The following is a 144,179-nucleotide window of genomic DNA, read 5'->3' on the forward strand; positions in this document are numbered from 1 at the left end:
TAGTTAATAATAGAATAATTGCCATATTTAATATATCAAGCACCCCACGCTTCTTTACTTTGATTTGAATAATTCTGTTAATAACTTAAATTTAATTATGAGTTTAGTTTGAGGTTATTAATTATTATGATTGATTGTCTGACCTTCTACTACTGTAATAGAAACTCTCTGTAAGTAAAAAGAATTTTTTACTTTTTAGTTTGATTAGCAATAAAAGCGTGTCTTTTTTTAGTTTTCTTAAACTATTATTTATTACCTTGTTAAAAGCATCTCAAATTATCTGGATGCTTTCAGGGGCCGCGGCATTTTCAAACTTTTTATTTTTTTTTTATGGTATACACAAGCACAAGAGGAAAGTCCTATGTCACTCTTGAAGTGGCGCTTGCGCGAAGATATGTGTGGGCATTTATCTTGAATCGCTGTAGGTTGTATGCGTCGGGAAATATGTGAGGTGGAAGCCCGTTCCACAAAGAAGATGTTCTCCAGATGAATGAGTCCCGATACAGCGACGTCCTTGGGGTAGGCAGGTGGACTCAATGTTGATGAGCCGCAACTGCTAGACGCGTCCTTCTTGCCGGAACAGCCCTGGGTGGAATCAGGCCTGCCAGCTCAGAGGAGCACTTACCGTGATAATAACGGTAGAATAAACAGAGATCAGCCACCTTTCTCCTGTGCTCCAGACTCCTTGTCAGTTCTGGTTTGTCGATAAGACGAATAGCTCTCTTCTGTATAGAATCCAGCAGGTTTAAACTATGCTTGGGTGCAGAGCTCCAGACATGCGAGCAACACTCGAGGGAAGAACGTATTTGAGCCTTATAAAAAGTCAGCAGCTGTTCTCGTGTTTACAGTTTTTTCGTTTTGAAAAGCACTCCTAGTTTTTTGGAAGCCGCCCTGGCGACCTCGGCAACGTGGTCATGCCAGGACACACTGTTGGTGACCTCGACTCCTAGAAGATGTAAAGATGATTTCATTGGCAATGTTTTCCCTGCCATAACCGGGCCTCCAAGGTTAGTCTTCATCGTAAATACTGCAGGCTGCGTTTTTTTAGCGTTGAAATTGACCAGATTGTTACTGCCCCACTCCAAGATTGCTCTAATATCGTTGTTGGTTGAAGCTACTTGTTGCTGCCTAAGATTCTGAGAACTTGCGGCTGTCGTTGGTTTGGCGGACTTAAATGTGGAAATAAGTGTGCTATCGTCCGCAAAGCTGTAGATTGGATTGACAGTGGTTCCTAGCAAATCGTTGATATATATCAAGAAAAGGGTGGGGATAGAATGCATCCTTGAGGGACTCCAGCGTTAATGGTAAATTTGTCGGAGCGGTATCCATCGACGGCTACTTGGATTGTTCGTTGTTCAAGAAAACTTTTGATCCAATTCAATAATGAGTTTTGTATGCCGATTGAGGAGAGCTTGGTTAGTAGTCCCTCATGCCACACTCTGTCAAATGCCTTGGAAATGTCAAGAGCGACTGAGCGGAACTCGCCGTGCTTCTCCATGGCCTCCGTCCACAAGTGTGACGTAAGCCAGAAGATCGCTGGTGGATCTAAGCTTTCGGAAGCCGTATTGATGATCGCTGATTAGTCCAGATGATTCCAGATATCTTAACAGTTGTTAGTTGACTGCTTTCTCCACAATCTTCGATATTACTGGAACTAGTGCAATCGGGCGGTAATTGGAGGGCATCGTCTTCTTACCCTTTTTGGGTACAGCTTGCACTCGAGCAGCTTTTCCAGCTTGTTGGAAATTGGCCCTGCTTATACAATGTTGTGAATAGTCTACATAAGGGAGGAGTCAATTCGTCTGCACAACGTTTTAGTATTAGGGCTGAAATTCCATCGGGTCCAGAAGCTTTGTTGGTGTCTACGCTTTTAAGAATTTTATTTATAATTCGTTGGGGAAACGAAATTTCTCCCATCGATGAATTCACCCTTGGCAAATATGGCGGTGTTTTGCCTTGCGAGTGCAGAGTAGAATTGGACGCGAAGAGTTTACCCAGTAAGTTGGCTTTTTCCCTTGCTGTTACCGCGATAGAACCATCATCTGCTATTAGGGGTGGCAAGGCCGACTTAGCAAAACCTTGACTAACGGCTTTCGATACCGACCAGAAAGATCTTGTTCCATTTGGGCAGTTTAGCAGTTTGTTTTTGATCCTGTTGTTGTGACTCTCTTTGCATTCATCAATAATTCGCTTGCAGCTATTTCTGGAGGCTAAAAAGTTCCTCCGATTTTCGATGGAAGGATGTTGACGCCATTTGCGATATGCTGCGTTTTTAGTGTTTACTGCCTTTTTGCAATTCATGTTGAACCATTGCTTGTTGTTTGATCTGCATTTAGTAGAAAAAGGGATATAAGCTTCCATTCCTGCCAAGATCGTCTCTGTAATTTGGTTTGCACATTCTGAGATGTTATTGGTTCTAAAGCAGACTTCTTTCCAAGGGAATGAGCGATCTTGATCGCTTGTGTGTACCTATGTTATGTTAGGTAAATGTTAAATAAAATATGTAGTATTAAGATACTGAAAAAATATTGTATTAAAAAATTTGTTCCTTTATTTGCAAATAGTAATATGACGTTTGACAAAATATGATGTGTTATGTCAGTTGAAAAAAATAAGCAGGCGTGTCATTACAATGCTTCGTGTTCGTTCATTTTTGTTAATTAGTTTTTTTTTCTTATGAGCTTATTTATCAACGGATTTAAAAAATAATGGTCAAATTATTGGGAAAAGGAAAAGAAACTGCTTCTCTGAATCTTAAATATTTAAAGATAAGCAAATTTACTTTATAATACGCTTCTTATAAGGAGCTTTCAGCGCTAGGAGGCCATTGAAGTCAGAATATTGGCGCGACTTTTGAATCGAAATAAATGTTTCTAGTAGTCTAAGTTATTGTATTTAGTGTGTACGTTTCAAATTTATTTATTTATTTATTTAGAAAATGTACAGTACAAACATGTGTATAATCCTATCTCTAGATCTAAGTTTCACAAATTTGTTTCATGCACCTGTATGTGCAGAAGTTTATTATACATCATTCTTAATATTAAATTATGACACAAGCGAAATAATGTATTCCTGTAGCCTTAACTTACTAACAATATTGATTATTAATAACAAAATTTATATTCAATGAACATTGAGATAGTTTTACATTAACAATTCCTAAGAAATACCCATTTGATCTTAAAAACTCTTACACAGTATTTCACAAAAATTTTAACAGATTATTCATGTTTTTTTAAATAAATATTTTGACCTGTTTAATATATTGATAATAATTTTTTAGTGCTCTTATACTATTAGGTAGCAAATTATATATTTTTGGTGCAATTACAGATGCAAATCTCTGGTTACCATTAAACCTTCTAAAAGGGACAATCTACATATTATTATAATTATTCCTGGTAGGATAAGCATGATATACATGCTGTTTATTTTTATTCCTAAAACAATAAATATAATTGCTTAAAAAGTATAGACCTCTAACATTTAAAATGTTTTCAATGTATAGTTGATTTGTTGGATATAGATAATCTTTTCTGTAAATAATCTTTAATAGCTAATTCTGAATTACATTTAACTAACTGGGAGCATTATTGTAAAGTCCTTTCCAGGCTATGATACCGTATATATTGATTCCACTAATGATTTGTATATCATAGTTATAATTTTATGAGGTAATATGTTTCTTATCTGATAAAATTTGTGAATTAGACCTCTTAATTTGTTTGTTACATCATGAATATTTTCTGACCATTTAAGATGTTGATCTATAGTTATGCCCAAGTATTTAGTAAAAGTGACACCTCATATATTGTTGTATTTGCTTATTAAGAGTAATTGAGTTGTATAAAAGTATATTTGATTTAGTAAGAGAAAAAGTAACATAAATTGTTTTAGTAAGATTAAGTGATAATTTACGAGAACTTAGCCATGTTTTTACTTTACTTAGACCAATAACAATTTTGTCTCTTAATGAAACCCATGATGAACCAGTAAAATACAGTACTGTATCCACTTTAATTATTGTGATGCGGTTTATGGTCCCTGTTTGACCAAGCAGGATAAAGATAGAGTGCAGCGAGTTCATAGGGCCTGTTTGAGGTTTGTATATGTTATAAGAAAATTCGACCCAGTTATTCACAAATTAAAACATCCAAATTGGCTTGACATGAAAAACCGTCGTAAACTTCACTCAGTGGTTTTGTTTCATGCTTTAATTTTCAACAAAAGCCCTCCATATCTTTACCAAAAAATTAAATTTTATATCCGACGGTCATACTTTAAATCTAAGATTTAAGGGTTTGCTATCTCCACCCCTGCATAAAATAAATCTATTTACCAGGTCATGCTCGTATAATAATTATATGCTATACAATAATATACCCTCTGAATTAAAAAGTTTAAAACCAGCATCATTCGAATATCATTATAAAAAAACTTGCTAAAAAATTCATAAACCAAATCTAAACTAAAAGTGTCAAATGCAATTTACAACAGTAAAAACGAAGAGTATTTCATTGAAGCTTAGAAAACTCAAAATACAGAAGGATTTTTGGAACCGGTAGAGAGTAATGCTGAATATGCAAACTATTTCCATATAGCACCCCTCTCACTCCTAAAGTTAAACGAAAAAATCAGGAAAGCTCAGAAAAATAACGACGTGTTTCAACCGGAGGAGACATAAAGAGAAGAAAAACAGCAGCTTAGGGTGGCACAAAATAAAGTCTAAAGACCACCTAGGAATACGAGAAGTACCATGAACACAAAATTCAAAAATAACAAATATAAATAAAGGCTTCCAGTTTCTATTTACTAAATGTGCACAATTCTCATAATGCTTTATAGTTTTAATTTTTTTTTCATGTGATTTTAGCCCTCTGCATAACAATTTTATCGTGTAACTATCTTAACAGCCGCGAATATACCAGCTGTTTTCCGGCATTTGGGAATCATCTCGTCCGCCGCCTAGACACGAAGATCCGGAGACACCTGTAAGGTATCCTATTTGGTTCCAATTAATGTCACGATTGTAACACACACATACCTGGAAGGTTCGTGAATCTGCCGGAACAATGGTCTGGTTAACATATTATAAAGAGCCAAAGAGACGTACAAATGTGTGCTACCCACTTTACGAAAGGTGAACGTAGATGGCGTCAAAGTACATTCCAGACATCTATTCTAAACCTAGCGCAATTTTTTAAGGTGTGAATTAAAATACTCCGCGCACAAAAATAGTCAAATATTATACTTGGGTTATCAAACAGATGAAGTGGTCACGTGATCGTTCTGCCCCGGAGGTGTGGTCTAGAGCCTCGATAGGGTTCATGACTTGGGGTTTTATTTAATTTTATTAGTCGAGCGGCTTTAGATCGTTTTGGTTGAATTTTCTGCTATTTGAATCTTCGCAATATTGAAAAGTTGAGATTGTGTTTATTTTTTTGTTAATTTGTTTGTTAACAAATAATGGCTGACGCGCCACGTACACCCCCATTGTCACCCCCCAAGAAAAGAGTACGAAAACATTTGACCATTGCTGAAAAGGAAGTGATTATAAACATATATAAATATATACATATATAATAAAAGATATAAGCTATAACTATATTTTATACTTAAGTAATTCTGAAAATCAGATTATGGCCGGGTTCATCAGAAAAAAGCACTCCCTGAGCGCTCGATTGTTGCTCAGGTATTACAATTTTTATTGGTCCTTACTATTATCATTACTATAATAATGTTTGACCTGGCACGATTACTTAAAAGGATTACCTATCCCTTTTCGGTAAACCCCAACATATTAACATAACTTTGCATAACAAAATACTTAAAAGGGATTATTATATCATTACCTGGCACAACCTCAAAATCGGTTTAGACCCATTTTACAGGCGACCGTATTATATTTCAAAAAAAGCTGCTTACAAAGCAAAGCTGTACGGTAAAATAATTTAAAATAAGTAGGCATAATTCTCCTCGTCTAAATCTGCCAAGGTTGCATCGATGGGCGGGCCTATATTTCGCGCACATCATTTACTCCATCTGTTCGGTAATCCGACTATAATAATATCTCATATAATGATGATCAATTTCTTAAATCACTGGAAACATGTAACAGTTGCTCATAGCATGCAGAATTAGCTTATAATAAGTTTTTTAAAACTTTTAGTGCATTACATGAAAACTGTAAGACAACAAAAACTGGTTATCATAAAAAATATAAAAAAATTAAATCTTGGGTTACATATGGTGTTATATGTTCAATCAAACGTAGAAACAAACTCCTTAAAATAAAAATAACCAAAATCTCAAACAAAAATATCCACATATCGGCACATTTTAAACAAAACAATTCATCAAGCTAAAACTCATTACTATAAAAACCAGATATTGGACAACATGAACAATACTAAACAAATCTATAAAGTAATAAAAGATGCCGCAAATGAAAAAAAGACTAAGTCTAACGCTGAAATGGCTATAACCAATGATAATGACGTAATAATTGCAGACAAACTAGAACTAACCAATTACTATGACAAGTACTTTGCAAATGTGGGGAAAAAATTGCTGCTGAAATTCCTAACAGCGCATCTGATGTGGGTAGCTCCTACAACATACCAAATTCTATGTCACTCATACCACTCACATCAAATGAGCTTATTAATCATATTAAAAGTTTAAAAAATAATTGTGCCCCTGGTAAAGATGGAATTTCTGCTCGACTTAAAAAAAGTATCTACATTGTACTAATTAATAATAGTAAAACCACTAATTCATATAATAAATCTCATCTTTACCACAGGAATAGTGCCTACAGCGTTTAAATGCGCCGTTATTACTCCCATATACAGGGTGTTCATTTGAAAACATTCCACCACGGATTTATCGAAAACCACTGTTTAAAAAAAAACAGGTTTGTCAAGGTCAGATTTGACAACTTTCTAACCTAAAATTACTTCACCCCCTTTCACCCTCTGCCCCCTAGGGTCATCCCCTTAAGAATTTTAAATTGCAAGGGGTATCGAGAAATAGCTTGTTTAAAAGGTCGTTCAAAGTCTTTTATTTTGACCTTTGATTTTTTTAAATCGGTCGATTCGTTTTCGAGAAAATTTGAAAAATCTTTGTTTATTTTAATTTGTTCAAATAGAAAACAAAAATATGAAAATATCAGTTTTTATTTCAAAACGTTGCCCGTTAGGGTTTGCCAAATCTACAATTCGTTTATAGTTTAAAACGGAAACTACCAACATAAACAGCAATTTCAAAGATTAGACGTGGAAAAAAATTAAAAAAAAAAACTGAATTTTTTTCCGCAATTTCGCGGACGCTATGTTCATCAACAAAGATATCCTGGGCGTACTGTATTTTATTGTTATACCTGCTTAGTTATTTATAGTTGCTAAGAAAAATAAAGAATTTATTTTGCCGTCAGTTACATTTGTGACAGTCTTGGAATAGTGAAAATTTATTTGTTGAATTGAAGATTTTACTTCCAAAATGGTTTACACACTTGCCGAAAGAGTGGAAATTATTTCGTGTGTGTCCAAAATCAATGTGCTCGGCAAACTGCCGTCACGGTTAACGCCAGACATCCGGAGAAGATAACTTCGCATGTTTTGGACCTTGTTACTAAGTTTACTGAAACTGGATCTGTTGCAAATAAAAAACGTGATCATCGGCGAATTTTGGATGAAGACACTCAAGTTGAAGTTTTGGGTCATTTTGGAATAAATCCTAATATTTCATTAGGCTCTGTTCACACAGTTACCAAACTTCATAAATTTCATCCATTCAAAATGAAAATATTACAAGAGTTAACCGAAGACGATTTCGATAGGCGAGTTGAGTTTTGTGAAAAAATGACCGAAGCGATTAATGATAATACTATTCATGTAAAGAATAACTGCGTCAGCGATGAATGCACATTTTATCTAAATGGATTTGTTAATAAGCATAACTGTAGATATTGAAGCAATGAAAATCCTCATGCACCTCATGGGTAGGCATTTTAGGAAACAAAGTGATTGGGCCATTATTTATTAACGGAAATTTAAATGGAGACATTTATTTGGATATGTTGGAAAATACCATCAATCCGCTTATCACTGAATCCATTGAAAACCAAATCGATGATGATGGAAACCCTATACTTGATGAGGCTGAAATATATTTCCAGCAAGACGGCGCTCCTCCTCACTATGTTCTTCCCGTTTGGCAATGGCTAGACGACAAGTTTCCAGATAAATGGATAGGGCGAAGGGGGCCTATAGAATGGCCTGCTGGATCTCCTGATATAACGCCGTTAGACTTTTTTTCTATGGGGTCATTTGAAATCTATTGTGTTTACTCCCCAACCTGAAAGTTTGGATGAACTTCGTCAACGCATCATCGACAAGAATAATAAAAAAAATAATAATAAAATAAATCTGATCAACAGATATATAATTAATTTTAAATATTAAAATGAATCGTTAAAATACTCTCCAATGCTGTAGTAAGCTTTTGGTAAGATTAATCTCTTTAGTTCTCTCCTAAACTTTTTAAGGTCTGTAACAGTCCTAATCCAAAAAGGAACATGATTAAATATTTTACGACTAATAAATATAAGAGAGTTTCTCGTAAGTGAGGAGGTGGGGATTGGAAGAGATAAGTTGCCCACTTGACGAGTATTATGACTGGTGCAGGATGGTGGACTTACGGACTTATGTATGAGTGTTGCAGTTTCCAATATAAAGAGTGAGAAAACTGTTAAAATTCTTTCAGCTACAAAAAGAGGTCTACAAGAGACTCTCAGACCAACACCACACAGATACCTTAATGCTTTTTTCTGAATAGTAAAAATTATGTTAAGGAGTCCCTTGGAGCACAAACCCCAAAATGGCAACCCATAACGGATATGAGAGTCTATTAAGGCGAAATAAACTGAACGAGCAAACAACCCCCCCAACTCATGCCTGGCAAAGCTGACTGCAAAACAACCAGAAGAAAGTTTAGCAGCGAGGCCCAAAACGTGGTTGTCAAACCTTAAACTCTCATCAATGAAGAGGTCGAGAAATCGACAATAATCCCTACCATGTAGTGAGCTCTGCTCATCAAACAAAAAACCCTCTACATTACACTTAAAGCCCAGAACAAAAGTCTTATCAACATTGAATACAAGCTGATTGCAGATGCACCACTCTTTAATTTTGTGAAGGTCCTCTACTATGATTGTAGTATCATCGGCAAACTGAATTACTAGTCCATGCACTTCTCCGCACGTAGGACTCGAACACTGTATTCTATATAACGATGTAAAACAACTTCCTTATCCTCTATCTTCAGAACTCCCTGTTTAAAGCTTAACTCGAAGCCTTGGTATCCATTATGTCCGTCTCGTTGATCACCTCATCCCCAGTGTCAGCCACTATCACAATATGTTCAAATATGGCTTTTCCTATGGCGAAGATGACTTTTGTTTCACCATGGTAGTAGATGCTCTTTTGATTGCCGAATCTCAGAGTCGAAGAACTGTTTCATGTTGCAAGAGACAGAGACGCATTTAGAAACGTGGTCGCTAACCTTCAATAAGAAGACGGCATTTAACGAAAAAGAAGAATCTTAGCTGCAGATTTTACTACGTTGGGTCTTTGTCGCACATGTATCCAGTAACACAGTGCGGATGGTTCTTTCTACAGGAGCATTGGCGAATACACTGTTGCTATGGTGCTGCACTGAGGAGACCTTAGCGGTATTTACTTTTACTGAAGCTTGCTAGATACAGGTCGACTATCGCCCCTTCGTATCGAACTGCTTTAGTTTTTCGGATTTGCGGGAGTGGAACTAACGCCTCCTGGACATTTTTAACACTTCAGCTTCTGGTATTAGTGGCTACCTTTATTTGTCTCCCTAATAATCCTATTGACGACTATTCAAAGTCGTCCTGTTCTGGAATCATTTGCCGGACACGAGCCTTAGGCTTTTTTGTGTTTAGTTCTGTACTAGCTTAGATGGATGTGCTAGTAGTAAGGCTTGTCTCATTTCGCCATTGCGGAATCCATCCAGAAAGGCTTGGACTGACTTTTGGCACCGCTTTTTCAACTGCGTTTAAGGTGTGTTTGGCCATAACGCATCTCCAAATGCCTCACTAGGCGTCGTAACTTCTTGTTCTTCGGGGGACATTTTTTTGTAGGATGGCAATACCTACACCTCTTCTCTCAAGGCCAATGTAAAAGCGGTGGCTTTCTCCCTGGATGACCCACAATTTTCTGTTGCACCGCTTCAAACTGACACTGATAAATATTCCAGATTGTAGTACGATCAAATGAGGCGCATCAGTCCAACAGGTTTCGTATTCACGCAAACTTCGTTGTGTGGTCCATTTCCGAAAGTCGACTACAGAGCAATTTACCGAAAGTGTTGATATCCAATGTTGCAATTTTGTTTTGCACTTCCTGTATTCCGTCCTTTATTAATGAAAGAATCTCCTTTTGCAGTAAAACAGATTTTTCTAAAATTTCTTCTCTTTAATCCTTCGATTTTCTCGAAAACTATTAATTTTATCAAAGGAATAAAAGAAGCGATGTTTTATGGCTCACGGTGTTCTAGATTTTCAAGTTTCTTATCGGAAACATAAGGTGTATGAGTCATCAACAGATAAGCTCCCCTTAATTCTGCCTAATAATAAAATTGAGAAGATGAATAATCTTCTATTACAACAGGGTGATATTAACAAGACGATAATGAAGAAAAAAATGTTAAATTCTACCAGGAGCATTATAAGATGATTCTGGCAGAGATTTGAAGAAACTGGTAATGTGATAGAATGGTATATTGATTCAACAAGAGTAATACAATCTATATGTGATAGGTTTATCCGACTTTAACAATAAGAAAGAGTATAATTTAATTTCGAACTTCTACTGCCCTTTTAATTATTAAATGTAAACAACAACCTATTCTACACTGTTATATACAAGAAGTAGGTGTTAGTGTGTAAGACCCCTGGCTATGCGTGAAATGATTATTAGATGCTGGGAATATCAAAATTCTGTTTGGGTGCACTTTCACTGTTCTTTTGTGCTGACTTTGTCTCTCCTATCTATGACTTTCCAAAGATTTGGGACTTAGTATAGGCAGTTCTGGTGTTCAGTAGGCATTTTGGCTTGATCTTCGATACTAAACTTCATCTTCGAAATGAAGGCAGTCTTGAAATTTATGATAAATCTTCTAATATTAATAATAAAATTGGGCTGACATTTTTGGAACGAAAAATGTGAAGAGCACTCAAAAAAACTTGAATTTGGAAATTTTCAGAAAATTTGACGCATAACTGTAGTTACTGTTCGAAATAACCAATATTCTTGAAGCAATTTACGCGGGCTGTAGCTCTGAGAGGGTGCTTTTTAATAAATGTAACAGCGGAAAAATACGGGGACCGAGACCACCACTGAGAATTCATAGTTCAGAAAAAATCTCATTTCTAAGGGTTTATATAATTAAAATGCATGATTAGAATCCAAAAAGGGAAGAATATTATATTGCATTGTGATAGAACCGAGAACCTTTGTTCTAACTACACATCAGCCAAAATGTTAATATTTTGCGACTATATATAATCTACGCTTGACCAAATTAATTAAATCTAATGAAGGCCTAATCCTGGAATGTCCACCTAAATTACGCAAAAAAACCTAATTACGCAAAGTTTTGACAGATACTTACAAGTTTTTATAGATATATCTCAATTTCTTGTTCCAATTTCCGTTGTGGTTTTTTTAGATTTAGCTTTTAGAATTTTAGATGTAAAACTAACAACTGATGACAGCACCATCCTACTTACTTTTGTAAAATATCTATTGATTGACTTTGGAAAAGAAAGAATACTATCGTAATTTTACGAACGCTTACTATTTGGGTTTTAGCAACCTTTTAATTTGACATCCCTAAATTAGGACACTGCTCTGGGCAAACATATGTGAAGCCACTGAACATTTCTATGAAGTTTTAGGCTTTGGCAAATTACATTTTTTTTTCACTTTAAAGCTCAAACTTGCCAACGCGTTTGATAGATGACCACAGACTGTTTATTGCTAAATTAAAATCTGTTGGATTATCTGAAAACCTGTTAACATGACTGAAAATGTTTCTGACTGGTAGCATGCAAAGGATAAAAATTGGACAATTTTGTTAAAAAAAAAATAGAATTAAAATCTGGAGTACCTCAGGGTCGCCTTTATTGTTTAAACTAACACCTCTTCACCACTCTTTTAGTATAGCCTACTACTTGCAATGGCCTAAAAATTTTTAAATTAATATAATCAGAGGAAGATGTTATATTTTTAGAGTCAAATCTTGATATCTTTGTAGAATGGGCACATAATAACCATTTATCTTTGAATTTTGACAAATGTAACTTTATATGCTTTTATACAGGGTTTGAACGTGATTGAACTTGAATCTAGCTCATGCATAGATGGCATTCCGTTGCAGTGTCTTAGAAGGTAATTTTTGACCAAAAACTTTCATTTAAAGACCAGTAACCAGTACTCAGCTATAACTAACTAAAGCTCCGTAAATAGTTAGTTTCGTATTTAGATTTTCCCCTAATACACTAATTCTGCTACATTACTTGTTATATTATTGTGGATGTGTAAAATATTTTTAAAAAAAAAAAAACGCCATTCATGAGTATTCATGCAAACTTACAACCACCATCATCCAAAAGAAAATGGCATGACCTATTCACTCTTAAAATCTTGAATGGTGCTGTGAATTGTTCGTCGATTCTACTTAGGAATATTAATCTTAAAATTCTTATAGTTTACTTAATAAATTTTTATCTAAAAAAGGAATTTCACATTGAGCAATAATTTTATTTTAATAAAAGAATTAACGAAACTAATAGGTTTTAATGACGTGCTAAACTTTACAAACTGATTGATGGTTCATGATATCAATAATATATATAAGAATATAATTGTACAATAATTACTAATTCTGGCAAGACAGAAAAATAGAGCATTGTATATAATTAAAATTAAATATAAATATGAAAATGACTAGTTTTTAATCACAAATCAAAGAGTTTTTATGACTTACAAGCTAAAGAGGGAAAAACTGACTAGATTTTAAGTCCTAATACTACAAGTTTGACTAGAATAGAGCTGAGGGTTGGATACTTTATAGCTTACAACTAAATGATCCCTTTCCTTAATACTAAAAATTTTAACGCTGGTACAAAATATAAGACACTGTTCTCTTAGATTTACTTTATATCATAAACGAAAATTGTTTTGCTTACTTCAGATCATTGGATAACCGTAAAAATAACCTGCCATAAAGATGGCAAGATTAAAATAAATTTTGGTCTAAAACAATGGTTTCTTGCCGCCAACTTCATGGATGAGTATTTTCGATAAGACTTACATAAAATAAAGAGATCTACTTAGTCAAAAAGCCTAACTTCCTTCTTGCGGGAGCATCGTATGGCAGAGTAAGAACCCACTTCCTAACTCCAGTTAAAATCACAGACAACATAACTAAAATACTGCCAATTATTGAAAACCTGTTGGGCTTCTCATCGAAAAACAGCACTTGCCATATAAAAGCGTAGGCTATATCAGTACTCCTTGCGATAGCTACAGGACCTGCCTGTTCCATTTGCAAAGCTATGGTCAACAAAATTTGACCTAAAAAGCTAAACACTGCCAAGGCCACTATAAGGTATCTGTCCATACCACAAACTGGCAAACATAAAGCACCTATAAAATAGGTAACAAGAAGACACTGGACTAGTGCAAAACTGCCAAAATTAGTCATTATCACTGAAAAATGAACATCTTTTAATGCCCTCAATATTACAAAAGCGTTGGCACCAAAGAGTGTGGAACTAAAAGCTGCCACTGCTCCCCAAATTTCTGGCGCTTGACCATTATCGCCCAATGATTCAATGGTATTTCCAAAAATTATTGGTGGCCTTGTTATTAAAACCACTCCTATTAAAGTAACGATAACAGAGAAAATACTGAACCAACCACAATGTTCTTTTAAAAACATTCTCGCGAATATTGCTGTAAAAACTGGAACCGAGAACACTATTACTGAAGCATCACTCAAAGGCATATGTCGAAAAGCATAAAAACTTAACATTAAGGCAGTGGTTCCAGTAAATGATCTCAAAATAAGCATGATACGTTTCTCTTTAGGAAAGCAAGGTTTCTGATAGTAAATTAAGATTGGAATTGTTGGCAGTAGTACACCTAGAAATCTGTAAGCTGCTAGGGCCATAGGATTCACATCTGACATCCATTTTACTATTGCTGAACACAAGGAAAAAAATAGGGCACTAAGTGTAGCTAAAACTAAGCCTAAATATGGATAGTGGCATCTAGACTTTGGCTGTTGGAATCTTAGCTCTTCCTCAACTTCTTCATCTACTAGCTGCTGTAATTCGAGGTTTTCAGGCATTTTGGTGATCTGCAGAGAAAAAAAAGAATTATTTCTAAGCTTTATGGGAGCTAAGCTGTATTAAGAGCTACCTACCAATGATTTAAATTAAAGCAATATTTAAAATATTTATAATATACTAAAAAATTCCTCTTTATCTTCTATGTTGCTTATTTAGTATTTTACCTATATCCACTTTGAAAAAAAAACATTAAATTAAATTAGACATCAAAAATAGTGCAATCTGGTGTAGAACATTAAAATATCAATAGGAAGGCCACTGTAGAAGCACAGGAGTTGGCCCATGCTAGATTTTCTGAAGTCAATCATATAAAATGCAGGTGCGGTATAATAAACAAAAAAACGGGCTGCAAGGGAGATTCTAGGGGGAAGGTTGATTCTTTGGACACAGTAGGCGTTATTAGGTACCAAAATTTAGAAGTGTGGTATGATTTATTATGTAACCAAAGTCAGTCTCATCTTTGAGCGAAGAAATTGACATCTTACTTTTCTGAAGGATTAGTGGGAGTCTGTTAACTTCACTCCATTTATAAACCTAGTATATAACGATTTATATAACCAGTCATAACGATTCTTAACAAGAAGAAAGAAACCTTTATGCCATCAGCAAACAATAGAAACTTACTGCCAATACTTGTGGAAATATCACTTATAAAAGTACAAAAACAAAAATAAAGCAAGATTGCTCCACTGAGATCACTTGAGACAATGTAGATAGATGATCTGAACCCATTGAACTCCAGAAATTGCAGTTTATCTAATCATAAGGAAATTAAAAACTCTACTAGACGTTTATGAAAGCCCATTTTATAAAATTTTTTGGCAAGAATTCCATGGTCCAATTTAGTAAGGACTTCAAAATCCGTGTAGATTACATCAATTTGATATTTGCAATTTATAGTGTCATATGTGTTTTGTAGAAATGATGTGACTTTTAAATTAGTGACTGTTGATCTGCATGGAAAAAAATTTTGCCAAAAAAATACAAAATTGAGATTAATTATTTTTTTGAGTTTTTTTAAGCAAGATAATACATCTATAGAATTGAATTCATAATATGAATATTCTAAGAAGCAGATTAATGATGACTGACATCAGCAGATGTCAGGAGTGGAGCTGTTAAACATGCTAGCAAAGAAATTTGCAAAAGCATTTGATTTGCACAGGAGTAGACGAACAATTGTTATTGTATTTCAAAATATTAGAGATTCTAAATGTGTCTTTTTCTTATTGTAAAAAGAAATGTTATAAATTTCCAAAATGTCTTGGGATCATGACATAGAATTTTCAGTTTGTTATATGAATCTTTTTTTCTCTGCATCAATGCAAGCCTTTATAGATGCTATCAATAAAGTCCTGTATCAATATAGTTCAGTCAATCCTAATCGATATAGTCAACTAATGATTTAGTTCTTTTCTGTCACAATTTGATCAGTATACCAGCTGGGATAGTGATATTTATTTTTTCAAGGATTAAAACCATTGAGCATCTGCAGAGAAAATTTCTTAAATATTTGTTTTTAAAAAAAATTGAGTATTACCCAGCACATGGCTATGAGCATTATTTGCTCTTACAAAAATTGAATAGATTAACTTTAGAACATTGTTTGAACATCTCTTTAAAATGTTGACAAACAACATTTATTCCCCTGAAATTCTATGCTACTGCTATACTATTTTATTCAATGCTTCCATTTTTTGTTAATTTTGGAAATATCAGACAAAAACTAACCCATCTACATGTGCAATTACTGCATCTAATCGATGGCTTAGAACCATAGTGACGTAATTACAAAATTGGCGAAATTGAGTTAATATACCCAAACGGATGTTCAATTCTTCAAGAGTTTAGTACCAAAGAAACGGAAGAGTTATTATTAATATTAAAGAAGTTGTCGTCATGCGTAAATATAAATATAAAGAAACATCTGCATATTACAGCAGAATCTGAGATAACGACAGATGGCAATATAATGGTTGAAGCTGAATCTTCAACAACTGTTGGCGCTTTCGAGGGTTACACTGATAATATCATGTATTCCGATGACTCCTTAGCTGATCCAGATTTTGATCCGACCAGTTCAGACTCAGGTTAAAAATAAATGTTTTTTATTAGAGGTGTTTTAAAAGCTTTTTATTTTAGATGAAACTGGAAATGAAGAACTTGAGGAAATAGATAAAAATAACATTCAATCATCGCAGACAGTCACTGGGGAACGAAAAAAAGGAGAATGGTTGCGGAGCCTGCAATGTGGAAAAAAAATCAAAGAAAAATTAAACGACAAAAAGATGAAGCCTACGTTTCTGTTCGTGGAAAAAATATGTCTGCGAAAAAAGTAAAGGACAAAGACTGCAGTAAGTGCCCAAAAAAGTGTAATACAAATTTTAGTCCAGAGACAAGGGGCGAACTTCATAAGGCTTTTTGGAATAATGGAGATCATCTAAAGTTTTGTTAAGGAAGGAAAAAAAAATTCAGTATGTCAAGGATTTTTTCTTAAAACCCTAGACATATCTGACACTTTTGTAAGGAAACTTGTATTTAAACGGACTCAGGAGCATATAGTACAACATGACAAAAGAGGTCATCATGTACCTGGAAATAAACGCCCTGAAAATGTTAAACAAAATATTATTGATCACATCAATTTATTTCCTCGAGTACCGTCTCACTACTTCCGAAAGGACACCCGTAAGGAATATCTGGCTTCCGATTTAAATGTTTAAATTATGTATGACCTCTATAAAGACGACTGCTCAAAAAAAAACTTATTCCAGAAAAGCTCTGGTATTACAGAAATACTTTCAAACCCGAGTTTAACTTGTCATTTCATACTCCCAGAAAGGATATTTGTGACAAATGTTTCACATTTGATCACTTGTCCGAAGACCAACAAGTCATAAAACAGAATGAGCACGACAGTCATTTAAAAAGAAAAACATTAGCCAGAAACATGAAGAACTCTATAAAAGAAAAGGCACTTGCTGGTGATTGTTCATTAGCCGAATTTGACCTAGAAGCTGTACGCTATTGCCCAAAAATTAATGCAAAAAAAATATTTTATAAACGCAGATTGGCTGTCTATAACTTAACAGTTTTTAATGTTGCTTCCAGGCAGGCAAACAATTATGTTTGGCATGAAGGAATGGCTAAACGCGGTTCCGTAGAGATTGCTTCCTGTATCTGGAAATGTTTATCTGGAAACCAGCAGCATAGGGAATTTAATTTTTTTTCAGACACATGCAGTGGGCAAATCGAAATGTGAATATGGTTTCAATGTTCCTTTATGCCCTAAAAAATTTGGAAAACATTTTTATAATTAATCAGTTTTTCTTTGAGCCTGGTCATTCCATGATGGAATGCGATTCTGTCTATGCGCAAATTGAAAAACAAAGTAAAAATGTAGACATTTTTCGTCCATCTGGTTGGTACACTATTATAAGAACAGCTTCCAAAAAGTTAAAGTATGAAGTAATTGAAATGGATCAATCAGCTTTTCTAGAATTTAATAGTTTGACAAAGAAAACAATACATAAGAGAAAACTAGATAAAAATGGAAACAAAATAAATTGGCTCAAAATCGTTTGGTTTCAGTTCAAAAAAGAGAGCCCAAACACAGTGTTTTTTAAATACGAAATGGATTCGGAAACCTTCCTAGAGTTTGAAATCTCGATGATGCCTGTAAGACGAAGCTTATGAAAAGAGCAAAAAGTGGAAGAAGTTGAAAGTCTTGGAAAAATGTATACAAGTACTATTGCTATCTCCGCCGAAAAACACAAAAATCTTATGGAGCTCTATCAAGATATTATTCCTAAGACGTATCATGCTTTTTATAAATCTTTAAATCAATTTCATGAAACAGAGGAGACTGAAAACTTTAGCGACCATGAAGATGGTGATTAAACTGAATAAAATAATGTTTATTTCATAAGTGTTTCTTAATTTTTTATATTAATAAAAGTATCCAACAGTACACATATCTACATTTTTTAGTGCAACAAAAATGTAACTACTTATAGGAGTAACAAAAACCTATGCCAATTTTACAAAAAAAAAAGAAAACACACATTTTACTGTTAATCCTATTTATTATAATGTTACTTCATAAGAAAAAATGCTTTTGATTAATATGCTATCATTCAATATTAAACAGTTAGCTAGAATATTGTTTTGAAATGCTATTTTTTGCTTTATTCAAAGTTGTGTTTTTTGTAGTTACGTCACTATGGTTCTAAGCCATCATAATGTGCAATTATTTTAATACTTATGTGTGTGATTTGGATTTAGATCTTTTAGATTAAAGTAAATTTACAAAAGTCTTTCACAATAAACTTTATGGTTCTCAAACTCAGTCCTATACATTTTAATTTTAACCCTCCTTATTAGCATAATAGGATAACCTGGTATGATTCTTTTTTTTGCAATGTATGTACATAATTATGCAATTCTATAATTATATAATTTTTTTATATATTGGTGTCTAGAATTGGCTGTCAAGCTATTAATACTTATTAATAAAAAATAGAACTGTCCTGTCAAAAAAATCATCCAAAACACCATAAAAACTAGAAACTGCCCCATTATCATCATATGATGAATAAAATTCCACTGACCTCACAGAGAGCATGGGGAAAATTAGAATTATTGTTGAGAGTTTGAAAAAGAAGTTATAGGATAATAAGCAACCTCTGGAACAAGTAAAACATGAAACACCACAATGTATGAGAAATTAGGAAGTATCAGATCAAGGATATCACCTTGTACACTATGAATATTATTATTTATAGTGAAGAAATAGTCCATACTTCCAGTGGAGTCATAGGTTAAGTTAAAATGAAAATCCTGCAGTCTCCCTCCACTTATTTATTAAACATTCCCTACATGTTTCGGACACATGTGTTTTGTCTGGAACTATTTCCTTTTAGTACCCTCTAATGATGGACACCACTGTGTCCGAAAAACATCTAGGGAATTTTAAATAAATAATGTTTAATAAATAAGTGGAGGGAGACTGCAGGATTTTCATTTTACCATAATTATTAATATTAATAGTTGATTGTAGTAGCTGGATATTGATGTTAAAAAATCAACAACCTGTAATTTTCATAGATCTTCCTTCTTATACTCTGTGATTAAAGCTACTGATAGTAACCTCCACAGTATTTTATGAAATTGAGTGAAAAACAGTATTATACAGGAAAGTGCATGATATAAACATCAAACCACACAAGAGCTGCTGTAGTATTATAGGTCAACACTGTCTCAAAATCCAGATTGAAAAAAAAACATTTTGACCAACATTTTCATATGAAAGAAGGAGTCAGTGGGAATGAAAATTCACTAAAAGCATAATATTTACTAATACTATACAACTTACATTTCTTTTTGATGAAAAAATTATCAGTCTTAGAAATAGAGGATAGTACAGTAGAGTTCCTGGGCCATTTAAGTCATTAAGAATAAATGTTGGGCCAATTTTTACGCTAAACTGTGTGGTTCATAGTTTAATTGTTCACTTGAGAATTTGAAATGTTGTTTTCGTGATTCTAAGACCCGAAGTTTTATATGTTGAGTATTTTAGAATTTGTGCAGGAGTCAAGAGTTAAATTTTGAGGTTGAAGTTGAAAAAGTGCGACAGCTATCACTGGTCAGCGTCAGCTGTTTAGTGACTTGACAGATTTGACAACGATATTTTGGAAGCTGTCAATCCTAGTTTAAAGCCTTATCTATATGTGCTTTACCAATCAATAGAGTTCAATAACCCTTTCATGATTTACTGCAATTATTATTTAATTCATTATAACTCATTAAATTTTTTTAAGTTAACACTCTCTTCATTGTCTCTCATAAAGCCTTAAGATCGGGACTAAAATTATTAAAATTAGCATACGAAAATTCAACTGAAGTGCTTTAGGGAAAAAGCTGTATTAAATATTCTTTGACATACTATTTGAATTTATCAAATTGCATTGTTTCAGCTCCGGAAGTAGTTCATTGAATAACTTGACAGCACTAAATTTTCGTCGCATTTGACACTTCTTTAACCGGAAAAAAGTTGACCTTATATTAACTTTACACCTTATGTCATTTGCGTTCAAGCCACTTGTTAAACAAACATAATCTCTAAAATGAAGGCAGCAGAAATATCATAATTCCTCCCGTACAAAGGAAAAACCTAGTAACTTAATTTTTTACAAAATTTAGATTTTGTTACCTTTTTTTAGTGGTAGGTATTTCCTATTATCCAATACAAATTTTTCCCAAAATCCTACGGATAAACGTTTTATAGCTGTTGGAAATTCCTAGTAAGTCCTTAAATTTACTCTGTTTCATTGGCAAAACATAGCAAAACAGCCTTTCAAGAGAAAAACATAGCAAGTTTTTTTTGCTATTGAATTTAAAAAATAAGTTATAATAAGATCCCAGGGAAAAAGATAATATGTATAGTTATAATGTTTTTCCTTTGCATATCAATTAAAGATGGTTCATTTATTATAATGGAAAAACCTAGTATTTTACATTACTAACATTTTGATTTTAACGATTTTCTAGTAATACCATGCAAAAACGTAGTAAAATTATTTACTAGGTTATTCCATATTTTATTGTTTAAAAACACCGCTGTATCCAATCCGTTAATTTACGTTGCTATATTCTTCCCTAATAAATGGCGCCAAATACGGTTTGGCGGGAAAAATTACATTTGGACTTGCTAGATTTTTCCACTGTTAATAAAATATAAACAGTTTAACGTGTGAAACCGCAGCAGAACGACGTTGGATGGTCACTTATAGTGCGTTAGTGTGTAAAAGTATTTAGGTTTTTATTTGTTTATTTTGGTGTAAATTGTGAAAGTAACAACATGTCTACGAGGAAGAAAATTTTAATGGAGTTGGTAAGACAAAATAAAAGTTTGTGTATCAACTCTTCTGAAGAGCTTCAGCAAAGGTAAGAGTTCTTGTTTAATTTATCGTAACAATAGTAAACAGTAAAGTAAGCCATAGTAAAGTAAATATAGTTAGAGAATCTCTATATCACATGCTTTTTTAAATAAATGTATAGTAATAGAATTTTATTTACCAGGTTATAAAAGTATAGTTAGTAAATATTTACAATATTGTTATAGTTTGTTGGCTACGCATCTTTATTCTTCAAGTTTATATTTGAATCTACACTATAAAAGCTTTGGACAACAACCGCCTAATAACATTAAATTTTTACCTAATCAATATGTAGGTACCTAATTTATATAATATTAATAATCTGCTCCCTGTCTTAAAGGGTGCAATTATTAATTTAAATGTTGTAAAAAAAGAGAAAATACCTATTATTTTTAACTTTTCAGTACACGCCAAATAAAAGTTTTTTTTTATATTTTTTTATTTCTTTTAAAGTTATCAAGAATTGAACATAGAAAGCTGTTCGGATGCTAACAACAGCAATATTAGCGATGCGTAAGTACCTACGAGTATATACAAAATATTTATATTTTTGATTCGACAGACAAATCATTTTAGCTCTAAAGCAAGTGAAAATGCTCGAAAAAATTTGATATTTTGGACACAAACAAGAGAAATCATCCAGGTTTATATGAAGATAATTTTATATATTCTGTTGAAAATTATTTTGAAGATAATCAATCCACAATCAATGGTAACGACTTCAACTCAATTTTGGAAATAGAAAGGTAAATACGTTGTGAAAACTGAAAATATGTCTCGGTGTATTAAAAAATTATTTTAGTTCTCATAATAATGCATCAGTATCAGAGCCTAATAACCTGGATGGATGTTCAGCGACAGATAAACATCCATGTGAACCTACCAATGTTTTCCAAAAACAAGATGATTCGAAGATTTATACCAAACTGCAACCTGTTACGGTAAAAATGAAGGTAAATTTTTTACTTTTAAACATTATTGTAATATTTAATTAACTTTTAAATATTATTGTATACCTAACTATAAAATTAAAATAGGCGATGAGGTAATGACCAATGTCGAGACCAATGTAGAAAATACAATACTAACATCAGACGACCATAACATATCAGCGCAAGAAGGTGATCCCAAAAAACTGCAGTGGATTATTATGAACCTAAAATTTACATTACAATCTTTTAACCTAGTATTTTATTAAATAGTAAAATATTTTTCAGGTTCTTTAGTTGAAAGTCCTGCTGATGATTCGGATCTAGATCCGAACTATACGCCTGATGATGAAACTTTACGAATAAAAAGAAAGAGAAAATTCCATGATTGTATACCTTCCCATTTTGGTGCGTTATTAGTATTTTTTTTATAGAATGTTTTGTAAAACTTAACTTTATTGCAGATTCAGACGTTGGTACGGAAAGTCATGAAGGCAATAACGAGAACTCTCCAATAATACAACAAGAATCTCAAAAGAAGAAAAGACCAAGAATAGAAAAGCAGCAAATAGAACACCATATAAAAAAGTATTATATTTTGTACGCATGTTCTTGTAAAAAAAACGTGCAGATCAGTTTTCAGATGAAAGACGAAACGAAATTTGCCAGGCATTTTGAAAACTTACTTTTGGAGAGAGGCGTCAATATTTTAAGGCACACGTAGAATTTAAAACAATTAAGCAGAGAAAAACTGATAGTAATAATAAAAGGCAGTGCTCACTTTCTTATACTATAGACAAATCTGATGGGACGAAAGTTCAAGTATGCAAACTTATGTTTTTGCATACACATGGATTAAACACTGACGGCATAACACCTGAATTTAAGAGGAAACAAAATGTATCAAAAGGGCTTGATATTGTTACTGATAAACGTGGAAAGTCAACGCCTTTAAATAAGAGAGATGGAGAACTATTTAATCAACATAAAGAGTCTTACAATCCACAAGTTTCCCATTATAAGCTCTCCCATGCTCCTAATAGAAGATATCTGCTTTCGGATTTAAGTGTAACATCTATGTGGAAATTTATTTTTCAAAAAAAATCATACGGATTTGAAATTTATTTCATCTGATTTTTTAAAACCGAAATATAATTTAAAATTACCAGATGTAAAAAAACAATAATAGGGGTATGAACCGTGATAAAAAAGAATGCATTCTTAAAGATTTAGTGCCATCAATGCCCCCGGTAAAAAAAATCTTTTGGGAAAAACTTCCAACTTCGGAAACTTCTTCTGACTTGCTTTCAACGCGAAACTGAATTACCTAGTCTAGTAATAGTTACCAAAGATTAGTATTACTTTTTTGTTACTATCAAGCTTTAGAATTTTAATTTTGTTCTATTTTGGCTGTTTTTCTTTGTCGGTTTTCTCAAAATATATAATTTTGTATAAAATTGTCATTTTCTTTACACATTTTTTTTGTCTCATAAAAAAATAGAACATGTTGTCATAGCAACTCAGCATACTATTATTTTTCTTAGTAACACTACTAAACAAGATACTACTCTAAACATAGCATATGTAGGTAATATTTGTTTCCTTTGCAAAATTACAAGTTTGGATATAGCAAATCAAGATACTATTTATTTCCTCGGTAACTCTAATAATTTTTTCATAGCAACCTAAGATACTATGTTATTCCTTGGCATTACTACGATTTTACTGACAGAAAAAAATAGTAAGTCCTATAAAAGCTAAAATCAGGCGCCAAAATAGAAAATAAAGTAAGAATTAGAAATCTCGAATTTAAAAACCCCTAGAAGCTAAATCCCAATTATGTCACTATATAAATAAAGTAATGGGTAATTAAAACATTTAAATTTGATTTTTTTAAAATGTTGCAAAAATGACTTACTATGTTTTACTATTTCACGGGAGATTCTTAGTCGAACAAATGCCCTCCTGCAGTCCTTTAAAAAATAAAGGCCGCCAGCAGTCTAACTACCAGCAGAATTCGATACCTAGTTATCCCAGAATATACCATGTTCAGACAATAGCATCTTCAAAAAGCAAAAAACTCTAACAGACTTTGTTAGATAAAGTTTCTACATACCTACTAGAGGTGGATATCCCCTATTTAATTATAGCCTAGTTGCCCTGAGCCACCGCTCAGTACTCCACTACGCCCTTAACCACCCCATCCTTAAATTAAAAAAAAGAGTTATGAGGAAAGAATACATGTAATTCTTCCAACATAAACTTCAACAAACACTCCTTTAAAACCCATGTGGTACAAAAGAAAATGTTATATTCCTATTTGGGGAAAAAATAAACTACATTCAATCAATTTATTGTACTCATGTGATATGTCCGATCAAATTATCTCTTGGAAGTTTTTTGTTTTTTTTCCCTAAAAACCCCGAACTAAATAATATTGCAACACATTAGCACTTAAAAATTCCCAAAATTGATTTTTATAGAGAAATTTAAATAAGCGTATAAATTGTCCTGCACTAAAAACATTCAATTTTGAGTTGTATATAGGTTAAGTCTAGTTTGGTATACTAAATATGTAGTTTACATTACACGTACACTCCACATTTGCTTGTTAATTGACAAATTCCTAAGAGCCCACGCTTAACATTTGTTCATCCTGAATCCCAATTAATTGTCTAGTCGATGGTTAAGAAAAAACTAAACTCAAATATCTAATGGACATTTCATGAATATCAAAAAGAATAAGGGGGAAGCAGAGCCCCTAAAACATGCCCTATAAACATATTTAAAATACTGGTCACTTTTTACGGATAGACAATTTAAAATTAGTTAAACTAGTTAATAGCAATATAAAATTAGATGCATACGAGAGTTTAGCAAGATTAAAAAATCAAGAAACCAATCTTAACAGGGATAAAGGTCCAATCTCTTATAGTGAATTGTATAATTTAGTTATTGTTTAAGATTTGTTCGACCATGCTTCATTGCATTTTTTGCTCTATTATCTTTGGTATATAAGGCCACTTAGAAGTAGTTTTAGTTTAGTTGTCTTCCGAAAATGATCGTTAGGGAAACACGTATCGAGAATAAAATAAAAAGAGTTTGGTTAGTGGTAAAACTGTTTTGTGATTTAAGTGTCACATCAAGGCTTCCAAGAATAGGAATATTAAAACAATATTATGTTTCACAGGCTTTTATTTATTTGAATTTATGAAACAAAACCTAATAAAAAATTTGATTATTATTAGAAATATATGACATTTTTACATAAATGAAATAGAGCGTTTACATAAATTATATGAAAAAAATGCGCTATTTAAGAAATATTATGTGCATTCAAATGTAAGCTAATTGTTATAATAGTAACAACGTTTAAGTGAATATTTTAACAATTCTGGATATTTTTTAAGAATCTTGTAGATATTTGACAGGGATGCAATCCAATTTATAAAACAACACCCCTATAGCGGCAGTATCTTCATCGAGGCTTGCCGCGACATTCGACTTAGTCTCTTTGATCACTTTTAAATCCATATCAGGAATATCACATTCAAAAATAAGATTTCCGGCTTGATCTCTTGCCTTCATATAAAATTTCCAGAGCGATATTTGAAGATTGCGATTTTGTTGTGAAAGACGTTTTTTTATATCCGGAAGGTTTAATACTTCTTTTCTTATTTTAAATGTAATTTTTTGCGGCTTTCGAAATTTTTTAGATGAAATAGGTTTGATAATAATGTCACCTTCCACATAAGGCTTGCAATTTATTAACCATTTGTGTGTGTCCTTATTTGCTGGAACAATCCATAAGCCAGCTGATTTAATTTCCCACTTTAAAATGCGAATTTGCAGTTTTAGATTGTCGTCAGCCATGGCAATATCCATTTCATTTTCAATATGTCTTCGAATCTTCTGAGCTAGCTTTGGTGCCTTTCTAGGGTCGCCTGAAAAGTTTAAATCAAATACCACGGGGTCTTTTTGAGTTAACGGTTTCTTAATATTATTAGGTTCAATCGCACGTTTTTTCTTAGGTTGCTCATCACTTGAGAGTGGCATCGAATTTTCATAGTCTAATTCCATGTCTTCATACGAATAATCGACAGCCAGCATCTCGCTGACATCTAGTCTGAAATAAATATGCATTGAAAAGAATAGAATATTTTCTAACTAGTATGCAAAGAAAAAACCGCAGGCTTGCTGCTGATAACTCTAAGAATACAAACGGGACATATTAAAAAAAAAAAAAGATCCTTCACTGTTGGTTTAAATTTTACCACAAAACCATACGGTTTGTGCCCCTGGGAAAATAATTACAGTAAATATATATTGCGCTTACCCATTATCAGAGTCATGGCCTTTATCGGAGTCATTATCAGAAGCCATAGTAAGCAAGAAGTTTTTTCCAGTCAAATCGATTTTTACTTAAAGAAGTGCATAAACCATTCTCGGCTCAATAATTAATATATAAATTTCCACCTATATAATCTTATCTGATTAATCTATTACTTTATATTTTATCGCAATAAAACTAATATAATTCCATCTACTTGAAAATAAAAAAATATTGGCAAACTTAAATATATCTATTACCAATTTATTGAAATGATATATAGAAATACAAATATACAGAGCGTCCACTTACTATCGCGGTGCTCGATTGCAAAGCAATCATTCTCTTATGAAGTAACTTCTATCCAAACTATAGCTCTAAAATGACTTAGTTTGGAATGTTGATAATTGAAAGAATGATCAAAGAGATGAGGAGTTTGAGTTTGTAGTAGTTTTCCGAATATTCTTAGGTGATTGGAAGCGTTAAAGAGATGACAGAGACTGTTATCAGTGAGATAGTTGAACACGTGCAGTTCATATCCTCTTCTTAGAATTTCCCTGAAACATTGTTCATCCAAATCTTATTTATAGAGCTCTAGTGTACGTTTCAGGTTCAGCACATAACTTTTTCTTAAAAGATTTTTTAATATGTCTTAAAATAATCTTTTTTTAATTTGGATTCTTCCTGGTTTCTCTTGATGTAACTTAAAAATAGATGCAACGTTTTTCAGCAGCTTTGCATGCCTAAGCACCCCAGGATCTATGCAAAGTTACCCAACGAGAGCCCTTGAGACCCGATAGCCCGATAGACCCCCTTGAGAGACGATACAGGAATGTCCTCTACCTGTAATAGAAAGTGACTATATGAGTCTCGTGACGTATATGGCAAGCAGAGAACAGTGCCAGAATTCTAATAGGCCTAGATTAAAAAACACGAGAACCAGCTGGTACCCAAACGGCTCTAGAATGGGTGTAGGCTTCTGCAGAGTAGCTTCACATACTGGTAAGGTCTCGCTGGGGACCACGCCACTGTCTTCTAGGCCGAAGTATTTGTTAAAATGCGCACACAAAATATAGATTCCACAACCCAGTTGTACCATTATCTTAAAAACACTCTACTGTGTCCTGGTCCGTTCTCATTTAGACTATGCTTCCTGTAAAGGGACTAGGCCTTTCCCTTTCCTTCTATTATTATTACCTTCTTTCCTTTCTATGAGATATATATTGACGCTCCTCAGCTACTTAAACCAAAATTTTGAAAATAAATAATAATAATAAGACGTTTATTAGTTACCAAGAAATTACAGCAATTAAGCACAAAGAATAAAACTAATAGGTAGGTGTATTAACTTTTACAAAATTCCACTAAATATTGAGTATTTCACCGTTTAACAATAACAAAAAAATCGAAGAATTTGTAACTAAATAAAAAAGCTTGTAATGCAAGGTGACCAACAGGCCATAATATACAGATTTACAGAGATATCCCTTACACAAAAGGCTCCCTGAATTCTACTGAGGCCAAAAAAAACAATAATTTAAAAATTAAATAATAAATATTGTACTGAAAAAGAAAGAACATACCCAACGGGAGCAGAATCAGAATATGAATGGGAAGAGAATCAAGATGTTATTATTATTATTATTTATAAAAGAAAATATGAGGGAAAGGGAAAATGAGAACGTTAAAAAATATTCACTCATACACATAATTAACCAAATAGTAAATAAATTAAATATCAGTGATGCAGATATACTTAATATCCTAAATATGGTCCTTATCACTGCCCGCCATAAGACAAGGGATCTTATCACTTTTAACAATATCCTTTATGGGAAATATGGAACTTCAGAGCAACTTCAAAAAATCAATATTCATACTCTATTAAGAACAACAAGAAGTACATATAGTTTTTACTACTGAATCCGGATAATTATGGTCTCATAAATTTCCTCACTAGCACAATTAGACTAGAAAATCAACATCATAACACTGACCTTTTTGAATCGTATAGCAAATTCTGAGTCAAGTTTTAGTAAACATTAATTGGAAATTATTAATTATTATTACCCAATTATTTTATGTGATTCTGAATAATATGATGTATTATTGTTGCGAATTTAAAAGATTAACACAAAATTTAATTTCGCTTTGCATGTTTATAAATAAATAAAATAAAAATATATAAAAGTCCTAGTAGACCTGCTGAAGAAGGAATGCAGGATTCAGCTTCTTACGCGTGCTAGCTTTAGATAGGTCGGTAGTAGGTATATCTATCCGGGCATACACTTATCGATTACCCAGTGACATAAAATGCATCGCATGCATAATATTATGATATTACATTTTCGAGGAAATACTTATTTATCACAAAATAAAATTATTAATAAAAATGAATTTGCGTTATTTATTGTTTTACTAATATTATAGATTAAATATGCCAATTAAGAGTAAGTAACTAAGTTTCAATATCAACTTGTTTTATTATTTAATCTTGATAACATTTTTTTTGTGTTTGAAAGTGCTCTTTGTTATGTCTATACTTTTAATTTTTAATTTTGTTTTTGTCATTAAGGTACTCAGGGTTTCCACAAATCACAAGACAGTTTTACCACCAACCAAAACTCATTGACGCGTATTTCGCTAACGATGTTAGCATCTTCGAGGGAAGATTTAAAATAATCTAAAACTACTTACAGGTCGCCTTATGTGTAGTTCAGTTCAGAGATCTATTAGAATCATTGATGTGCCGCGAATAGTCCGTGTGCCTATGTTGCTTGTATTGTCACATGACATGCATGTTTAAATCGCAAAATTTTATGTGGAAAGAGTCATTAAGTAATATTCTAAACGATATTTAATCATTCCATTAAATAAATAAATATTTTATGCATTTTTTTAAGTATTTATACATTTGATTCCTAAAATTTGACTACATGCGCCCACGTACTATTTTCTTAGACGTCTGACCTCAGTCACAGCCACGCAAGGGTGAAAAGTTGCACAGGTCCGGCCTTAAAATTTATTTGTATTTAAAACTTTGTTATTCGGGATTTTTGGGTTTAGTTTTATTAAGTTAGAAATTCAGGATAGTTGATAGCAAGATAGTATTTAATTTAGCTATAAGATTTAAGTTCGTAAAATGAGTTAAAGCAAAAATTTTAATTTAATAAGTTTAGTTTTTAGCGCCATCAGTGGGGTGTTTATAGCAAGTGATGAGAGAATAGGTGGTACGAATTACTTAGGCCCATTTATTCTGTGGATTAAGGCATTAAATATTTACTTTTTGACACAAAAGGGTAAAATGTTATTTGTTTTTTTAAATGTTTTTTTTCAAATCTTATATATTTCCTTTTTTTGAGTATTGAGATTTATTTTAACTTGGTGGTGATTATTAATAAATTATTATTATTATAGTAGGGCCTGTCTTATTTCGCTGTTGCCGACTCCAACCAGGAAGGTTTGTCTTTTTGTTTGGCAAGTCCAGTGGTTTCGGGACATTTGGATATGCACAGGGGATCTTATAAGAGACTGAGAGATGATCCCGATAGTCCTAACCTGGATAAAGGAAGAAGCTAGTATTTTTCCCAGTTCGAATCATATTGGGCAAATTGGAACTACCTAATTTTGGAAGATGAACTCGGGACTAATAGTTAACCATTACGGCAAAGAGGAAAGAAAGCAAATCGTTGTGCCTAAATGTCGAGCCTCTTTTTTATTTTTGTAAATAAGTGAGTAGAGTCCTGCCTAGTCTCTGCAGTTAATTATTTTTTCAACATCATATAGGTCTACCAGTGATGCTCTTGCAGAGGTATTTAGTCACATAGTTCTACATTTTCAAAGAAATGAGTATATTTCTGCAATTTTCTATTAAAGGCCTTTAAATGTGTGTCACTCACTATGGTATGAGAAGTAATGTTTTAAGACTTATTGACTCATACTTGTCTGGTACAACTCAACTGGTTGAACATTTAATTGGAATCTCATCAGTATTAGCCATTGGTACAGGGATGCTACAGGGGTCTATAATGTGTTCTGTGCTGTTTATCTTATATGTCAATGAACTTCCGGCTCACATGTCAAGGTTCAAAATCATCCAGCATGCTCATAATACCACTCTTTTCAGGTATGGTAAAGATCTTCCAAAAATTTCTGTTTCAAAATAACCCGTCTCTTTCTTTCCCAGACAAGTCTTAATTTTCTAACCTTTGGCGACTTAAGCCAAGTTTTTGATTGTGTAAATCCTGCAGATCCTTCTTAAAAACTAGAAAATAGGTTTTATTTCCACGTTTTTATTTTTGTCCATATATACTTGCGAGACAGATCCCACAGAATTTAGTGTTGGGTCCCATTATATTCTTAAATATATATCAATGACTTTCCATATTTACGATTTAGATGCACGCGTTTTGCTGATAAGACGAAAATGTCTATTGCAGAATTGGCCAAAGCTTTGGAGAAGTTTGTCGGATGAAATAAAAGGTGCAGAGTCTAAGACTGTTAAAGCGTATAAAATTTTCATGCCCTTGATGTTAATTTCATTCTTGACTTGGAAAAGTCTCAAGAACTCTGAAGCTAAGTTAGCACTATTACGGGTAGGGTACATACATGGGGTACATAAATGGATAGAAAAAATATTAGGTTTTATCCTTACATAGATAGACACTTTAGTATGAAAAGATGTCAGCAATGTCAGCAACCTCAGCTGAACAAGATCTGATCGCAATCACCATGCGTCTCAGAATTCTGACACATTTTCTTTGTTATTCAAAGATCTTGTGGCATAGGCGTAATGTCCCCGTTCCAGAATGGAATGGGTAATTTTCGTGGCGAAATAACTATGATAGGCTGTAGGTAGAGATTTTAAAGAAACACAATAGGAAAAACTCCGAATATGAAAAGTTCTGAAACATTCTGAAACGGTCCCAAATCAAGGAACGATCATGGTGAACACCCAGGAAAAAGACAATCTGTTGGCAATTGGCAATACTTGGATGGGAATGCTGTCCTTTTCGGAGGGTGAAGTTGATATATTCAATTGTTGTCGCATTAAGACAAAGTTTATTTGCCAAAAAATATCTCTTTACATCTGACTGTGCCTTACCAATGCCGGAATCGTTAAAATGATTATAATATTGTCTGTTGCAAATTAAACAAAAATCAATGTTTACTTCGAAACCTCTCCAGCTGCGTTTTTTGGATACTGCTCAGAACTGAATGTTGTTTTGTAATTCACTCGCATTTGTCAAACTCTATTTTAGAATGGGAGCAGGCAAGTGATCAAAGCAAGTGAGCAACTTAAAAAATAGTCATTTTAAAAAATTTCATCTTTCAAAGGATGCATCACAACGATTTAAAAAAAAAATTAGTAAATACCGCCTCGCTAATAATACGTAAACTTTGCTTGACTGTTTTCGATGAGCCACCCTGTATACGGAAACTCAAAGCTGTTCATCTTTTGAACAGGGATATTGTGAATGCACCTTAACACCCAGAATAAAAATCGCTATTTGACATTAATTGAATGTCATTATTGTCATTTTGCCAAATTGATATGTCATATATACGCCATATTAACTTCAAGAAAATGTGGGTTTTATTTAATTGTTGATATTTTGGCTTTTGTATTAATTATTAAAAGATACTTCAGAAGGTTGGAAAGGAAAAAGTGGTTTAAAATGAACTCTCTGGTGGGTTACGGCAGTGACGACAATAGCGAGGACTCTGCAGAGGAGCGATTTCCGGTAAATAAAAAGAAACCAATAGTAGCTATCAAGTTTGCAGATTTATAAGTTTCATTATCCAAGTTTTCTGATTTTCTTTGAAATATTGCATCTTATATAACCTTATACATATTGGAGTCATATTATGATATCCTTGGAGCTTAAAAAACAAATAAATAAAATATTTAAACTATTTAGTAGAGGTTATAGATAGACTTAACAGAATCATTAACTAAAATCCCATATCCTCATAAAAGTTGAACCTATAATAATCTGCTCTTTTGCCAAATATTAGTTAGAACATGGACAAATCTTTGACAGGAGATGCCCGGAAGACCCAATCTATCTGCCAACAAACAGCATGGAAAGCCTGCAGTGCATGGTGACAACTATGAGGAAGTTGGAATGGACATGAGTGAGGTAATTGATTTATGTACACATAATTTTTTTGTAAATTTTTACATTACCATGATTGATTTATTTGTGCATATTAATTGAAATAAATGAAGAAATTCTTCTGGAGCTTCAAGTGTGACTTGTTGCTTGAAAAAAAATATTGGTGTAAGGGCTTGTTGTGTATTTGATACAAAATAAAAAAAAATAGTATTTACCACTATAAGATTTTTTCCAATCTAATTGTTGTAATTATTTTAGTTGCTGTTAAATTGAGGCAGTTTACTGTTTAACCACCTGTTTATTTGCTGGACAATTGTTGGTTTTAGATATATTTTTTAATTATTCATATTGCCTATGCAAGGCAGTTTGGGTATGTAGAGCTATGAACTTGTTTTGTTTGTTCAGATAGTTTGATTTATCTGTATTTTAAGCATTTTTTATGCTGTATTTTTAATATAAACTTTTTGTATTAACAGGACTGTCATGAACAAAGCTAGAAATAGAGATATTACAGTAAGGAACGCCCAATATATATATATATATATATACACACACCCCACAAAAATTATTGCATCACTAGTATTTTAAGATATTTTTTGGGACAATCTGTATATGTATCAACTTAAAAGATATTTCTGGTTTCTTATCATGGACAAAAAATGATCGGAATTTTTTACACATTTTTTTGAAGCAAAAATGCTCCCTTAGATTATCCCTGTGTTGGCGAATGCATTGAGATCGAAAATGTTCTAAGCAAATAGTGTTATTCTAAAGTGAAAATTGAAATTTATTGTTAATAATGGATGTGCCTGAACGTTTAACAAGACATGTGACTTATGAAGAAGCCGCTAGAATCATTGCGCTCATAGAAGATGGTAGGGTCCAGGAAAAACCATAATAAGAATCATTTTGTCAATTTTAGAGGAGAGCAAAGAAAAGTCTTCAAAATGTAGTAATATGAAAATATTACTACTATATTATAATCTATATAATATTTTAATATACAGGGTGGGCCGGTTTCGATGGCGGAAAATTAAATGACCGACGGAGAACGAAAAAATAATAAGTTTACTATTATAAATAATATTCGAAAAATGATTCGTTAAAAAATTACAGGGTGTCAAAATTCCAATTAAAAAAATCATCACACGCGAGCATCTGGAATTCTTCTATTTGGATACCGTCTTCGATATTCACGAACTGCCGCTTCCGCATTTCCATCACAAAATCCATAACAGAAATGAATATCAGCGTATTTATTACTTGAAAAACGCATTTTTCACAATACTTTTAACAACACTGTTAACAATAGCAAAATTAATAATTTAACCAACGCAATAATTTGACGTAGTATTTTCATATTTTTTATTTAATTAAAAAAAATCAGCATTTATAAAAATTTTTTTTTTTACTCGCAAACAGTGTGTCGTACGACAAAAAGTAAAGAGATGTTTTTTATTTTAAATTAAACAAGGATTTCATAAAAAAAAAGAAATTTAAAAAAAAACCAATGGCGCATCATTTTTTTAATTAAAATTGTATGAAGATCGGCCCGCACACACGCCACTGGTGAATAAAATTAATAATTTTTGCACAAAAAGATGCGTCTTGATTAACTGTCTAAACGTGCCAAATTTCATTAAAATATCTAAAGGGGTTTAAGAAAAATAAAAAAAATTGATTTTTTTAATTAGAATTTTGACACCCTGTAATTTTTTAACGAATCATTTTTCGAATATTATTTATAATAGCAAACTTATTATTTTTTCGTTCTCCGTCGGCCATTTAATTTTCCGCCATCGAAACCGGACCACCCTGTATATTTAAATTAATAATGATTTATATATTTTAATCAAAATATATTCATATAGATATGTATTTATATATTTAATGTGAATATGTAATAAACTAAAAACATTATATTCTCAAAATACACTTGAATATAACTCTTTGTGGGGGAGTTGTGAAAAATACTCTGAAAATAAAGATAGACCTAGAATAGACCTTGAGGCTCTGTATTAGGGATGTAAAATGATGGTCATTTATATTTTCTGATTTTCAATATCAGACTAGGTACTTATTATAGCAATAAAAACACACATTTCAAACAAAAAAATATAATACAACGTAAAACAAAACATTAAATTTCTCATAATAAAAAATATTTATAAATAAACAAGTTGTATTATTAAAAAATAACATAAATATGTAAATTCAAACTAAATGCTTATAAAGGTAGGTAATAAAAGTAATAAAACTGGATTTAACTAAAATTTATAATTTTCTTCTTCTTCAGCCTCATAATTATAGATATCACTGAAGCTAATATCAAGTTCATTTTGAGATTTGGAAAGTATACCTTCCAACTCTTCAATAAGACTAATGCTTACGTCAGTGGTACTACCTTCTTGGTCACTGGTACAGCTTACATGTTCATTACTGTTATCAAGTAAGGTTTTAGAGGTGGAGGTAGAGGGTAATGGTGATTTCGACGATTCCTCATCGGCATCGGGAATAGTTTCTAGAATAATACTGTTTTTTCTATATTTCTTAAAATAAAAATAATAATGTTAATACCTAAACGATTTTGTTCTATCCTATAATACACATGTCTGACATGTCTCTTCTTGTCAACTAATCCTAATCCGAAACTTATATCTTTGCTCGGTTTAACGCTTTTATGAGGAAATAGTTTTAGATTGTGATGTATATAAGTTAGCATACCAGCTCTTTTTGTTGTTAGACGATTCCTAGTTTTAGAATGTATAAATCCATAAGAACTGAAAGTTCTCTCAGTAGCTGCTGAAGTAGCTGGCATGCCAAGTACCTGTCTTAGTGGCATTTCAGTACAAATACCTTTCAAGTATATCAAAGGTAAAGTGTTAACTCTTTTTTCACCATCCTGCACAAATTTTAATCCCCAAATACCTTCGCTGCTCCTATAGGCGGCTAAATTTTCAAGTTCTTTGCTATCATCAACATAATCTAAGTACATGGCAACAGAATGGATGTAAGTTAACCCACCTACAATTTCCTTTTGAGATAGTTGCTTTCCTAAAAAACAAAAAAAAAATTATTAACTTATAATTTAATTATAAGTATAGAAGTATACTTAACTACATATTAAAGTTAAGTTACTAGAAGTTTATAAATTTTTTTAGGTATTGAGTTTTGTTTAAGTATCAAAAAAAATTACCTTTATATCGAGGATCCAAAATGTTTGCAGCAAAGTGTATTTCTCTAAGGCACATCTGTTGCCTTTCAAGTAGACTTTTTGTTACTTTTTTTCCTCCAGCTTCAATAAGGGCGAGGTAGACAATTGGTTTTCAAAAACAATAGCAATTTCATAAAATGCAACAGCTACACATTACTAATTCACTAATGTTGCACTTGTCTGACACCAAACGCAAAATCCATTTCTTTATTGGTTGTAATAAAGTTAAAAAATGTTCGATTTTCGTCCAGAATATATCATCAAGAATATCATGTTTATTCCTTTTTTCATGCAATGTCTGATACTCTTCTGTGATTGGCATTGCTTGAAGAGTGCTTTTGTTTTTTTGTAGGCTCTCAAAACTTGTAACTATGGAAGCCCATCTTGTTGCTACTGGAAGTTTAAGGGTGCAGGATTCACCTTTTTGCTTTTCCTTTGAAATTCTTTTAAATGCAGAAGTTAAAACCGATTTATTTTTTATTGTCTTTATTATGGACTTCGAGGCATTAAGAAGAGTTTCTGTGGTCTTTAATTTCATTATATCAGTAACCAATAAATTAAGTGTATGTGCTGCGGAACCGTAAAATGAAATTGGTTTGTCTGGATATCTACTTTGTAGCAAATCCTGAGATTTCTTCATATTAGCGGCATTGGCTGAGCAAAAGCCGATTATTTTGTTAATTCCCACCTCATTGTATACCATTTCTATTTGATCTGCCATGTACTCACCTGTATGTCTACTTTCTTCAGTAGACAATGATTTGTAAAAAACAGGTTGGGGTGTGGTTATAACAAAATTAATTATGCTCTCATTCCTTATGTTTGTCTATGCATCGCATTGAATGCCCAGGACTTTAGCATTTGTTAAATTATCTGTCACTTCGATTTCAACTTGATTAAATACAGCAGTTAAAAGCGAATTTGATAAAACAAAACGTGAAGGCAACCTCAAGGACAGTCTGATTTTTTTTAAAAAGGTCTATCCAATATATATTTTCTGTTATATTTAAGGTTTGCAGACCTGTAGCATAAATTGCCTTTGCTAGCATCAACCAAATTTCATCTTGATCGTCGGGTTTAATGTTGTCAATAAAACTGCTTAGAGTGCTTAGGGTACTAATTGAGCTACATTGACTACGACTACCCATTCTCTGGACTTTGGATGCCGAAGGCCCCGATGCCGATGAACTATTCCTTACCTCTTCTAACTCTGCTTGCTGTTCTGCTGATTCAGCCACCGACACATCCAGTTTCCTCTTGTTTGATTTTTCTGACTCATTCAGCTTTAGTTCACTTTTTAACATTACTTTAACATTGTCAGGGCACATTTCACATGTAACAAGATGTAAGCCCATTCTAGTTGCATGGTGTGCAACCTGTTTTTTACAAAATTTACACTCGTAACATTTCAATTTCTGTCCTGGCTTATTTAGAGTATTAAAGTATTTATATACAATACTTTTAGTTCTACACATTTTCTTGATGCTTAAAAAACAAAACACAACAAAAAATAAATAGGCACAGGAAAAAACTTTGAAAATATAAAATAGCTCTTATTGTAAAGGTACTAATGCCGCCGAACAACTGAATTGACGCGCCGATCGCGAGAAGAAGCAAGCAAGCCAGCCAAGCCAATGTAATAAGCAGGTTGCAGCTTGTCTCAAGCAGTAAACATTGAAAATCAGCTTATATTTTTGTGACAGGAAGTTATTTTTTTGTGACTATCATTTTTTTTAATGACGGTCGTTTATTTTTGCGACAGTAAGATTTTAATTGATTAATTTTAATTGATAAAAAATAAATGACGATGGTGTCATAAAAATAAATGACGTGACCGTCATTTTCAATATGACCGTGACGTGACCGTGTCAGCAAAATTTGCTCACATCCCTACTCTGTATATCCCTATACTTACCTCGTAAGATATTGGTAGTAATCCTATAAAAGAAACAAACAGTAAAAGATCGTGTAAAAATCGTTAATATATTACCATCATATGCCCGCTGTGGTAATATAAATTCCCCAGGTTGTAGTGTCGGCATAAGTTGTCGCTTTTGGAACACTGGTGGTTGTAGCAATGCACTATTGTAAGCCATTCTATAGCTAATTAGTGTAGAGTGCTGTTGCAAAATTGTTAGACCCTTTACAGGTCTAGAGGCGAATGGTCCAGTTCTTAACCATATCTAGGTTTACCTTATCAAAATTGAAGGGAGCTGGTTATAAAGGATCTATAAAGAGGAACAATTCATTACATTTAATTCTCAGTGAATTGTTTAACAAAAAGAAGGAAATTCTATGAGTTTCAAAATTTATTAGATGATAAAAAGAATATGATCTGGATGACCTGCCAACCTGGGTTATGGGTCTAAGTATTGTTTTCTTTCTCCCAGGATTGCTTGCTTTTGGTGTATCAATTTGGTAGGGTAAGTGATTTGTGAGGTCCAGCACATCAACACTATAGCTCATCTGAAAATTCAAGAAAACATTGTTTAGGCATTTATTATCCTGAGGAGGATGTAAAACAAATCTGTTTCAAGCCAAAGGAGGTCAGGAGGTCATAAAGCACTATTTCATCTGCATCTTCTGTATTCCTATAGGTATATTAGGAAGTGAGGCAAGATCAGAACTCGGTTGTCCATAAATACACAATACATTATATATTAATGACAATAAAAAAATAGGCTATTTACACTTTGTTCTAAAAAAAGGCTACAATAGGTGAGTTCAAAGAATTATTTTGAAAACTTGCTAGATTTTATTTTGTATCAAATACTTTGCCACACAACCAGCCCTGAAAAAAATTAATATTTTATTTATAATTATACAAAGATATTTTGATATTAACATTATCTGTTATAATTATATTGTAAAGACCTTGTATTCGAGCCTTCAACAATCAAGCGACTAACGATGAATACCTGAAAGTGAATCTCCGACCAACCGGTGAGTATTTAACTTCTTAGGGTTAATTCTCTACATTTTTTTTGTTTTCGGTGTATGTTCTAAATCTTAATTTTTAAGGCAATTATTTAGTGTAAATATTTAGTAAAAATTACAATTATGGATAAGACCCAAGCAGAGAACTGAATTGTGTCCAGAATTTGAAAAGTTTTTGACCTAAGATCACTTTCATTATTCCTCCTGGCAATAACAGCTGAAATTAACATTTTATATGGGATTATTTGAGATTAATCTCAGATTCTATGGAATAAGTATTCAACTTGATATTAAGAAGTGGGTGAATGACAGGTAAAATTAAGAATGGGTTTACTTCAGTTGAGGTGTTATGTGTCAAAACCACAACCAAAGCCTGTTGTTAAACTGAAACAGGTAACCAAACATAACCCATGTCTGCACTGAATGAGTTAAGGGTCTTGGAAAAAGTTTTTCAGAGTTATGTTGACGAATTGGGGGGGGAAATAATGATTTTAGTATTAAATTAATGTGTTCAGACCCGTCTGATATGGTCCAAGTGGGAAAAGACTAGAGACTTTCAGACGTTTATTGAAGGTTTGTTGTCAAACAGGAAACAAGTCATGGAAAAAATTGGGACTATAAGTGTTAAGATAAAATACATTGTGTGTTGTATGGATGCAGAGAAGAGCAAAATTTAAAGCTGATAAGAGACATGATGAGATATGAATCATGGACTTGAAGCATATTTTAAACAAAAACAATAAACTCCTACAAAAAGCAGATTGATGAAAAGACAGTGCATTAATATACTGAGTGACACAGAAAAAAAAGGAACACTTGAACACATCAGATAAATCAGATGTTTCGGAAGATTCGTAATAGTAGTCTGGGTCAAGTTCAACTTTGGTTTTGTTTTTGGTCATAGTTTCCTCTGGTAATTATTACTTTTGAAATGACAGATATTATCTTTTAATTTTGCATTTAAAGCTAACGTAAGCAATTTTTTGCTCCTAGATGACATAATTAAAATTTTGACTGCAAACAGATTAAAAATAAATATCTAAGTTTTCTTTTATCTTCAATATGTACTAACTTACCAACAATTTGTTAATACTCTAGCACAAAGTAGCACAAAGATCCTAATTTTAACGTATATATTAATGAAAACTACAACACAGAAAATGCACAAAAGCAATAAATAAATAGATAAATCTCACAAGATATATATGTATATTTAAAAAAAGTGAGGTTATGATGAACATCGACTTCTAAAACCTAAACGTTATGTTAATTGATACAGGCGTATCTGCACCAATTCTGTTGGTTACGTCTAAATCTATTAATATTGTCAGATACGATCGTTTCAATTAACAGACACTGCATTTTTGTAGATACACCGTTTCTATTTTTAATTATACACACATTTAGATGATCAGATACGCCTCTAGATTTTAACAGATGATAAAACTCATTGCGCAGACTCCCTAGAGGTAAATAACTTAAAATGGCCAATTTTGCAGATTCGCCTTTTTCAATTAACACGGCAGTATTGTTTTCCATTACTTCCGGTTTAACAGGAAGTGACACTAACTTTTTTATTTTAAATGAGACAATTGATATATTCTTACGTATTTTGATAGAAAGTAATATTCTGATAATAATGATATGCATTTGATACTTTTTGCTTTGTACTCATAGAACAAATTAATTTTTTAAATTTCAAAATAGGGCGCCATAAATGCGTTGAAAGTTTACATTTTTAAGCAACTAATTATAGAAAAATAATATTCATTGTATTTTATTTCTTGAACTTTTACATGTCTATTTAAAATTTCCAAACCATTATTTTTGGCCTTTAATTTATTTTTTTAATAGCAAGTTTCACACCAGGAACACCACTTTTGAAATTAAAATTTCCCAATAATTTAATATGATTATTTTTTAAATCGGTTAATAAATAATCCCATAGAAGAAAAAAATAATGAATTTAATAATTACAGTCAATAAAAATAGCATAGATGGCTTTGATTTATTCAATAACAAGGGACTTTGTAATGACACGCCTGCCCATTTCTTTTCAACTGACATAACACATCATATTTTGTCAAATGTTATATACCATATTTAAGAATAAAAGAATAAATTTTTCAATGCAGTATTTTTTTCCATATCTTAATATTACATATTTTAGTTATAATTTACCTAACATAACGCAGGTACACACAAATGGTAAAGAGACAGAAAAAATATTTTATAAATTATTCTAATATAAATCTTTTTATATGTATTGTTCGAAATGACCACCTTCTTGACTAATGAAAGTACGCATGCGTAGGAATATAACGTACGGCATATGAACTTACTTAACTAACTCTTAATTAGTAAATATTTAAAATATTAGTAAACACTAAAATTCTTTCAAAAAACTGCGACAAATTTATTTAAATAATGAATAATAATTCAGCTTCACAAAATGTCATGTATTATATCAATTGAAAAATAATTTAAGAACGCGCCAAAACGCAGCCTCCTATTAAAGAAATCAAAGCATTCTATGCTATTATTATTAATTAAATGTGTTTATTTATGTAATTTTTCCGTGATTACTTGAATAAAAAATAAAACTTTCATTTATTTGCATTTATGGCACCCTATTTTAAAATTAAAAAAAAATTAATTTACTGTGAGTTTAAAACAAAAAGTAGCAAATGCAGTATCATTGTTATCAGAATATTATTTTCTATCGAATAACAATATACCATTAACCAAACGTAATAATATACCATTTAAAATAAGAAAGTTAGTGTCACTTCCAGTTCAACTGAAAGTAACAAAAAACATCTGAATATATTAAAAGATGCTCTTATAACAATTCCATCGATGTACCAAATTTCATTTATTTATATTAAAAAGTAAAGTAGTTATTAAGTGTTCCTTTTTTCCTGTGTCACCCGGTATATACACCATGCATCCTAAGACTTAAAAACATATTTGTAGAATTTTCGTTGAACTGATTGGAGTCTGTTAATATGCGTTAATAGGAAACCATGATAAAGATGGATATAGTAGACATGTTTTTACTAAAAATTTAAACAAAAGTTTTGAACATTTCTTGGTTACAGGTTTGTCTTTATTTTGATAAATTTAATTTGGTTTTTTAAATCCTCGATGTTGTGGTAGTGCCAAGGCATTTTGTGGACACCCTGAAATGAAATCCTTCATTTTTATACTCTTACATTCATTGCATTTTTTCTCTAACTAGCTTCCTCTTCACATGCATTTTCGGGAGATCAACCTCGATATATTTGCCCTTTTAAGTTTTGTTCTAGAACGAATTACGTCCTGAGGTTTTTGGAAGACGATTTTAAGGGCTTGTAAGTAAATGCTTTAATGATGGAATAAAAGACTTGATTATAATTTCTTGCAAATATATGCAGTATGGGATGGCTAACCATAAAGAGCATTAGCTAATTGTGCCACCTTACAGAATTATCCTTTATTTTTAGTGTTGAAAATTTAAAAAGTAACTTGTTGCCATTTGGCAATCTCATTACATACAAGATCATGAAATATTTCCAAATTTAAAATAAAAATGGTCATTTAAATTAAAGTAGTAGCCCATAAAAAGATCACAAAGTGCAATCTTTAAAACATGTTTAATTATCAATCTTAGTCCTGTCATGTAAAAACATACAAACCATATTCAAAAAATTTAGTTTTAAAGTGGTTAAATTTTACCATCTACTCTGTGTACGCAATGGCCCTTTTTCTGATGGATGAAAATCCAACTAGTATCAGTTGCTTGTTTTTAGACCGCAAAATGGATCCCAGATATCCCAATTTTTGTCATTTTTATCATTTATAATTTTTGCCCTTTGGCAACTTAGAATATAATTTAATTCACATGTAGATAATTATGGTTCATTGTTAACATCTGGCCAATTTACACCAAAAGCTGCATTCATATTTAATTGGATTAAATAAAACCAGTTTGGAATCTCTGTGTCTCCAGTAACATAGTGAAACTCTACCTACTTTGATGATTTTATTGATAAATCAGAATTTTAGTCCAAAGCCAACTTAAGCCTTAATAAATAATCCACCAGCTTCTAAATATTCACATAATCCTAGAAATTCGTTTAAGTACAAGTTGCGTCTTAATGGTAATCGTTCAGCGTGGAATTAAACTATTATTATACATTCGTTTATATATCTTTTTAATACCCAATTCTGTATACCACCAGAACGTAAAAAAAAACCTTCATTCCACCCAAACACTCCCATATAAACGGTTAAGAGTAGCCGTTTCTTCGCAGGACTCGAACGATTCAGAAGAACCGAGCTCAAAGTTGAACAATACTTCACGGGATGCCAACCCATTCTACAATAATCCGGATGTGCGGCCAGAACATACACGAAGAAGTGACAGTCCCAAGCATAAAAGAGAAGAGGAGCGAAGATCCGTCAGGAACGAGGAAGAAAGAAGCAGAGATGATAAGGGACGAGACAGTGATAGGGATAAATACAGGCCATCAAGAAGGGATGACGATAAAGGGCGAGGTAGAAGAGATGATGATAAAGGGAAGAGCAAATATAGAGATGATCGCAGAGATAGAAAGGACGACAGGTTAGTACACATTTGTTTGTTTTTGACTTAATGTAACGGTTACAAGTTTTACGATATTAAGGTGCATATTTTAGTTCATCAGTTGTTATCTTTTTAACTTAATATGACTTACATTTCTAATTGCAAGCCAATACATTAATTTGCACACTTAACACCTTTATTTACCGGATCGGTATGCTAAGGAAGAATCAAAAAAGTAAAGTGGAATTTTTGTTTTGAGCTTTTAGTTCAGAAAATAATAGGATTAATTTTTAAAGGTAAAATACTGAAAGAGATAGTAAATGCCTCACAGTTAAGTCGTTTATTCTGGTCTAGTGGATTGTCGTATGAAAAAATTAGTTGGTTGTGTTGTGTTCTAAAACTGAAAAAAAATTGTTCTAGACTTACTATAAGTTTTCGTTTCCTTTTATGACATTATTTATTATTATACATATATTATAATTGATCACAAAAGATCAGATCGACGTGTCAATTATAAACATTGCTAATATTGGAAACATTAAGTAGTGCAAGGGCCAGGACTATAGAAATTGGAAAAAGTAGGTACTATTTTATCGATCATTTCGATAATGGTCTTAGTCCGGTCTTTATGGAAGACCAAGTCAATTAGAGAAAAAATAAAATTTCCATTTTAGTATTGTGGCGATACTTAATATGCTTAAAATAATATTTTTATGTGAGGACGTATACATTGCCCAACGCAATACGCAATTGCAAAGAATGAAGCCTTAAACAGATAAAAAAACAGTTATTAAGAACTTGCAAAAATATCATAAAAACCCTTAATGGAAAACCAAGTCAATTAGGTTTAAATAACATTTTTTCCAGGAGTTTGAATTACTTGAAGAATAAGTTAACCTAAACTGATGGAAGTAGTTGGAAATACGCTCCAGAAACTTAAAATAGAACGGAAAAAATTATCAACTGACTCAAACAATTACTCCCAATTATCTGAAATACATACAAAATTATTTTAGAATACTGAAAAATATTTAAAACCTTTTCAACTACCCGAAAAAAATAAAAAAAAAATTCCAGGAGCTTGAATACATGAAAAAATACCTAAATTGACTAGAAAATGACAAGCTAAGTGGTATCCTCACTTAGCTTGAGTAGCAAACTTCACAGCTTTTCGTCCCTTCGTGATGTTGTATGAAATTTCATTATCAATTCATGCCATATTAGATGAAAAAATTAGAGCGGGTAGTACACATCTGTCAATAGTTTATTTCATTTCTCTCTGTCATTTTTCTCATCTCACTTTTGTCTCAAAGGGGCGAAAATTCAATATTGAATTCCAGTAATATCTGACAAGAAAATTAAAGTAATGTTTGTTTTTAATACCGGTGCCTATATGTAAAAGGAATGAGTTGTTTCGTGGAACTAGGAATATATAAAATTAAATGGCTGGAAATCATTTAAAAAAGACTCGGACAAGGCTGGAAATATGGGAAAACGTTTGAAGCTTATCTCCGATTTTTGTAAAATTTTAAAAAGGACATCAAAAATCTTGGAAGCTTTTGCAGATTCCTTTCATGTATGAAAGGGATCTCCAAAAGCTTGGAGAATCTGAAAATTAATTTGTAATTGCTGGGAAATGTGAAACATGATATCAAATACCTGAAAGACAATGAAAAATTACGTTAAATTTCTCGAAATCTAAAAAGTAAAAGGACATTGCCAATTCATCAGTTTTATCAAAAATTATGCCTGGAAAACATTAATGTTGAAAAGAGATTGCAGTGAAAATCGCGAAAAAACGCTTTTCAACGCCGGGAAGACAAAAAATAAAGCCAAATTCCTGGAAGAAAAAAAATAATGACTGAAAAAAAATAAATGGAATGAATGATATAACTGAAATAAAAATTCAATCTATGAAGTGAAAGAAAAATTACTGAAAGTACCGAAAAGATAAAATTTCAAATTTATTTATCATGTCATTTGACGAAAGTCTAACACACATTAAGATAAAAAATGAAAAAAAGCAGAGCATGAACCCAAGGTTGACTATACCATTAAGAAATGATTAAAAAAAAATATATATAAAACCTATATGACAAATACTCACAATTCTGTTCCTAGTATTCAAAATATATACAAATACATACAGTTATGAACGTTATGCTTCCCACACTCCTTGACAAACATAAGATCCTTAAAAATGTACAAGAAGGGCATAGTAAAAATTCCAAGAGCCCTATATGCTCCTCGGCAATGGTCTTTATATCCATTCATTGCAACAAGTTTCACAGCTCTGAGCTGCAGACCAAAGATCTCATCTCCCCATTAGATGTCGCCAGACCAAAATCAAATATGATAAGTGCAAGTGAAAGACTGCATAGTAGGCTGCTGGCAGGACTGCCTGGGAAACACTTAAAGCCAGGGTCCTAAGTACAAATAGGTTTTTACTAAGATCATCAATGTTTTTACCCCATTGTAATTTGGGGTGGATATCTTGTCGGACAAATTAATCCAAATTGGTATATGAGGTATAACATACTGTAAACTTGCCTGGGAGGTCTGAGGTGGTGGGGAGACCGGTAATAGGATACTGTGTAACTCTGAAATTCCACAAGGCTTGGTTGCACTTGCAATTTATTAAATAAGTAAGAGGAGCTATGATAATATTTTTGCCATCTTAACAAGGCCAACATTCAAACAAACTGTTTTTGTTTGGCTGTTTATAAAATCTCTTGCTTGATTAAAGGATATCTCAGAAAAAGAAATCTTTAAACTTTAATGGAACTTGTATGATTGATATTCTATAGTCTTTATTTAACTCTGGTAAGTCCGTTGATAATTTATGGGCCATTTGAAAAAAATAGTCATTAAACCTATCTGGGGTGATGTTTTGACCTTGCAACATTCCTTTTAAAGGATTTTTTAAAATCCAAGGTCATTCTGTCATTGGACCTAATTTTTGCATTTTTTATTTCTTTTTTGTAAATTATTATTAGTTTCATGTTGTGTATAGAATTCCTCTACGAATTGAACTTGTTTTCGCATTCCCTTTAATTCCCTTGAAAACCATGTCACATTTCCAGACTGGTCTCACCTTTGTTTATACGGTTTTTGCGGGAATGATTAGGGAAAACATGATTCAAGCATGATTACAAAATACCTAAAGCCCCATACAGACCTGGATACAATCGGTGGAAACATTGTCGGCCGACTGTATCTTTTTCCTTTTAAGTCGGCCAATTACATCGACCGAATATATAAGCACAAATGTGTCCTGTCCACATCAAGTTGCAACTTTTATGATTTAATAGCAGCAGGTGTTTGTGCGGCATATTTAATAATTGTGAAAAATTAAAAAATAAAAATAAAAAAGGCGTTAGTGCCAAAAAAGCCTTTTACCCGATGGAGTGAATTATGGAAACGGTTTAATGAATGACCTAAAGTTAGAAGATGGAAGTGGTTTCCGAAATTTTATGAGGAAGTGCAGATTTTGAAAATCTATTGTTAATAGTTGGTTTTGAAATTTTAAAAACTAATACAAACTTTCGTGCTGCCATTCCAACATCAATAAGATTAGCCATAACATTAGGATTTCTTGCAACAGGAGATTCATATTGCAGTTTGATGTATTTATTTAAAGTACCAGATCAACTAATATCATCTATAATACCAGTGTGAAGCTCTTATAGAGGCACTAGCAGGATTTGTGAAGGTAAGTAAATCTATACCAATTATTTATTTTTATATTTTATTATAATGTTATGATACATAGACAAAGTAACTGGAAACTAATACTATGTGGGTCCTAGTAGAATTAAAAATTGACCTAATTCTGTTATTACATCAGATTTCTTAATCATCCACAATTGTGGATTATGTGACATAAGTTTGGGACATCTCTGAGGGGCTAGATATAGAGTTTGGAGACGGTGAGAATGGATATGGAGGATTCGATACAGTCGATGCATGAGTGTTTTTGAAGAATGTAAATAAGTTCTCGGGTCTTGAGATAGTGAAAATAAATTGGGCGATGTTTGAGGAATCAATATAGTTGAAACGAGTGTTGCTTTTGGCATAATTAAGACTTTCAACATTTCCTGGCATATTTTGATATACATTTTCGTTAAATATGCCCATCTCAAGGTTAAATAGTATATTTTCAATTTGGTCTTTAGCTATATTTTGGGCTCAATACTTTGGCTCTCATACTTTGACTGCAATTCCTTAACTTATTTGCTATATAATCGCCATAAACACTATAGGGATCCCTGTGTGAGATCTGATCTTTCACACTTGTCATAAATTTGTAGGCATCTTCTGTTTTTTAGTCTTTCAGTGATTTAGCCTTTTTGCTTTGTTGGGTCAAACGTTGACGAAGGCGTTTGTGCATCTTCAGAATAAATGCGTTTCTGTATCTTAGGTACGCTAGCTGGAGGACTTGAAATAATTTCACAGTCTTTATATTACTTTCAGATGCCCGAAACAGAAGCCGAATGGAAAACATTGAAAAGGAATACAATGAAAGATTGAATTTTTACACTGCCTTGGAGCTATGGATGGCAAACATATTGTTATAGATGCTCCAGCAAATAGTGGAAGCATTTACTACAATTATAATGGATGGTGATTATAGTACAATTTATGCTGATTTAGGTTGTCAGAGAAGAATATCGAATGATGGACTTTTTCAAAACACGAGTTTTTTTTAAAAACTTGCGAGAGATCAATTAAATATACCATGTCTTTCGCCATTACTAGGAAGAAATAAATTGATACTATATGTACTTGTAGCAGATGACGCATTTGCGTTAAGTGAAATATAATGAAGCCGTTTCCAGGCCATCATTCGAAAGGATGTCCTAAAAGAATATTTAGTTATCTACTATCACGAGCCAGACGAATAGTCGACAGTGTGTTCGGAATTTTAGCTGCAGTCTTTAGAATACTTAAGCGATCTATACCTTTGGAACCACAAAAGGTGCAATCTATTGTTTTAACTTGTGTTCATCTGTATAACTACTTGCGACGAAATAAAGAATCCAGAAGCATATATTCGTCCCCTGGAAAGTTGGAGAAATGAAATTCGCAAGATAATGCGTCAAGTCCTTTCCGCCTTCAAAATCTTCCATGGAAATTATCACATTCAAAAAAGGAGATTAGAAATGGATTTGCGCAATATTTGTGTACTGAGTTAGGGAGTGTCATAAGTGTCATGGCAGGGCAAATTTGCTTAACTTAAAATGGTATAATAATATATGTTTTATACTTTTATATTTATTAATAATAAAGCAATTATTCTTAATTACAATTATTGTACCTCGACTTCCTCTGGACTCACTGTTTTCAATCAAGAACATCCATTTTTTATTGCGGTCTCTGTACTCTTTACACGAGACATTCCACAAATAGGGTACTTATCGAACTTGTACTTGTTTTTCGAACCCAACGATTTGCGCTCTCTGACCCGAAAACCTTGTATCTCTTGTACATGAGAGTGAAAAGAGACCTCAGGACCCATGAAGACATTATCAAGGCAACTTTTACCTCTAGTTGCTTAATTGAGTTCAAAATATTTTGAGGTTTGCAGGCAGGTGTATTGTTGATATAAAAATCTACATTGAAATCACCCACAGCAAGGACTTGCTTAATTTGGCTTAATGTAGTCAATACCCCTTCCAATTATTTCATAAACGTGGCCAAAGGGGCATGTTGTGTACAGCGAAAATGATTAAGTCAAAAATCATTAAAACAAACACAACCATATTTTATGCAAGAGTCGATTAAAAATTTGTTATTTTAATTGACTGTTGTACGACAAATACATTTATTTAAAGAAAATTGCAGTATCTCCTTCTCTACTCTGATACCTTGCTGAAAAGGTAGAATTTAAGATAATATAACCAATTATTCCCAATTATTGGCAAGACGTAAAAATTATGTGAAGTGACACTCATTTTTTAGGATTTATTGAAACACCTGGAAAAAAACACATATAAGAATAGAGAAGCAAAACTATCAAAATATTCAAGTATTGACACTTCTTACTGGATCAAGATTGCTTTTTTGCTTTTCATTATTTTAGTCTATAACTTAAATACAGAACAAACTAAATCAAGAATAACTTCTAGGCCAATAATACAGGAAGACCTATTTTATTTTTATAACAAGGTTGAAAAGTTTGAGCGGGATACTCTAGCTGGAAGTAATTCAAACCTTAATGTAAATGACCAATTTTCTTATGTCTGTTTTCTGTTTGTAACTGCCTTGATTAGTTACGTTCAGGATTTTTTTCATCTTAAATGGCTAATGGGTGATGAAGGCAGTGGTGACAGTAAAAAAATTGGATGGTTTAATAAAGGGCTAGCAGGTATGCGTGAAAGGTTACACCCCCTGTATGACATCTATAAATGTAATTCTATTTTAGTTATCCTGGAATAGTTAAACAATTATAAAAGCATTTACAGTCAAGCAAAGAAAAATGCATATGACGCTTACATAAACAACTTCCATAACAAGCAATAATAAAACAAAACTGGAATTGCCGAGTTTTAAATAATAGTAAAAACACAATAAATGCAGAATCCGTTCTTTCATCCATTGCAGCTACTATTCTTAACAGTATACCCACTTCATTAACTTTATTTTTTGATTACATACCTGTCCCTGTGGACAATCTTCTATTTTCATTTCAGCCGACTCTTTTAATGTTTGAAGAAAGAAATTAAAAAAAAAACAGTAGGAGTGCCTTAGTATTAATACTATGATACTTCAAACTCTTAGAGAACTTATAGTTGTTCTGTTGACCAAACTAATAAACCAGTATATTTCTGCCGATATTTCATCAAATATATTAAGACCGTATCAAATATATAAGACCGAAACTGGTTCCTATATTTAAAAGTAAGGGATCTCAGGATGAAGTAACAAATGATCGCAATTTCCCTCCTTTTCATGGTTTCTGAAATGTCAAGCCAAATTTAAACTATCAATTAACTATCTATTAAGATATCCAATTTGGTTTTAGAAAAAAAAATCTACAACATTAGAAATACATAGACTTACACAAGCATATTAATTCATATGCTTTATGACCTATCTAAAGCATTTGATTGTGTCTCTAATGGGATCTTTATCCAGAAATTAAAATTACACTATCCAACGGGATGTTAATGGTGTGAGACTAATTGAGGCTCACAATCAATATGTTTTTATAAAGTGTGTCAACTGACAGAAACATAAATCATGGTGTTCCTGTCCTTCGTTTTCTGCCATTCTTCATATACATTAATGATCTTCCAAATGTTCATCTTTTTTGCGAAGGTACTATTAATGTTATACAATACTCCGCTTGTGATCCTATGTTAGACATGATAGATGATGGTAATAAAAATATTTATGAATGGTTTTTGGCCAATAGACTTTCCCTGAATGCATTGAATATACCAGGTGTGGTCTCAACCACAAAATTTCTAAGAGTTACTTTAGATGCTAAGTAAACATGGAAAGAAAATGTATGTCACCTATCAGGCAAACTAAGTGGAATACTTTTTATCATAATATTCTTAAGGGCTCCTACATTCTTGTGCAGTAATTTGCCTGCCTATCATAGTTACTTTTCTGCATATATATGCAATAATTCTGTTATACTGCCAATATCTATGCAATTCTGAACTGGGGTGATTCTAACCCTGCAGGAAATTCGGCTTCCACCGACATGTTTTAGGACCGTGGTATAGACATTGTTGTCGGCAGTACATCTATCAATGTTTAATTTACATTGTTAAACGTTTAAAATTATTTGTTAAACAAATATAATTTAATATTTATGTATGTACATGATAATATGCATATCAGAGTTTCAAAAAGGGCGGAAGGGAAAACTCTCAAAAACATTTAGCATAGTCGTAGTTCTCTAAATTAATTCACAATTAAATTAAGATAGCATATATTACAGGAATAAAACATAGATATCACAAATTAAGGCCGGTTATATACAAGAGGCAATACATTTAAAAAGTAATAAAATATATGATCTGAACAAACCTGTAGATTAGAGAATTCAGTACTAGCTGTTAAAATAACAGAAGAAATATATGTATTGATAATTGATAAGATTTTAGAATTAGAGTATTATTAGAGTCTGCCTTTGAGTTGTATAGTAAACTGTAGTCTTGGGTGAAATTAATTAGAAACTTGAAGAATCTCGCCATCATGATCCTTTTAGGCAAAGAAGTTCATATCGTCGACATATCACTTTAAATATTACACAGAAAAAGGTAGTTTACTGGGACAAGTATTTTGTAATTTTGACGTATTTTGATTTTAAATAATTACTTTCAATAGAAAAATCCAACATGGTCAAAAATTATACACATTAGATACATATTATCATTTCCATACATAAATTAACGTATACCTATTGTTAATAACATCTCTTAGTTTAGGACCTATTTAGATATAAATCATAAAAACACCATGCATAGTACGAACATTATTACAGACTTTCGCAGACTTTTCGACTCTAGAACCAGACGAGGCTCCGACTACTATTGTGTCCAGTTCTTCCCATATAAGAAATCTTACAGCCAAAATATTTTTAAAAAGAATAAAATTATATTTAGTAAATGGTACTTTTTATTATGACGAATAATATCAAAGTAGTTTTAATTTTATTTGATTGATGATTTTGAATATTGATCTTGTTGCGAAAAAATTACTCTTTTAAGTGTATCCAAATGTACGTTATTATATTTTTGAGTCTTACTTTTTTACGTGATTTTATCTCCTGATTCTATATGAAAATCATTCTGTTTGTTATATTTTGTTTAAATTACGACTTATCATTATAAGTCGCAATTATATATAATAATAATAATAATATTATATATTATATATATATATATAATATATAATAATAATATTAATAAATATTTGATTTGATTTTCCCCTTCTAGATTTGGTCGTGACCGAAGAGATAGACGACGCAGCAGAAGCCGAGAGAGGAAGCGTGATTCAAGGTCTCCAAGAAGGACGTCAAGATCTCCAAAAAGATCATCGAGATCACCGAGAAGATTATCGAGATCACCGAGAAGATCTTCGAGATCACCGAGAAGATCATCGAGATCTCCAAGAAGATCAAGATCAGGATCGAAGGACAGGGGAGGAGATCGTAAGTTCAGCAGTCGAAAAGAAAAAGCCGATAAGAGGATGGATAGGTTGGACAAACTGGGTAAGCAATATACACTACAGTAGAACCTCGATTATCCTTCGCCGGGTAATCGGAAGCACGGATGAACCAAAGACCCCTTTTTTTATTTTTTTAACAATTTATTCAGACAAATACATGTGTCAAATGAAGAGAAGAAAGGTGATTCAACATACATGTAACAAAAAATATAAAATGATTATTTTTACATAATGTATATGCTATGTATAAACGTATTCGTTATACAATATTATGTAGGCGCACATACATATTATATGCAACTATATATGCTAAAAAATCACTAATTTTTGTTTGTTTTTGCGCTTCGTAACTTTTACAATTTATTATTTCCATAGACTTATAACCAAGTATGGACCAAACTACTCATTCATAAATAGAATTTTAAGCCGATCAGTCATTGAAATTTAGGAAACCTGATTCCGCCTATAATGACAATATTGTATTTGTCAGTAGAAGTCCATTCTTGAAGTGGAGTGGCTATAATATAGTGGGTTAGAAAGGGTGGGAAGACTTTTCTTCACAAATGAAAATGCCAATCTTTTAATCAAGAATAATGCATTTCGATGAGATCACTCATCACCATCAGACTCGCACACTACACAGCTGCAAATGAACATAAAAAAGGTTATGAAAAATAAAAGATAAAAAAGAAAAAGTACTTTTTCATGGAATTATGACAGCTATATGGTGACGAAATGCGTTACTCTTGATTAAAAGATTGGCATTTTCATTTGTGGAGAAGAGCCTTCCGCCCTTTCTAACCCGCTATACAACACTGTATTGTTTATGTTTCATTAATTTCACAATATAGACAGGCGTAGTTGACTTTTTTATATACTTTTTCGTAATATGTTTATTTATGAAATCAAAAATGCTTACGTTTATGTTACATCTATTGCTATTTTAATGGTGAAGTAACTCTTGAGGTATTAGGAAATCAATATTTATTAAATATGCATTTTAAATTAAGAGATAGTTGCTGATAGAGGGTCTTCAGAATTCAAATAGAAACATTTTGAGATTCGATGGTGAATATTTATAAAATAAAAGGCAACAAAATTGAGTATATTTACGTTTTTATTAAAATTAATGACAATAAATACTAAATATATATTTGATAGAACAATAAAGGTAAAATAATTCATATAAGAACTTAAAATATACATAAAGGTCAAAAAACTTGTCATGAACAAAGGAAAATTTACAATACATATAAATATATATAATATTGCATTTGCTTTTGTCAAATACGGCAAACAACATCAAACCTATCTTACCAAACTCGTGGAAAATATTGGAATGTATTTTTTGTATTTTAAAAAATGTTCATGAAGAGCTCTATTAGAAAGGGTGAGAGGCAATTAGTTAGCAATAGGGAATTGACAATTCCCATGATTTCTTCCCATGAGTTCCCCATTCATCAAAAAAGGATAATTTTACACACTTGTTACATAAATAACTATTTTGATGTGCAAAGTTTTGTTAATTTTACTATTTCTCGGATTTAATCAGATATTGTAAAGTTTCTATTATAGGAATCTTTGGAAATAAAGAAATCACATGAAAAACATTACATTTAAAAGTTAAGCGAGTAGGAAAATTAACAGTTGATCATAAAATATTTGTTATACATTATAATAGTAAGTACATTGTAAAAGTAGACTTTATTATAATATACTTATTCTGCCTATGTTCCTACTGTAGATTTGGATACACACTAATTCTAGTATTTTCATTTGTAACGGATCTTGTTTTGGAATAGTGAATTTTATCGTTGAGTGGTGTTTGTTAATTTTTGGAAAATATTAAAAAAACGGAATGTTCGGAATTTTTGTTTGTAAAGTACTCTCTTTTATACATAATCTTGTTTTGACATATTTTAAGGACCGATTAATTAAATTAAACCTTTTAAATATGTGATAAACATAGACAATTTGAGCATACATCTTCACATTTTTATACCATGTATTTTGATTAGGTTTTAATAAGAAAGTCATAAATTTTATAAATAAAGAAGGACTTTTTTTAACTGAAAAACATTTTTAGTTTCATTATGAATGTTTGATTTCCTTATACAATTCAGGTAATTTTAATGTCTCAGATTGCTTATGCGCAAAAAACGCATACGAATAATCGGGGTTCTACTGTAATTACATTAGGAGTTATATTATATAAATGTATTATATAAAAGAGAATATATTATGAGTTAAATGGCTTTTTTTCTAGGCATTCAATTTAAACCTGATAATTACCCGAAATCTGCTCTGGAAGATGCCGAAAGGAACAGTCAACCCGGAGGAAATCGGTTTTTCATGCCGGGAATTACCGGTATGTATAAATGATTCATTGTTAAGAGTAAGTTTTTTTACTCACAGTGGAACGCCTATATGGAGATATCGGGACGTTGTTATATTTTATAAAATATTTGTACTTACTGTGATGATTTCACTAAAAACAAGCTTTTATTTATCAATATAATATTTATTTTTTTGCTTATCAATAAATATAAAAAAAAACTTTTTTGCGGTAAATTAATCGTTATAATATACAAATGGCATCCCCAATGTTTATATTCATTTTTAAAAAGGCCTGCTAAAAATAACTAAACATAGGTCTGATCTAATAAACAATAGACAATATAAGTTAGCATTAGAGTTTACAGTAAACACATTGTAGTGACCTGTATATACAGGGTGTTTTTGTATTCATCAAATGTATTCGTTTGATGTGAATATTTTAAATATTATTATTTTAATCATAAATAAATAAAGGAAAAATAAGGACAGGAAACTATAATATATAGTAATTACTAAGTTATTTCGCGTGTTTTATAATTAATTTTGCTTTTTTTAGGATACTTACAAATCTTAATTGCAACTTGCAGCAAGTTTACCAATTTGGTTTCGTTTTATTATTTCAATTGCTTAAATTACTGCATAAATAATAGAAAAATGGCAAAGTTAAGTAAAAAAAGTAATTTTTGGCTAACTAAAAAAAAACATTAAGAGTATTACTAATGCCAAAAGGTATGAAAACTATAATTTACCTAATTAACTTGTTACATAACTCAAAGCTTATACTAATGGGCTTAAATAAAATTTTTCAAAGAACTAATTAACAATGAAAAACAAAAATAAGTTACCTACATACAGTATTGGCCATAAAAGTTGGAACTTTTAAAAATTTAAAATTTTTCCAATGTTTTAAATGTATATTTTATTTTTGTACATCCAATCAATAAACATATTTATAAGTAAACAAAAAAGCATATCAGAATTTCAACCTTATCTTGTTTCAGACAATAAAAAATACTTGTGTGCAAGTGGGTTATTTTTATTTATTTTATTTTGTGTTACCATGGGAAAAGGCAAGGCCTATTCCAGCGACATTCGCCAAAGAATTTTAGATTTTTAGGTAAAAGCACTGGAAGACCTAAAGCCACGACTGCCCGTGTAGATAGGCGAATTTTAAATATTTCCCAGAATGACCCATTTCTGTCATCCTTCAAAATATTTCAAAAATTAAATGAAGGTGAGCCTTCCAATATCTTTGCAAGAACGGTAAGAAGGCGATTGTGTTCTGGTGGACTTAACAGCTACAGACCTGCTGAAAAACCTTTGCTGCAGAAGAAAAATGTCAAGTTACGCCTACAATTTGCAATGGATCATCTTAACTGGACTGTACAAGATTGGAAAAAAGTGCTATTCAGTGACGAATCTAAGTTCAATCTGTTTTCCAGTGATGGAATACTTCATGTAAGACGACCGAAAGGTGAAAGACTCAAGAAAAAGTTTATCCGACCTACGGTTAAACATGGAGGTGGTAATGTGATAGTATGGGGATGCTTTTCTTGGTATGGTACTGGGCCAATACATAAAATTGATGCGAAAATGGATCGATTTATGTATCGGGATATTTTGCGAAATATAATGGAGCCTTACACATTTGAGTCTATGTCAGTAAATTTTGCAATTAGCATGATAACGATCCAAAACATTCGTCAAAATTGGTAAAAGAATGGTTGGACCAAGAAAAGATCACAGTTTTAAAGTGGCCGGCCCAGGGTCCAGACTTAAACCCGATTGAAAATTTATGGGAACATCTGGATCGCAAAATTCGGGCATCTGGAACAGTCAAAAATGCTGATGAACTATTTCATAAGCTTGTTGAAGCCTGGACTCACATTGACAGACAAATAATTGAAAATTTGATTGAATCAATGCCCAGAAGAATGCCGGCAGTAATTAATGCTAAGAGTTACTATACCAAATGTTAATTATAATATTATGGTTTCAATAAGTTATGTTTTATGTCGTTTTTGAATAAAAATCGTTTAGTTCCAAGTATTTTGTACAGCTTTTTGTTAATTTTTATTCCGAACTGCTACTGGTGCTTAATTTTTGTCCACATTTAAATTAATTAACACTAGTTTTTCGTGTACAACAACTTTATAAAAGAAAATAAAATGCTAATTAAACGGCACACAAAAAATAATACATTTTCAAAAGTTCCAACTATTATGGCCAATACTGTATATATAAAAATAGTGAGAGTTTTCCACCAACCTACACTGGCTGTCAACTAAAGCATGCTAATGGTTTTCTTTAAAGCAATAAGAGTACTATGAGGGGGTCTAGTATCAATGTCGGCAATTTCCACTTTTTACCAAAAATGTTAGAGTATAGTTACATCAAACTCTTCGTTTTTTAAAGCTCTCTACAAAAAAGGTAGTCATGAGAATCAAAAGCGGCATTATCCGCCTATAAAATGCAATTATGGCATAAAAATCAAACGGCAATCTCGATAAGTCGTTAAGTATCAAAGTCGGCTATCTCCACTTTGACCAATAAGAAGACACCACCGTTAGATTAATGACAGATGGTTGTAGTGGCCAGGACAAGAATACTACTCTTTTCGCTATGTGTTGCAAATGGCTTTCGTCAAAAGGGCCAAAATATGTTGAGACCATAGAGGTAATTTTTCCGGTAGTTGCTCATTCCTTCAACACAGCCAACAACCTATTTGGAATTGTTTTAAAAAAACGCCACAGTTCGTCACTTAGGTCAAAATTGTAAGGTTTTCAATTGGAAAGAAATAATCTCGAGTGTTTTAAGACCAACCGGTACATGGCATTTTTCTTTCAAAAATACAAAACGGTTCATCCTACGAAAATGTAAAACTGGAAATGTTACCATTAGAGGAGAATTACATTACAAAAATAATTTGCAAACATTTAAAAGTGTTTTAAAGAAAGGATGTAGTCTTCATAATATGATTGACCTTGTTATTATAGAAAGTGCTCTGCAAAAAGTTAATTCGCTGAAACTTAAAGATGTGGATAAACTACTTACTAAGCACTTTGGTAATAATTGGAAAACCTGAACGAGCTTAGATTTTATAAAGATGTTGTCTCTAATGATATCGAACAAGAGGAGAAATATTATTTAGCATTTCATTTCAACTAGTTGGTATTAAAACCGGCAATATCCAGCTTTCAGTATCAAAAACGGCATTCTCCATAAATTTTTTCTATTTTTCGTAAAATGGTTAGGAATTTAGCTAAACTTTCTTTACAATTTGCCGTAGTTTGCCATTTTCTGTTATATGAAGCCTTTTTGCTTTAATATCAGAAAGAATAAAAGTATAGCAAAATTTTGTGCTTTCCTCAAAAGTCAAAATGATGGAGATTGCCAGCTTTGATACCAGGCCCCTTATATATTATTGTATAAAATATTTAATTGGGTATATTGTCAAAAAAGAAAATTTGGCACTCTACATAAATAATTAATTTCTATCGTTTAGACACAATCTATTGTAAAGAAGAAAGAATAAGTATTTAGTATCCATATTAAGTAGTCTAAATAAAAATAGCACTCAGTATAATATAAAAATAATTATTAACAATGGCTTACTAACGAAAAACACTTAATCTGATTCTACACAGTAATGATATAAATGTGTATGTATCCTGTGTATTTTTTTTAGAATTTTTACATAGTTTATTGTGGTTATTATCAACAAGATTTGATACTTATGGGACAAAAATATTGACTGATTATAAAATTTTATTTAAATTTTATTATTGAGAGCACACTTAAAAAATATCGAAATTCGTAATAGCTTACACTTGAAGCAAAAACTTGCTCTATTACGATACCAATACCCAAAGTTTCATTAGGAAAATAATAATAGGTGATTGCTATGAATTTTAATGCAAGTTAAATGGTAAAAAAATTAACATAATTTTATTCTGTATCTCTCTGATTTTATATTGAGCCGTTCCACTGTGCGCCGGTCCGGCAACCCGATCGGTATACACCTGCCTAGCAGTTATGGGTTCGAGTCCCAGACTTGGCATGGGCGTTTGTGAGTGTCAGACTTAGTTTTAAATATTATAATGTGTTCCGATAGAACGAGTGCCTAAATGTACTAAGCACGAGGTTAAAAAAAATTAATGTAGGTAAAAATATTTGTTGTAAAAATGTCTGATTTTTTTTAGGTCGATTTAGAGATCAAATCGAGAAGAGGAAACTGCTTTGGCAAAAAGCTAAGGAAAGTGACAACGCGCCGGCGGCCGGACCCAGCGCTCCTGCGCCGAACGCAATAGCAGGCGGTAGTAAAGCAACGAAGGTGTATGAAGCTACAACATTTGCAGATGGTAAGCGACTTTTTCCTATAGTCAAATCAGATTTTTCCTCAATATTATTAATTGAAAAAGTATTTACTTATGTCTTGTGAGTACGTGGAAAGTCAATATCCTGATTAATAACGATAATCGATGATATTTTAGTTGTATATTTTGTTCGGTTTTTTTCTTTGGCCAAGTTGATACACTGAACTCTAAAAAAGAAGTGATGCAATCATCTACTCAGGCTTAGGACTGCCAAATTTTTGATTTTACTTGTGAATTATTCAGGAAAAGTTAGTTAGAAATGAGGATAACGTTGTAGAACTTTTGGTATGGTCCAAGCAAACAATATTGTTGATCAATTAAGATTTCACAGTACACGATGACGAATCGACTGCGAAACATCATATGTATATACCTTCGATGCTCTCGTCGATTGCTTCCAAGATTACCTACTTTGGGTCTTGTATACGCATGCCGTTAGATGTAGTACACATGCTACTTGCAAAGAGGGCGTCTTATGACATTTCGTCAAGCAGGGTGATTTGTTATTGCCAAATTATCAATGTATTTGCAAATAGATTCATGCCTTCTCAGGGATACTCAATACTCAAATATTTATTTCCATAGACTCATACAAAAATAAAACTATAAGATCTAAATATACAACTTTTAAAAGGCCTTAAGAAAATACAATTAACTAAAAACTAAGATATAAGAAAACTACAGCTTTTAACAAACAAACTAATACGAATTATAGGGCATAAAGACGAGACGCTGCAATTTAAATATTCTGTTATCGTATACAAGGAATTTTTAATTAACATTTTTTTCAATGAAGCTTTGAAATTATTAACCTTCTCAATTTTTTTTATTTCAATGGGAAGATTATGGTATAATTTAATTGGTAAAACTACTGGGCTGTTTGCCACTTTGGTTAATTTATGTTTGGCTAAATCCAAATTTAAGTTAACCCTGAGTTCATAGTGGGTACCTCTAGACAAAGAACAGGTTACGCTTTATATGCATTCATGCCTTCTCGGGGATAAACGAAGTATGCGAAATTTCGTACTATTCCATTCCATATTTTCTAAGTTATAACGGAATAAACAAGTAGATTTTCACATTTATAGATCAAGATGATTATTTAATGTTAGTAGGGGATTTTAACATAGACTTCTCAAAAATAAATTTCAAAGCTCATTCAATTCGCATATCATAAGAAATATCAGACCACAACTTCATAATTTCTTTAACAATAATATAATTCAACTTTTAGACACTCACGCCTCATTGAAAACAAAGGTTTTAACCCTTAGATAACAGAAAATCTAAAACTTCTCATCAAGCTAAGACATCACGCCTATAAGAAATTTCAAAAAACAATTCTGACACAAACTTACAATATTATTGACAACTTAGAAATTATACGAAACATGCTATTAAAAAAAACATTCATTTTCAAGGGGAAAAAAACACATTCTTTAAACCAAAAAGGTTAAAAGTTTTGGAAAAATGCAGAGAAAGGCTAACCACACATAAATCATCATTAAGTTTATTGCAAAAGTACCAGAACTAAAGGAGTTTAAAGATCTTAAATCCATAAGCATTTTGCACACATTATCCAAGGTTCTTGAAAAACATATTTAACGAAATATATAAATTTACTGAATCGAATAATATAATTCCCACTTTTTGCAGCATAATTTTTGTTACAGACTTAAGAAAAATTATAAATGTTTTAGAAAAATTATTTTACTTGTATAGTTTTTTAAATTTCAGAACGCCTATTAATACATTAAATCATAAGTTATTAATAGCAAAACAACAATACTTTGGTTTTTCGGGTGATGCTTTAAATCTTTTGAGGGATTATCTGGAGGATCGAACAATCCGATAATACATTATTATCGACTGTGTATTAATAAAGGTATCCCAAAATATATCCTAGGTATATATTCCAAAACTGGTTATAATTTACAAATCGCCCAAGAGGGGCTTAATACCAATTTAGAAAACATAATTTAAACCAAATCTCTTGCCAGACAATAAAAATACGCTACATGTTACTATAAATAATGTACCCATTCCAAAAGAAGCGGAAGCAAAAAACCTGATAATAATGATTTTAGATAAATCTACATCATTTACTTCACACGTTAAAATCAAAATTAAAGTTGTTAGGGCGACTTTTCAAAATATATTTACTTTGAGACAGCCTGATTTTATTTGTATTCGATTATGGATGGACATGTCGTTTATAAAGACTCGTTAAGTTTTCGTACTAGGAAGCTCATTCAGAGTATTCAGAATTCCTGCATGTGATTTGCTTATAACATTCCGTAGAGAAATCATATTACACCTTACCTAACGTGAATAATATTTTGAAAATGAAAAGCAGAAGTCTGTTGCCAGCATATGTTTTTATATCGCATAATAAACGGCCAACCAACATTTTTGAGGAATCAGCTTCAGGAATTTGAACATTTACGTCGAACCCGTAACAAAAATTATTTTGTCGTACCTATGCATAAGACTGATGGTTTTAAGCGCTCTTTTAAATATGTAGCTGTGCAAATATAGAACAGTTTTCCAAGGGAGGTCCAATTAAAAATACTAAGCAGAACAAACGTATCATGTTGGATTATTTTTTATAATATAGGAATTATTAGTACTGCTGCTTAAAAAAAGAACACTTTAGCTCTCTGTGCTGTACCTAAATATAGACATACATAATTACTGTATTACTATATAGTAATAATATCTTATACTGTTGTCTCCGTCTTAATACCTTTTTGTACCTGTATCGGCACTGCCCCTACTGCATAGAGAGGTTTTGAGAGTTAATTTTCCTGTAACCGTAGTTTTAATATACATAGTTATATTACTGAATACACTTTTGTTTTAATTCTTAGATATATTTTTAAAATTGTACCAGCGCTGTCTCGTTTGAACCACGTGCTTACGTACGTGTGTACAGACTAACGGTTTGGTTCATAATCGAGAGACACTCTTGTTTGCCATTGTAAATACTATTAAAATAAAAATAATTTGAATAAGAATGCGCTTTTAAAGTTTACACACTACAATACCCTATGTGTCTCGAGTTATATAATATACTTCAACTTTTTGAATATTACATTTGGCAACACTACCAGTAATGTTTTAATTACCAGTACGTATACTCTGTGTTTTCTGTAAATGTTATTTTAAAACATTTAAATACTTTACTGATTCCCGAAAAACACTACTAAATTATTGCAAAATTTCTTGAAGTTCAGCATTCTGAATTAAACTTACAGTAAAGCTTTTATTATCATTGCCTAATTTAAACAGTTGTGTTGAAAAGTTTAATATATTACCCTGACTGCCTATATCTGCCTTATTTTTAAAGGAATTTGACAACCCAGAATTTTAATATTTTCAAACCAGTCAATTGAGTCTACGCGAGTGTCTTGTGAATTTTGTATTGTCGAAACATTCTCAGAATCATTGCCAGAGTAGTACTCTTGATTAATTTCATGGATATGGCCTTTTTTAGAACAAAATTTTCTATAATGACCCTTTTCATTGCATAAAGAACAAAATCTATTCATAGCAGAGCACTTACCCTTATCATGCTGATAACCGCATCGATAACGAGGATATTTTTTACCTTTGTGATCCTTATCGGTGCTTGTTGGCATTCTACATCCAGAATGTTGTGCATACCGCCCAGAATGTCCCTGCACTGGCATACCACTTCTTGCACTTTTGTCGCCATTACATATATTTCCGTAATCCAGGGTACGCACAACATTTACTTCTTTCGCGATTTCTCGCTGAGTAAAGGCACTACTTTCCATCGATGTATATGGCCTGACTAAGTTCTAAAGCACTAAACTATTAAAGTTTTTCCTGAATCCGTGAATTTACATTATGTGTCTGGAATAAATCTAAATATACCGAATACTTTAAGCCGAACACTAGTCAATGAGGTCATCAATACCGATTACTTAGAACATAACTTAAAAGTATATTCAATAATTTCTACAACTAATGAAAATCAAGAAAGGTTTCAAAAAGAAATTAATGTGGACCCTGCACTTCAAAGAATTAAATATTATGTATTAAATGGTTGGCCCAATCATAAATAGTCAGTACCAGCAAATGTAAAGCCTTATGGGCTTATCAGACATAGTATATTTCTGCATGAAAATGTATTATTTGATAAGAAAAAGACTTATACCCGATTCACTATATGGTGAGTTTTTAAATTTAATTCACCAATCACGCTAAGGAGTAGTTTCTTGCAGAAATAAAGCTCAAGATGCTATTTATTTTCCTGGACTTATGCGGGACATTAAAAATGTTGTGCTTAACGGTATCATTTGTCAGAAATACGCAAAATCAAACATGCGTGAATCTCTTAAACCTCACGATGTGCCTAAATTACCGTGGCATAAAATTGCGATAGACTTTATGTCGGTGGCCTCACAAGACTTTTTGTTATTAGTGGACTATATTTTTCTAAATTTTTGGTTGTTAATGATCTTTCGAATAAAACCGCAAAAAGTGTTATCACGTGTCTTAGAAAGGTATTTGCCATAAATACAGATCGTGTTTTCGTTCGTTACTTATAGGAAACCGCATAGAGGAGAAATTTTGCAACGTCGCGCGTGTACGAGTGCCTGCGACAGAGCACCGCCCCGGCCGGCCCAAGGACGGGATTAGTAAACATCTGACTTTCGTGGGAGCTGCGTCGTTTGGCGACAAAATGTCCCAAAATATTACGCGAAAATCCAGGCATTTTTAAAATATTTATTCTAAAGTGGGTTTTACAGACATGACAATAATGAAATTTAAAGCGTTATTCTAATAAAAAATAAAATCAACTCTGATAAAATTATAATAAAAAATCAGAAATAAAACTCTAATAAACAAACTTAACAACATATAATTTTTTAAATAAAAGGCTCAAATAAACCGCCTTCTTTCGCTAAACAAAAACTTAATCTATCGTAAAAGCTATTTCGCACCTCCAAAAGAGTTTCAGGTAAAATGGAATTGGCACCTTCGACAATTTTATTTCGCAACTCCTCTAAATTTGTTGGCCTACTAAATTCATGCTTGTAAATGGTCTGCTTAAGGTAACCCCACAGATAAAAGTCATTTGGAGACAAATCTGGAGATCTAGGAGGCCATTTAATATCGTCAGTCCCACTAATAAGGCGGTTAGGAAAAGTATTTGTTAAAAAATCCTTTACCCTAGCCGCGTTATGAGCAGGACAGCCATCTTGCTGAAAATAAACCGATGTCAGGTCTACATCAGGTAGGATTTGAATGGCAGGAAGAACTTGGTTTTGCAACAACTTAAGGTACTTTTGGGCGTTTAAAGTGCCATCAATAAAAAATGGCCCTATAACATTGTCACCCAAAATACCTGCCCAAACATTCAATTTCTGAGGATACTGGGTACGAAACTGAAAACTTCTGTGCTCGTTTTCCTAAGACCAATAAACAATGGAAGGATTGTGTTTGCCATCTAATGGAAAAGAAGATACATCAGAAAACAAAATATTTTTTAAAAAATATTCGTTTCATTTTTTAAAAAATATCATAATACAAGTTTCATTTGCCTTTTCCATCATGGTTTCACAAAATTCCATTCTTTGCCACTGGTCTTCAGGAAATATTTCCTGAGTTTTTGAATACTTGAAACATTTGTACCCATATTTTTTCCAGATACGAGCAACAGTTTTATTGCTCATTCCCAGTTCCTCACCAACACTTCTAGTAGACCGTGTCGAATCAAGTTCTAGGGTACTGCAAACCATTTCTTCCCGCCGTTCTATATCCTGGACCACTTCAACAGGTGGTTCTTGACGTTTTGTATGGCATTTTTTACAATCTTGAAGACAAAAAGATGTCTCAAAATTTGTAACCACATTTAAAACCGTTTTTGCACAAGGAATCGGTCTATTCTCACATGCAACTGAAAACAAATCTCTACATTGTACTGCCGAATTGCCTCCATAAAACCATTTAATTAGTTGAACTCTTTGGGAAGGGGTATAAACAGCCATAGTGAAAAAAACACAAAAATAACGCTCAAAAATTATTAATGCAACGTGCAGTAACACAGCAAAGTGAGGTCTGCTGACTCCCGGTTCAAAAAATAAAAATGATAAATTCCGCCGCCTGCAAGTCGCAACCAAGCGGTATTGCCATTATTTTGGGTAATACGTAGCTCACGAAAACACGATCTGTATACTTTCTAAGGAAATGTTTTTATATTATGGACCGCCGTTTAATTCTAAAGAATATATATTCTTTGGAAGAACTTATGACATTAAAATAATTACTTCTAGCCCTAAATATCCTAGAAGTAATGGCTTAGTAGAGAGGACTATTCAAACCGTAAAAGAATTATTTTTAAAGGCAATCCAATCTCAAAAGGATCTATTTTTAGCTATTATGGATTATATTGCGACGTCAACGCAACATTTAGTAGCTCCATGTACGTTGTTGATGAGCAGAAAGTTTAGAACAACTTTACCAGTTAAAACAGAAGTTTTATTGCCTAATATCCTTATCCAAGAAGCGTGGAAAAGCATACTTGAAAATCAACACATGCAAAAAAGCTTCATGATAGGTCGACGAAGACTTTCTGAATTAAAAGTAGGTGATCCAATTTTGATGCAAGAGGGGAAAAAATGGAGTTCTGGTAGTCGTCAGAAAAAATTACTATAATAAATAAATAAATAAATAAATAAATAAAAAGGACTTTATTTTTGACTCGGCGAATTTCAGCAATGCTGCTTTTAACCGAGTACATAAATGATCAGTATACATAATAGATAATGTTTGGAATACAAAAATATAAAAGATTACCACTGTATCTAAATTCACAATCTTAATAATTATAAAGAATAACAGAAAAAAAATATATAGGTAAATCCAAAATAATGAAATCATAAAAAATTAAATTATGAATTTAACGAACTAAACCATAAATTATAACAAATAACAATAATCCATGCATACAAAACAGTAATAGGCAAGAAGTTCAATGTAATATCTAATTAAAAGACACAAGAAATATGCAATAAGATGGAAAAAAAATCATGTAAAAAAAAGCATTGTTATTAATCTAATAAAGTCTGTCTGTACTTTTTTTTAAAAGCTTGTCTTTGGAAACCTATCAAGCTGGATAGTATTTCATTTAAAAGTTTGCTGGCCTGGTAGCTAAAACAACCTCTGAAAAGGCTTGTTTGGTATTTTGGTATTTCCAGTCGATTTCTGTACCGTGTATTTAAGTTGTGTACAGAAGTTCTATATGATAGTTTGTCTATTAAATACTGTGGTGTTTGTGTTGTTATGAGATTATTTAGAAAGGAAGCAAAATGCAACTTTTGTCGTTTTTCGATATTAAGCCACTGTAGTTCTTTTATTTTGTGACTTATGTGATCCCTGATTCTTAAATTGAAAATTAATCGTGCACAAGAATGCTGTATCTTTTGCAATTTAAACTTTGTCCCACAATCAATGAAAGGTCCGTAAACATAGTTGCCATAATTGGTATGAGAGAGCACCAGTGATTCACAAAGTATTTTATTAAGTGCAAAATTGATAAAATGTTTGCTTTTGATAAAAGATTTCTCAGCGCATAGTACGCTTTCTGGCATATTTTAGCAACATGCGATTTAAATCGCAAATTGCTATCTAGAATGATGCCCAAGTTTTTGTACTCAGTAACCACCGGTACTCCCTCGCCCATCATTTTTACGTTGGACAATACATAATCCCTCTTGTTACCAAAAAACAGCACCACTGACTTCTTTGGATTCAATTTTAGACCATTTTTATTTGAATAAGCATGAATTTGATCTAAGCATTGGTTAATTTGTCTTTCAGCTTCAAAACAGCCTTCCTTCTCAAAAGAAAACTGAATCTGACTATCATCAGCAAATTGCTCTAATTTACACTTGTTGGTTATACACCGGTGCATGTCCATCGTATAGATTACAAAGAGCAGCGGGCCCAATATTGAACCTTGCGGCGCACCTCTTAAAACAGGCAGCACACTCGAAAACTTCTGGTTAATAATCACTCGCTGAGATCTTTGTGTTAAATAACCTCTTAAAAGTTTTATGGTTTGGTCGTTAAATCCATAATACTGTAACTTGGCACACATAAGTTCTGGATCCAGCGTGTCAAAGGCCTTGCTGTAGTCAAGTAACACCAGGGCACATTGTTCTCCTTTATCTATCGACTGGATAATTTCATCCAAAACGTCCAGCAAAGCTGTACCTGTACTAAAACCTCTTCTAAAACCTGACTGATATTTATAGAAAAGATTATTTTTTTGCAAAAAATCGAAAATTTGATGGTATATTATCTTTTCAAAAATTTTAGAAACCACGCACAACAAACTAATTGGCCTTAAGTCTGAGTGACTCTTAGGATCACTATTTTTTGCCAAGGGTAAGACTGTAGCTGTTTTCCATTGTTGGGGAAAAGTGCTAGTTTCAATCATTTGATTAAAAATATGGGTTAGAAACGGAATAATAACTGGACAGCATAGTTTAAGCATTTGAAGCGTAATCTGGTCCGACCCTGATGCATTTGACGTAAGCGAAGAAATAGCACGCCCGACTTCGTAATCATTAACCAAACGTAAACCAAAAGTGTCTTGAACGGTCGAATTGATTTGCTAAAATTTTATTGTATCTGGATCAACACTTGTATATCAACACTTGACATATTTGGATCAACACTTGACATATTTGCTGTACAGATTGAATAAAAAAGTTATTTATTTCATTTGGATCCTGTAGTTGCATGGGAATGTGATAATTGCTTTTATTTTTATTATAAACATTCATGTCATTAAGACCTTGCCATTTTTTTTTGCTATTATTTGTGGTGCTCAGAATATTGAGATAAGCTTTTTTTTTCATTGCGAACCGCCCGTGTAAAGAGGTTTCTAGCTCTTTTGTAATCCTCCCAATCACCAACGTTTTTTGACTTTTTGTACTTTGACAAAAGGCTATTTCTATATTTTTTCATTGTTTGCAAAACCCCAGTAAACCAAGGAGATTTTGGTCTGGTTACCCTTATTTTACGTTTTGGCGCATGCTTATCAAAAAGTAACAAAATATTATCTGTCAGCGTACTAATTTTGTCATTAAGATCAACTTGATCAAATATTTGTCCCCAGTTTAGGTTAAATAAGTCGCTATTAAATTTTTCTAGATCAAAATTCCTGTAGTCACAATACTCGAGAATTTTCGGAGGCAACGGCAAATTAATTGTAATATTATAGTATATTAATTGATGATCAGATGTTTCATGCATGTCGTGATGATAGACCTGACCATTCAGCAATTTCTCATTTGAAATGATAATCACATCTATTAAAGAGGCCTTTTTTAATGAAAATCGAGTGGGATTCATAACAATCTGTCTGAAATTAAAAGACTCAAGCAAATTGTTGAAAGATTCATTAATAGTCGCATATTCTAACAAGTTTATATTAATATCGCCCAACAAAATCAATTCATGACAAAGAGGTAAAATGTAACCAATAGAATTCTCCAAGAGATTAATTGCATTTAAAGCGTTGAATTTTGGAGGACGATAAAAAATCCCTAATCCCAATTTAATGGTATTTACCTTCATAATAAGCCATTGTTGCTCCAACTCCTCGTTCTTATCATAAGCATCAAATTCAGTTACACACAAGTCACTTCTGAAGTAAACACCAACACCACCACCTCTAGTATGACGATCTACTCTTAAAAACCGGTAGCCCTCGATAGACACGTATTCATTAGAAATGTCCTTAGAAAGCCAACTTTCTGAGATAGCCAAAATATCCAATTTAAGACCAAGAAGGCAATTTTTAATATCTACTATGCTTGGCAGCAATAAATGTACGTTTAAATGACCCACTTTGAGACTAGATGCCATTAAAAGTTAGAAAAAAAAACAAATAAATCATGCCTTAATCAACCCAAAGTAACCAAAAAAAAAGAAAAAAAAACAGTAGAAAACAAACCAACTAAGCCAGCAAACTTTCTAAGAACCCCATACTTTTTATTGCAATTACTGGCTCACCATCATCCTTCTTAGCTAAGATCTGTCCATTTTTGTGCCATACAAATTTGTAACCTTTTTGTCTCAAATTCTTGGCTTTTTTAAAAAGTTCGTATGTGCCTTTGGTCATATCTTCATCTAAGAAAATTCGATCCAATGAGTCTCCCAGCCCAGAATTCTTCAATTCCCAGAATTCTTTTTTGTCTCAAATTCTTGGCTTTTTTAAAAAGCCGTCTGGTTTTTCTCCTCTTCCCCCTTAATTAGCCCTGTTATGCATACATTATTTCTAATTTTATTTAATTCCTGGGAGGCTTAAGATGATTTCAAACATTCTACCTCTTATTTTAGGATAGCATTCTCTCGTACAACTTCATTTACCATGTCCGTCAAAACTTTTGAGCGGGTCTTTTCTTCTTCGTACTTTTCGTTTAAAAAGTCTACGAATTTTCGAAGTTCCTTAATTTCATCCTGAAGGCTTCTAAGAAGCATCTTAAGCTCCGGATCTTCATTAGACGTACTGGGTTGCGCAAAAAGCAGCGATCTCCTAGTAATATTATTTACTGACGCATCCTCATCTTGTTTACATTCTGTACAGCACCACGGAGATTTCTTTGCTTGCATCACCCGAGCATCTACTTCGGTAACGTTTCCGCACTGAATATGAAAATAACCTTTGCAGTGGCCACACTGCAGTTTCATTTTCTTTCCAATGTTGACCTTGCACATTTTACACGATTTTGAGGTCATATTGACAACGCCGCGGGAGTACAACTCAGTCGTTACAATAGAATACCATGAAATACGACCTCGGTTCAAAGTCCAATTCGATTGTTTATAAAGGTTTTTAAAGCAATTTTTTACTTTATAAGTATTTCTTTCGCCACGATAACAGCACTGATGGATAATGCCCTTGCCAGTTACTGATAGACGACAAAAAAATTAAATTAAAAGCACTAAAAACTGATCTTATTTACTTTAAACTTAAGCCAAACAACCGTAATATAATGACTGTATTATGCGAGTCAATGAGGGTAAATATAGGTGTAATAGATTAATAGACCACTTAAGACCTAAAAATCAATCAGAATCTTAATTCTACAGACCGAATCAGAATACTTAATAAACCTGAAGACCTCGTTTCTCATTTCAAAAAAAAATATACCTTTAGATGTTCCTGAGAATGATTATATTACAAGAAGTGGTAGAATTAGTTGTCCTTCAAAAAGTTGTTGTAACTAATTAGTGCAATGTAAAAATAGTTAGATAACATTAAATAAAAAATTTTTTTTGAATAGGGTGTGTTATATATTACGTTTTAAACTTGTAGCTATTGCTTTTTAAATATTACATTTGTCAATACAGCCAGTAATGATTCCATTACCAGTACGTAGTCTGTATGTTTTTCACCGGTTTAACACCAATAAATACCTATTAAGTAAACAGTAGTACCTTGTATTATTTAATACCAGCAATATAAAGTTTAGGAAATACTTGGTTATTAGTAAAACAAACAAACATCTGAGAGTGTACCCGCCGCTTGCTCGCACAAGCTGTAACCGTCTGCTAAAAACCGTTTTACTATATCGTCAGTTCACAAGCAAAAACACTCAAAAAGTGAAAAAAAATACACTAATAATGGCAACAAAGAAATTAAGTTTTAAGTATTATTTTATGATATGTTTGTAAATGGTTTGCCATAAATAAGTTTAAAAAAATGTCCTCATAAACTTACTATGCACACTTTGATTTCCAGATAAAACCTCAAACAAATTCAAACGTCTGATGGGCATTAAAGAAACAGACCCGTCAGCGCTACCGGTCAAAGGTACCGACGTTCTAAAGAAGCAACAGGAAATGTTCACATCGATGGAAGCTCAGTATGAGGTGGCCAGAACAGCTACGCATACTATGAGAGGTGTAGGGTTAGGTTTCGGAAGCTTTCAACGATAATAAGTGTTTGTTGTATATTGTGTGATTATAAGTTTACTTAATAGCGTCGCACTATTCTGACGATAGGTCTTAGAATGTCGAATTTACCGTTTCTGTATATATATATAGAGGTTCGAAAGGTAAATGTGAATTAGAAACTTTTGAGTTATTCACAGAGTGATTGGATTTTCTGTTTGGCATAACGATTTTTCTGATACGCGGGACACCCTATATAATTGTACTTTTAAGTAGTATATTTTTTCGTATAGGTAGTAAATTAAATTGTTAGGTATTTAAATTGGGTATATAAAATATCTCTATGTTACCTAAGGATGCCTTGTAATGAATAATATATAATTAGAATTCAGACATATTGTAAAATCATTCATAACATAAAGTATTGTTGAATCAGAAGCACATTTTTATTTGTCCGTTAAAAGCTATGTAAATATAAAGATGTGTACAAGAGGTTTTCTGATGCAATTTCTTCTAGTGATGGGTTAATTTAAATTAAAAATCATTCATAATTTGATTATGAATATTTTTAGATAGAATTAAAACACATTTTATTTGGCGAATAGTGGTAATATGTATAAAATCATATAAACATAAAGTGTAAAGAAAAATATATTTTAATTTGTAATGAAACTATTTAAAGGCATACATTTAGAAACATTATGTAATCCACATTTTTGATGTAATTGTCTAGTTCTTTAATTAATTAATAATTTGTCCCGCTTATTAAAGATCTGATCGGCATGGTGTACAATTCTGGTATTATTAACATATTTCTTTTTCAGAAATCCAAGGTATTTTTATTATCTTCAAATATTGCCTTACCATTAGAGTAGCAATTGTAGTAATGCGTAAGATTTCACTGATGTATTTTTTTTAACAAAATGAGACCATAAACTCGTTCATGATAATATAATAATAATAAATATATTCAGCAGATAATACATTCATACATTATAACATTACAAAATAACGACAGCTTAACCGCTAAAGGTGTGATTTCCTAGCGACGTCCAGCGTTCGCGGTTTGCCACCACGTCTGGCAGTTAATAACACGTACAATGTAGTTTGTATGCGAACGTAGACCCTAGCCGTCTATACATCAGTTTGATATAAGCAGAGTTTAGCTGAAGATATTAACACAAAATGTCGAAAAAATTCACAGATGCTGAAGATGAAATATTGTTTTATCAAGTACGTGAATATCCTTGTATTTATAACCATGAAAATAAAGACTTTAAAGATTAGCCAATTTGGGAAAATGTATGGAAAGAAATTGCTGCAGCTTTATCCAAGAATCGTAAGTATTTAAGAATAAATTCATTGTTTTCCGCTCCATATAGATGAATCAAGTTTTGTGAATAGTAGGGTTGCATTAGGTCAAGTAGGTCGATTAATTTTTCCCAATGTTTCAATTGGTATTTTATACAGTGTTCACCATAATGTTCGCTACATATGGGCATTTTTTTACTTGTAGGATATGGGAAAATGTATTATGCTTGATCAAATGCTCGAATTTCCCATATGTAGCGAACATTATGGTGGACACTATATAATTGTTAGTATTGACAGTAAAACACAAAACTGTTTTTATCTATAAACATCTTTTATTATATGTATGTATATTTTTCAAAACATTGGCTCAATAATTATCAAATTGTGTGTAAGATTAAAATACAAAAATATGGACACAAGACTCTGTCGTTTTGCCACTCTGTTGCTCCTTCTTCGCTAAAGAAATTTGCGAACATTTCTCTGATTTCCAAACCAGTTGCATTAGCAAATCCTCCACCTCCTGTTAATGGAGTAATGTTCTTTGGCAATGGAATATTTGAATCATATCCGTAATAAGATTTATTGTTTTTTTCCAAAAATCCATCTTTTAATAGATTATGAAGACAAGTCATCATAATCAACTTATCGCATACTTCTGCTTTAACAGCTATTGGTGTATAATAGATGCGAAAGACTTGGCACAGACCAAAATGCATTTTCAGTGATACGTCTGGCCCTACACAGTCGGTAGTTGTAAATAGTTTTTCTTTTATCGCCTCTAGCCTATAACTTGCTGTATGGTTTCATTAAATGTCGATGTAACCTAAACGCTTCATCTCCGATTAGGCGATTACTACATAAGCTAGCTTCCTGTTTGTATTAGGTAGAAATTCATCATTTGGAAATAAATTTCCTGAATACACCTGATTGCCCATCGGTGAATTAGAAAAAATGGAACTGTCTCCCTCTTTACCGTAAGCACCAACATCAACAAACAGAAATTTGCAGTTTGCATGGACCATTGCTAACAGAACTATTGAAAAATTATCTTTGTAATTGTAAAATAGGGAGCCACTATTGTTGGGGCGGAAAATTCGAATGTGTTTTCCATCGATTCCTGCAACACAGTTGGGGAAATGCCATTTTTTCCTAAATTCAACGCTTTTTCCTTTAAGTGTTCACTACTACATGGTCGCAACAAAATCGGTACCGATGTTGAACATAAAACTTCCAGTGTTTCTCTAATAATAACTGAGATGTAGCTGAATGAAATGCGGAAGGCAAATGACAGGGTTCTAAATGACTCTCCAGTAGCCAAGAATCTAAAAAAAAAAATATCTCATAAACTCTAGGTTTCTAGTTCCTACTTATATAAAGATATTTGACATTTTAAATATTTCTTTTTTTAGCCGAAGAATGCAAAATTCGCTGGAAAAATATTCGCGATAATTATTTTAAAAATAAAAGAAAGCAAAAGTTAGGAACTGGTTCGGCGGCATCATCCCGACCTACCAAGTGGACACTGTTGGAACATTTGAAATTTTTAGAATTGGTGAAGACTGAACGAAGGCATGATACTTTTTTGTGTATGGATAAATTTTATTTTTAAACTAATCGTAGGCGACTTCAAAACTTTTATGAAAATCAAAATGACAATAATATACAGTCACAAACTTTTGATGATAATACGACCTATTCAGAATTACAGATAGATAACGAAATTGATGACGTCGCATCACATCATCGCATAATCTATCGATTTGAATATACCTGCAAAAAGATCAAAACCAAATATGGGCACAAGTCGATCAAATACTCCCAGCAGTAAATCAAACACTCCATCACTATCAGGAAGATTTGTTAAATCCACAACAGCAAAATCAAAACTACTGCAAAATTTAGAAGAAAGGTCAAAAGAGCGCATGGAAATGTATTCGAAACTCGTAGATAATCAGAATGAAGACGAAGTTGATTTGTTCATGAGGAACATGGCTCTAATGTTAAAGAAATTACCTCCTAATTTAATTAATGAAGCAAAATTAAAAATTTGACCATAATAACAAATCTCCAGGCATCAATGACTAATCCAGAGCAGCCACAAAATCGCTGTTCACCAGTGCAAATGACTTCTCAACTAGTGGTATATTTTCAAATGCCAGGCCAACTAGAAGATATTCCAAATGAATCAGTTAACACTTCAAAAAATGTGTCTTACCTTAGTGTCAGAGCCAATTTTTCTTCTGGGGAAATAGGAGTTTTTACTCTGTTTGTGGGTTTCTTCTTTAATTCATTTTGAACTAGGCCTAACAGAAAATTAAATTGATCCTTATTAAGCCTGAAGAAGCTGCGAAACTTTTCATCGTCGTCATTTAGGTGATTTTGTATAAGGATCTTGTAATAACCTTCTTCGTTTCGGGATTCATACAATTCACTTGTATTATGGCGGGTGTGCTCTCACTACTACAGAAACGCGGACGCTTCAAGCAAATCCCAAAATCGCCGCGACCAGTCGTTACTGCTGAACGTCGCGGCGGGCCGCGAACGCTGGACGTCGCTAGAAAATCACACATTAAGAATACCCAATGCACAATGGTATTTTAAAAATATTGTGTGTGCATTTCCTGTCTATCCAAATTAATTAATTAAAATAAAAAACAATTTTTAAGAAAATAATAAAACCATAAATACCACAACAAAAGTGATTCAAAAAATAAAATAGGATTAAATTAAATTAGGGGAAAGAAAGGGAAAAAAAACAGCAAGAAAAATAAACAGTACTATGTGTATCATACTAACCAAGTGACGTTATCATCTAATATCCAGTCGTGGATTCTACTTTTAATTTTGTTATAGGGTTTATTTCTGAGTTCTACGGGAAGTTGATTATAGATTTTTGCTGAGGTGTATGTTAAAGTTTTTTGACATTTAGTTTTTGTAGTCTTTGGGATAGTTACATTCTTATTTAAAGCTTGTCTAGTGTTCTGATGTGAGATTTGAAATGCAAGTAGTGTGGATTTTTACACAGAAGCCCAACCACTGCTTTCAAGTAAATTTGATTTACTTGCAACAATCTAGCTTTTCTAAATAAAATATCCGAGGAATACAATTTTGGTTTGTTAAACATTACCTTCAGAACATATTTTTGGGTAATCATAAGAGGTTTCAGGATGGTCTTACTTGTTCCGCCCCATGCTGTTATGCAATAGTTTATAATTGATTCAACCAGAGCTTGATAAATGGTCGTAAGGGTCTTTTTTTGCATAAATTTTCTTAATTGACGAAATTTATAAATAAGTTTCCGAACTCGAGTGGAAATATACTCAACATGGTGGTGCCACTTTAGATTTTCATTTGCTGGGTGCAAGAACATTCAGTTATGCCACAGTCATTTTCGTGTAATGTGATCTCTTTTAATGTGCTAAATGTTCTTGAATCTACAGAAAAGCATAAAAAGCTTGACTTTTCTGAGTTTAGTGTTAAATAATTTAAACCAAGCCAAGTTTTGATTTTTTTCATGGAAGACTCCGCAACAGTCTTTACATCCTTCCAAGACTTTTCCTTAATCATTATTGCGGTATCATCTGCAAAACACACCATGCCGACATTAGGCAACAACTGCAACAACTCATTAACATATACAGTGCATTTTTTTTATCTCAGGTCATAGGGTTTTACGTGTAATATTTTCAACCCCATGTCAGAACCTGTTCTATTTAATCGATAGGATTGAAACTTGGAACAAGTGAAGTTTAAGTTAACAGAGTTTAAAAAATCCTATTATTTTGCAAAAAAAATTGCGAGAAACCTATATAAAATACGTTTTTCTGATGAAAAAGTTTGCTTTTTCTGCACCTCGTAACCTTCATTACCTTTACACTTAAAGCAGGTAGACAAATATCTGACAGTGACACAAAATAATTTCCTCAAAATATCAAAAATATATTTTCAAAAATCAACAATAAACAAATATAACCTTTAAAATAAATTGTTCAAAGTGACCTCCAAATTGAGCCAGACAAAAGCCCAGACAGTTGTAGTAATGTCTTTTAACATTTAGGAGCTGCCGGGAAGTAATGGTATTACGAAGTTCTTCGATATTGTTGGGTCTGCATCTAACAATATCAAACACTTTTGATGATAGATAGCCCCAATAAAAGTTATCTAAAGGCGAAAGATCGGGGCTTCGCGCCGGCCATTTAGATGGCCCAAAACGTCCAATCCAGCGTCCTGGGAACGTGGCATTCAAAAACTCTGTAACAGTCGCTGCACTATGAGCGGGGGCTCCATCATGTTGAAAAATTATCCTGCCATTTTGAACAGCGTTTCCTAATGCGGGAATGACCTGCACCTGAAGTAATTCTAAATATTTTGCAGTATTCAGGCTACCCTCTATGAAAAATAGTCCAGTGATTCGATCTCCAAGAATTCCTGCCCACACGTTAAGTTTCTGTCTTGTTTGGGTATGCGTTTCCTGGATGACGTGAGGATTTTCTCGCGCCCATATTCGAGTATTTTGTTTGTTGACTGTACCATTTGTACAGAAAGTACTTTCGTCTGAATATAGTATTTTATTTGTAATTGTGGGGTCGTTGTTAATTCGTTCCATCCACTGTTCACAAAACTGCATTCTAATAAAATAATCATTAGGCAAGAGTTCTTGAACATTTCTAACTTTAAAAGATTTGTATTTTTCTTTTCTGATTGCCTTATAGCAGCTACTCCTACTTTTTCCGGTAACTTCAGCAAACTGAGTAAGACTATTTGTTGGTTTTTATTCAACGGCCAAGCATACCTCCATTTTAAATTCTTCGTCTACTACAATTTCGGTTCTTTTTCGTTTTAAGTGAGAACTGGCGATGCATCCAATCGTAATAAATTTTTCATGAAACCGTTGTACAGTTGATCTAGACGGGACGGGACGGTTAGGATAAGATACGGCAAAATTATCTACCACTTCTTGCGCCGACATTCCTCTAATGTAGTTTGAAACCATCTCAATACGTTCCTCCGTAGTGTAAATCGACATCTTAAAGAGTTTTTGAACAATTTCAATGGAGCAATTTAAAAATTATTTTGTGTCACTGTCAGATATTTGTCTACCTGCTTTGAAGTGTAAAGGTAATGAAGGTTACGAGGTGCAGAAAAAGCAAACTTTTTCATCAGAAAAACGTATTTTAAATAGGTTTCTCGCAAATTTGTTTGCAAAATAATGGGATTTTTTAAAGTCTGTTGACTTAAACTTCACTTGTTCCAAGTTTCAATCCAATCGATTAAATATAACAGGTTGGGTTTCAACATGGGGTTGAAAATATTACACGTAAAACCCTATGACCCGAGATAAAAAAAAATGTACTGTATAGAGAACAATACCGGTCCAAGGACAGTTCCCTGTGGCACACCATATTCTACCAACCTAGGCAAACTGACACATCCATTTATTTTGGTGCTTTGTGTTTTTTGGTTAATGTAACTTTTAAACAGGCGGTAAGGGATCACTCGAATCCCAATATTTTCCAGTTTTTTTAGCAGAATATCATGTGTCACAGTGTCGAACGCTTTGCTGAGGTCCAGAAATATTGCCATGCACCTCTCGTCACAGTCGAAACACTTTCCTATCTGTTCTGTAATACAGTTCACCGCATCTTCTGTACTTTTATTTTGTTTAAACATGTATGAGTTTTAGATCACTTGGTAAGTATTTAACATTTACAAGACCGTCACAATAACTACAATTACAATTCCGATATTCATCCAAAAAGCTACTAGGATCCATAAAAATTAGCAAAGAGTTGCAATGTTTTTACATTTACATTAGTATGTATTTGCTTTCAGATTACATTAACCTTGCATTATGATGATGATGCAAGTCTTCTTCCCATTGTTTAAGTTTCTGCTTTGCTTTATATTTTATATTTCTCCTCTCTTTAAACATTCATATTTGCCTCACTTCGTCTATTACTAATTTTTGTTATTAATTATATATTTTTTTTAAATTTAGGATCCAAAAAAACAAGCATTCGCCATAATTTTGTTAGTTCCAAAGTTCGATAAACGTCTTGCGAGTGTATCCAATATTTTCAATTTTAATTCCTTACCAATGTTGGAATTTCAGTTTCTCAAGTTAAATTGGAATCCAAGTAAACTAGGCTTAATAACTGAGAGTGCAGGATACTTCTCACTTGACAGAACAGTGGTTAATTCGTTTGAGGGTTGTAAAACCTTAACACAATCTTTAAGTGCTTTCCATATTCTTGAACGCTTTTAAGTTTATCTTTTGCAATACTGCATTTTTTAGCACCCAACTTCTCTACTGAAGAATAGCTTCAGTAACACAACTATACCGTATGAGCGAAACAGGGATGGGAGGGTGATACTTTTGAAAATACTCGTTTACTGGTTTTTGAACATTAGCACCGTTATCAAATATTGCAGTTACAATTTAGTTCTCTCAATCCTACTTGTTTGAAATGTATTCTATGGCAATATTCTCCGCAATGTGTAACCCATAAAATTCCCTGATAACTGAAACTCGCGCTTCACATTTATATACATATATATACATTATATACATTTATATACATGCGGAGAATTTGCGACAGTATTTTATTTTAGAAAGAAAATTGAGTTTAAAAATATGATTGCGGCAGTTGAAAAAGCACTCACCTATAGCTGGCAACTGGTAATAAAATGTTTTGCGGTTCTCTCTTACATCTATCACACACGAGCCTCTGCCGCGCGGCACATCGTTTAATAGTCTAATATACAGGGTGTTTGGTTCACCAAAGTATACAGGGTGTCCCGTTGAACTTGTAAAACCTTTTAACTGGGGTTAGGTCTTCCTCTGGGCTATCGAAATATGTCAGTATGACCTTAGTGAAATGTTTACGGTTCGAGTTATAATTATTTTAAAATTTTTCAAAAATTTGGACCAAAGTTTTTCAAAAAACCTAAACTACGCCAAAGACAATATCTGTCTAACTTTAATAACTTTATAATATTGTCCAATCATAAAATGTCTTAGGACAGTAATCACTTCTTCGAAGTTCTTTATTGTGGAAATACTACAGGGAGTTCCCAGGATTAATGCTTTTTCACTTAATTACTATTTGTTTTGCTCTTATACTGTAAGAGAAATAATTTATGGTTTATGGTGACCATCAGTTTAAAAACCCTGTTTCATTCTAATCTCATAATGGTGAAAAAGTATGCGGGTGTCTTATCTCATAAAAAAGTTAGGCTTTTTGATATACTCTTTTACTACGGAAAACTATCACTAAAACCAATATTATTATTATTATCTTACGGACCAGAATAAAAATTCTGTTAAATCTCATATTACTTTGAATTCAAGGAATTTTTGACGGGAAAAAAAATTTGGACTTAGCGATCAAATTTGCAAATTAGTAAATAACAGAAATACATACATTTCACTTCCGTCGCCTCATAATTTTGATATTATTATTTGAAACTTTTATTAAAAGCTTGCTTTTGTTTTGTTGCAATGCATTGCTAACGTAAACAAACTGTCCAGTTTGAGTTTTTTGACCTTTGGTGATTATAAGAAATATTTGTTCGATTTGTTTTGGATTTATTTTACAATGCCTTATGTTAGGTACACAGCGCGAGAGTATGTAGAAATGCATCTTATCTACGGAAAAAGTCATCAAAATGCCAACGAAGCCGCTAGACTCTACAGGGATCGATTTCCTCTAAGAAACCATCCTAACTCGAGTGTGCACAGAGCGTATTGTTAAGGAAAAATGCCAGGCTTTCAAGGAGGAGCTCATCAATATAATGATCAGGTAATCTTAGATGAAGTGCATGAAGATCCATTAATTTCAATCAGAGCTATCCAACGACGAACGGGAATTTCAAAAACTACTGTGCATCGTACATTAAGAAGATACCAAATGCACTCATTTCATGTCCAAAGAGTACAAGCTTTTCTTCCAGCGGATTACAGAAAACGGGTAGTATTTTGTCAGGATATGCTGAGAAGAATGCGTGCGGATCCACTTTTTTGAGAGCATTCTTTGGAGTGACGAATCCTCATGTCGACGTTTCGGAATTTTCAACATTCATAATGTACATGAATGGGCAATGGAAATCCCACATGCTATTCAGCAGGATAAATTTCAGCACCAGTTTAAAATTAACCTTCGGACGGGAATAGTTAACAATAGGGTAATTGGTCCAGTCGAAATTCCCGATAACTTAAACGGAGTATTTTATTTGGAGCTCTTTCAAGGTCAACTGCCAATTCTGCTAGAAGATATAACTTTAGAAGTGAGAGGGCAAATGCGGTTCCAGAATGCCGGTTGTCCTGCTCATTATGCTGCATTGGTTCGACAACATTTGGATAATACGTTCCCTGGAAGATGTATAGGGATACTTGGGGGCTACTCTTTGGCCACCACGCTCCCCAGATTTGAATCCTTTGGATTTTTTTTTATTGGGGTTGGTTAAAACTGATTGTTTGTATAAGACCGGTTAATACAAGAGAGGAACGAGAAATAAATAAGCAGGAACTCTGCGTCGATTAAAAAGACATTTTGTAAAAAGATGCAGAACTTGCCTAAGAGCTCGTGGTGAACACTTTGAAAATTTATTGTAGGCCTCATCCTCAGGAGCAATAAAAATTTAATTATTCGATTATTTTTGTAGCTTTTGTTTTTAAGACATTAAAAAAAAAGATCTGATTTTTTAAATGTAGGTTTTAGTGATAGTTTTGCGTACTATTAACTGCTTCAAAAAGAATGTTTCGTAGTATATCAAAAATCAAAACTTTTTTATGAGATAAAACACCTGAAAATTTTTTACCATTATGAAATTAGAAGGAAACGGAAGTTTTTAAACTGATGGTCACGATAAAACATTCATTATTTCTCTTACAGTATAAGAGCAAAACAAATAGTAATTAAGCGAAAAAGCAATAATCCTGGGAACCCTCTGTATTATTTCCACAATAAAGAAGAATTTTGAAAAAGTGATTACTGTCCTAAGACATTTTATGATTGGACAATATTATAAAGTTATTTTGGTGATGGATCCGTAAAAGTTGTAATAAAATTTTTGTTAATTATTTTTTTATTGTAAATTTGAATGTGTGTGATATAAAACACGTACTGATAAAAAAAATATCTATTCTACATATTATTAAAAAAAATGTGACTTAGTTGAATATACAAAAAGAATTTCCGCAGTACCTAACTTCGAGTTTCACGCGAACAACTCGAAGTGTGTAAAGAAAGATATTTGGTCAAATATTTTTTTTAACTTCCTTTATCTTTGTTTTTTTTTATTGTTATATGACTTTCTAATAGAAAATGCTGATTCTCTTTTACCGAGATCAGTTGAAAGATGTGGTTCAGTATTTAAAATTTAATTTTTGTTGTTGATCTTGCTCCTTAGTAGGTTTGTTGATTAGTTATCAACAGGTGTCAATTTCAGTATTTCATACCGCTTATTTTGTGATATTGTTGTTAAATCTTTTGATATAATGGCTGCTTTTGCGAATTTGAAATGTTATGGATGTACGGTAACCATACTAAAAGATTTCCTCAAAGAAGAGTACCTCATGTGACCGTTTTCGCTAATACCTACCGCAGATTAAGCGAAACTTGTAATTTAAATCATGCAGAGACTAGAGCGAACAACCAGCAACATCCAGTTGAAGTGGATCTGTAAATTTTAAATGAAATTGAAAGATCAAGTGGTGGGATCTCCAGGAAAAAAGCTCAACGGAGAATTTTGCGGCCAGACGAATCCAATTTTTCTCGCGAAGGGATTACTAATTTTCACAACCTATTATATTATTGGACGGATGAAAATCGTCATACGAAGAAACAAATCTCATTTCAACGAAAATTTAATGTAAATGTGTGGACGGGCGTAATAGTATAAAGCCCGTGCAACGTAATAAACCTGTGGTAATATGATATAACAATAAAAAGAATAAATATAAAGGAAGTTTTTGAAAATATTTAAACGAATATCTTATTTACACATTTCAAGTTATTCGCCTATAAACTCCAAGTTATATATTTCGCAAACTCATTTTCTACACTCTATTGTTCTAAAATTTTTTATCAGAGGTAGATCCCATTACGTGTTTTATATCTATGAAATACACATTCAGGTTTATAATAAAAAAATAATTAGCAGAAGTTTTATTATAACTTTTACGTATCCATCACCAAATTCGGTACAATTCGGAAAAACGATGATATCTCGAAAACTGTAACACTTGGTACAGCACTATATAGAGTTAAATATGTTCAAAATGATCACCTATCAGCTCCTTTCTTATATACGTCGGTGAACCAAACACCCTATAATACAGCGTGTTTCAGAACTATGGGATCAAACTTCTAGGGGTTGTTCAGTGCAACAGTAGAATCCATTTGAGTATAGGAACCCATGTCCGGAAATGTGACACTACGTCAGTACGGCCCTAAGACGCGTTTAAATTTAGAAAAAATATTAATTACCTAAATAGGATCTGATGCATTTATTTTTACCTTTTGTATATGATACCATTACAACAATTGTTCAAAATGTTTTCCTCCAACCTCAATACACCGATTTAAACGCCGCACATGATTTCGGCGGACTACACTAAAAATTTGATCCTCGTTTTGAATGATTTCAAATGCTGCTGTTATTCGTCCAATTAAGTCTAGCTCTGATTCTACTGGAGTTTCGTAGACTAAAGACTTTACATGTCCCCACAAGAAAAAATCGAGCGACGTTAAATCGGGTGACCTAGGAGGCCAAGAAACTGCTCCAACTCTGGCAATCCAACGGTGCCCAAACCGCTGAGCCAAATACTCGCGTACTTGTACAGCAAAGTGAGCCGGCGCTCCATCATGCTGAAACCACATTTGCTGTCTAACGTTTAGTGGAACATTTTCAAAGAGTTCTGGGAGAACTTCCTCCAAGAAATGCAGATAAATAGGTCCTGTTAAGCGTTCTGGTAGAAGGTATGACCCAATTAAATAATCATCAACAATGCCTGCCCATACGTTGACAGACCAACGATTCTGTTGTTTTCTTGGAAAAATTGCATAAGGATTTTCTTCGTCCCAAACATGGCTATTCCTACTATTAAAAATACCGTCTCTTGTGAAAGAGGCTTCATCGGTCCACAAAACATATCGTAAAAAATTTGGTTGTGCAATGATGTGATCCAGAAGCCATCGACAAAATTAAACTCTAGGATGATAATCGGCTGCAGTCATACCTTGAACTTCTGGAAGTGGTAAGGATGGAGTTGTTGCTCGTGTAGTACCCGCCAGACAGAAGCGTTACTTGTATTCATATTCTTAGCGACGTCACGTGTGCTATTTGATGGTTCATCGGCAACTCGCTGAAGCACCTCTTCTTCAAATTCGACCGTTCTTACGGTTCGACACTAGTATCATGCATCTTGGTCTTAAACACGCCTGTCTCAGCGAGCCGCCGATGAACCGCAATAAACTTTTTGTATCCAGGATGTTGTCGTTCGGGATAACGTTCATGATACAACCGCGATGCTGCCGTGCATTGCAGTTTGTTGCTCCGTATGCCAAATGCGTATTCGCCAATTCTTGACTGGTAAAGTTTTCCATTAGTAATAAATGTTTAAAAATTGTAAGCTATAAAATTTTTAAACATGACATTGAGAATTGGCATTGCTAAGCGTTGATTTTAAACAATTGTTATGTTATCATGTACAAAAGGTAAAAATAAATGCAGCAGATCCTATTTAGGTAATTAATGTTTTTTATAAATTTTAACGCGTCTTAGGGCCGTAGTGGCGTAGTGACGCATTTCCGGACATGGGTTCCTATACTCAAATGGATTCTTCTATTGCACTCAACAACTCCCAGAAGTTTGATCCCATAGTTCTGAAACACCCTGTATATTTTAATAATATCAAAGATCGTAATCAATTTGTAATTGCGTGACACGTTCAAAGAGAGTGAAAACTTAAGAACATCTATCTTTTTTTGTTCTGATGGCGCTGCAGTACCCATGCTGCGCTGGCGCTGTACCCATTCAACTGCTATGGCACTACGCGAAGGTCGCGAAACAAAATTAAAATAATTATATTCGGCAGTCCGGCGTCTTCGCTACTACTTAATAAAACAAATAAATAAGTTCCAGAATATTAAAATTTAGAATCTAAGCGAGAAAAAAATCACAAAAGATACCAACAGAGCCGACTTAATCGGAGGCACTCAATAAGAAAGAGAAATATTTACAAGCTAGAAATTAGTAATAAAAATTGACTGGCCAGACTTAGTTTACACTGTTTCGGGCGGTGTTGCTGACCCACCTTCGGGCTTGCTTTCCAGGGAAAATGGAGGGATTCTGCAGTCGAATGTATAACCATCTTCGCGTTCCATTCTAAACGTACCCCTAAAGAAAAGATACCAGTCCATTAAAGAGCATGCACAGCAATTTACCATAAAGGCGCAATTGTTGCAAGAGCTGATATATAGAGTGGCATAATGCCTGTAACTTTTTAATTACCTGGTATAAGAAAAAGTGACCCTAATGAAAGTGGTTCAGTAAATTACTCACCTGCATGAGTTGTTTTGATCATTTCTGGTTTGGTTGCAAAGAAATCAAGTGAACAATTTAAAATAATTAAAAAAATTATTGCATATTTGAATTCAGTAGAATCTTTCTTTCTTTTCTATAGATTCTTTTCTATAGTTGTAAATTCACTAGAAAAATGGTATTCATTACTATTAATTTGGATCTAGCTGGATCCTTTCCAATATTGCCAAAATAATCCATAAATATGTTGGCAATTTCAGTTTGATCATAAGTTAATGAATTATCTTGTTTAATAACAGAAATTGGTTCATTATTATTAGTTTCGTTTGTTGCCTGTTTAATTATTTCACAAGTTTTTTTTACGTCATTTTATCAATTTTTCTCTCAAATAAGTATATTAACATTTTCAATTAAATTGGATAGAATGCTTCTACACCTACGACATTTTTCACAAGCTTCAATATCATTTATCTTTTTACTAGCATATTTTTTAAGTTTATCTCTTTGTTTAATTGAAGTTATGATTTCTCGTGTGATCCATTTTTTTTTCTTTTTTATAGGCAGAAGCTTTTAAATTTTTTGGGGGTTATGTAACATCCTGATTATAAATAAAATCTCAATTAATATTTTTCTATTTCATTCTGTACTCTTCTATGTTTAATTCTCTCCAATGAGTGTGTTAATCAACAATTTCCTTATTAAGTCACTTTGGGAAGCTCTTTCAATTACCTATTGTTAAGAAACTCTTTTTTTTTTAAATAAAAAAAATAATTGATATCAACATGGATCTTCCAGAGATCAACTCTTACTAATTTGATACCATTCTTTTAGAACATAAACAAAGACACGGAACAAGGTCTCAAGACATGCGCGGTGTATACTGCTTTCTCTAAAGCATTTGATAAGGTTCATCATCCAACGCTATTTGTGAAACTTAAGTTTCGGCGCATTGTTCAGCCTCATAAAGATTTATTTAACTGACCGCTCTTAATGTGTCGTAATAAATGGTGTTAATCTGAAATTAATGGCGTGAGTTCTGGAGTGCCTCAAGGATCTCACTTGGGTCCAATATTATTTTCTGTTTTTTTTTTAATAACGTTGGACAATGTTTTTCTTATAGTAATTATCTTTTGTACGCGGATGATTTGAAAATATATAAAGCTATTAAGAATCTATCAGGTTTTCAAACATTGCAGTCAGATATTTCTAACTTTATACATGACTGCACAAAATGCGTCCATACATTATTTATTAATCCAGAAAAATAGCACTGTATACCCTTTTCACAGAAATCACTGCAAGTATAGAACAAATGTGATGTTTATCTTGATGGAACTAAATTAAAGTATGTGGATTGTATTACTGATCTGGGTATAACCTTGTATTACAAACTGTTGTTTGACTTACATCAACAGAATTGTATTCAAAGATTAAAAATGTGAGATTTATATGTCGAATAAGTACCGGTTTTAGTAATATTAAATCATTAATTTTATTCGTTGGCAAAAAAGCAATTATAATTTTACAGTCTGGATTCTTTAGAAAAACGTAGATATTTTTCTGATCTAATTTTTGTACATATAGGATTATTGATAATCAAATTGGCTACCCTTTCTCCTTAGAAAACTTATGTATGAACTTCTAATATTTCCGGGTACTCTTCCAACTGTTTATAAAACTCTCCAACAGTTTAGATGTGCTAGACAATTTAGTACATTTGAACTTGCAAAGTCTAACACTGTGATTAGTTTTTAATAGATGTATTCCTTTTGTTTTTAGGTAACCATAGCACTTTTATAGCTTTTTACTATTTTCTACTTCAATTTGATGAATTTTGTGCCTACTTCTAATTTTAAAGTTGAGTTTTCCTGTTTACTTGTGTTTTGGTTTGTATTAATCTGTGATTTTCGTTTTTTGGATAGTTAAATCTATCTGTTGTAAAGCCTTTGTAATAAACAAATAATTATTATTTAAACGGTATTATTTCGGACCAGCTTAAAATAGGTATAGAACATTATACATAAAACACAGAATTTTTTGAACAATCCGAAAACGCAAAAATATACAGAAGGTTCCATTTAAGAAAAACAAATCTGTCACACTTTTGATGTCAAAATATGCACGATCCAAAAATAAAATCGATTATTAAAAAAACACTTCTTTGATTGAATATATCCATTTTAAATCACAGCCCTGTATATATGCAGTGATTATATTAATTATCTTAAATTTGTATAAATTATCTACTAAGACCCTTACCACATGTGACCGCTTGGGGCTTGCAAACTGACGTGGCTGCTATATTGAAAAGCCGGCAACGTTTTTGTCAAAGCGGGTTCTTGACCGACTACCCCACGTCCTTAAAAATAACACACATTTAAATTATAATAATGATTTTTTTATTTTAATTTTACTTACCTCTAACTGTTTCCAAAGTACCTGACAGAGAAAATATTCTCCAATGTCTTTCCCTAAGTTGCACACTGAGATTTCCTAAATTTTCTAGTCTTATACAGTATCGCCACTGGAAGAAAATTAATATTTTTGTTTGGCTTAATCTTTTTTCAGTTCTTTTGGAAGAAAGCTTACCCAATAAACAGAATTGGCATGACTCTCTCTACATCCCATATAAAACGGGATAACAGTAACCCTAATATTCTCGGTAGTTTCTTTATGTACGTCAGACAATTCTAACCATGGATGGTTTTTATTCTGCCATGCTTTCAACGTTTCTTGAGCCACGAATGGTGGATCTACAAGGAGCGCCTTAATTAAAACAATCATTGCTCCCAAAATTTTTTACCTCTATTGGGATTTGGCGCTAAAAACTTATCGAACAACTCGTGGTTTAAAGGGATTTTTTCAGCGCTTGCATAAGGAATTATATCTTCATGAGCAACATAATCTAATCCCGGTATGGCATAGAGGCTTCTGGACGAATCTTGGTTGCCAAGAAATGTGACTGCTTCCGTTTGAGCTCTCTACAAAAGCATAAATAGGATAAAAAAGTGGTTATCTTATGTTATTAAATTAAAATGTACTATATATGGGCAATCACGCTGATCAATAAGAACTTGGTAGAAAGTATGTGTTCTCCCTCTAACTTCTTTGCCAACTCCTGATCCTGGTTCTTCATCTCCCTCTCTATGCTGAGGTAAGTCTCTAAAAAATAAAGTTAGGAAGACCAGGTTTATTATGTATGATTATGTTGTAGTGTTGCAGTTTTTTTTATTTATTACAGGATATATCATCATACCTATCATATACTCTAGCTAGCCATGGAAATAAAATGACACCTCTATATCCAAAGACTTTATGCAGAATTAGTTGTCCTGTATCATATTTGCCAGCTAACTTTGGACTTTCGAGTCGCCCTACTTCAGCTAGTCTGCAAAAAGTAAAATTAAATGTTCAGATGTATCCAAAAATTTACAAAATAATAAAAATAAAATAACAAATTTTAAGTCAAGTATAGAGAAACGTTAAATTCCTTTATATGACTGAGAGTTAGTGTCATTTAATAATGATAATAATAATAATAATAATAATAATAAGCTTTATTTCCAACAGGTTACATATACCCAGTTACAGGAAAATCAATTAAATATATAAATGTAAAAGTACGAATGCATGAACTGTATTAGATCCATGCAATGGTGATTATGATTTATAGTTTAGATAAAAGAATTGCTATATAATAAAAAAAAGTAGTGAGTTTGAGAAAATAAATAATAAAAAAAACAACACTAAATTAAGATAAGAACAAAGAATTAATTTAAATCAAAAGAGCAGAAAAAAATGAGTAAATAAATGTATTCAAACTAAAAACTAAATAACCTAATCTTCCCCCACCGACCATACATTGGTGACTCAAAATAAGTGCCAGATTGTCATTGTGAATGTCAAAAGAATCAGCAATAGTGCTAAAGTTTTGACACATAAAGTAAATAGGACTCTGGTACAGAATGTTGGACCTGGCTGTGACCAAGTTAAAAGCTGGACACTGTCTAGATCCTGGGCGTGGTATATGAAAGCAAAATCTTTGCAAAAGGGATGGGCAGTCAATCTTATGGTTAAGTAAGTTAAACAAGAATTTCACCGAATGCCTTTCTCTCCTCTTCGCAAGTGACCGTTCAGAATATCTGTAGTCCAGTCTGGATCTGACAAATGCATAGTAGAGAGTTTTGGCAGTGGCAGTGTTCGAAAAAAGTATGCAATTTCTAATAATAAAACCCAGCATGCGAGTAGCCCCAGAAACAGTATCTTCGATGTGAGGGATAAAAGAAAATTTTTGGTCAAAGGTGACTCCAAGATCCTTAAAACAGGTAGACCTTGCCAGAGACTCTCCAATAACTGAGTAATTAAAGACAACTGGACTTTTGATTTGAAAGTAGCTGACCACATTACACTTGGAAACATTAAGTTTAAGCCTGTTCAAAGTGCACCAATGGTGTACAGTATTGATGTTCTCTTGCAGTTGACCACAATCTGCTATAGAGTCAATACTATGGAAAAGCTTTATGTCATCCACATATGCTAACTGAGAACAATTGAGGGTGGAGATCAAGTCATTAGCAAAAACATTAAAGAGAAGGGGGCCCAAGTTAGAGCCCTGAGGAACTCCAGAGGAGGGTGAAAGACAAGCAGATTTAAACCCTTCGACCACTACAAACTGAGAGCGGTCAACTAAATAGGAGTAGCTTTATCAAACGATCGGAGAATCCAAACTGACGTTCAAGGTTATTTAATAGAATGAAGTGGTCAATCGGGTCAAAAGCCTTTTAAAGTCTGTGTAGATAACATCAATTTGACCTCTATCATTAAGTGCTTCACACACAAACTGAGAGAAGAATGCTAGGTTTGTAGTACATGATCGACCAGAAACAAAGCCATGTTGATTGTTGGCATGGACTTAACCTTGGGAAAAAATTAATTTATAAAGAGCCAACTCGAATAACTTTGAGAAATTGCACAGAATGGATATAGGGCGGTAATTCTCTATTGTTCCAGCATCGCCCTTTTTAAAGATAGAGCAAACTTTGGCTTGCTTTTAGATATTGGGAAAAATACCAGTGTAAAGGATCAGATTAAAAATGTGGAGCAGAGGGTCTGTAAGTGCAACAGAGCAGTCCTTAGCTAAAAAACTAGGAATTAGATCTGGGCCAGAGGTCATTTTGCTTTTGAGACACTTGCTCGCCATTATAATGTCGCTAGCCGCGAGCGCGACGACGTCTATGCAAGTTAAGGGAGGTTCAGAGACGACAGCATGATCGCCGGGAAGTGAGTTCGTGTATACAGTCCTGAAATAATCTCCAAAAGCGGACACAATCCTGTCAGGTGTATTGTATGATTGGTTAGAAAGCTTCATTGACCGGGGATTAGAGACTAATTACGTTTGCTTCAAATAAAAGAGCAAAATTCACTCGGATCGAAGGTTATTTTGTTCTCAATACTATGAATGTACGTTTTGTAGGCTTATGCAGTTAGAGCTTTAATTGTCTTGCACAAAGATCTAAATATCTCTAGATGATGATTAGACTTAGAAATCTTAAAATCACGGAATGCTCATTCCTTTTTATATATATTACCAATTATATCCCCCAAAAACCAGGGAGGAAAACGTCTTTTACGTTTTACCTTGAAAGGTACCGCTCTAGCGAAAGTGTTCTTCAGTATATCATAAAAAACATCACATGCAGAGTTCAGGTCCAGCTGCACCGTGACAGGCGACCAATCAGTATCTAGCAGCAGCTGATACAAAAGCGGAAAGTTAGCCTTTCTAAAATTAAATTCCTTTATTTCAGCTTTATTAAGGGGTAGGTTATTGAGAGAGGTCATTTGTCAAAGCTCGGCTTATAAAAAACAGAAAAACCTTAAAATTCTTTATAAACTATAGGTAAAGAAATTATTATTTTTAAAAGCAATATATCTCAAAAACTTGTGCTGAACTTAAGTGTTCAATGATTTATGTGAGGTTGTTATCTGGTGCCAATGGACAGGACCTATATTTAGGTATATATTTAGGTTTGTATGAAATTTATATCTTGAAAACCTCTGGTGCATCTCAATGAAGCCCAACATTTGCAGACACTCAGACAAATCTGACATAACATGAGAGGAAAAATTGATCTGTGAGCCTAATGTAATGCCTAGATCCTTCACAACTTCCCAAGGGGTACCTTCTCAATTCATTAGTTAATTCATTCAAATTGTTGATTTGATCAGTATTAGGTGGGCTGGAGGTGTTTTGGGTCAGTTTTTTTTCTTTCTATTGTACTATTCATATACTTTTGGGTGGGTTTACTCTTGTTATATGCATAGTTTGTTTAAGTTTGTTAGTTGAGTTGTATCTTTTTGTTACCATATTACTCATAATTGTCTTTTGTATTAGGATTTTCCTGTTGGACAATAAATGAATAAATAAAAAATAAAATAAATAAATATTAAGGCTTAACACTTCAACTATAAATCATAGAATGACATTTCATAGTATTTAAGTTTATACAGTTAATTTACCCAACGCAGTCATTCGAGATTATGCTGCACTTTAAAGCAGTCGCTAAGATTTAAAATTTTGCTCCAAGGATAAACTGAATATTGTAAGCAATGGTCTCATCAGGGCCAAAACCTTTAGAAGTGTCCAGGTCACTTAGCCCAGAATAGACTTGATAGAAATAGAAATTGATAAGTTTAAATTGGGGATGTTCAGATTTTTCATTGTTGAAGTAAAATTTTAATTTGAGTTTGGCCTACTGTACATTTTAGGAAAATAGCTAGCAGATTGACAATTTCATTAGAAGAGCCCTTAAGATTCCCATAAAAGACCTTACTGGAAAGTGTACCTTTTTTATTTTTTGATTTCATGGATTTCCAAAAATAAAGAATTGTAAAAAATTGTAGATTTTGTATTGTTAATAAACAAATTGTGCTATCAAATTGCCTCCTAGCAGAGCTATTTAAGAAAAAACTTGTTAAAGCAAATTTCAGACAGAGGCTTGCATTTAGCTCTTGGGTGGGAAAACCTAATATAATCACGATCAGAATGATAATTGACATATTTTTGCTTAATGCCTTCATCAAAGCGCAGCTGACTTATGTATTATTTTTAAATTAATATTGCTCATAGTGATGTAAAGGGGGAAACGTTCTCTTGGTGTTGTGGCAAATATTTGTGAAAGTTTGCGCAAGATAAATCATCTGTGGGCGCATGATAGATCCTTCTCTCAATACCTAAACATCTGCGACATACTATAGAGTACTATTGGCAAAATAGATCCTGTAACCTGGTGGCAGGGATATACTCTTCCACATTTACAACTTCCTCTTGGCGATCACATCTATGATCCATTATTAAGATTAGAATCTAAAAATTCAGAGACTGATGATTCTGATTAAGTGGCCCTATAGTGTTCACAATTCAAATAGTAGCTTTGCGCCAGAAAGACAATGGGCTTGACCTCGATATGGATCCTGCATTATGGTACCTGGTTAGGTTAAAATTGTAATTTTTGGTTTACTGCAGATTGCCGTTTGATTATTTTTATATAAAGCTTTTTTCAAGTTACTGTTTACTTCTTACATACGGTTTCTACATCATGTAACTTTGCTATCTATACACATAGAGCACACACATAGCACAAATTATTTTAAGTTTCTAAGAATATAATATGAAATATATGGTAATGTATATTGTTCTATAATATTTTTAAACCGTTTTTTATTTATGAATATTCTTGTACTATCTAGTATTCTTGTACTACTTGATGTTAATTTAGTAAAGACTTTTTTTAAGTTAGAACAAAAATTCATTGTATTTTTTCTTACAAAGCATTAGGAGAATATTGATATTCGATTATGCTCATTTATTCTTGTTCGTGCTCGGGGAACCTTCTTCTAAAATACATGCTGGAGAATTTTTTATAAGTAGGTAAAATCTTGACCGGCATATTTAATTTGACAATATCGGGGAGTTATTTTTAATTACTAATAAATAACCATAAAGTTCTTTAAACTATTTTGTTAAATTTATAGACACAATTTCTTTCTTTTTAATGTAATTTATGGTTACTCAAGAGAATTTATAACTAAATAAGAAAAACAACTCCTATAATGGGAGCTGTAATCTTAACCTAATATATGACCCATATCTAAGAAATAACACACCCATTGATACAAATACTTAAGGACTGATTAAAAACAAAACTAGTGCATCTTACCTTGCGTAGGTCCTTCTAAAGCCGAAAATTCTTGCAGAGATGGGTAAAATATTTCTTCTAATAGCTACACAGATTAGATCCATTTTTCATTTTCGATGCGCAATAGTTGGTAAACGTTTAAACATTTTCTTATATAACAGATTGATAGATGATCAGGGTATATTGGAGAACTTATTTACCAGAAATTTTTTCGTTTTTTTAAAATTGCAAAATAAAACAACTACTTTTTTGGATTTTGTGATTATTATTTATAATGTTTTTTTTAATTTTACAGGACGAAATGTCAATTGGATTGACATTCGGCTGTCAGTGAGGCATCTCACGTAATTCACCAGTTAATTGGTTACCTAACCAAGTTAATTAGAGTTTGAGCTTAGGGTGGATACCTGTGATCGTTGATTGAATATTTTTGAATATACTAATATTCAATCAAAATATAGATGATATTCGCAGGAACCTTCAAAAAAATTTGTAAATGGTGGAAAATATAATCAATATGTTTTTACGGATTTTAAACTGGTTGCCGAATTTACAACCGGTAACTGCTTTACAGTTTTTTCAGGAAATTCTGATGTTAGGTTTTTGATTCTTATATATTTTTTTAAGCTTTTATCGTTTTATAGCACGAACTTAATAAATATACCTGGACTGCCAATTCAATGAAAAGTAAATGACCACTACTAGGAGGCCGCCATTTTGCGTGATTGTGTCCTTTCGATGTTGGTCACTTTGACAAATTTCAGTTGTGCCAATTGTAGGGAAACAAAACAATTAGATGTTTTTTTTTGAAAGGTTATGTTTACAAAAATACAAAATAGAAAGTTACATTTAGTTAAGAATTTAACGATAGTTGCGTTAGATCTGTGATTTTTCTGGTACTTCTTTAAGAATTTTGTTAAAATTTATGAAAGAAAATAATCCTTACCTAAAATGAGACAAAGTTTCAATCAACTTGGAATAGATGCATGCACTTTAAAATATTTTTTGGTCCTGAGAATGATTTAATATAAGTCGAAAGGTCGACATTTAGGTAAACAGGTTTCTGTTTTATTTCTGACCTCACCCAAGAACCCTCCGCAATATTGAAGATATTGGGTCACAAACACGAAACTGAAAATTTAAAATATTTGTTTTATTATTCTGATAATCTTATCTTTCGATACAAGTGTAAGTGTAATAACATCTCTGAAGTAGACGCACGGCGAATTTTTTACGGTTTTTGGGAACTGGGTAATTGGGAGTTACAGACTGCATTTATCTCGTCTTGCATTAAAATTGAAACTCCCCTGAGAAAGAAAACTAATGCAATATCCCATAAGTTGAAATCTGTTAGTGTGACCTTGAAGAATCAAAGGGTTTGCAAGGATTTCTTTTTAAAAACGTTAAAAATAATTAACGGAAGATACTCACGAGTTGTTAACAAAAAGACAGATGTCGGGTTTGTCATACTTGATAGAAGAGGAAAGGCGCCAAATCCTAGTAGAATTTTAGACGATATTAACTGATTTCCAAGATATACAAGTCACTATTGTAGAAAGGATAACCCCAATAAAAAATACCTGCCTTCTTACCTAAATGTCAAAAAAATGTACAAATGCTATTTGCAGTTTTGTGAAGAACAAGAGAAACGTCCTGTTAAAGAGTGGCTTTATCGTGAGATTTTTAACACGGAATTTAATCTCTCATTTCATCAACCGCACACTGATACATGCAATAAATGCGACAGTTTTGATATTTTACTGAAATCTGGAGATGAGGAACGGAGAAGGAAGGTACAAATAGAAAAAGACGTTCATCAACGGAAAGCAGAGAATGTACAGGAAGAAAAAAGACGGGCGAAGAAGCTTGCTCAAGAGTCTGGAGGTAAAACTGTGGCCATTTGCTTCAACCTTCAAAAAACACTACCAACTCCTCGTTTAACGACGAATAAAGTATATTACCTGAGAACTCTATGGACTTACAATTTTGCTGTCCACGACCTTGGCAGTAATAAGGCTTTTATGTATACATGGGACGAAAGCATCGCTTGTAGAGGATCGAGGTTGCGTCTTGTTTATTGAAGTTTGTTAAGCAACTGCCAAAGACGACAAAAAATATTATAGCCTTCAGTAACTCCTGCGGGGGCCAAAATAAGAATAAGAATGTATTAAAATTTTGGATGTACGTTGTACAAAATTTTGACATACAATCTGTGGACCATAAATTCTTAGAGCCGGGGCACACTTATATGGAGTGCGATGAAGACTTTGCATTACTACTAAAATTTTGATATTATATGATTTTTGTAAGACTCAAAAAATGTATTTAAACAACCCTAATTGTGAATTTTTATCAAAAGAAGGTAGGTATCTGGATTGCTAGCAGACTGAATAGTAGTGAGACTAAGTGTAGATCGCTAAGTATCAGATCGCAGAAAATTGCTGGAGAAGCTTTCTAATTATGTTTAATTATGTCTAATTTAGAGGATGTGCTCTTGAATGACTTGCATCATATGTATTGATAAGAAAACAAGTGATGGTTAGTGGGCAGCAATGGGTTTTACAGGGTCAGTGCTTGGTCCTTTACTGTTTCTTGTTTACATAAATGACCTAGCTTGTATGAGCATGAATGGATCCATTACTTTGTTTGCTGATGTTACCACAAAATTGCGGCCAGGAACAAAGAACACTATCTTGAGAGAGCCAGATAGTTCAGAATGATATAAGCAATATGTTCAGAATGATTCAGAGCGATAGTTCAGAATGATATATAAAGATGGTGTGATGTAAACATTACACATAACATGCAAAATTTCCATTTAACGTCAGCAAGAGAAAAAATAATGAACTTGGGTCTATGCATCCCCAAGATTGCTATAATTTATGAGGAGATCAAAAATATACAATCACTTGCCTTTAGAATAATATTAGTAGTGATATACGGTTTAGTAAATAATTTAAAACATTTTTATTAACTTAAGGCATATTATAGTCTAGATGAATTTTATAGAGACTAGAGACTACCTACTGTGATGAAATCTTGTTTTGTTATTTAGGATATTTATGTACTGTCTATGATATTTGTCTACTTTTTTATATTATTTTTGGCAACTCCTTTGATTGCTGGTAGATTTGTAGTCCACAGTACTTTATATTTTGGAGTTCTTTGTCCAACTTGGCTTTAAAGATATTTATGTTATTTGTTGCAGTTTCCTATTATTCTGTATTATCCTGGAAAATGTCAATGTTGACAGTGGACATTAGTCAACTCAAAAATTTTAGAGACTTCTCTATGATTACCTCTACACCGCAAATTAAAAATGTTTAGCCGCTCTGTATATTGGGAGCCACTACACTGGGACGGCATTCTCGTGATTCTATGTTGCACTTTTTTTAATACTTCAATGTGTCCCACAAAGTTCCACACTGAGTGGGCAAACTGCAATTTGGGCCTAATGTACAATCTCCTGATCTACAGAGCGATATTTCAACGACTTTTGTCACATACAGTGCGGCTCTTAATTGTCCCTCCCCCTCTTACCTTTTGAATGTGTTTATACAAAAATTTAAAATTTGACACACATCATTAGCAGCCTAATTACTACTTTTTGATCCCTACGATACATCGTTTGAAAGCTCCCACTGAATGCGTTATGGTCTTAAAATATTAAGTCATTACTTCTACACTATAGCAAAATGAATCTGCTTAAATGCAAAAAATCTTAGTTTTCACATTTTTATTTTCATTTAAAATAATTAAACTTTAGGTAATACAAAAATGTAGCTATTTCACTACAAAATATGTTGAAAATGTACACCATCAATAAGACAGTAAAATAATCTATTCGAGAACTCTTCACGAACATTTTGGAAACTAGCAACATAATATTGCGATATGCATCAATTATTCTTCGACATAGATCAAAGATTCTGGCTGAATAACGTAAATTTTTGTTTTAAGTAGCCCCATAGAAGAAAGTCCAGAGGTGTAAGATCGGGTGACCTGGCTGGCCACTTAGTAGGCCTTCGACGACCAGTTCACCGATTAGGGTAAATATTAGTCAAATATTCTCTAACATTTCTGCTAAAGTGAGGCGGTGCCCTATCTTGTTGAAAAACTGTTTCCAACTCGAATTCATGAGGATTGTCTTCAATAATATCAAGGATCAGTGGTTCTACTGTATTTTTCAACATTTTTAGGTAAAAGTGCCCTGTCACCTGAACAGGTGTAGTAAAGAAAATGAAAATAAATAAAAATGCGAAAAATAAGATTTTAACAGGCTGCCATTTTGTTAGCAGCGGGACGCCATTTTGAAGTTTCGCAAAATGAGCTAGGGACCAAAAAGTAGTATTTAGATTGATAATGATGTGTGTCAAATTTCAAATTTTTATATAAACCCATTCAAAAGGTTAGGAGGGTGGGGGAGAGGGTGGCAAAAGCCGCACTGTATGCGCCAAAATGGAGTTTGCCCACTCAGTGTGGAACTTTGTGGGAGACGTTGAAGTATTAAAAAAAGTAGAGCATCGAATCACGAGAATGCCGTCCCAGTGTAGTGACTCCCAATATTTCAAATTTTTATATAAACGCATTAAAAGAATAAGAGGAGGGAGGGGGAAATTAAGAGCCACACTATATAAATAAGAGGAGATGCCTGCCTTCTTTAGAATTTTGTTGATGTGGGCTTCCTATTTCAGATCCCTAGACACTAATACATCCAGGTCGTTCTAATGGTTAACATGTCTAACTGGGGTTCTATTTATATTATATGAATTGGCTGGGTTTTTGTTGCCTATAGTAGTTAGTGCATTTCTATTCGTTAAACTTCATTCCGCAAACTGGTGACTAGTTTGCAATTTCTTATAGATCGTTCTCAAAATCAAGTGCTTGCTTTCGTGGATTTGCATACATTTTCGTGTCATCTGCAAAAAACGATAGGTTGGTTTGTATTTTCTGGCCAAAAACAGCAGGGGTCTAAGCATTGACTCCGAGGGCACTCCACTCCATACCTTATGGTTATCCGGCAGTGACCTGTTTGTTTTACTCGGAAATTCCTGTCTGAAAGGAAATATCGAATGAACCTCAACAAGTTACCGCTTACACCGTAATACTCAAGCTTGACTAGAAGTCTACTATGAAGACCGTATCGAAGGCTTTTGTAAACTCTAAGTAAATAATGTCTATGGCCTCTTTTTCATCTATTGCACGTGTTCAGTCATTAGGACATGTTAATATTTTGTTTGGGTAGATCTTCCAGGAAGGAAGCCATGTTGTGTTGATGGAAGAATAATATTGCCTATCAAAAAAGGCCGTAAGCCGATAAACACTGACTTTTTCCATACATTTACCTTGATGACAAGAAAGAGTTATTGGTCCGTAGTTTTTAGACTTTTATTTCCTTTTTTGTAAATGAGGCTTTAATGGCCTGTTTCTACGTTGTTGGAATAGTTTCAGTCTCGATATTGCTTGCAGACAAATATATCAGGGGTTAAGACAATCAATTTTCAGAAAAATTGGTAGAATACGATCAGGCCCTTGACTAGACTAGCACGGCCTTTTCAGTGAAATTTACGTTTTCGAATGATTTCTGATTTTTGCTTGTTGTTGGTAAGGTTGGGAACTCGTCTTCAGGTTCCCATGTGTAGATAGACTTAAATCTCTGTGCACATTTCTCGGACATGCCACGCGAATTGAGTATTTTCTCACTTCTTATTGCTTTTTTCAATATTATAATAGTACTCTTTGGTTTTAAGGTGTTGCTGATATAATTATTGACCTGGTTTTATGATTTTGCTATCAGAAGTCTATTTTCATATTTGTTTTTGGCGATTCGAAGCTTTGTTTTTAATTTGTTATTGTGATTTTCGTGGGCTTCGTAGTCTTGGAATTGTCTGGTTTTTCTATATTTATCCTACAGCTTACGTTTTTTGTCTACTTCGTCAAAACGATGCCTACTGATCCAATGCTTTGTTGGATTTACTTTATCAGTTCTGAGTAAAACAAATTTGTCAGTTGAGTCTGATGACATTGCATTACTTTAGTTTTAATTTTGATTTAATATGATAGGGCTGTTTGTTAGTGTAGAATTTCAAAAAAATATATATTAATTTTTTTAATCAAACAAATTAGTCGCCGATGATAAGGTGAGAGAGATGTCTCCTACTCCTTCAACAGAGGCACACAATGGGCATACTGAGGCTTAAGTGCAGTGGTGTTTGCACCACCCTCTCTAGTTACAGGTAGTCACATTAAAAATAATTTATTATATAATATGTGCCGTGATACACCCTAAATTCCAGAGCCAAGTAATAAAGTTAGCCGATAAGGTTTCATCAGGCTGCTTTGCAGTCAGGATGGCCGTTCAGGAGCTGTGTACAGAGGTTGACAGAGCTATGTATTTTGCCCTTATAGAGTCTTAGTACAGTATGTCATAGGTTTCTGGGGTAATTCAACCAATTATCTTTCAACCTCTGTTTGTTTTACAAACATTCTTACCTTAGCTTGTATCTATATTGAAGAAATAGCTTTGCTTCTCTTTAAAAAGAGGCAGAAGTTGTTGGTTTAAAATCCAAGGCATATCACTCTCCAAATAAACGATTTAAATTTTCCAACCACACACCACACTTCCCCAAAAATCTATTATTTATGGGAGCATTTTTCCAAAATCTTAAAGGAAGAATTAGACAAGAAACACTTAAAGAAAAGAACATAGACATCTGATGAACAAAAGGAGCAAACCATGCTAATTAACCGAAAGTTTTGAGTTGAGAGCATTGGGGCAGAAAATAGGGAGTTAACGTGGTTCATAGATGTTTCGAGTTGTTCTGCTACTTATTTTAGACGAATGGCCTTGTTCTGACATATCCTAAGGGTCTTAAAGATGATTAATGATGAAAAGGTTGATGAACGATCTTGTTTAAGATGTTAGGCTCAAGTAAGTTTTTGAGCCTAACTTGAGAGAGATACGCTGCGTTTCTTACAACGGCTGTTAATCTCCGTGAATCTCTGGCACAAGCAAAGGCGAATTTTACATACCTATCAAGATTATCTTGACAGGTATGTTTAGTGGAGAGTAGATTTATAGTAATAGTGAAGATGAAAGCTCAGAACACAAATCTATTAATTGTAAAAAGATTCCAAAGCATGGGGTAATCCTTTATATCAACTATCCAAATTAATAAACCACACAGCTTAACGGGTAATAACCTTCAATTAAAGAAAATGTAGGCTTTTAAGTTCTAATTCAAAAAACAAACATAATCTTAAATTGGACATACACACACCGTGGTAAGTAGTATGAAGAATCACTTAATTGGTGTGACAATTTCGATGTGAAGAGTCTAAAATTCAGTTTAATGGTGTGACGACTATACGGTTTAATAAAATTAATGTGGGGTTAAAAGTATATTTAGATTGCTACATACTACATAACATTAAATGAAAAAAAGTGAGAAGTTTGTGAGAGTCTGGTATTGAATTAATGTTTTTCTATAAACAGTACAAAATGAAATTAAAAATTACATCGGCTGGCTTGGTCGGGGCATGAGGGAGCATTTAAAGCTGTTGGGTAGTATTATAACCAATAGTATTATAACCTATTATATACAGCAATCATAGCTTTCTCTATTTTTTTGAGAAGTATATGACAAATCATTAATAAAAACTTTAATTAAAAATTTAATTGTTATTCCTTTAACAACAATAATAAATCCTTTTACTAAGGAAAGTTGTTTCCTAGATTTCATAAAGAAGGCTTTAGCAGTTTTCCTGTTCAAGAAGGGGCAATCTGGATGATGCTCGAAATTATAGACCTGTTTCTTTTTTTCCTATTGTATCTTAAGTTTTGGAAAAACGTCTGTCAGATCGGATGTTACGATTTTTTGAGAAAAATAATTGATTTAGTGAGTTTGGGCTTAGGAAAAATAAAAGCATAACACTTGGCTATGATGGCTGATGTGATAGATGCGTTTAACGAGCGAAACTATGATATGGTCTTGGTTTGTGATCGAACTAAAGTCTTTTACTTTGTCGACCACCGAATCCTTCTAGAAAAGCTTCGGTTTTGTAACTTTGATATTAATATTTAATTTATAGAATCATACTTAACAAACAGGTATCAAACATTTCGGTACAGAGGTAGGTACAGGGCAGGAACTGATCTCCCCCAGAGCTTAGCTCTTGGTCCAATGTTTTTTTAAATTTATATTAATGATTTGCCATGTGTAGATCCTAATGCAAATTACACACTTTGCCAATGCCACTACAGTCTCGGTTACTGGCAAAACGCCTGAGTCCTATTGGGTTTTTTGGGACCAAAGAAGGTGGTGAAAAAATGGTTTATTTTAACAAACCTATGTTAAACAGAAGTAAAATTGAATGGTTTTTGCTCTGGGGGCATTGATTGCACTTCAACCATTCCGTCAGATTAAGGATGTAGGGAGGTTGTACGTGTCTTATTGACTCCCACTCATTGGAATAGTTGTGAGTTATGATTCCTTTCTTGCTATGAATGTATTTCTATCAAATCAGCATATCCAGTTCTGGAGCAGAACTTTAGCTACTGTGGTTGCTTCTTGATTTGGAATGGGATATATCTCAGGCAACTTTTTAAAGTAATCTATAGCAATAAGAGCATATCGATATCCAAACTGCTAATGGAAAAAGCTCTTGCTATATGTACGGCAATTCGTTCAAAGGGTACACCAATAAGACACTGCATCATTTTCTCTCTGGTCCGCGTTCTTGGGTTTTTGGTTGAGACATTGCTCACACTGTTGGCACCAGCGTTTATCATCTTTATAGCTTTATAACCAGTAAAACCTTCCTTTCACTTTTGCCTAGGGTTTACTAATTCTAAAATATCTTGCGCCAACACCGCCATGGACAGATTTGAGAACTTCTGAAATTCGTCTTTTCCATTTATGCTCTCTCAGACTCGTTTTAACAATCCATCTTGTACAACGAACGATTCCATTGAGACAAATCTTTTAGTTAGATTTGTCAGAAATATCTTTGAATTCTGGCTTTGATTTTCTTAAATCTCTCATTCATCATTTCATAAATAAGGCCAAATACTGAGTCCTCACGCTGATTCTGAATCATACTAGCTATATCTCACTCTTTAGGACTGTTATTACCTCTTGTTTCAAATCCTTTTTAAGACAATGTTGACATATTTTAATACGTACATATTTTAAGGACGTCTGGATAAAGCATCGGCATTTTGGTGATGTTTGCCTTTCCTATGTTCTATTATAAAGTGATACTCATGGTAGTGATGATAGCCATTGAAGCAACATTGCTAATTGTTCTTCAGGGTTTTTGTGCTGGAACAGCCATTTCAAAGAAGCATGGTTAATTCTCAGAATAAATCGCTGACCATACAAATATTTTTGGAAATGTTCATTAGATTTTACTGCTGCTAATATATTTCGCCTGGTCATACCACAAATATTTATTTCTGGCTTTGATAACGTTTTACTGAAATAAGCTAGCACTTTCTCGCTATCTTCATATTTTTGTGAAAGGACGGCTCCAACTCCAATATTGCTGACATCCGTATCCAAAATAAATGTTCGTTCAAGAATTGGAGATGTGCACAGTGCTCTTTTTAACCCTTGAAACGTTTCTTCTACTTTACAGCCTACTGACCAACCAAAATACCATTTTTTCCATATAGAGGCTTTGCAATATGTATAGAAAAGCCCAGAGAGCTTCTTAACTGATGTTGGTCGTAGCTAGGTTTCGATTGCTTCTACTTTATCTGGAGAAGTCTTGACGCCATTTTCTGATACATGGTCGAGGTATCGAACTTTTTGTACATTGGTGCGTGGCCTTAAAACCCAACAAAAATATTTGTCTCCGTGTATCATAAACTTTTCATACACAAATGTCATAAGCTATGCTGATCTGGGCTCATGCTCAGCGTCTCTTTGCTCTTCAGAAAGAGACAGGTTTTTGAGGCGACTGAGATTCAGAAAAGATTGTACAGCTGAATTTCGAAGATTGGGAATCCTTACACTCTAATCCCTCTTGGAGGACTTTTCTCTCATATGGAGCATTGCACACCAGGGCTATGATTCTAATTGTTATTTCGAACGAAAACAGGTCGAATTAAATATAGCGACGTCGTGAATTATGAATATAACGGCATTGAATATCGACTAATCGAAATTAATTTAAACTCGAGGAAAGTGGATGAAATTTTCATTTCAAGTCGAAATTATGGAATGGAATTAATCAGATATCTATTATTCAAAAAAGTAGTATATTTTTCTCAAAGAGACCTCTTAATAATAAAAATTCAGAGATTGAAGGGACTCAAAGTCAATGGTCTCAAATTATGTTTATTTTTTAAAAAACGATTACACGTGTTTCGCCCTAAGGCATCGTCAGATCTAAAAGAAAATAGAGATATGAAAATGAGATATCTATTATTATTGTATGTGTTCTGTGGGTAAAAGTGATTTTTTTTCATACCTTTCATCCTCTTAAAGTCGAAATATTCATGGTGGATTGTAGTTATTATTTACTAAACTTAAAAGTTATTTTTGTGGTTAGACATACGTATATTTTATAGACGTAACCCTAGATTTTAGTTTTGTATTCCTTTCTTGTGTTATTAATAAATAAGGTATTGTTTTATCAATTAATATTTCTTATTGAGTCTTGCAGGTACCTTATAAGGCCGGTCGTCCATTTATTCGACATGTCGTCCACAATTTGTTTGCGACAATTGTCCGAAAACAAATGTCGTAAGAAAATAAGCTGAGCTCGTTCACTTGTACGCATCATGTCGTCGAACGAGGATGCAATTTTATTACTTGCGTTGGTTCACCGACGTAGAAAAAGAAAACAAAAAAGAAAGTTTTGGGTTCATCCATACTTTACTGCCAATCAAGAGAAAAGTGCATTCGTAAGAGGCAGATCAAAAGAAATCATCGAAGATCCTATAAAATTTCAATCGTTTTACAGAATGTCACGAGATAGCTTTCTTGTATTACTTTATAAACTGGAACCCCATATCGCCAAGCAAAATACAAAATTTCGTGAGTCTATATCACCCAAAGATTGCAAATCCGGATCGTCGATTTCTTTTGTAGTATTTTTAAAATGGAAATAATCTATAGCGCATTTCTCCAATGGATCCAATTTTGCTTGTCACAGTTTTTGGGTTTTAGTATCAGTATGAAATTTAGCTAGGGTTTTCTGTTTTTTAAAAATAGGTTCTTCAATATTTTCAACATTTTTATTTGCCACTATTTCGGTTTCATTTGTTGCAGAACATTGATCCAAATTATCGCTGGCAACTTCATTAACATCGCTAGAACTGCTATCCTTATCTTCATCCTTCATATTCTACTAGTTGTTGTAAAGGAATATTACTCTATTGACTTCTAGATTTGGAAAAAGGTATAAGAAAATGCAAATATTCAGCCAAATTATAGGTTTTCTTAGGTTTTGCTGCAGAACCAGATGGAGGCTTTTGTCTTAAGTGTCGGGCATAGGCGGATCGAATATTTTTCCATTTTTCTTTGCAGGCTGCACCTGAAATGAAATTGTAACTAAGTTTTCAATTTCTTATTATATCGAGTATGGCACATAAATAAAATATAAATATAATGCACTATTCCATTAAAGATGCAATCAAAAACAAGAGAAATCTATATTTTAGAAACAAATTTTAAAACATTTTACGCTTGGTTTTTGTAAAATTATTTGTCAAAAATATTTAATAGTGCTGTTTATTACTATGATGTTTACACACATATGACATATTTTATTTTATTTTACAGATACTTTGCTACGGGATTAAGTTTTAAGCAATTGCCTTTTCATTTTATGAGGGGTGACAGTATCATAGGACGAATAGTCGAAGAAGTATCGGATAGTATTTGGGAATGTTTGCGCGAGGAATATATGCCCGTTCCTAACGAAGAAATATGGATTGCTACAGCAAAGAGGTTTAACGATTTATGGAATTTGCCAAACTATGTAGGAAGTATTGACGGCAAGCATATTAGAATAAACTGTCCTGCTAAATCTGGATCGGCATTTTACAATTATAAAAATTATTTTTCTATACAGTTGTTAGCTATCGCAGATGCCGACAGTAACTTTATTGCTATTGATGTGGGTGATTATGGCAGAAATGGCGATGGTGCCATTTTCCGTAAATCAAGTATTGGTATATATTTTAAAGCAGGCACACTGAATTTTCCACAATCGCAGCCATTACCAAAGGAGCCACATGAGCCGGCTTTTCCGTACTATCTTGTAGCTGACGCAGCATTTCCACTTTCAACGCATTTGCTGAAACCATTTCCAATGAGAGGAATAACAAGTCAAAAACGGATATTTAATTATAGGCTGTCACGAGCTCGTCGAAGTGTCGAATGTGCCTTTGGAATATTGGTTTCGAAATGTAAATTACCTCAAGGTCCTATTCTCTATTCCTCAGAAAAAACTGACAAAATTGTGAAAGCATTATGCATCTTGCATAATTTCATTCGAAAACGTGAAGGAAAACTGTCCCAAATATCAGTTCAAGACGATTCTGAGAGTGTTACTTTACAGTCACTTCAACATGATCCCCGACGAAATACAGAAGAAGCTCTTGCTCTCCGAGAAAGACTTTGTCAATATGTTAATCAGCCATATGCAGCTTTGCCATGGCAAGCCAAATATGCTCTAAATTAAAACAATATAACAAATTATTTCAGTCTTACCTGTTTCATTGAATCCCTTTCCAACTTCATTCCATGTTTTTTCCTGAATTAGTCTGTTTGAATATTCGCTTAAAGTGTAATCATATAATACCCTGTACTTTTCAACAGCTTCCACAAATTTAATATTAAAAATTAGGGTCGTCCTTCATATTTTCGCTGCACACACACGTTCACCGTATTGAACAAACGACAAATGTCACTTGAAAACACAGCAAGCAGTGTCGTATACAAATTGTCGCAGACAAGTACTGGCTCGTTTGCGACGTGTCCGTTTAATGTACGAGAGGCAATTTAAAACTATGAGTTCTGATAAAAAGCGACATGTCGGCGACACGTCGACGACATGTCGTGAACAAATGTCTTTTAGGTGGACGACCGGCCTAAGCTTAGTTATAAAGCATGGCATGACTTTATGCAAATTTACTTGTTTTGGAGGAATTAGAAGTTGAAGAGAATAGACGTGCACAATGACTTATTAAAAAAATGCTTCGAGATACGCAAAACAGATTTTCCTAGAACAATACTAAATTTAGGTTACACCTTGGTTCCGCAAGGTATATCAAGGAATGAATGTCGAATAATGAGTTTCATATTATTGACATTTACACTCGCTAAGCTACAATCAGAAAACAGATTATTAATATAAAACAAGTCATCAAATAGTAAATATTACTTTGTGCGAAACGCTCACCTTTTATATTAAATTCTGGCAAAAGATCCAAACAAAACACAACACAGTACAACTTTACCTACACTTATTGGAAGTTACTGAGAAACTGGACAGAAACCTTTAAACTAACTTAAAATAATCTTTTATAAGCGCTTGGTCTAATGGACTTTTCTCATTAGTAAAAAAATAAACAAAATCTTATTACTTCGAGACCTCGGCATATTAAGCTTAAATCGTCAAAACAATAAATGTGGTCGATTCTCAATAGCCTGTTTATGCCTTAGATGATGAAAAAAATTCTATAGACTCTGAAATATAGTAGAATAAAACATTGTAAATTATGATCTTTCCAAAAAACGCGAAAATCGCATTTAGAAATATGCCAAATATGCGACAAATTAAAAAGTTTAGCCAATATAATATACATAAACATTTGCGATGCCAAAATTATTGACTGAATATCCCTAGTTGTAACTAAAATCGAAATGTTTGAGAATCGCTCAAATCGCACAAATGCGACTGTCATGGCAGAGTCGCTTTGAAATTTCGACATTGAAATCAAATGGAATCAGCGTTCAGAAAACCATCACCAAACCAGAAATAAAGATGTATTCTGGCGTGTGAAGAGGTGTCAGAATAATTCAGGTTTCTAGGCAATAAAAAAAAAATAAAAAATATAAATAAACAAATATTTTTTCTTGTAACCTTATTGTTAATTTCTCACTCGAGCTTGTAACCAAAAAAAAGTTCTATTAGTAAAGAGTTTTTGTTAATATTACTTTCATATTTTCTATTAATTATTTTTGCAACAATTAACAGTTTAGCGGTGCATGAAATTCCACTAAGTACGACTAAAAAGTGAGACATATTAATAACAAAGCGAAGCCGGAGTGTCCCGAATAATGAAAAAATTATACCTAATCATTTCCCATAACTGGCGAAAGTTGCGGTTTTATTTAAAAAAAAAAGCGTTTGACTGATAATTTCCGGCCCATCGAATTGCCGTATTTAAATAAAACTAAAAATAAAGTTTTGATTTAAGACAAATTTCTTGTGAAATTATTCGAATTTCGCATCGTAATGTCGACTATACCGTTAAATTTTCTTCTTGACCAATAAGTTTTAAGTTTAGGATTGTTTGCTTTTTATAAATCAGTCAATGGACATGGGAACTACCAATTTTATTATCTATACTTTCAATTTTTAATTTAAAATATTTAATTCCTTTAGAAACTTTAGTTATACATGAATTAACTTTTTCTTTCTTCGTTATATATATTTCACCTTATAAGGGGATCCTGAGACCCCATATAAAAATATAGCCGTGATGCATGTGTATTTGGATAAGTAATAGATATGGTAACTGAAAGCAAAAGGTTGAATATTCTGAAAACAAACATATACTGAACATCCGCTGCTGTCCATGGATATTTGCCGTCACTTCTAACCATTTTTCCCAATCTCTGGTGGTGTCAATTAATTCTCCTGTGGTTCCTATTCCTGTCCAATTTCTGGCGTTTTATCGTGACGTGTTTAATCAAATCAAATTTTATTCAAATTTAAATATTCATACAATACATTTGAGTTCTTGATAGACATTGTTTTTTTTATCAAAAATTTTGTTTCATTGGCACCTAGAGGTTGATACCCCTGTATGTGCACTGAAATTACCTTTCTTTACCTCTGGTATAAAACAGTGGTTTTCTTCACTTGTCTGAATTTCAGTAAATCGTTGTGCTTAAAATTTCCTCGTAGGTTTTTCTTGCTGCTTACTGATGTATTAAGAATCTTCGATAGACCCACATTTAAAATATTTCCAGCTCCAGCCTATTCCTTGTGCTAACGTTCAATATCCAGCCATTCGATACCTTATAACAGTGCGGATGATACGTAACATTTTGTGAATCGTGTTTTAAGATTGAGGTCAAAGAGAGAGTTCGAAAGGATGTTTTTGAATTTCATGAATGAGCTCCTCACTTTTTCTATCCGCAATTTAATTTTTCGTCTAAAGGCCAGTCTTCACATAATTAAGTCCCCAGAAACTTTTTTGCTCGTACTATGTCTTGACTATCTACTATATATAATTTGCAGTTGATTACTATACATTTTTTTTATTTTTTAAGTTGATTGAAACTGAACAAATTTAGAATTAAACTGCAAAATATAAGCAATATATTCAATTTAGTCCTTAGATTTAGACTCCTTTTATTTAGTAAAAAGAAAACCGTAAATATTATTGAGAAAATTGTAGATAAGAAAGGAAATGATGTGACAATGCAAAAATCACAAAGAAAATTAATTTGAATTTTGTGGGTGAAAATCTTGCATTAAAAATAAAACCAAAAGCAGGACTGAATTTTGTATGAAATTAAAGCCACCAGAGCACAAGGATTGAATTCTGTAACAAAAACTGATGTAACATAATTTTGAACAAGAATTGTTAAAATAAGAAGGTTAAAACTGCAAAAATTAAACCAATTTACAAAAAAGAGTCAGTAATGATCGACCAATATCACTTCTGAGTACATACACTAATCACAGAAAAAGGTATTAAAATACAACAGAATTCACTGAACAAATTTTTAAATTTTATCACAACCAGTATGGTTTCCAGAAAAAAAGTGGCACTTTCAGTGGTGCAACTGTTGACCTCTTCGAATACATATCTGACGAACTAAACAAAAACAGGTATCTAGCAGGTTTTATTGATTTGCAAAAGGTTTTCGACACGGTGGATATAAAATTGTTACTGAAAAAAAGGTTTCCGAGGAAAGTGTTATGAACTGCAACAGTCATACTCAATGAGAAGACTAATGCATAGAAGTAAATCGCAAAACTATTAAAAAAACTGTTAATATTAAGGAAGAAGTCCATTCTGAAGTGGAGTCAATATAATATTGAAAAGTTAGTAGGGGAAGTCTTTTCTCCACAAATAAAATGCTGTACACATATAGGTATGTGTTAAGTAACCCAAGTCTGATGATGGCAAGAACACTTGCCGAAATGCATCACTCCTGAAATTAGAGGATTAGCATTTTATTTGTGGAGAAAAGACTTCCCCTACTAACTTTTCAAGCTCAAAGTTCATGAGTGGCCATTAAAATAACAACATTTTTTTATACTAACTCGCTTTTCTCTTAACATCAGTTTGACCTTAAAAAGCAAAGAAACACAACCTTGGGGATAGCCTCCGCTATAATTGAGGCATTTCATATTATGAAAACCTCTGTCTTGTTCTACGATTTGAACGAGGCCTGTGACTGTGTCGACCATGATATCCTATTGAAAAAAAGAAAGTTTTATAATATCAGTTCTCATAGTATTAAACTCATTAGATCATGCCTTCAACACTGCCAGCAGATTGTTAGCTGGGCTGGGTTGACATCAGCAAGAAGTGTTATGCATATTGAGGTCCTAGAAGGATCTCTGCTCGGTCCTATCTTTTTTCTCATTTATACAGGGTGTTTCAGAACTATGGGATCAAACTTCTAGGGGTTGTTCAGTGCAACAGTAAAATTCATTTGAGTATAGGAACCCATGTCCGGAAATTGTTCAAAAACACAACAATTGTTCAAAATGTCTTCCTCCAACCTCAATACACCGATTTAAACGCCGCACATGATTTCGGCGAACTACACGAAAAATTTGATCCTCGTTTTGAATGATTTCAAATGCTGCTGTTATTCGTCCAATTAAGTCTAGCTCTGATTCTACTGGAGTTTCGTAGACTAAAGACCCCGCAAGAAAAAATCGAGCGACGTTAAATCGGGTGACCTAGGAGGCCAAGAAACTGCTCCACCTCTGGCAATCCAACGGTGCCCAACCCGCTGAGGCAAATACTCGCGTACTTGTATAGCAAAGTGAGCCGGCGCTCCATCATGCTGAAACCACATTTGCTGTCTAACGTTTGGTGCGGAACATTTTCAAGGAGTTCTGGAAGAACTAAATCCAAGAAACGCAGATATATAGGTCCTGTTAACCGTTCCGGTAGAAGGTATGGCCCAATTAAATAATCATCAACAATGCCTGCTCATACGTTGACAGACCAACGATTCTGATGTTTTCTTGGAAAAATTGCATAAGGATTTTCTTCGTCCCAAACATGGCTATTCCTTCTATTAAAAATACCGTCTCTTCTGAAAGAGGCTTCATCAGTCCACAAAACATATCGTAAAAAATTTGGTTGTGCAATGATGTGATCCAGAAGCCATCGACAAAATTGAACTCTAGGATGATAATCGGCTGCAGTCATACCTTGAACTTTCTGTAAGGATGGAGTTGTTGCTCGTGTACACTATAAAAACGAGTTACGTGAATTTACAACAAATATTATTGGTTATATGATGCCAGTAAAAATTGTGATGATTTTACTTTTACTTGCAATTTTACGCCATTCATGTAAAAATGGATTTACTGGTTATATTTAATTTTACGATAGTTGTTGTATAAAATTCTTGAATTAATGTTGTAAAAATTCGACAAAAAACCAGGAAATTTACAGCAGATATTGTAAAAATATCGTAAATTTATTGTAAAATTACAATTTTATAAGTTGTAATGTGTTACTAATTAAATGCTTTTTTACTATAAATTTGCTGTAATTTATTTGTAAAAACAGTGTAAGATGTTTATAAAAAAAAAAGAAAATTTACTTTAGATGTCGTAAATTCGTTTTAAAAATACAACCCTGTACTTGTAAAGTTTTACTGATTAAATATTTTTTTACTACAACTCTACTGTAAATTTTTCGTAAAATTGATGCCAGTTTACTATAAAATTAAAGCAAACAAATAATTAGGCTTTTAGAAAATTTTGAATAAGTGATAGTAAGTAAGTAATGTAGAGGGCACCTTAAAGTAAGTATAAGCGTTTTAAACAAATTTTATAAAACGTCATGTTAAATAGGAACTTATAAAATGTATAATAAATACAACTGTTGTTTATGAAACTTAAAATCTTTATTTTTCAGCAAACGTAAAAAGAATAATTTTTAATATTAACCAAACTGATTATTATTAATTAACGTTTAAGCATTATATTTAATTTTGTTAATTGTACTCTCACACCTAACTTTTCAATAAATATACGAGTATGTGGGTACACTAATTCTAAACAAGGTTTATAAATATAAATACTTAAAAACCTTACCTTACAAAACAAAGAAAACAAAACAGTTAAACAGCAAACAAATAAGATAACCTAAACTTATCTACTGATAGTTATCTCTATCATAACTAGAAAAAATACCTGAGTTTATCACAAAATAAAAATTATCTTAAAAAAAGATACTTGTAATATAATAGTCCTACAAGAGAATTTAAACATTTATAAAAAAACTCTATGGTATATTCACCTAAGTAATTAAAGTGAGATCAAAATTCTGAGAGAATTAAATTTATCTTGAATTAAATAAAAACGAAAAAAGAAACTTTATGACATATATTTTAATTTAAATGTATACAAGTACAGTATGCATAATATATTAATATGTGCCTATATCGTGATGAATATAGTCAAAGAACTAAAATTGTACTAAAAAAAAAGAGTTTTCAAGTCAATTAAAGGTTTGCTTTTTTGGCAGTTTCCGAAATTGCAGCCAAATGTTTTATTAACGCAATTACTTTTTTTTTTGACGAAGTAGCCTTTTGCGATTTGGTTCCCATGTCCGGATGATCATTGAGGATGTATCGTTGAATTAGTTCAAAGCTAGTGCTAATTGGTGTGAGGAATTTTACACCAAAAATATAGTAGAGAGAAAAACACAACTCGAAAGCTTCAGTGAAGGTTGAATATCCTACATTGTTATAAAACTCTTTATCTACATTTGTACATAATTAAATACCAATATTTACTTACCCAGCAAAACAAAAATACAATATATTATATTCACGTAATCACCACCATCAACAGCCACCGAATTTCACCTTTTGATGGTATTAAACAGTAAACACCTACTAAATCCCCTGCGAAAAAACCTCTGGACCTCTTAATGTTGCAACCTGTCGATTGGCTCGAATTCCGCGTTTGTATGGGACGGCATCATGGCACCACATCTTTTTTCGCGTCTTTTGATTACTATTCGTTGGTATATTTACAACAAATCTGTCGTAAAATTCCAAATTTTCGTAGTTTGGTTGTATTTTTACGATATTATCGTAGTTTTTGCGTAATTTTATTATTATAGTAGGTAAAGTTTACGTAAAATTACATATCTCATAGTATTTAGATCCGAATTTTACATAATTCAGAAAAATTAAAAGCCATTTACGTAAATAAGGAAATTTACGTAGCATGGCCAGTAATAAAGAAGTAAATTTACAGGAACATTGTACTATTTTTCCAGGAAGTTTTTACAGTGTAGTACCCGCCAGACAGAAGCGTTACTCGTATTCATATTCTTAGCAACGTCACGTGTGCTATTTGATGGTTCATCGGCAACTCGCTGAAGCACCTCTTCTTCATATTCGACCGTTCTTACGGTTCGAGCAACACCAGTATCATGCATCTTGGTCTTAAACATGCCTATCTCAGCGAGCCGCCGATGAACCGCAATAAACTTTTTGTATCCAGGATGCTGTCGTTCGGGATAACGTTCATGATACAACCGCGATGCTCCTCGTGCATTGCAGTTTGTTGCTCCGTATGCCAAATGCATATCCGCCAATTCTTGAGTGGTAAAGTTTTCCATTAGCAATAAATGTTTAAAAATTGTAAGCTATAAAATTTTTAAACATGACATTATGAATTGACATTGATAAGCGTTGATTTTAAACCATTGTTGTTATGATATCATGTATAAAATAAATGCAGCAGATCCTAATTAGGTAATTAATGTTTTTTATAAATTTTAAGGCGTCTTAGGGCCGTAGTGGCGTAGTGACGCATTTCCGGACATGGGTTCCTATACTCAAATGGATTCTTCTGTTGCACTGAACAACCCCCAGAAGTTTGATCCCATAGTTCTGAAACACCCTGTATAAATGACGTGTCCCTAAATGAAACATGTGCTAGATATGTACTGTTTGTTGATGACACAGCAATCCTGTACTCAACGGAAGGATCCATGGAGGCACAGAATGGGCCATAAGAGTGCTTTTGCTCGAATCTGCTGATGTTGAACGCAGAAAAACAGATTTTATGTTTTTTAAATGTAAGAGAGTTTTCCATTAATGAATCCGATCAACTGGTGCGGTTTTTGGGGTAGAACCCAGAGATGTCATCAAAAACTTGAGAAATTGCGTCTCCATTGATACACTAAAAATAGCATATTATGCAATATTTAATGTTTACCTTTCTTATGCGATTCTCGGGCCATACTGCTCAGGTGGACAGGGAGTTTGGTGTACGGAGAAAAGCTGTAAGGATAATGACAGATTTTGGTTTTAGGGATGACTGCAAAGATATGTGTGTGAGAATGCGTTTATCTTGTTGACTATATCATGTATCAAACGGCCGGAATTTTTTTTAATGTCATACTAGTTTTTAATAATTTTATAATTTATCCATTATTAGGTTTATACAGAAAATATAGGAACTATTGGTAAAAAATGCGTTTTATTGTTATAAGCAATACATGACCTCTAATTTCAATCTGTTATAAGTTAATAGTGTCTCATTCTTGGAGGTGCCTAAGTTTTAAATCTTAATATGTATAAACACATTATTAAACATAAGACTTAAATAAAGGATGAAACGTTTCTAAAAGATGATAATGTGTTATTAGTAGTGTCGTATATATACTATATATAACAGTATAGAGTATATTAATATAATATAATATAATATATTCTGTAAACTTTATCGGTGTTCTTTCTATTGATTCATGTAGTCAGCTATTTAATTTACCCTCAAATAAAGTGGATTTTGGCCTTGGATTATCATAGCGCTATAATAACTTATGAGGGGGACGTGCCCCTGAAAAGATTTAATCAAAATTATGTTTGAGCAAATTTGACTGAATATTTGTTTACAATTACAGTGAGTTATGCCGCGAACACATGTCGATATTCTTAACACAGAAAAAGAAAGTGGAAAATTCTGCAAAAAAAAACGTGAAAACCTCTCTGGATTGTAAAAAATGTGGATCTAGCTTCAACAGAAGCAGCAGTAGTGAGTACATTGAAAATTCCTTTAAGTAGCTCTAAATCATCTAAAATGGATGAACAAATATTCAGAACACCCTGACTGGCTGACATTTAAAAAGGGTATAGGAAAAAAACCTAAGCGAACTAAAAAGCTCTATGCAGCTTATGTCCGACTTCTTTGCCGAACAGAAAAAATGCTATGAAAAGGCAATTTATGAACCTAACACCTTAAAAAGTGAAAACAATCATTTGAGAAGAAAAGTCCTAATGCTGAAGACAAAATTTCATATGTTGGAGCAAAAGGAGAAGGCTAGGGTATATTTATTCTGGATGTGCCTTTAAATATTAGAGCTCGTATGTGGTTTGAACACGATGGCGCTCCACCACATTTTACTTTGCAAGCGCGGAAATATTTAGATGCAATCTTTCCTAATAGGTGGATTGGCCGAGGCGACTCTGTTCAATGGCCAGCGCGGTCGCCCGACTTAGCCGCATTGGATTTTTTTCATAGGGTCGTCCCAAAGGCTCTTCCTGTGGGAGTGATTGCTGCATGTGCAGAGGTTCAAAATACAGTGGGGACATTTGAAAGAGTTCGACAAAACATAAACCGCGGTACTCAGCTTTGCAACGAAAGATTTGGCAGACACTTTGGGCAGTTCTTATAAGCTATGTATGACATCAATAAATTTGTAATATTAACTTTTTTTCTTTTTGTTTTTGGGAGGGTGTTCGAGTAAAGAGTAGTCAAATAAAAGCGCTATCAGAAAAAATTAATGTTTTTTTTGTAGTATTTGATATTTATAAAACCTACAAATCAAAGAATTTTATTGCAATTCTTTTTCTTATAATGAATACCTACCATAAATATTATCAAACGGATGAAACTAAAAATTTAAATTTTAGCGAGAAATAAATGTCGAACAATTGTTTTTATTTTTTTATGCGAAAACGGCACGTCGAAGAAAAGAAGGCCAAGAGACGAAACATACTCTAAATTTAATCAATATTTGAAAAATATTTTTTATTTGGAAAAAACAGTGTCGTATCCTTTTTTTTAAAGAGTTCAGCTCTAGGTTCTAGTAAGTTGCTAGGTTCTAACCCGCATGAACGCCAATGGTGAAAAAAAATTTGTATTAGAAAATAGTACTACAGGCATAAAAACTACATACTAATTAAAAAAAATCTTTTTGTTGTCGAATCATTTTCGGATAGGGGCTTATGGCGTAAATTTATTGCTTATTTTGAGACCCTCTACAACCCTTCCAAGTTTACGTAACGAGAATATGAAAGGGTAGTAAAATATATTAAATATAATTGACTTGAATAGACTTGCAATTTCTTACTCAAATATTGCCACTAATAATACATGAATAAATCAGCAGATTATTTATTGACAACCATTAAAGCAAAACAGAAATTCGTCTATTTAATTTCGCATCCGCTAACTATTCCTAAATGATTTCTCGAAAAATCAAACGTAAAAAACTGTGGTATAACATTTTCTGCATCGTTAAGAAAGCAGATGTCGCCAAGACACGGCTCGTGCCACTGTTTTCACTTAATTTTCCTTCACGTCATCCGTAATTAGTTCGGAGCGACATACGTACGTAATTTGGGGTTAATTACAATAACTCTGTAACGAATCAAGAAGAGAGATGTACGTCGAGACCACACATTTTGTTTGCTTGCTTGTCTACATTTATACATAATAAACAAGTATTATGAATAAAGAATGATAGCTCCAACTTAAGATGGTAAAGAATTAACTTATGGTTTTTCCACTGAAAAAATTTAGAAGTTTATACAATTGAAATTATTTTACCAGAATGTTATTGTTATATGTATGTATAGATCCCCCAATGCTGACATAACTGTATTTTTTGATACTGTTAATGTAATTTTTTCCAAATTATATATTCAACAATAAATATGCAATAAAAGTATATTTATGTAGGGAGATTTTAATTTAAGATTTATTGGCAGACAACCAGTTTTCAAACCAATTTACCAATTTAATAAAATCCTATAACTTTATTATTTTGCTTAGGACAGGCGCCAGAATTGGTAGAGATATGTGAGAGTCGTTGCTTGGAATCCTGGGATAATTATATTTCAAATAATTTAATTAACTGCCATTAAAGTTTGATCGATACTTATATGTCGCATCATATTGAAAAGAGGCAAAAGATTCATCGAATTAAAAATAATAAGACTTGGCAAAATGTATAGATACGTTGAATAGGTATAACTGGCTATAACGGCTGGGATTTTCAATGATATGAATGGGGTCTCGAATGCTTGGGCTTTTGAGAGAACACCGAAAAACCTTCTACTCCTCGACATTTAGATGGCGGTAATAAAGCGACAGTACCGCCTGAAGGCTGCACCGACTGTCAAGCATCTAATATGTCATATAAAATGCGACCATTTTTCATAGCTCTTTAACTTCTAAAATACGTAGGAACAAAGGAAAATTGCCAAAAAACCAGTGAATCATGTTGTAAATATTATGTAAAAACTCAGAAATAAATAATACAAGTGTTGCATCGAATATAGCTATTGATGAAATTACATTTGCATACGTAGATATTGCACTAAACCTTTTTTTGTTAAAATGGCAAGTGCAAATGGAAAGACAAATTGAGTCATATATTCTAAGAAAAAAAGCTGCTGGGTTAAATCTGTGGAGAGCAAAAGACACAGATTTTCTGGTTTTATTAACAGGTCCAATATATTTAATATTTGTGTTCAGATTCTTAAGGCTCAAAACCATAAAAATCACAGTAATAAACAATTCTACTAGAAATTCGATGTGTGTGAAAATTATATTACTCTTGATTTATTCATGCCCAATTCAAGGGAGGTCTTAAACCAAATGTTCACTTTAAAAAATAAGTCTTGGTAACAAGTAGCTCCACCAGAGGTGGTAAACTTTAAGGTTAATAATTAACCTGAAGTAACAATTATTGTTAATGATAAGCTGCTTGGAATAAGCTTTTTAATTATTAATTTACCTTTATCATAGTAAAAATATTATACACTTAACTTGTTGGCCAAATGATGTCTTATATGATATATTTGAAGTAAAAAATCATTTCTGTCTATTTCAGTTAAAACTGTAGAGGACATTCCACTTAAAAATGTCTTTTTCCAGACCATAGTTATAAATAACTGACGACTTTTGATCACATAGAGCAGCAGCCAACATCGGAATATGCATCAAGCTGACGGATTGTTATGTAATACCTTAAAGAATAAATATAATTAAGGTTAACAACTGCACCCAGATCTTTAGTAATACAGTAGGATTCTACATGAACAATATGGCAAAATAAGGAATAATTTTTTTTTAAATTGATTGTAAAAATTAATAGTTCAAGATATGCTTTCTATTTCTAAACATCCGAGACTAAAACAAATCCAGTAAAGTTCAATACACAGCAAAACTCTCTTATTTCTGGATAGACTTTTTGACAGCTTCAGCATCAAAACTTACTGTAAAGCTGACATCAAACCTGAAAGAAGAGCAGCTTCAGTTTCAATGCATAAGTAATTTTGGAGAGATTCTATATAAATCTTGGAGTCTCTTTGAAATTTTTAAAAGTAAATAGAAACATGGTAAGATAAACACATTTTGCTTTTAACAACAATTTACTTATTGATTTAATTAAGAATATTTGCTAAGGAACATTACTGGTAAATTGAGTAGAGGGTTATTCTTAAATTTGTATACATTTACTACAACCTTTTTACTTTGAACCTTAATAAGTTTGTAGAATTTGGACGAATTTTGATATTTTATTTAATGTTTTAACATGTATAAATATAAATAGCATGTATAAGTGTTAATTTTGATTTAAATTTTCTGGTAAAATTCAGACCTATTTATCTACTGCGAAATGCATGGGTCTTTCAGAACTTATAGTACGCAAATAGGAAAAGCAAAAGGATAATTTTTAAGATAAATAAATGCCTAATAAAAAAAAGTTCTAATTTATCACTTTTTCAATCTGCTACTGTCGTTTCCGAAAGAACCACAAATTTTAAGTGCATGATATAGAGCGAAATTCCAATTCGGCATAATAATTAAATTTCAAATTTCCCGCTATTTACGACATTGTTTATTCTAGTTAGTTCTAGTTAGCTAGCTCAGAGGGCGCAACATTTAGCCGAGGGAGTATTCTACTCGCACGTATGGAGGTTTGCTATCCAAGAAGTAATTATCTATGGAAATGGTGACGTGACACAATGTTTGACGCTTTTTTCAGTATTGCAGCATCTTTACCGCTCGTTCCGTGTGAATTAAAATAATCGATACACGAAAATTTCAACTGATTTATTTGCACCACAACGCACGATCGCTTACGATTACTAGAAATATTTAGTGCTACCTGTGTCATTCCGGAATGACGGAGAATCAGCTGATTTCTCGGCGTTTTTTAATATCGTTAAAGTGCCTTCTTTCTAAGCTCATTTCATCCCGGAATGATTTCACAGGTGGTGGATGTCGATATTGGTAGAAGGTTCCCCTCTTACAGAAATAACAATCAACGACCGAGAATGACGTTAAAGAGTATAAAAACACACTAAAACTTGCATGCTGTAAACCTAAAGAACACTTATAATACGCTGCCAATTATCCTCCAGTCCAGGTTATCGAGTCCGCATACGAGTTTAAAAATTGCTAAGCTTCTGAGATCCTCGGCAAGCAACTCCTTGAGAGAAAACACAAAGCATCCCAAATGTCCATATAGCTTGGCTTTTGATATGACGCCTCTTTGGTAAGCAGGTAGAAGATGTATCCACCAGTCTCCTTATCAGTTATCTTGAATGCTTGCCCAACTCTGGCCACTACAATAACTCGCCATAAATTTATAGAACTTAAAATCTGAGTCTGGTTGGATTTGCCGCAACTTATCATCTTCGTGGTTTCCATAATAAGGAGCCAGTCGGTTAAAGTGATTGATTTGAGCATTACCCCTCGGCGGCTTTTGTATTTATAAATAATATCGTTGATGGCTTCTAGCACTTTGTATTTTCCATCCCAGGACGTTTGAAGTTTCGGTAAAAGACCCTTCCGCATCTTAAAGTTATATAGCCAAACTAAGTCTCCGTTATTCTACCTCTCGTCTTTGGCATTGACATCATAGGCGTCCTTCAACCGATCGCTGGCATCTTGAATGGAAATGCGCAATTAATTATAAATGACATCCATTCTTCTACGAAGTTCACTACAGAGTCTCCCCGGCAACATCAGTTCCTGGAGGGCAACCAAGCTTCACATCGCATTGACGACGAGTTCCCTGCCCATCACTATTCGAGCCGAAGACTTGCCTGTACTTCATAAATGAAAGCAAAAAATGGCCGGTCGAGAAGCCAGCCGAAACAAGTTTTTTACTTTTCTTTCCTAGTCTCTTTACTGGCTAGAGATTAGATTGGCCAGATACCGATTAATACTCCTATTCAATCTTCCACCATGCCATCTTACTGCGAATGTATTGAAATAGTTCGCATTTTCTTGATTCCAAGTGTCTTTTAGATGTTCTGAAATCTGGAACAAACTGGATTCAATTTTGTTGGTCTGAGTGTAGCTCCAAAGTACACCAAATCAGGGGAATTCCACAAGCTATTTGCTCAAGTAGTCCATCAAGTTCACGGTGTACTTATTCCCTGCTTTTGATTCGGAAAAAGGAACAGCAACGTCAATAGCAATCCGTTCAAAGGGGCTTTGTACCTTGCATTGACGCATCAAAAATTTCGGTTTTTCTGCTGCCACACATGCAACGCATTTCCCGCACCAGTTCCTTACGTCTGCCTTGCTTTTGACCTAGTAAAATCTTTTCCTCACTTTTCCTAGGATGTTTGTTGCTGCAAGGTGCCCTTTTGACACACCGGCATGATTTCTTAAGCAACTCCAAAATGCGACATTTAGGCACAACAATTTTCTTTCGTCCCTCTTTGCCATCATGATGAACCAAAAGTCCAAAGTTCCTCCTCAAAAGTCCATCTTTCAAAATGCGGGAGTTCCATTGTATACATTGGGAGAATACTTAGCAACTTCTTCTCAAGTTGAATTCTTTTATAAGATTCCCATTTTGCCCAGTATCAGCTGGCGATATTGGTTTTTAACAAGTTAGCATCTTTCTTCTCTGACCGCTGACAATGCTTGAAGTCCTGCGGGCAGCTTGCTACGGCTTGATGACGACAGATTGACGATCGTCTCTTCACATCGACCTTCCTTAGTTTGACGGAAGTGGAACTAGCGCCTTCTGAAGGGTTTTTTTACGTGACTGGCTTTGTTACGTTACGAACACTCTTCCGGACCTGGCGGCTACTTCCTACATCCGCCTTCCTAATCATCCGCTTGACTGAGTCCTTAAATTCGTCCTCCTTTGGAATCACTTGCCGGATAGAGGCCTGGCCCTTGTTCTTGGCAGCTTCGAATTCAAGAGCCAGTATTAGTGCATCTACTAGGTTAGGTAGATGCGCTAGTAGTAAGTACTGCCTCATTTCATCTAGGAATGCTTGGACTACCAAACGTTTTATGATTTTTTCCCAAAAAATCTAGATATGCCAGTCGAACCAAACGTGCAATGTCAGGTTATTACAACGACTCTTCTGACACCGTTTTTCAACTGTGTATGGTAAACATGTTTCAGGTTTGACGGGCCATAATACATCTCTTACCAGGTGATCGTAGACTTCTTGTTCTTCTGGAGATATTTTTAGCAGGGTAGCAGTATCTCCTTTCAAGGCCAACGTAAGGGCAGTTACCTTCTCCCTCGATGACCAACCGTTTGCTTTTGCAGCTGCTTCAAACTGACGCTGATAAATATTCCGTGATATAGTATTATCAAATTGAGGCGGTTTGAGACGCCCAACAGATTCCATATTGACACTTACTTTGTTCTTATTGTTCACTACTGAAGGTCTACAGCGTCAGCGCAGCTAACTGATAATGTTGGCGTCCAATGTTGCAATATTGTTTTGAACATCCTGGATCTTCTACTATATTAATAAAAGAATTTCTTCTTTTAATTGCTTCTGGTTTTTTTAAATCTTCTTTATAACCTAGCAGATTTCTATATTACCTCACTTTTGAAATTGGCATTATTTTCCAGAATCTTTTCTTCCAACCTGGCATAATTCTCTCTTAGTGTTGTATAGTTTTCTTCTAGTCTTGCAGAATTTTCCAGCAATTATTTTTTTAATCCTTTTTCCATCTTTGCATCATTTCCAGCAATTTTTTTAAACCTTCTTCCATCTTTGCAGAATTTTCCAGTAATTTAGCTTCCAAACCTTACAACATTTGACCGATATCGCTTGGAGCAGCAAAAACAAAGTTGTTTGGATCATCGCCTTCCTCAAGCGTTACGAAGCCGTTCCCGTAAGTCCGTTTTATTTTCTATACGACAGGAAAGGAGTCCCTTTCTTCCTGCTTCCTTTTCAGCGCAGCAACTTTTAAATCCAAATTTAGTATAATTTTTAATCCAAATAGTCGGATTTATTTTAGTCCACTATTATTTATTTTCACCAGTGGCCAATTGACTGAAGCCCAATTCACATCCTACACCTGACACAATGTAGCTTTTTTACCGTTCGTTAGGTGTAAATAATAGTAATGGATACATGAGTATAAGCAACTAATTTATTAAAACTATAAAACACGATCACTTACGACTATTAGAAATATTTATTTTCACCGTATTTATTTACAGCTATTTATATCCGATTTAAATCTCGCGCCAATACTCCGAACTTTACTTCGTTGAACTAACCACGAACTCCTTGCGGCTACTCGGCTCCTCTTAGTGCGGGTATACACGATCCGGTTTCGATAAAAACGCAGAACCATAAACTTAAACAATATACAAACAAACAAGAAGCGAAACTTTCTTACTATTCTGATCAAAATAAAAATAGGTCAGAAACTACATGAAATATTATTAAAGGATCTATAATAGAGGAGGAGAAGGTGGTAATATGAAAACCAATTTTTATTTATTTATATAACTCAACAGTATAACTAACAGTAAACCTCCAATAATAAAGCGGAAATGATGTATATAAACGTGAAATGATTTTATCAAAATAAACTTAATTATATAGATATGATAAATTATTAATAAATATATAAAAAAGAAGAAAACAAGATTATCAAAACTAAGCAAATTCTTTCAATTTCGGCTAGGTTACAGTTAAATATATTGCATTGATTCTGTATAGAATTGTATGTATTGCAAATATATATTGTATTCATGTAAAGCTCTACAGCTTGCAATACATACAATTCGAACTGATGGAAGTAATGAATCTCGAAATGTTGGTTCGAGGTATTGAAAGGTAAAAAGTTTGAGAACTGCGAGCTGAGGAGTGTGTAAATTTAGAAATTGCAAGATCTCTGGCGAGTCAATTACACCATTAATTAATTTATGTAAGAGCTGTAAATCTGCCGAATCCCTTCTTTCCTGTAAGGATTTTACCTGAAATCTTTCAAGCAAATGATCATGTAAAAAGCCGATTTCCGGCAACACTCTTTCGAAACCAAATAAATTTAAGAAATTTTCGCTGTATATTTTCAAGCTCTTGAATATGGTTCTGATAGTATGGCAACCAGACTTGGGAAGATTATTCCAAAATTAGAACGAACATAGGTTAAATACAGGAGTTTAATGCTAGAGATATTCTTAAAGAATGGAGAGTTCCTGACAACAAAATCCAGCATTTTATAACTTCTTTTTATGATATCTTCGATATGAAAACCAAATGAGAGTGAGCTATCAAAAATGACTTCCAAGTCTTTGAAGTGGGTTGATCTTGGTAGTGTCACATTATCAATTTTGTATTGGTGAGTAACACAGTTCTTTTTTAAAGAGTAGGAGACCACATAACATTTAGATGCATTTAGAGGCAAGTTGTTATTCTTGCGCCATTCATTCACTGAGTTAATGGCTGCTTGGAGTTTAATGCAGTCCTCGATAGTATCAATTCTACAGTATAATTTTTTAATTTTCTCGGTCTCTAGAAGTGGTATTAATAAATGAGTTGAAAAGTAGAGGTCCCAATATGGAGCCTTGTGGTAGGCCTGAAGGAGCGACTATCAACGACAGAGATACCGGGCAATTTTGTTATTCTCTTCTAATTTTTTTGTAGTAATAACAAAATTTAAACACTGATAGGTTTTTTAATAAATAATTTGTCACAATAAATATAAAAACACATTTCACACAGAATGCACTGCACCCAGAGTTTACTTTTCGTATCTTCGGAAAATTGTTTGTCGTAAAAAACACAGAGGGCATTATCAATACAAATCTATAAGAATAATCCGGCCAAGACAAGGCCGTAGTAAGGCAACGCAATTGTAATAACGAATAGACAAGCACGGATTAAGTAATGTAAGCCACAAATTAGGAAATTTGAAGAATTGCGGGCTATGAACAAGAACTACTTAATAATATCATCGTAATAATAATAATATCGTTAAAGAAAGAAAAAAATTCGTACCTCGGTCATATCCTTAGAGCAGGCAAATATTACATTCGTAAACTAATTCTACAAGGAAAAATAGAGGGACAATATGGCCCAGAAAGAAAGCAACACTCCTGTTTAAGAAACATGCAGCCGCTAACTCCACACATTGTATGAAGAGTATAAGAATTTGAAGTTATATCTTTGGAATCATAACGTTCTCTTTTAGAAATTTGTAAAAAAGTTTGCATATGCTTTTAGGCATTTTAAATATAATTTTTAATTTTATTCCAAGGAATTTTACAAAGGGAATATGTCTTGGAAGGAACCAGGATTAAAGGTTCAAATATCAACCCAAGTTTTCAGAAAGGATGATTAAGGTGGAACAAAAAAACTGATGGAAGTAATTACGACTTAATATTTCAAATGACTTAACATGAAGCACTTGAAATAGTGTTATAGATTTAAAGCAACTAAGGAACTAGGTGTCTGCAGAACGTGAACGATAGCCTAATAGTTGAAATAAAGAACATAACTTACAGAACTCCAATAGGATCTGCGAGAGGAAATAATAACTAATTAATATATTATAATTAATAGACACTTTGACTGAATGTCGATTGTCACATGTTTTACCACTATTATATATATTTCAGTTTATTCATATATTTTAGTTTATTGTAGATAATTTTCGTTTTTATACGTTGTTTTTATTTTAGTTAGTTTTTTGTTTCCATTGGTATTTTTTTGTATTTCATTGGGGCTAGAAATCATATTATCTCTATTTTATAATTATATTATATAATGTTTTGCCACTGTTGCCCTTCAAATGTCAAGATCTGGACTCCCAGATAGTTCCATAAACCATGTGTACTAGTAGGGAAGTTATCAAATTTTAAAGGTAAAAGAACATGTTCAATGTAAACGTACCCAACCAATAAAACTATATAAATTTTAAACTTAAACAACGGAAGCCCTATTCCACCATTTTGTTTTTGTCTACCGGAAATTACAAACTAATGCTATTCTATTGAACATGTAAAGGCACCTTTTAATCAACCGTGATCAACAGCCATGTAACCTCATTTTGGGAGGTTTTCAATTTTCGGTTCAATAGAAAATTGTGTAAACAAATACAATGATGTTTTTTTTTTAACTAAAATATGTTCAATGGACTGACAATGATCGAAATACTTAAGTAACAAATTTGTAATTAACTAAATTTAATTTAATTTAAAAAAAATGCATTTAGTGACAAAAGCTTATTGAAATTTTGTATCGAAAAAATTCATTTCAAAAAAGCAAGTCTTTGCTTGATCTGCAGTTGAGTCTGTGCCAGCAACTCAGAGAGATTAGGATATAATTAATATTAAAGGTATTCTATGAAACTTTATTTTACTTAAAGCTTTGAGTAGTGACATAATTCTGTATCTTAAAAATTAAATTTGTATAGCAATGTTGTGTTGATTTATTAATTTGTGATTGGAAGATATGAAATTGCGGATTACACATTTTAAGACTGATCCAATGCCATTTCTTACAAATACCTTCTCAGCAAAATACGCTACTGTTACTTAATAACCATTTTGGTTTCACTCTATATAAAGTAATTTACACGTATCCAATTCCGCGTCAGCTACCTGTGTTCGGTCGAGAATGATTTATATCATCTCGGGATGAATGAAACGCATTCTCTGACTAAATAAAACCGAAAAACCAAATCAAAAATGTAATTTAGTTGGCCTTTTTTAAGCGCCCAATAGGCCGACGAGAATGCATACAAGGTGAACCAAATATAATAAAAACAATCATTTTATATCGAAATATCACGTATATAAGGTGTGTGTATATATGACTACCATGTGCATTTAGGTTATGCCTTCCTTTTCAAATTACTGTGTGTAATAAGCTTAGTAAAAGCCATTATTTAATTCATACATTTAAACATATTTAATAATTATGTGCTCTAATATTGTGCTCTAATGATAATTTTTTTTATTTATAAAAACTAAATTAATTTTTTTTATATTAAATATTGTCATATGGTGCTAGTGCCAGTGATATTAATATTTTCTTGAATCCTTCCAGTTGATCAAAGTCCTTTTTTGAAGGTATACACCTCATTGCAATCATCACTTTAACCAACAGTTTTCTCTATTATCCCCGCTCTTCCTATGCCTTCCTCTATAGACCCTAAGTCAAAAAAAAAATCAATGAAAGAATGACTATTTCCTTCGTAAACGTAGTTATTTGCCAAAAAAAAAAGAACCGAATGATTTGCAAAAATAGTGTTCCAATGCAATTTTTAATTGTTATTTTTTTTGTTCCTAGACAATTGAAATCGATAGTTGATTGTGTTTTTATGGTATATCCCGCTCGAAGAGAAATACTAAGTAGTAGTAGATGTTACGTCATTTAACAGAACTGGTGGTAACCATATTAATTACTTTCGATGGGTTTTTGGTTTGTTTACGTAATTTTGAATAATAATTTACTATTGTATAAATATAAACGAAAGTCGTCGATATTAGATTTATGGAAAAAAGTCAATCTATTTAATTATAACTGTTGCAATTTTTTACAGTGATCCGGTAAACTATTGTGGGTTTGTGTTTGCTTATTTTGGTTTGTTATATCATCATTCCATTTTGTTGGAATTCAATCATCTTTAAGAAACATGATGAAGTTTCTCAATTTGCCTCGTTTATTTCTCTTGTTTTTTTATTACTGTGATTGCCTATAAATTGCAATAGACGAGAGCTGCAGGATTCATAAGAGAATAAAAAATTTCTGTTCATGAAACGTACGATTTTTGTATTAAATTACATAATAAAACCAATATTTCTTGGCTGATATGTCTCAATTATCTAATGACTGACTATGAGAACACTTCTGTGATCTAATCTAAAATAAAAAATTTACTTTTTTTCATTTGTTTTTCTTAAATCCACATTTTTATAATAACGCGAGAACCAAAAACAAACGAACATTAATTTCCTCAATCGCCGTTGTCATCAAGACACTATTAGTGGAGCAAATAAAAAGGGACCACCCAACGTAAATGTCTCATTCTACATTAGTAAGCACAGTTTTTGTGGTAATGGATAATCTCATGGGAAGATTGATACAACCTACCACATTTTACGCATCTCGACTTAAATTGTTTTAGCGTTTTTTTTTAACTGACAGTTTCTTTTTTGTACCTAAAAAGATGTTTGAATAATTTTCATTCCGTTGTTTCAAAAAACCTTTTGGAATTATGAAGATAGAGACCATACGTGCCGAGAAATCGACCGTCAAAGTTTGGAATTTTTAATTTTTCGGCTACCTCCTAGCATGGATTTTTTTAACCGAAAATGTTGTTTTCTTTGATATCGAGCATACTAGCAGCATATTGCCATTCCATACATCATGAAAACATTGGGCTACATTTTGGCAAGTATAAGAAATACGGCCTTGCAGAAAATCTCTTTACATTTAAAAGAAGAAAAGTATGAAATGAAACCGTTGAATTAATGAAAATAGAGTAGAACAATTTTCGAGGATTTTTTCACCGAAATTTTTTTTCTATCTAACTATAACAGCGACATTTTGCTATTCCGTACATCACGAAAACATCGGGCTATGATGGTGTAGACCAATTTTTAGGAATAAGAGCAGTTTGAAAATATCCAGAAATGTAATTTATTTTAATATTTTTGAACTTGGCCTCTAAAAATGCCATATCTCCGTAAATATGGTAGATACGATGGTTAGAATTATAAAGAGAGAACTCATAGGTGCGGATTTTTGATGCGAAAATATTTTTTTCTTGAGCCTAAAAGTGGATTTTAAAAATACCATATCTCGAAAAATCTATAATAAATACAACATTGCAGATAGTCTCATTGGCTTCACAGACATTTCTACGAAAATATGAAGGAACCGTTGAAATTATAAAGATAAAGCCCTTATTTGCCGATAAATCCGCCTTTAAAATTTGAGATTTTTTTAACAAAAATGTGTTTTCCTTAACATCGAGTGCTGATAGCTAGATCAGCGATATATTACCATTTGATACATCACGAAAACACGGGGTTTTAATGGGATATGATCCTATCTTATGGCGTAAGAGCACTGAAAATATCCAAATTTGTAATTTATTACGATTTTTTTACCCTAAAGCTGGTCTCCAAAAATGCTATATCTTATAAATATAATATTGGCTATATCTTATAAATACATGGTGTTACAAAATTCGATGCAAATATTTTGAGACCGTATTGTTGGAGTTTAAATAAGACTTTTTTAGCTACAGCCCGCGCAAATGACTTGAAAAAATCAATTATTTGGCATCGTAACTACAATTATGCATCAATTCTTCTAAAAATTTGCATGTCCCCGTTTTTGGGGCGCTTTTTATTTACCGTCTCAAAAATGGTGTAAATCCAATTCAATCAATCATATGCTTTATTGTCAAAAAATTACAAAATTTTGTAGACAAAGCTAATAAAAAAAAACATATAAAAACAAAACACACACAATAAAAAAATAAAAATAAATATACAAACAAAATAAATACATGCAAAACTGTACAAAAACAATGTACCTGGTCAATATACATCATGATCTATAAAATGTCAATAAAAATAAACAGAATAGTCAATAACAGTAAATTAATTAAATACAGAATGAAAGTGCAATTCATTTACTAAAAAAAAAACTAATATATTCTCTATTTTAAGATATAAAAAGAGCCAGTGTGTGTGCGATACCCAAAAATTTATCCTAGAAAAAAATCCTCCACTGCGTATAAGGCTTTTTCCAGAAAGTACGCCTTCAAAGCATTATGAAATCGAGGAAAAGAAGTAATTGATTTAATTTCCAAAGGCAAATGATTGTGCATCTTTTTGGCTCTGTATAGAATAGAGCTTTTTACTAATTCGGACCGAGGGGTTTGCAGATAAAGATCATGCACTGCGTTGCGAAGTGAATAAATGTAAGACGGCCTACTTGGCATTTCTGACTTATGTTTGCGTACCAAGCAAATAGATTCCAATATGAATAAAGAGGGAAGAGTAAGTATCTTATATTTTTTAAAGATTTCTTGACAGTGAGCTCCGCTATTAAGTCCAAGCAGATACCGAACCAGATGCTCTCTTTTGGAGTTTAAAGATGCGCTCAAATTGAGTCACACCGCATGTGCCCCAGAATGGAAGGGCGTAACGTAGATGTGACTCAAAAAGGGCATAATAAACTGTTCTTGATGTTTGAAAACTTAATTCCCTGGAAACTGATCTTAAGGCAAAACCTGCTGAACTTAATTTTTTATATAAGGCATCAATATGCAAGTCCCATTTTAGGGAGTAGTCAACATTAAGTCCCAAGAACTTCACAGATTCAACGACGTCCAAACTGGTGTTGTTAAGTACAAAGGGTTGAATAGTAGTTTTATATGATAAGACTTTAGTTTTTGAGACATTTAGGCACAGAAGATTAGAATCGCACCATGATTTAATGGTAATTAAGTCATTAGAAATAGTAACATGTAGTGCCCTAGCATCCGGATTGCTCCATGTAAAGCTAGTATCGTCAGCAAAAAAACAAATTTTGCCACTGATGTTAAGATTGGTTATGTCATTTATAAAGATCAGAAACAAAATAGGGCCCAGGACTGAACCTTGAGGTACCCCACATTCTATTGGTTGAAGACTGCAAGAAGACTTCATCGTATCAACCTTTACAAGTTGATTTCTGTAACTGAGATAACTGATTTAAACCACTCAAGAGGCGTTCCTCTGAACCCATAGTGATTCAATTTGTCAATTAAGATGTTGGTTACACAATCAAAAGCCTTGGAGAAATCACAAAAAATTGTTGCTGTTGAATGATTATTATTTATACTGGTGTAAACACTATTAAAGAGAGAAAACATAGCATCATTTGTGCACTTGTTACTCAAGAATCCAAATTGGTGAGGAGTAAGAATTTTATATTTAAACAGAAATGATAAGAGCCTTTTTTTTAACCAATCGTTCAATGATCTTTGATGAAGTGGGAAGGAGTGCGATTGGGCGATAGTTTGAAGCTTGTTGTTTATCTCCTCCCTTATGCAAAGGAATAATTATTGCAGTTGTATTATTAGCTGCCTTAAGGCAAGTAGGAAAGACTCCATTTTAGAATGACTTGTTAATTAAGTTTGTTAGATGGATTAAGGTGCAATTTGGCAGACTGGAAAACATATGGGAGTGAGTCCATCTGTACCAGATGATGATTTGAAAAAAAATTCCTGAAAATCTCAATTTACCCGAGGACTTAAATAATTTTTTTTTGAACACCGTGGGCCCTACTAATTCAACATCATTAGAAAAACTTAACTTTTATAATTCAAATACATTTAGTCACTTTGAGACGGAATTTAATATAAGTCTTATAACTGAAAATAAAACTGTCGATATTATAAATAAAATAGGGTCAAATACAATAGATGGTGATAGAATTTCCATTAGAGATCTTAAACTATGTCTTCCTTTTTGTCTTAAGCCATTAGTCAATATTTTAAATTCCTGCATCTAAGAAAACTAATTCCCCGATGATTGGAAAAAAGCGATACTCATTCCCTTACCAAAAATACCTTGTCCAACAGATTATAAAGACATTAGACCAATAAGTATTTTGCCTGTCATTTCAAAAATCTTAGAACGTCACGTATATAACGAAATAGCTGACTATGTTTATAATTTAAAAATTATTCCTGATTGCCAGTCAGGATTTCGTAAATCTTATAGTACTATAACAAGTCTTATCAGTATTGTTAATGATATCAGGTTTGAAGAGGATTCAAAGGAAATAACTTGCCTAACTCTTTTAGATCTAAGTAAAACATTTGATACCATAGATCACCAAATGCTTTTGGCAAAACTGCACTATTATGGTTTTTCGGCAAATGCCATAAATTTTTTTAGCTCTTATCTTAAAGATCGGTTACATTGTGTCCGAACGGTGAATGATGGTGAATTTAAATTTTCAAGGTTTTTGTCATTTAAAAAAGGGGTGCCTCATGGTTCCATATTAGGCCCCTTACTTTTTTCTTTATATGTTGCTGACATGAATCAGTGCATCGAAAATTCTAAGCTGCACCAATTTGCTGACGACTCCCAAATTTATAATTCTTTTAAAATATCAGACGTTCAGGTGGCACAGAATAAAATGAACGCCGACTTAAATCAGATTGCTTTGTTTGCTGAAAACCATAACCTCAAATTAAATGCTTCAAAGTCGTGTGCAATGTTTTTTTCACAAAATAAAAGTCATCTTCTAGATTGCATGGAAAATTTTAAAATTAATATTAATGGAACAGCTATACCAACCGTTGCGGAAAAACGTAATCTAGGGGTTATATTCGATTCATATCTCAGCTTTGCCTCCCACATTAAGAACAAAATTAAAATTGCTTACGGTCGTTTAAAAAACTTATATCAATACAAAAATCAGTTACCATCAAACACCAAATATTTGCTTTGCAATTCGCTTGTACTGTCTTTGGTAGATTATGCGGACATTGTGTATGGCGACTCACTAACCGTATCTCTGTCAAGGACGGTGCAAAAACTGCAAAATAGTTGTATGCGTTTTTCCTTTAATATATCGTATAGAGACCACATTACGACTTATCTAAATTCACATTTTATATTAAATATGAGAAATAGAAGGAAGTGTCATATGTATAATTTAATTTACAAAATAATTAAATCAGGTCAGCGGCCATATTCAAGAGACTTATTTTTTACCATGATTATATACACAATGTAAGAAATCCAAACTTGATTAGAATTCCATTTCATCAAACATCAGGTTTTAAAAAATAATTCCAGTATATAGGCATTCATATGTGGAACAAGTTACCTGATTACATTAAAAATAGTTCACCAAAGAAATTTATTGCATATGTTAAAGAAATTCTTCTTAATTCTCAACTAACATAGGCATTTTAACAAATTCACACCACCAAATTTTTATTAAAAATACAATTTAATTATTTTTATTTAATTGCAACCATATTATTTTTGAGTTCTTACTTTTTAAATCAACACTGGTCTTGTTGATCTGGCAGGCATAAAAATAAAATTTTAAATGGTTCATTTTGAAATATCTATTCATTTTTGCGTCGTGTTGCCCTGGTTTTCTAGCCTCAGATCGTGTTTTTTGCCGCCCTTCCTCCTCTCTATCTATTGCACTGATGGCACCTATATTAATGTAATTGATATAGTAAATTATTACACTATATTTTTTTGTTTTTAGCTTTTATATGTTTTTAGGGTTTAATGACTTATTTTCTTAATAATTATAATTGGGAAAGTCTTTATTCTTCTTTTAGTTGTAATTAGGTTAGTATGTTTTAACGGTCTGAGCAGCACACGCGCGCTAGCTCGTGTATGTGTTATCGGTTGTTTTTATAATCGCAGTTCAGTCCGCATTACTCTTAGCATTATGTAAATTCTTGTAATAAAAAAATGTAATTTTCTATGTACAATGTTTAAGTGGTAATAAAAGTCTTCTGAATTTGAATTTGTTTTTTATTTCCTTTATTGTAGTTTGAAGCTCTGTTGATACAATGGGGGTAAAAAAGAAGCTGTGTAAATTTTCATTTGGGAGATATTAACGAGGATCGTGAGAAGGTGTTATGGTAGCCATTAGATTTTTAGCTACATTAACAAAGTAGTGATTAAGGTCCTCAGGTGAAGTAGGGATAGTGCTAGATAAAGAAGTCTGATTTCTTAATTTATTTACAATAAACCATGTTTCTTTGGCAACATTACTTGATTCGATCATCCTTTTATTATAATAAATATCTTTTGCAGCTTTTATAGTCTTATGGTACATTTTTCTATAAAGCTTGACATAGTTATGAAAAAATACGCTGTCTGAAAATTTTTTCAGATGTGATAATGAGCGCATGTTTTTTGCAGAAACACGTAAGCCTTTAGTGGTCCATGGCTTATGATGTTTAATTTTGATAGGTCTAAGAGGAAACGACTTATCTGCAATACTTGATAAAGACTTTATAAAACTAGAAAATTCACTATCTATATCGTCAGAAAGAAAATCCCAATCAGCCGTTTGGCATAAGTTCTTGAATTGTAAGAAATTATTTTTGCCAAAAACACAGCCTAATTTATGTAACGTGTTTTTGTTTTTAGAATTTTGGAAAATTTAGTTAATGCAGCTTCATGATCAGAAAATCCGGAATTAAAAACCGTACAATCTACGAATTCAGGAGCAAAAGATGACACGACATAGTCGATGGTACTAGAACTATTTCTAGTCATTCTGGTAGGAAAGTTAATATGCATTACTATACCCATTGAGACGAAAATAGAGTGAAGAGATTCTTAAGCAGCACACACACTGGAAAAATCAATGTTAAGGTCGCCACACAAAATTAATTTACCTTTTAAGGGCAAGGATTCTAGCAAGCTTAGTAGTTTTTGAAGAAAGGTCTGTAAGTCAGCGTCAGGTGTTCTATATACACAAATAATATATAGAGGTCGTATGTATTATGGTAAACTATAAAAAATTCAAATACTTTTTCTGATAAAAAGTTATCAAACTTAGTTACCGGTGAAAAATCGATGTTTATAGATATAATCATAGTGCCCCCATGAGATAAATTAGTTCTATTAAATCTTGCTATTGTAGTGTAATTTTGAACAAAAACAGGTTCATCAATGTTTAGCCAGTGTTCGGTTATAGCAACTATTTCTGGAAAATTTAGCTCTTCTAATAAAAGAAATAATTCATTAGTTTTATGTCTTAAAGACTGAATGTTAAGAAGAAATACGCTAAGCTTGCTATCATCCGATTTATCATAGAGTGCTTGATCCTCTGGTCGCGTCACGTTATTTAAACATTTTTGTTCCTAGATGAGGAGCCACTGGAAAAATAATTAGATTGACTTTCTCGTATTTTTTTAACCCTTAAATTTTTTTCTAAAGAAATGAAGGATCCAAAAGCGGAGAGGTCTTCTTCCACTTCGGCTGCACCAATTCCATAGACGTCGTGGAAACGGATATACAAGCGTCGGAGGGAGTCTATGTTAGTAGGTTAGCTTGACACTGGTCTTGGTGTGGCCTTCGAGACAGACATTGGGAGGTTGGTCATAGAGGTATGCCAAGTAGAGCCTAAGAGTTTTTAAGATGGTGGGGTCTCTCAGTCTAGCCAACAGGTACCGTCCATTTTCCGCATCAGATTTTTGGGATAGTCGCACTACTGGAGGAGTCATTGGGTCCATATTATGCAGTCCATCATCATCGTTGGCCTTCTCCACAAGTTTTAATCTGACATTTTCTTGCCCAAATGACTAAGATGCAGCTATCGCATCTTTATCTGAACCAATTTGAAGCATATTGAGCTGATTTGAGACAGGTTTGGGAGTTAAGGTTTTATTAGCTGCCGGTGGAGAATTTAACGGTGGTAATGGACCTATCCTCCGTCCATCCACTACAGCACCAGCCGGCCATACGTTCGTCTCTTTTAGCTGGCTAAAAATATCCTTGTTTTGGACACCTACTTTAAAGCTGGAGTTCACACTGTCTTCATTTTGCGTGAAGGGAAAACATCGAATAAAAGAATTTGTCTGGAGCTTATCTTTAACGTAATGAGCGAGCCGGTTTATTGTATAGTCAGAAGAAATATTGAAGACGATTAAGTAATGCTATTCTTGCCTAGTTATGGTTTTCTGAGGTGAAACCGTTATTCTTTTTATAGGGGGCGAAACTTCTGATTCCTGATCGGTCTGTATAGAAATGGAGATGGATCTTTTTGCTATTGGTGGAATGTATTTAGGGATTTCTTTTTCCTTAACTGTCCACTTTTCCATTTTAAGGGCCATTTGATTAATACTCTTCCGTAAATTTTCCATTTCCTTGGCAAGTTCTTGTTTGGGGGAATCATGAATCTGGATCTTGACGGATTCGTCGTGATTTCCCAAAAGAAGTGAAGACAGGTTAAAGAGCTCTTGTTTCATATCCCTGATTGACTGAAACATTGACTCTTGACCATTTTCAGATCTACTATTGGCAAGCAAGTTGTGAATGTCATCCATTTTCTCGAACAAAACCTTCCATTTGGGAAATTCCATTTCATCATTTTGACTCAAGATGTCATATAGTTCTGTAATGACAGGGTAGAGATCCGTATTCTTTTTGAGACATGAACCCAAAGCATCAACAATGTCTAAAGGAATCTGCGCTTTTTGTAACTGTGAAACCTTGTCGTGAAGGTATTTTAAGGTAGGAGAGTCACAAACATTGCAGAAGAATCTAATGTTATGATACTTTTGATTAAACAGTACCTTTGTTGTGGCCTTATCCAAATCAGTACAGGACATGCAAAAATTTCGGCGACATTCCCCGCTACAGCGAAGCTTATATATTTTTTTCTCCAAGATGGTCTTTTGACAGGAATCACACTTAAATTCAGCCATAATTTCTTAAGATTGATTTCAAAAAGTGTCCAAATATTTAAATAAAAAATATTGTTCTGTGAACGAGAACTATTTGTAAAGCAGGAGACCGGAACTGTTTATTATCAAATCACACGCACTGCGAAAACTTGATGTTGTAGAGTTAAAGTTCAATAAATTGTGATTTTAAGGTGAAGTTTAGGTTAACAGGTACTAATTTAATCGGAAATCAAAACTATTTATACCGAAAGCACACGTACAGCAAAAATTCGCGTCGCGTCTGGTAAGGTCAAAAACAGAAAGACAAATCAAAACAAATCAAAGTCAAAATAAACTATCAGAGCCGACGAGTGAAGACACAACCGTCTCGTACGACTACCAATGATCGAATGAGATTTTACTTCATTTTAGGGCAGGATTCAGGGAAGCGTCCGTATCTAATGGCGCGTCCACATTATGCCGAAAGAGGCCGATCGGCCTGTGCCGCTCAGCACGTTCGGTTCGGCATAATCAAGTCGGCATTGCGTCTATATTGCTTTGTAGTGTGGACGTCCCGATCGGTGCCGGCTGCCGAATCATCATTAGTGCACTGCGTTTGGAACGTAGTAGTGTCGCTTTCCCATCTGCGTATGTTAAAAGTGTTTTAAAATCATTAGTGATGACGAAGACGTTGTTTAAGCTGCTGCTGCAGCAATCATAATTGGAGTAGTCGCTAGTGAACGTCGTTGCTTTCGCCCTCAGAGATTTTGGATTCGCCCCAGTATCCTCAATGGTAGAAAGAAGTATAGAGCTAGTGAATTTATGAAAGATTTACTACTTGATGAGGTAGATGAGTTAAATTTTGAGTACAGAAACGACGTGAGGTTCAGCAACTTTTTCAGAATGAAAATTCTGATTTTGAGGTTTTATTGAATATGATTGGACCAAAAATCTTAAAAAAAAACTACATCCTTCAGGGAAGCTATTCCTGCAAGTGAACGCCTTGCAGCCACACTGTGTTTCATTGCGACTGGAGATTCGTACCATTAATTGATGTACACTATGAAGATATCCAAGCAAGCTATTTCTCGTTTCGTGCCAGAAGTTTGTGACGCCCTTGTCGAAGCTCTTCAAAATTACGTCAAGGTAAGAAAAGTAAAAAAATAGAATAAAAAACTTTTGATTTATTTATGACACTGGAGAAAAAGGCATCAAAATAAGACTACATTATGTATTATTAAACAAACACTGTCCAGCATCAGACTTAGAAAATCTAAAAACAATGTAGTTAGAGATTTCTTCTTTTAAAATTGTCTTAAGAAACCATACGTGTTAGTAGAAAAAGAGTACTGAAAAATAGTTTTACAAATTCAAAAAGAAAAGTAAATAATTCAAAATTAGAAAAAGAAAAATGATGTTTGAAAAGATAATCCAAAATGGTAGAGATCTTCATGTGCCAGAAAGAAGCGTTAAGTGTGTAGAGTCATCCTCATAGCTGGATCGTTCTTGAGAGTGCTGCTGGGAATAGTTGTCCATAAAGCCATCAGAGAAAACAGATCCAGGTGACGGCGCTTGAGAACATGCAGGCGACGGCGACTGGGAATATGCAGGTGATTCCATCATTGTATGAGTCTGATTGAGCACCATGCAAGATGATAAGTGGTACGTCATGGGGAAAAATGACTTGGAATGTTTGAGGTAGAAAGTGCCATGTTACTGTATGCAGCCCTAGTTGGTGCACTGTATTGTTCATACATCCCCATTTCTGCGTCAAACAGTATGGCATTTTGCACCAAAAATCTGGTTCGCGGTGTAGCAAGTCTGCGTATCTTCATCACTACTTGTTTACCAAACAATGAATATTCATCTTTGTTGTCCACTCTTTTTGACTGAATGGATCTCATGAGATTCACCGCTTCATCAAAGATAGGTGCCTTAGCAGAATTACTTAATGAAAGTTTTGCAGATTTGCTTTTGGTGGTTTTCGGAGATGTAAAAACTTTGGATTTGAGTATTTTTGTAGGAGTCTCCGCTGCTGCCTGTTTCTCTTGGGAAGTTGATGGTTGAGTTGAAACTTGGCCTTGAACTTCTCCTCCATTTCCAGTGTCTTCCTCTTGTAAATCTTTAAAGTCCATAGTTTTGAAGAAAAAAATTCGTGAAAAAAAATATATTTTTTTTTGTTTCGGCTGTTTAAATTGATATCACAGAGTTATTTTAGGTTGACCTACTAACGGACAAACTTAAATTTTCAAATCGACAAATTTAAAAAATAAAAATATGAACTTACCTCAACATTATCTACTGTTTTTCGTGGTTTATTCTTGTCGGTTAAGAACAACATAGCTTGCGTACCAAACTATGTTGTTTTTGCTTACCATTGAACCATGAACCATTTGCTTACGTACCCTTCGTCAGTAACACTTCTAGTTTTTTTGCTTTCGAGTCCTTTCTTTCTTTCCCTCGAAAAATGGCTTTATAATTTTTTTATTTTTCGCTCAACCTCCTGCTTCTCTATACCAAATGAAACAGCAATTTCCGTGAGAGCGTCATGTCTTCGGTTTTTATTTTTGTAATCGGAATTTTAACTGTTCCATAATGAAGAACGAACACGATACATATCAATAAAGGCCAACGTTTCTTCGTCAGTCCACGTCATAATTCTGAACTAAAAGCAAAAACTCCGAACTCAATGCAAAAAATAACGCACTGTCACCTACAAACTCTAAACATTTAAAAAACAAATAAAATAAATTTGCACGCATGCGACTTTCTTTCGACTGAGACTAAAGCCGCCCGGCATGTACACACTTGTGGATTTTGATTTTATTCGGTTCGGTTTTCTTTGAAGGAGACCGACTTTAGTCGGGTTGAATTCGGCATGATTCGGGCCGGCTTTCGGCAAGTCGGCAAGGCCGATCGGTACGTCTACACTAATTCGGTTTTGTCGATCGGCATAAGTCGAATGATGCCGATTGGCATAGTGTGGACGCGCCTTTATGTTTACCATACGAAACTTTAAAATCTAGTAACACCATCGAGTTAACTATCAAAATCAGTGATAAACGAAAGCGGAGTATATTATTAATCCCGATTAATCTATTAAATTAGAAAAAACAAAGTGGGCTGTGACTGTTTCATTTTTTTGTCAAATCAAATTAATTTTATTAAAAAATGCCAAAAACGATAATTTTTGATTTTTCTATGGCTAATTAGATGGTGTTCTACATTTAAAAATTTCTTATTGGAAACAAGATATGGGCCATCAAAAGGGTAAGCTCCCCTAAATCCTTTCCTAAAATTGGGTTTACACCATTTTCGGGACGGAAAATATCAAGAGGACCTAAAACAATTAGAACTTTAGGGAACTTCCAAAAGATTTGACGTATAACTGTAGTCAATGTTCCAAATAATCAATTTTTTCCAAAAAATTTGCGCGGGCTGCAGCTCTGAGGATATGCATTTTAGGACACATGTTTATAAAAAAAAGTCTTATTTTAAGTCCAACAATACGCTCTTAAAATATTTGCACCGAATTTTGTAACACTCTCTATATTATCTATATCTCCAAGCATGGCTTTTTTTTACCGAAAATGTTTTTTCCTTAACTATACCAGGAGCATATTGCCATTTATGAAAATACCGAGTTATAATGGTATTTGAGCCAACCTTTACAAATGACACCACCCAAAATTGCCATATCTTGGCAAGGATTAGAGCTAGGACCTTGGGGATGATCTCATTGTATTCGGAAAGGTATGAAAAGGTATGAAATATCCAGGAACTCAGAAAAGTATGAAATGATTGTTGGATTTATGAAGATGAGCTTATAGGTGTCGCGAAATCGGCCTTTATTTGAAATTTTTCGGTCATTTCTTCATTGAAACATTAGTTTGATCGTTTCACGTTGGGTGTATCTCCTAATGCATAACTTACTTTTTAAATTTGAGTTAAAAATCTTAAAAATTCTAATCATTAAAAAATATTGAAATTTCACCTGTCTCTAGATTGGTATCGAAGCATTTGCGAACCTATATTGATAGGAAACAATAAGTTAAAAAGTCATTTCTCTTCGTTTGTACACAAAATGTTGAAACATCATGTATAATAATAATAATTATTATTATTATACATAAGTTTATTCCAGAAAATACAGTAAAATAAAGTTTAAAATTGAAATGTCTAAATGAACAAATGGCCCACAAAAGGTTAACTTTGTCAGGGGTTTATGAATACATAGAATAATAATTTAAACAAAGTAGTTTTTTTAAATAATAAAAGTTTAAAAAAAAACTCAATTTAGTACTATCAAACTTATTACACTAATAACCATAAAAAGTACTTATGCTATTAGAGTTTTTACTCCTAGGTAGTGCTAAAATACATTTAAATAACAATTTTCAAGTTGATATCATTATACATAAAACAATTGATGAAGTTTTAGAAGAATAACAGCCAAGTTGGTAGTGATATCTGTCAAAATAGGGTTTGCGTCTAAATCAGGAATAAATAATAATAAATTAGGGTTTATTTATACTAATGCTTGCAATTTTGTAAAACATGTATACATTTACTTATTTTTATAGTCTATGATATATTCAATATACTTTCTTCTTCTAGGTTGGCTTATAATCCACTCCTTTAATTTTACTTTAAACAAATAATAAAGAATTATTCCCAGAAAGACCAGCAGAGAATATTGAATGAATTTTTTGACTCAGATAGAAGTAGAAACGCTGTCCTAGTGTGGTGTTTATTTTTGGTAGGTAACCAGTTAACTGTTTTGAGCGAGTAGTGTGCGGATGAGTAATTAATTAATGATAGTGTATCTTTATTCTTAAATTGTCTTATAGCTACATATCTTACATATAGCTACCTTAGGTCCACTATAACGGTTTCAAGACACTTTTATTAATATTCTATTTAATTTCAGAGATCTAAAGCCTAAGAAATTTGAAGAAATATCTTTATTAAAATCATGCTTTAATTCTTTCAGATAAATTTTTTACCTGCCAGGTCTACAACTTCTTCCATGTATGGTTATTAATAAAAATATTTCATTGTTTGTTGTCTATCGCCGTACGAAAACTGAACCCAAGCAACAACAATTGACCGTGATGCACACACCAGATTCTGCTGGTCCAACCGAGCCATCGAGAAACAAGAATCCACCGTGAGTCAGCTATATTTTAATTTGATATTTTTTATATGAAGCAGAGCCTTGGGCAAGGCGCGGCCAGGCACTACCATCTATAATATCATCGGCAGTACCCAGTAGCACTTTTAATTTAAACCATGAAGGAATTAGTACCTGATCTCCTTTGTTGCTTCTCGTCATCGCGACGACCATGATGATGATGATGATGATGATAGCATATAGGACAGGATCAGCGGTCGCCCAGTTTATATTGAGCTATCTGGTCGAGTTTATTTTTTTCTTCATTGGGATGTTGATTGTTGTTTGTTGACCCATGGCAAGATGCTTTTAATCATACTGTAGTTGACGTGTATGGAAATAAAAATATTGTTGTATGTGACTTTTTTTCTTTGTGCTTGCCACGTTGTTTTAGTAAAGCTTAGAAGAACAAGATTATTTATTTAAATTTTGAGAATTGGGGTCCAGGATTGAACCCTGAGAGACTCATTGACTGAAGCCTCAGAATACGGCGGTCGAATATACACTTTTTGACAGCACTCAAACAAATAGAACTAAGAAAGTGCCCCTGAAGTCATTGGAATAAAGCTTGAACAATAGATCACGATTGTTATTGCAATCAAAAGCTTCGCATAAGTTCCTTCTGGAATCAAAACGTCCATAATATAAGCAATAATGATAATAAATCGCCTTTTATTAAATACCAAAAAAAATAACAATTTTGTTAAATATAATGAGAGACAAACCAATAGGCATACAGTGCTAGCAGTGGTGAAGTCAAAAAAAATCACAAAAAATATAATAAACTTAAAGAAAGAAAAAGTAGCAAAATAAAGAAAAAGCAAAAAGTTATTATATAAATAGCAACAAATTATATTTTACATTATTACATTACGAAAAAATTTCCACTTAGATTTCTTGACTTTCCTATTATCTTATTTATTTTTTTTTTATTGTGGGTATAATTAAGTACAGGGTGTCCCATTTTGGGTACTTTTGCGCGATATCTCCGTTATTTTTTGAGATAAAGAGTTGCGGTTTTCGCGACACTATGCTACTTTTTCGTAAAACTAAAGATGCCATCAACAAAATGTTTATAGCCCTTTTAGTTTGTAGGATACAAGGCATTTTTGAAATTTTTGCATTTTGGGACCCCCGTAGTATCTCCGTTATTTTAAAAGTTTTTGTAAAAGTAAAAACTCATTTTTATAGTTTTTTTTATATTTATAGTTCATAATATTGGCATTTTTTTACCTTTTTAAAAATATATAACAGACTTATTTTCAAAAATACGCAAATAAATAACAATTTTCTAAATTTAAATAATCAAATTCATAATTTAATGGGAGGCCATGGCTATTTATAATAAGAAACAAAAAAATGACAAATGAATTATTTTTTATTAAATTAACATGTTTCTTTAAATTAATTTGTAACATTGATTTATGTCTTACTATTATCAAGCTTAAGTTAAATTAATATTAATATCTTTTGTATTATTTTATTTTTGTAAAATTTGTGAATACCGTTAATAAATAAATAAATAAATAAATTAATGTCAACTATCTTCGGATTTTGATTGACATTTCTCTGTTTTTGAATGAATAGGTAACGAAAATATTTATTTTCGTTATTTGTGAATTTTGCCAAAAAAATGGCATTTAAAAATTATGAAAAATATGATATGCTTGTATGTTTTATACAAAGCAATGAAAATGCTGAAGAAGCTTCTGAAGTATATGCCTATAGGTAAGTTAGAAGCCGTTATATGACTACCTACCAATTTCTAATGTTGCAGTTTTATCCTTGTTAGATATCCAGAGAGAAGGCAACCGTTTTTTGGTATATTTGCCCGTTTAAAGGACAAATTACTTAAGCACGGATCTTTTGTTCAGCCGCGTCCTAAAGCACAGAATAAAGAAAATTGGGAAGAAAGGTACAACAAGGACGCTTTGGAGACGGAGTATATTGTTTTATTTTGGGAAAACAAATAGTATACCGAATTTTTGAAGGGAATTTTACAGCACGTAGGTATAGTTTAAATGAAGTCAATTGGAACACCACCAATATATTTGGCAGGTGTCTGGTTTGCTATCAAAAATAAAAGCTTGTTGACAACTAGTGTATTTACAAAACGGTCACCAGCCAAGTTAACTGGTGCTGTTTCAATTGACTTCATTTAAACTTTAACAAGACATACTTGAGAAAGTTACTCCAGAACTTTTGGAAAATATCCCTCTAGCCCAATATAACACTGTCTACCTACAACAAGATGGTGCCCCAAGTCATAACTTTGGGCTAGTAAGGGCATTTCTTGAAAATAACTTTGCTCAAAGATGGATAGGTATCAACGGACCTGTTAGATGGCCTCTCGATTATAGATTTTTTTTTATCAGGGTATATACAAGATCAAGTGTATAAAAGACAATGCAATAATCTAATAGAACTTCAAGACGTAATTCATTTAGCATTTCAAAATCTGAAAAGGAAACAAATTATTATTTTGAATGCTATTTAAAGGGTTACAAAGATGTGCCAATTTTGTATCGGAGAAGATGGTGGTCATTTTGAACATCTCTTGTAAAAATACTGTTTTGTTATATGGTTGTTTTCTTATAGTGTTTATTAAATTTATATATTTGTTTTTTATGTTCCTTTATTACAACAAAAATAAGAATGATGCATGATGAATATTTATTTTTTATGTTCATTTATTACAAAAAAAAAAGAATGATGCAATTCCCCATTCGTCGTTATTTTGTAACTTTTATTAATTTGTAACTTTTTATTTGTCTATTATTGTTATTCATGGCCTACTATTAAATTATGAATTTCATTTAGAAAATTGTTAGTTATCTGCGTATTTTTAAAAAAAAAGGCCAATGTTATGAATTGTAAATATATAGGGTGTTCCATTTAAAAAAACATAAGTTTGGGTTATAACTCAAAAACTATTAATGAAAAAAAATAAATCTACACCACTAGATTCTATGCAAAAAAATCTACAAGAATGAGTTTTTACTTTTATAAAAACTCTTAAAATAGCGGAGATACGATGGAGCTCCTAAAATGCACAAATTTCAAAAATGCCCTGTATCTTAAAAAATAAGAGCTATAAAAATTTTGTTAGCAGCATCTTTAGTCTTCCGAAAAAGTAGCACAGTCTCGCAAAAATTCAACTCTCTATCTCTAAAAATAACGAAGATATCTCGCAAAAGTACCCAAAATGGGACACCCTGTACACATGCTTAGCGTGAAATGGAGAGAGTCTC

The 144,179-nt window shown here is 32.9% G+C and overlaps 4 protein-coding genes and 1 long non-coding RNA gene across 12 annotated transcripts; 2 read left to right on the plus strand and 3 right to left on the minus strand.

The window, feature by feature from the left end:
• Positions 1-12,881: 12,881 nt before the first annotated feature.
• Positions 12,882-38,117, minus strand: LOC126738831 (solute carrier family 35 member G1). 2 transcript variants are annotated; one of them, XM_050444284.1, is made up of 3 exons: positions 37,976-38,117; positions 37,901-37,923; positions 12,882-14,463 (listed from the first exon to the last, which is right to left on the minus strand). In XM_050444284.1, exons 1-3 carry the CDS (start codon positions 38,079-38,081, stop codon positions 13,429-13,431), a joined length of 1,164 nt encoding a protein of 387 aa, XP_050300241.1. In that variant the 5' UTR covers positions 38,082-38,117; the 3' UTR covers positions 12,882-13,428. The 2 variants fall into 2 exon arrangements, with proteins under 2 accessions (XP_050300241.1, XP_050300242.1); XM_050444285.1 differs by lacking the exons at positions 37,901-37,923; positions 37,976-38,117 and adding an exon at positions 19,830-20,111.
• Positions 25,500-26,822, minus strand: LOC126738833 (uncharacterized). Its single transcript, XM_050444290.1, has 2 exons — positions 26,659-26,822; positions 25,500-26,448 (listed from the first exon to the last, which is right to left on the minus strand). Exons 1-2 carry the CDS (start codon positions 26,703-26,705, stop codon positions 25,728-25,730), a joined length of 768 nt encoding a protein of 255 aa, XP_050300247.1. The 5' UTR covers positions 26,706-26,822; the 3' UTR covers positions 25,500-25,727.
• LOC126738830 (arginine/serine-rich coiled-coil protein 2) lies at positions 32,200-71,766 on the plus strand. 2 transcript variants are annotated; one of them, XM_050444281.1, is made up of 7 exons: positions 32,200-32,396; positions 32,697-32,795; positions 43,218-43,528; positions 52,444-52,718; positions 54,942-55,043; positions 59,215-59,373; positions 71,177-71,766. In XM_050444281.1, the coding sequence occupies exons 1-7, from the start codon at positions 32,331-32,333 to the stop codon at positions 71,371-71,373; spliced, it is 1,209 nt and encodes a 402-aa protein (XP_050300238.1). In that variant the 5' UTR covers positions 32,200-32,330; the 3' UTR covers positions 71,374-71,766. The 2 variants fall into 2 exon arrangements, with proteins under 2 accessions (XP_050300238.1, XP_050300240.1); XM_050444283.1 differs by having other exon boundaries at positions 32,261-32,396; positions 32,671-32,795.
• Positions 38,225-93,712, minus strand: LOC126738832 (polymerase delta-interacting protein 2). 6 transcript variants are annotated; one of them, XR_007661453.1, is made up of 10 exons: positions 93,405-93,712; positions 88,445-88,576; positions 88,230-88,350; positions 87,992-88,169; positions 87,778-87,941; positions 87,607-87,712; positions 87,448-87,547; positions 84,962-85,044; positions 74,858-75,196; positions 72,269-73,964 (listed from the first exon to the last, which is right to left on the minus strand). XR_007661453.1 is itself a non-coding variant. In XM_050444288.1 (9 exons), the coding sequence occupies exons 1-9, from the start codon at positions 93,485-93,487 to the stop codon at positions 38,441-38,443; spliced, it is 978 nt and encodes a 325-aa protein (XP_050300245.1). In that variant the 5' UTR covers positions 93,488-93,709; the 3' UTR covers positions 38,277-38,440. The 6 variants fall into 6 exon arrangements, 4 of the variants coding, with proteins under 4 accessions (XP_050300246.1, XP_050300245.1, XP_050300243.1 ...); XM_050444288.1 differs by lacking the exons at positions 72,269-73,964; positions 74,858-75,196 and adding an exon at positions 38,277-38,451 and having other exon boundaries at positions 93,405-93,709; XR_007661454.1 differs by lacking the exon at positions 84,962-85,044 and having other exon boundaries at positions 93,405-93,710.
• Positions 93,713-142,519: 48,807 nt separating this feature from the next.
• Positions 142,520-143,551, plus strand: LOC126738988 (uncharacterized). The gene is made up of 2 exons (XR_007661514.1): positions 142,520-142,656; positions 142,721-143,551. It is a non-coding gene; the product is annotated as an uncharacterized LOC126738988 (long non-coding RNA).
• The last annotated feature ends 628 nt before the right edge of the window (positions 143,552-144,179 follow it).

Source organism: Anthonomus grandis, chromosome 7 (assembly GCF_022605725.1).
Source record: "Anthonomus grandis grandis chromosome 7, icAntGran1.3, whole genome shotgun sequence".
Lineage (NCBI taxonomy): Eukaryota > Metazoa > Arthropoda > Insecta > Coleoptera > Curculionidae > Anthonomus > Anthonomus grandis.

Coding starts and splice junctions, on each gene's coding strand:
- LOC126738833 (XM_050444290.1), bottom strand. CDS start 26,705: ATGGCTTCTGATAATGACTCCGATAAAGGCCATGACTCTGATAATGG. Junction 26,449..26,658: donor GGCCATGACTCTGATAATGG/GTAAGCGCAATA, acceptor TATTTATTTCAG/ACTAGATGTCAGCGAGATGC.
- LOC126738830 (XM_050444281.1), top strand. CDS start 32,331: ATGAACTCTCTGGTGGGTTACGGCAGTGACGACAATAGCGAGGACTCT. Junction 32,397..32,696: donor CTGCAGAGGAGCGATTTCCG/GTAAATAAAAAG, acceptor AATCTTTGACAG/GAGATGCCCGGAAGACCCAA. Junction 59,374..71,176: donor AGCTACAACATTTGCAGATG/GTAAGCGACTTT, acceptor TTTGATTTCCAG/ATAAAACCTCAAACAAATTC.
- LOC126738831 (XM_050444284.1), bottom strand. CDS start 38,081: ATGGCTTACAATAGTGCATTGCTACAACCACCAGTGTTCCAAAAGCGA. Junction 37,924..37,975: donor ACCACAGCGGGCATATGATG/GTAATATATTAA, acceptor TTTCTTTTATAG/GATTACTACCAATATCTTAC. Junction 14,464..37,900: donor TACTACCAATATCTTACGAG/GTAAGTATAGGG, acceptor TTTTCTCTGCAG/ATCACCAAAATGCCTGAAAA.
- LOC126738832 (XM_050444286.1), bottom strand. CDS start 93,487: ATGGATCTAATCTGTGTAGCTATTAGAAGAAATATTTTACCCATCTCT. Junction 87,942..87,991: donor AGCGCCAAATCCCAATAGAG/GTAAAAAATTTT, acceptor CGCTCCTTGTAG/ATCCACCATTCGTGGCTCAA. Junction 85,045..87,447: donor GCCCCAAGCGGTCACATGTG/GTAAGGGTCTTA, acceptor TCTTTTCTTTAG/GGGTACGTTTAGAATGGAAC.